The following is a 122,857-nucleotide window of genomic DNA, read 5'->3' as shown; positions in this document are numbered from 1 at the left end:
CATGGGGTGGCTGCAATGGGGGCATAGCCTCTGGCAGAGAGGCTTCCTGTTCTTGGGACCTTATGCCCAGTGTCCCCTTAGGCTGCAAGTAGGGGGCAGAGAGGGGCACTGAGGCTCAAACCTATCAGCCGCCCCTACACCAGGGAGTGAGCATCAAAGCAGATCCTTTGGCTGTGCAGTGGGCTGCAATTCATCTCCCCCAGGACAAGGAGACCTCGTCTACACAAGGACTCGTGTGGCCTGGACCGCTCTCCAGCAGCACCCACATCCGGCTCTACCTCCACAAGGTGCATGCAAAGGCCCAGGAAACAGACCTGCTGCCTCTGCCTGGTCCTTGGTGTCGCCACTTTGAGAGGTGGGGGCTGGGTGAGACGGCTGTGTAGCTCCAAGGGGCGCGCCTTGGCCTGGAACCTGCCTCCCATGGCTCTGGGCCACCAGGGTGGGTGGTAACCATGACCTCCACCCCTCGCCCTTGCAATCACCTCGTGTCTTGGACAGAAGCACAACAGGAAGTTGCCGAGGCATGGCACTCCACCTCAGGCTGTCCTCTGGCCCCTTGCCAGCCACAGGCTACTCGAGGGCCTCCACCTGACCACACCCCTCGGACAGCTGTTGTTGGGCCCTTCCTTCCTGGCTGGCTGGTCACCTGTGGCAGCATGGAGCAGTGAGGCTGACCTGAGCTCCAGGCTTGGGGGATGCCCCAGGGCAATGGGAGTACCCTGGTGCTCATGGGCTACTGCGTGTATCTCCAAGTTTAGAATCATTTCGCACACAACTGTCACTGCTGGGAAGAGCTAAATGGGTTCCACGCAGCCCCCTCTTAAGTTCACTTTCGTCTCGTCACCCTGTAAGAGATTGACATTTAATTTTTTCTTCAACGTCCTGTTGGTGCCTAATCACTTAAGTTATTAATTTATTCTGTTTCCTCTATAACATGTATTTATCTTGTGTGTAGACTGGGGGCCAGGGCGGGTGTGTGTGTGTGTTCCTGTGGGGTTGTGGTTTGCTGTGGTGACACAAGGTACAAGCCTGGAGCTTTCAGGTCCCTTTTCACTGTGCTGTCAGAGCAGGATGACAATAAAGTCCATTAGAGGCGCTGCCTAGTCCATGTTGTCTGACGGGCTGGGGCCTACAACCATACTCACCCCAATCCTGTGCAGAGCAAGCCCACAGCATCCCAGCCAGCCCATTCCTTCTGAAGCATTTCCCAGCTAGAGCAAGGATGGCTGAGGGGGCACCTGCTCCCTCTTCCCATGAAATGGCTGGGAGCAGAGTGATTCTCTTGACTTGATCTGCAACATGGGAATTACCCTGGCAGGTGCACACAGAGGCTGGTGTCACTCAGTCCCATGCTAGCCACCCAACCCTACTTCCTGAGGTCCTCAACCTGTGACCTCACCACTTACTACTGCCCAAGGCCACGGCCAGTTCAGGAGATGCCAAAACTGGCCCTTCGGGGCAGGAAGGAATAGAAGGGTTTCCATGGGGCCTGCAAAACGTGGGCCAGTGGATCCTACATGGGCCCTCCCCTCCACTGGCACTGGCCTCCCACCCAGTCCCTCCAGGCCCAGCACCAGTGCAGAAGCATGTTGCCAGTGCGTGGAAAGCAGTGGGTCCTCTCCTTACCCTTGAAGCGCCACCAGATTTCCCAGCCAGGGGAGCACACCTAGGGCAGGGCCCAGCGCAGCCACTGAGGCAGGAAGAACAACATATTTACCAGGTGTCAGAGAATCTAGTTTTATTCCTGTTTGAGAACAAGGGTGTCTCCTCTCTATTTTGAAGGGACTACAGCAGTGTCAGGGCACATGGAGGTGGCCCCACCTGGCCAGCAAGCACAGGGCAGCCAAGCCAGCCAGCTGCCTCCGCACAGACCATGGCTTTGTGAGAAACGCAAACATCTTTGCAGGAAAATAAGGACCCTCCACTGTGGTCAGAGGGGGGGATGCTAATGGCGGCATCTCAGGCACTGAGGCAGGCAGGGGCAGGGGTCAGGGTGGGGGACGAAGGCCTTCTCTGGGGCTCAACACCTGGTGTGGGCAGGTAAGGACACGGACCGGGCAGGAGCCCTGCGTCTGGCCCTGGGCCAGGCTGCTTATCACCTAGCACGGCTCTCCAGAGGGCAATGACAGAGGCACACACCTGCCTCAGTCCCAAAGCTCTCGGGAGAGCTGGAGGCCAGCCAGAGGGGACCCTGGGCCTCAGGCATGCATCCCAGTGAGCTTCCATGCTACAGCCAGAGCTGACCAGGAGGCACCCAAGGCAAGGCGACCAGCGCCAGTCAGCGGAGGCTAGGCCCAGCCTTGCCTCCCAAGCAGAGTCCTCTAGCCCAGGGTTGGTTACTTCTGGGGACAGAGGTGGGCTGGAGGCCAGAGCCCACTGCAAATCCAGTGAGGTTTCTGCCTGTCAGCCAAGACACTTGGGAGTGCCATCTTAATGCAGCTGTCCCAGTGTCAGAACCCAAGGCTCGGCTCTCCACCTGTACGGCTCTGCTACTGGAATAAGGGCCAGGGTTCCACTGCCCTTGGAAGGGCCTGCATCAGGCCTCAACTTGCTCCTCTGCCTGAGACCTCAGAATTCCAGCTGGCTACCCAGAAGAGGGGGTCCAGGGCTCCCTTGATTGCCCATGATATGCCGCTCTCCAGAGGAAACAGCCTGGGAGAGGGTTCTCATTAGAAAACCAGTCTGTGGAAGTCCCCGCCATTGCCACCTGCAGGGTTGCAGCCTCCTGCGGAGCCTTCGTCCTCATCCTTGTCTTCGTCAAAGCCCCGGCCCCAGTGGGGAGACGCTGGGAGGGCTGAGATGTAGGCTGCTCGGCTCCGAGCCTCTTTCTCTTGCTCCTGGGAACACCAATGTGGGTGGGAAAAGCAACTTCAAATTCAGACCCTGAAACCCAGGCTGCCCCTCTCTCCTGCCCCCAAAACACCAAGCACCACCTTCCTGATTATTTCCTGGGGGCCAGGCCACAGGCAGGCCAGTCCCTGCATCCTACTGACAAGCACTTCAAATCTCAAACACCTCCCAGCAAGAACTCCAGCCCCTGGGAGGAAAGGACTTATTCTGCACTAGGCTGTAACTAGCTCACCAGGGCATGACCCAGCCCCAGGGAACAGGATGGTAGGGGCTGGGCAGACCACCTCACACACAGCACACGGGGCCTCTGCTGGTTCCTAACCCTGCCACCAGGGAGCAGACACAGTGCAGAGAAAGCGTGCCCTCCCATGGCAAAGCGGTCGCTTCCCCAATCCCTGCCTCCAGCCCAGGAGCCACCTTCTACATGGCACCTGTTGGACTGCCCTTGCAGGAATGACTATAAAGCAAGCAGGGAGAGGCCCAGGTGTTAGGGGTGGGGGATAATCCCTGGGGAAGGACAGGGAACCTGAGGGGCGCTTCCCCACACCATTGCTTGGGCAGGGGTGGGAAGTCGCTACAGTCTCATAAAAGCAGCCAAGCAGGGCAGCCCCAACCCGGAGGGCTGGGTGTATATATGGGCCAAGACCAGGCCTGGAGGCAGCTGCTCACCTGCAGGTACAGCACGTTGTCTTTGGAAATGGCCTCCATCAAGTCCTTGTGCAGTGTGGGCTCTGCCCGCGCCCTGGGGGATCCGGGTTCGGCCACTGGCGCCTCCCCTGGCCGCTGCCGGTAAAACAGCACGTAGGCCGTGTCTTTGGGGAAGAAGGATGTGACGTTGCTGACAGACTCGAAGGAGGAGAAAGACACTCGGGTGTCATTGAACAGGTACCACTGGTTATCCGGCTCAGGCCTGTCGGAGGCCCCCAGGGCAGAGGCGGCAGGCCTTGCTGCACCCTCACGGGCATAGCAGTAGTAGTGGCCGCTCTCGGAGGACACACCCGAGTGCACCACGACACTGCACAGGTCGTAGGCCTGGCCATGGCCGCCGGCCAGCGGCAGGCGCAGCAGCAACGGGAGGGCGACATCATCGAGGATCTTGCGGCGCCGCATGGTGCGCAGGTCGAAGGAGAAGCGCAGCAGCGTGAGGATGAGGTAGCGCGGGCCCTGGCTCAGCTCCACCACCTTCTCGGCGTCCTGCAGGGAGGCGCAGGACTCGCAGTGGTAGCGGTTCTCCGCAGTCAGCCGCTCGGGAGAGAGGAAGTAGTTGACCAGGTCCAGCACGGAGCGGGAACCCTCGGACCCGCTGCTCGGCTCCCCGGTGGGGGTGGGGGTCGGGGTGGGGGTGGTGGCAGCAGTTCCAGGGCCCAAGTCCTCCTCCTCCTTCTCCTTCTCCGTCTCTGTCTCCTCCTTCTCCTTCTTCACCTTCTCTTCCTCCTCCTCCTCTTCTTCCCTTGCCAGGGGGCTTTCCTCTACTTCCTTCTCCTCCTTCTCCCCGTCTCCCTCATCTTTCTCCGCCCTCCCCTCCTTCGCCTCTTCCTCCCTGTCCACCTGCTGCTCGTCGGCTCCCAGGACATCCAGCAAGGGAGGGGCGGCGTCCCCAGCGATGCAGAGCTTGCGCTGCCTCCTGGCCCCCACCCTGCTGGCCCCCTGGGCGCTGACCTCCTCCGCAGGGCGCACCACCGAGCCCAGGCGGCGGCGGCGGCAGCAGCGCTCGGGTGGAGGAAAAGCCAGGGAGAGGTCCGTGAAGGCCTCCTCCCGCGAGGAGACGTTGAGGCAGCGCAGGCAGCGGATACGCGTCACAATCTTGCCCCCAAACATGGTCTCCACGGAGGTCAACCGCGGGCCCGGGGCCTCCTCGGGCGGGGAGGGCAGGCTGGACTGCTTGAGCTTCTGACAGATCCTCGCGCCTGTTCTCTCCTCTTCGTGCAGCCTGGAGTGGGCGACACAGGGTCTGCGTCCATACCAGCCATGGCCACACACCTGCTTCGTTCAGGCCTCTTCATGTGTTGCACGTGTTTCCAGACACATGCAGGGATCTGCACAGGGTGCATGCGCACACATACACTCAGGGGAGTTCGTGCACATCCACATGCAGGTGCATCTCATGCGACAGGGTGACCTGTATGCAGGCTCACGGAGATGCTGTGTCACCAGCAGCCTAGAACAGCCACAGGGATACACGCCCTGCCAGAGTTCACTGCAGCTGTGCAGGGCCAGGCAACCCCACCCCCTACCTCCCACTCCCCCAAGTGCAAGGCAGCACTCCCCTTTCTGGGAAGCAGCAATCCAGCAAATAGCCGCAAGGCTCCCCTGGCAGGAACGCTCTGCACCTGCTGGCCCCAGCCTCCCTTACCGATCCAGCAAGTACTTCAGGTACTCTGAGCAGTCCTGCTGGGTGCCCGGGCTGAACCAAGGTGTCCAGGATGCAGAGAGAAAGTTCTCAGGGGAAATGGCGGGCCGCTGGGATGAGAACCACGAAAGGTGCTGTGCCTGGAGTCCAACCTGAGACGAGCCCTCTCCAGTCCCAGCTGTCCCTGACGCACCCCCAGCACATCTCCCAAAGCAGAGCCCATGGTTTAGTGCTTAGGAGACTTCACACTTTGGGTCTTTGCCAGCTGCCCCGTCTCTGCCCGTCTGGATGAGTGCTGAGGGCAGCCTTCCCACGATCACTAACCTCTGCCTCCCCCGGTCACTGCCCTCAGCCAAGGTCACTCGGCTGCAGGCCTCAGGCCCGAGCTTGCTCACCTCTTGTGCCCCACCCTGGCCAAGGCCTGTTGGTTTCATCAAGGGCAGAGACAACATTTATTCGGTTCACCCACCCCCTCAACAGCCCGACAGTGGATGAACACAATGGGGCTCGAGCAGGCACAGTCTCCCCTGCCCACAAGACAGGCAGCACAGGCTTTTGCCAAGAACCTGTGCCAGCCTGGATAGGGCTCAGCCACTCAACTCCTCCCAGGCAGGGGGAGCCCAGGAACCAGCCCAGGGGAGCCCTCCCCATGGTGCCCTCCTCCCCACCCCGGGTCCCGTGAAAATACCTGGCTGTGCTCCAGGAAGGCGAAGAGCCACTGCAGCTTGGTCATCAGGGGCTGCGAGTTGTTCTCAGTCAGACGGAGCACGCAGTGTCTGAAGCTTCAGAACAAAGCAACAGCATGCGGAATAAGCCACAGCACCCATTTGCACTGCCAGCGCATCCCACACAGTGCCTCCCGACCAGAGGCATCGGGTACTTCCCTAGCTCAAGTTCAGACCAGAGGCCAAGAAGGAACAGGTGAACAACGAGGCCTGGAGGGGCCCAGGTCAGGGACACAGCAATGACCTTGGTTTCAATCATCAAGGGTACAGCAAAGTGTCCCCCTAGGGTCCTTTCTGGCTCTGATCACCGCCCTGTGGCCCCATAGACCTAAGAGTCCAACCTGGGACCCCATAGATTCGTGCATGCTTCGGAGTTCCCACCAACACCACCTCAGCCACCCTGGGTTCCTGTTTCCCAGGGAAATGGCAGCCACACCCAGCCAAGAACAGCAACCCCACCTTGGTGTGAGTTGCTTCATGCAGCAGGGGAACAGAAATCTCTCCTGCTTGGGAACAGGACGGGGCTGCAATCCAGACCTCATAACTGAAACCAGACCAGCTGTCATGAAACCTGAGCCAGACAGGGCTGCATCTCACTACCCAGGGCCCGTACCTGGGGACCAAGCTTCTGTACCCTGCTTAGTCAGGCAACCAAGGTGCCAGCCCCATCAACCCTCCGTAAACCTTGGCAGCCAGTGGAGCAAGACGCCCAGTGCTGGGGGGCTGACCTTGCACATGCGCCCAGGCCAGCACCTGATGAGGCCCAGAGGCCTCTATCACCAGGCCAGCACTCACAAAGGCAGCTTCTAAACCCGCCCAGCCCCCAACGGACAGACTCGTGTTTTGGCCTGCATCAGTCTCCCTGTCCCACCAATTTCAAGCAGGCGTGGCGAGCATCCACAAGACTGCACAGGGCCCCAGGGCTGCAAGACTCAAGTGCAACCCAGATTCATTTCACCTAGGGAGCAAAGGGACAGGCCCTGCTGCTCCCCAGACTCATACCTCAGGCAGACAGCAAGGAGCAAGACTCCAGCCACTAGGGAGAAGACCCTATGTGGACACAGCACTGCAGCTGGGAACCCCAGCCACACTGGTAAAATCCAACACCAGGCAGATCCCAGCAGCAGCTCCTAACCCCAGGTCAGAGCCTGCAGGTGGCACCTCTGGAATCGCTTGCCCATGCCACACAAGATCCATGTATTTGTCCATTGCTCTAATACCCTGGCCAGCATCCTTGCCTGCTGGTTGCAGACTTCAAGCACCAAGTGGACCTCAGCAGCAGGCAGACCGGAGCTACATGCAGTCTTAGGGGGCTGTGGGCACGGAGTGTGATCGGCAGAAGACCTACTGCATCCTTCTCCCAGTCCCAGGTGGTACAGCACAGTGACTGCCCCCCCACCCCTGCCAGGAGGAGGTCACTGCCAGGAACCCACAGGACATCGTGAAGGAACTGCACACCTCCTACATACTTCAGGTCACTGCTGTTGTGCTCCAGCCACTCGGCTACCACTACAGGAGCCTAACCAATCCCTGCAACCACAGCTCCCCTAGACCAAGGGCTAGCACCCCCTGTGACCCCACCCTACAAGCTCTACTGGGAGCCATTCCAGGACGTGGGTATGTCCCAAACCCCCTACATATATTGCCATCAATTACAGTGGAAGACACAGGGACCCTATACCCCAGCCTCCAACAAGAACTCATGCCAAGACAACACCTGTAGACTCAATTTCAGAGAAAAAGCCTCTTACTGCAAAAGCAACTTTCTAAAAAGTCATCTGCCACATAAATTTCTACCTAAGGACACAGGCAGCATCAGATGGCCAAGAAAACAAGGTTGCTGGCAAGGCATGGCCCTACACCTTAGTGACAGGATCCAGTCTAGCTGCACAGAGAAGATGTCAATGCTAAGACAACTTTGTATCAATATCCAATGAGCCCACATACACAAAGATAAGGAACAAAAGCCCCTTGAGACCTTGGAGATGCCATGACACCAAGATCGATTTGAATTGTGGAGATCCTTCAAGCAAAGGAAAGGAATAAAAGTGTGGAGACCACAGCTGAAGTGCCCCCATCTCAGTAAAGATCCTACCTTCCCATCTGGGAGGCCCATGGGAACCAGAATAGGAATGGCCAGCAAACACCTGCCAGCAACGCATTCTAAGCAATGCTGTGAACACCACCGCAAAAGCAGTTCTAACATCTGCAAGTGACAAAGTCACTTTCAGGACCTGCAGGACACTCGCATATTTCTCAGAAGAAATCTTATAGAACTACAGAGAATGGAATGATACATTCCAAGTTGCAAAGGAAAAATACTGCTCACCAAGAACACTACACCCGGAAAAGCTATCCTGCCTAACTCAAGAAACAGAGCACTCACCACCCCCAGACTGACCTCCCAGAAGACATGTCAAGGAACCCTATGACACAAGTAGAATAAAGTTAACTCCTGTTGCCAAAACACGTGAAAGTCTAAAAACTGACCAGGAGAGCAGACACAAAGAAAGCCAAGCTTTATCAAGATGGAGATGAAAACCAAAGAAGAAAAAGATATTCAAGATAAACAGGACTAACTCATATTTATCAGTAATAACCTTGCGTATGAAAGGATGAAAGTCGGGCCCAGCGGCGTGGCCTAGCGGCTAAAGTCCTTGCCTTGAAAGCCCCGGGATCCCATATGGGCGCCATTTCTAATCCCGGAAGCTCCACTTCCCATCCAGCTCCCTGCTTGTGGCCTGGGAAGGCAGTTGAAGACGGCCCAAAGCCTTGGGACCCTGCACCCCGCGGGGGAGACCCGGAAAGAAGTTCCCGGTTCCCGGCATCGGATCAGCACAGCACCGGCCCGTTGCGGCTCACTTGGGGAGTGAATCATCGGACGGAAGATCTTCTCTGTCTCTCCTCCTCTCTGTATATCTGACTTTGTAATAAAAATAAATAAATCTTTAAAAAAAAAAAAAAAAAGAGAAAGGATGAAAGTCCTCAATCAAAAGAGAGACCAGGGCTGGCACAGTGGTATCACAAGCTAATCCTCTGCCCACTAGCACTGGCATCCCATATGGGCACTGGCTTGTGTCCCAGCTGCTCCACTTCCTATCAAGCTCTCTGCCTGTATGCCTTGGAAAGCAGGGGAGGCACATAGGCACGTGGAAGATCCAGAATAAGTTTTGGGAACCCAGCTTTAGACCAATTCAGCTCTAGCCATTGTGGTCATTTGGGGAGTGAACCAGTAGATGGAAGATCTCTGTTTCTCCTTCTCTGTAAAATCTGTCTTTTAGGGGTCCAGCATAGTAGACTAGTGGCTAAAAGTCCTAGCCTTGCACATGCCAGGATCCCACATGGACACCAGTTTGTGTCCCGCTTGCTACAATTCCCTTCCAGCTCCCTGCTTGTGGCCTGGGAAAGCAGTTGAGGACAGCGAAAAGCCTTGGGACCCTGCACCTGCATGGGAGACCTGGAAGAAGCTCATGGTTCTTGGCTTTGGATTGGCTCAGCTCCAGCCACTGCGGCCACTTGGGGAGTGAACCAGTGTATGGAAGATCTTTTTCTCTATCTCCTCTTCTGTGAGTCTGACTTTCCAATTAAAAAATAAATAAATCTTTTCTTTAAAAAATCTGTCTTTCAGGCCCGGCGGCGTGGCCTAGTGGCTAAAGTTCTCACCTTGAAAGCCCCGGGATCCCATATGGGCGCCGGTTCTAATCCCGGCAGCTCCACTTACCATCCAGCTCCCTGCTTGTGGCCTGGGAAGGCAGTCGAGGACGGCCCAATGCATTGGGACCCTGCACCCGCGGGGAGACCAGGAAGAGGTTCCAGGTTCCCGGCATCGGATTGGCATAGCACCGGCCCGTTTGCGGCTCACTTGGGGAGTGAATGATCGGATGGAAGATCTTCCTCTCTGTCTCTTCTCCTCTCTGTATATCCGGCTTTCCAATAATAATAAAATCTTTTAAAAAAAATCTGTCTTTCAAATGAAAACAAACCTTTTTAAAAAATAGACCCAATGATGTGCTTCCTACACAAAATGGATCTCACCAGTGATGACATGTACAGATGAAAGTGAAAATGGAAACAGAGGGCCCGGCAGCGTGGCCTAGCAACCAAAGTCCTCCCATTGCACATGCCAGTATTCCATATGGCACCATTTCTAATCCGGTGGCCACATTCCCCATCCAGCTCCCTGCTTGTGGCCTGGGAAAGCAGTTGAGGATGGCCCAAAGTTTTGGAACCCTGCACCCACATGGGAGACCTGGAAGAGGTTCCTGGCCTCGGATCGGCGCAGTATCGGCCATTGTGGCTCACTTGGGGAGTGAATCATCGGACGGAAGATCTTCCTCTCTGTCTCTCCTCCTCTGTGTATACCTGACTTCGTAATAAAAATAAATAAATCTTAAAAAAAAAGAAGGAAAGAAAAATGGAAACAGAACATCCGTGCAAACAAACTCAAAGCAACCAGGAATATCTGGATCGGACAAAATAGACTGTGAGACAAAAACCTCCAGGAGACAGAGATCAGTGGATGATAACCACAGTGTCAATTCAACAAGGATATAGTGACTAGAGATGTCTCTGCACTGCATGCACAGCATGATCATATATGCAAAGACAGACAGGCTTTGACACAGTGACAGCGGAGGACCCTGACCCCACCATGATCCTCAGTGCAGAGACCACCCAAACCCCCAAATCAAACAACACTGTTGCTGTACTCAAATAGAACATAACGTAAATGACACCACAGCTCCTACAGACAACAGGCACCAACAGAGAAATTCATCCAATGGTTACACAATAGACATTCTCTCCAGGAATGGACCACACATTGGGTGCATCTCAACAGATTCGAAACTCAAAAGTCTTACCACGAATCTTGTTTGGCAATAATGGAATTAAAAATAGAAAGCCACAAAAACAACAGTGCTGGGAATTACACAAATACACTGAAGATTGACACATACTCCTGAGTAACAATGGTTCATTCAAGAAATCAAAAGAGAAATTTAAGAATTCTTGAGAAAATGAAAATGGAAGGGCATGGTAATAAAAGTTATGTTAAATGCAAAACCAGTACTAACAAGTTCAGTTGGGGGTAGGGGCAGGGAGTGTTCCACGACGGCTGAATAGAGTGAAGACTTGCTGATTTGGGCTGGGGAAGGAAACAAGGGAAAGGTAGATGAGGATTCAGTAGCGGAGATACTGCAGAAGATACAGTAGTCCCACATAGTGAGTCGGACAGCATGACTGCACGGCAGCAGACAGGTTTGCTACCAGCAACTGGAATATTCTAGAAGAAAGGTGGGACAGTCAGTGTAGCAGGCAGTAAGGCCTGATGTAGAAACCTGTGAGACCCACCCAGGTTTGAATCAAAGGCAAAACAGAGGAATAAGGTCCACACAGCAGGAGTGGGGGTAGAATACACGCCTTGCCACTTGGAGCACTTAGACTAATGGGCAGCAGGTGCAGCGTTGGGCAGAGCCCTGGAGCCATCAGCAAAGTCCTCCACACTGGGACTGCTGAACACACTGAAATGGCAGTGACCTCAGTATGGATGTGGCTTTCTGTGGGCATGAGCCTTGCTCACTGCAGCATCGATTTAACCCTATTTAGCGAATGCATCTCACTAGTGTTGTCAAGATAACAAGTCTGTGGGGCCTGGTGTGATAGTCTAACGGCTAAAGTCCTAACTTTGAGCATGCCATATGGGCACCAGTTCTAATCCAAGCAGCCCCACTTCCTATCCAGCTACCTGCTTGTGGCCTGGGAAAGCAGTCAAGGACGGCCCACAGCCTTGGGTCTCTGCACCCACATGGGAGACCCGGAAGAGGCTCCTAGCTTAAACTGGCTCAGCTCCAGCCGTTGCAGCCACTTGGGGAATGACCCATTGGAAGGAAGATCTTCCTCTCTGTCTCTCCTCTCTGTATATCTGCCTTTCCAATAAAAATAAATAAAACCTTAAAAAAAATAGGTCTGTATTCCCCACTGTCATAAGAGTTTACATTGGCAGTAGGGCAGAGACCATGTAAGCAAAAGCTTGTCTACCAACCCAAGGAGTAGAGCAGCCCAACCAGAGAACTCACAGGAAGGTGGTGTGGGGAACAGCCTGCTCCCCTTATCCAGAGCAAAGTCGTGGACCTGACTACAACCTCAGTACCCTGTGGCTATGGGAGTCAAGTGAACACATCTGTGGGAATTCTGTGTACAAAAGGGGGTTTGTGTACCTGGGTCTCGGGGAGCATAGAGTACTACACAGATCTCTTGCACAGTACTAGTGCTGGCATGAGTGGAAGTTCCAGCTATTGTGGCGTAACTTTGAGTGTCCAACACCTTTAAACAGTTGAGGGAAGGTTGTAGTCAACTTCCCTAATGTGGAGAAATAAGGGGGCATCCAAGTACAGGAAGCACATTGAACTACCAGCTATGACCGGGAAAGATCTACACCACCAACACTGCAGTCAAGCTTTCCACAGTAAAACACAAAGGCTCTAAAATGTGTATGGGAGAAAAGATGATTACCTCCAGAGGACCTCCAGTCAGACTTACAGCTGACTTCTCATCAGAAACTCTACAGGCTAGGAGAGAATGGATGGACACAGTCCAGGTCCTAAAAGATGGCAAAATAAAGATCTTCCAAAAAAAAAAAAATTGAAAGAATTCACTACCACCCATCCATCCTTACAAATGATTTGCAAGGATGTGTTATATATAGAACTAAAGAATTAGTATTATCACAATCAAACTAGGCAAAGGCAGAAAAATATTCTAGTAAAGTACAAATGAACTCCAAAACAATGAGAATATTTATGTTAATATGGTAGGACCAAGCCATTATCTTTCAATAATAATCCTGAATACAAATAGCCTAAACTCTCCAATCATAAAATAGACTGGATTAAAAACAAGACCTATTTGCCACCTACGGGAAACACACCTCATTAATGAAGATACACACAGACTTAAAGGATGGAAAAAATATTCCACATCAACAAAATGGAAAAACAAGAAAGTGTAATCAATTCTAATAGGACATAAAATAGACTAACAAAAACTGTTGGGCCCGGCGGCGTGGCCTAGCGGCTAAAGTCCTCGCCTTGAAAGCCCCAGGATCCCACATGGATGCTGGTTCTAATCCCAGCAGCCCTGCTTCCTATCCAGCTCCCTGCTTGTGGTCTGGGAAAGCAGTCAAGGACAGCCCAAGGCCTTAGGACCCTGCAACCCATATGGGAGACCCAGAAGAAGCCTCCTGGCTCCTGCTTCGGATTGGCGCAGCTGGGATTAGAACCGGTGCCCATATGGGATCCCTGGCACGTCCCCGGTGAGGACTTCAGCTGCTAAGCCCCATGCTGGGCCCTAAATCCTTCCCTTGTAAGCTCCAAGATCCCATAGGGGCACTGGTTTATGTCCTGCCTGCTCCACTTCCCATCCAGTTCCCTGCTTACAGCCTTGGAAAGCAGTAGAGGATAGCCCAAAACCTTGGGACCCTGCACTCAATGTGGGAGACCTAGAAGAAGCTCCTGGCTCCGGATCAGCTTAGCTACAGCCACTGTGGCCATTTGGAGAGTGAACCACGTCGTAGACCTTTCTCTGTCTCTCCTTTCTGCAAATCTAATCTGCTTTTCCAATAAAAATATATCTTTTAAAAAAACTATAAACCAATATCCCTGATGAATATAGATACAAAATTCCTCAACAAAACACCAGCTAATCAAATTTAACAACACATCAGAATGATGTGAATCAAGTCAATCATCTCTGAATCAAGTGAATCATCTCTGGCAGGCAGGGTTGGTTCAACATGTGCCACTTTAACTGTCAGTCTATCTCAACAGATATAGAAAACATTTGATAAAATATAACATCTCCCAGGCCTAGCATGGCAGCTCAATTGGCTAATCCTCCACCTCCACAGGTCAGGATCCCATATGGGTGCCGTTTCATGTCCCAGTTGCTCCATTTGCCATCCAGCTTCCTGCTTGTGGCCTGGGAAGGCAGAGGAGGACGGTCCAAAGCCTTGGGACCTTGTACCACACAGGGTTAAAAAAAGAAAACACCTTAAGCAAATTGGGTATAGGAGAAAGATTCCTCAACACAATCAAGAAAAATATATTAAAAAAAAAACAAACATTGCCAGCATCATGTTGAATGGGAAAAAGTTGGAGGCATTTCCCCTAGGATATAATATCATTCTCACCTCCGCTATTCAATACAGTTATGGAAGTATCAGGGAAAGAAAAAGAAATCAAGGAGATGAAAACAGGAAAGGAGGAAGTCAAGCTATCCCTGTTTGCACATGACATGATGATCTATATAGGGGATCCAAAAGACTCTGAGACTATTGAAACTCATAAGAAAGTACAGCAAGTTTGCAGGATATACAATTAATGCACAAAAGTCAATGGCCTTTGTATACACAAACAATTCCATGACTGAGAAAGAACAGTTCAGCCCCATTCATGGTAGTGACAAAAAAAAAAAAAAAACAACAACTTTTAGATACTTTGGAATAAATTTAACCAGGGATATGAGGGATCTATACTATAAAAATTACAAAAAATTTAAAGAAAGAAATAAAAGACAACACCAAAACATGGATAAATCTGCCATGTTCATGAATTGGTAGAAATTAATATCAAAATATCCATATTACTGAAAATGATTTAGAGGTTCAATGTGATCCAAATCAATATGACATTCTTCTCATATCCAGAATAAAATGATGCCAAAATTCATATGGGAACACAACACACCCCAAATAGCGAAAGTAATTCTAAACAGCAAAAACAAAGTTAAAGGCATCATAAGACCAGACTTCAACACATACTACACGGCAGTGGCAATGAGAATGTACCAGCAGAAAAACAGACATGCAGAACAATGCCACGGATAAAAATCTGAGAAATGAATCCACACATCGATAGTCAACTAATTTTTGACAAACAAATTAAAATCAATCTAAGGAGAAGGTCAGTCTTTTCAACAAATGGCACTGGGAAAATTGGAACTACATGACAGAAGAAAGAAGAACCTTATACCTTATCCAAAAATCAACTCTAAATGCATCAAGGACCTAACTCTTTGACCTGACACTATCAAATTACTAGAGGAAAATATCAAGCCCACTCTGCAAGACACAGGCAAAGACTTCTTGGAAAAGACCCCAGCAGCACAGGCAATTAAGGCAAAAACAAACAAAAGGGATTACATCAAGCTAAAAAGCTTCTGCACTGCAATGGAAATTGTCAATGAAGTGGACAGCCAGCCAACAAAATGAGAGGAAACATTTGCAAACTCACAACTGCTAAAGGGTTAATATCCAGAATTTATAAAGAACTCCAAAAATTCAACAGTAAAACAATCTAATGAAGAAATGGACAAAGGACATGACCAGGCATTTCTCAAAGAACGAAATTCACATGGTTAATAGATATGAAAAAATACTCAGATTCACTAACCAAGAGGGAAACGCAAATGAGAACCACAATGAGTCTCAGTGAGAACAGTTATCATACAGAAATCAGAAAACAATACACGTGCAGATGCAGTGGGGCGGCCGGGGCGGGGGGGCTGCTAAAGGTACTCTGTTCATTGTTGGTGGGAACGCAAATTAAACAACCATTATGGAAGGCAGCAGGGAGATTCTTCAGATATCTAAAACCAGATCTTCCATTTCACCCAGCCATCCCATTCCTGGGAATATATTTAAAGAAAATAAAATCCACATATGAGAGCGTTATCTGTACTCCCATATTTGTATAATAGTGCAATTCACAACACTTAAGATATGGAACCAACCCAAAAAACAGCCAGGTTCAGCAAAATCATGCTTCAACGCTATAAACTGCTAAATACTAAAATTAAAACAGACATGAGACAGCTGAATGGTAATCTATAGCCATTTTAAGGTGTATAGAACCCGGTTGTATATAAATTAATAATTGAAATGTCAATGTAGAATTCACAGGATGTGGTTCAGAGCTTGCATTTTTTTTCTCTTGTAACATACTGGTTACTCAATACCATGTCAACTAATTCCATTACGTTATAAATTGTTACTGATGTAATGTCAAGGCTTTTAATTGATCGGGATGATACTCTGCCATTCAGACCAGAGATGGTCTCCCCAAGAAGCCATTGAACTTATCTGGACAATAAGATGCTGGACTTTATGCTTGGTAGATGCTTGCAATGAAAGAATCTCAACTGAATATGAACTGTGGTAATGCAACAAGGTGGAGGAATCCACCATGGCGGGGAGAGTTGGGGGGGAAATCCCAGTGCCTATAAAGCTGTGTCACATAATGCAATGCAATCAATCAAAAAAATATATATATATACTAAAAAATATGGAACCAACCCAGATGTCCATCAATAGATTACTATATAAACAAAGAAAATGTGGAGCCCAGAGTGGTAGCCTAGCGGCTAAAGTCCTCACCTTACATGTGCCAGGATCCCGTATAGGTGCAAGTTCATGTACCGCTTGCCTTCCAGCTCCCTGCTTGTGGCCTGGGATAGTAGTAGAGGATAGCCCAAAGCCTTGGTACCCTGCACCCATGTGGGAGGACCCAGAAGATCCTGGTTCTTGGCTTCAGATCACCTCAGCATTGGCTGATATGGCCACTTGAGGAGTGAACTAGCAGACGGAAGATCTTTCTCTCTGTAAATCTGACTTTCCAATAAAAATAAATAAATCTTAAAAAAGAAAGAAAGAAAATGTGCTACAAAGATACTATGAAGTACTACTCGGTCATTAAAAAGAATGAAATCTTGTCTTTTGCAACTGAATGTACCCAGCTGGAAACCATTATGCTTAGTGAAATAAGCCAGTCCCCAAAAGACAAATAGCATATGTTCTTTCAGATCTGTGACAATATACAGCACACACACATACACACACAAACATAATCTTTGTAAAGGTTTAACATCTTGAGATTTAACTGTGGTTTACAGCATATGTCTATATTTCTAAGTAACAGAGTTTCCCTTTTTTCTCTTCTTTTCCCTCCAGATGCTATGTCATAATATTTTTTTAAAAATTCAGTTTAACAACATATAAGCAAAATAAATTAAAAAAAAACAACATATAAGCAAACAGAAAGCTATCAAATAATGCAAAAATACATTCAAAGGACCTTTAAAAAAGAAAAAAAAAAGGTAGAAACCAAAGCTCAGAGCATCAATAAATGAACTGGAAACTAACAAAAAACATAAATGTGTTAGCTTTTTGTAAAGATAAAAATCAATGAGCCTTTAGACAACAACAAAGTCTCAAAATCAGATGAAAACAGATATTACAACTGATACCACATAAAGTTATAAACTATCATCAACAAGTATGGGAAGATGGGAAAAACTTAAGAAATACAGAAAACCCAAACAGGCTACTGAGAAATGAGACTGCATCAGTACTAAAACGTGTCAAAGCAAAGCTTCACTACTGAATTCCACAAAACTTTAAGGATACAAATGTTTTTAAGAATTTATTTTTTTGAAAGGCAGAGTTACAGAGAAAGGGAGATCTTCCACCTGCTGACTCACTCCTTAAATGGCCTCCAAGACTGGGGCTGAGCCAGGCCGGAGCCAAGACCGTGGGATTCCACATGGGTGGAAGGGCTCAAAAACTGGGGCCATCTTCTGCCACTTTCTCAGAAGCATTAACAGAGCTGAATCAGAAATGGAGGAAAAACTACCACTAATTCTCAAATTATTCCAAAATATTCAAAGATAGGGAATCACTTCAAATGCACTTTAATTTTTTTGAATTTTTGAATATTGTACAATTTCATATAGACTGAGATTCCCTCCCAAACTCCCACCCCCCAACAGATTTTCCCCATGTTGCTACAATAGCATAGTCCTTCATAAGGAGTCATAGTTCCATTAGTCTTATTTAAGTGTGCCCTGACATTGCTAGTACAATGTCAGAGTCCAGCATCCCATTGTCTACACATGTCCAGCAGTTTCATTGGGAGTCCACCTTTTGTTTGGATGCAGGAATGCATGCTGCATTGTACCCCCACATCTAGATATGGCAGACCCCAGTACTCCATTACTATATATTTCCATAAATGAGAAGTCATGAAACAAGGTATGAATTAGAACAATAGCCACAACAAAAACAAATTACAGCACAGTGAAAAAATGCACCACTGAGTAACCAACACATGGGTGACAAAAAGGAAACACAAAAGTCTCTTGGGAAAAATGATGCCACCAAGTAATCCATGAGCCAGTGATGACTTCGACAACAAATGCGTTTTATAAAGAGAACATGACTTAGATTTCCAAACCAGTCAAGGACACACAAAAATAAAACAGACTCATATACCCAATGAACACAGATACAAAAATTCTCAATAAAGAACTAGCAAATCAGTGTAACAGCACACCAAAAACATCATTTACATGATCAACTGGGACTTATTCCAAGATGCAGAGGTCGCTCAACATATGCAAGTCAATAAATACATCAACAAAATGAATGATTAAAAATCCTATGATTGGGCCCGGCAGCCGTGGCCCAGCGGCTAAAGTCCTCGCCTTGAAAACCCCAGGATCCCATATGGGCGCTGGTTCTAATCCTGGCAGCTCCACTTCCCATCCAGCTCCCTGCTTGTGGCCTGGGAAAGCACTTGAGGACGGCCCAATGCATTGGGACCCTGCACCCATGTGGGAGACCTGGAAGAGGTTCCAGGTTCCCGGCTTCAGATCGGCGCGCATTGGCCCGTTGCGGCTCACTTGGGAATTGAAACATCGGATGGAAGATCTTCCTCTCTGTCTCTCCTCCTCTGTGTATATCTGGCTGTAATAAAATGAATAAATCTTTAAAAAAAATCCTATGATCAAGAGAGAATTAAGATGATGGAATGGGATAAGGACATGTTTAGACAGACAGAGAAATATTAGCCATATGTAGAGCAGAGAGGGCACATTCCAGGAAATAGGAGAGGACAGAACTATAGCAGAGGGGTACCTGGAGACTCAGAGACACAGGAAAGCAGTGGACACAATGGTGTGGTGTTGCAGTGACTGATACCCCAGCAGCATTCAGTGAACAGTAATCTGAACTCCACCAGCAGCCAGAACTCCAGCAGCAACTAGGTGGGAAGAGACGTTTACCGGGAGCTCCAGAGGTGAACCCAAAGAACTGCTTGTCATGCTGGTCTGTTTGATTTGACCAGGAGCAGAAACAGAGCAGCATGTCCCAAACGGTGGCACAGGAACAGGGTGGCTTTCAACAACCAGGTTAGTCTCCTAGAGCTGAATTAAGCATCATTTTGATTAAGGAGGCATGGGCTAGGAGGCAGGACTGCACATACACTGAGCTGGGAGTGAACCCATTTCTGGCCCAGTGAACTGCAACAACGTGCCTTCCTACAGTTTCCACCCAAGACAGGTCTGGGTAGCCCACAGACCTGACTGCCAGCAAATCAAGAACTTTCATAGTGGCACATCAGGCACCAGTTCTTACAGTGTGGCAAAGAATTTAAGACTGCAGGGGACAACAATGAGCAGTGCATGTGCTGAGCTCAAAGAACTCACTGAGCTCAGTAGATTGCACTGGTCCCAGAGGAAAATAATACCGCCTATGACATCGTACGGGTCACAACAGGTCTGTGTGGCCCTCAGACCTAACAGCCAACAGTTTCTGCAAGATCAGCACTACCAACAACCTAGCTATGTAGGACACCTGGTGTCTCCCTAATCCTTGGACCTGCACCAACCGAAAGTGGGAGAAAGGTTGTACAGACAATGGTGCAGCCACAGCACGGTATCACAAGAGGTGGAGAGTGGTGAGCCAGGAGCTGGGGCTATGGAGTTCTTGGTGGAAATCTAAAATAAGAACCCAGACCTGGAATTTGCTAGAGAGAATGGCACAAGTGACTGTGAGCAAAGAGCCGTTTACCAACTGCTATGAGTAAAATCAAACTGTAGACCTGTGGGTGACACAGCTTAGAAATTTGCTCCAAGAAGAATTTGATAATCATAAGCACACTGATCAAGAGCAAAAGAAGAGACAAAGGCACAATGAATATTACTGAAGACTCCTGCAAAGGAGCAAAACCCTTTGCCAACCTCAGAGTTCACTGAGGAAGACACTGAGAAAATGGGGGATACAGAATTCAAAACACTTGTTATAAAACTTCTTTTTTTTTTAAAGATTTATTCATTTTATTACAGCCAGATATACACAGAGGAGGAGAGACAGAGAGGAAGATCTTCCGTCCAATGATTCACTCCCCAAGTGAGCCGCAACGGGCCAATGCGCGCCGATCTGAAGCCGGGAACCTGGAACCTCTTCCAGGTCTCCCACATGGGTGCAGGGTCCCAATGCATTGGGCCGTCCTCAACTGCTTTCCCAGGCCACAAGCAGGGAGCTGGATGGGAAGTGGAGCTGCCAGGATTAGAACCAGCGCCCATATGGGATCCTGGGGCTTTCAAGGCAAGGACTTTAGCCGCTAGGCCACGGCTGCCGGGCCCATAAAACTTCTTAACAACAAGAAGCATGTAAAGCAGGCATTCAAGGAATATGTCACATTGGAAATGAATCAAATGAAAGCTGATATATCAAAATGAAGAATACAGTGGAGCAAATTAAAAGTACAGTGGGAGTCTCCAAAACAGATATTTCCTGTCACCAGGGGGAAACAAACAAAAATCTAGAAGCAGAGCTGGATCAGGCTAAAAAAAAGCATTCAAGAATTGAATGGAAAGACACTATTAAAAGGTCAAATATGAGAATTATGGGAGTCCCAGAAGGTGCAGAAAGAGAAGCTGGAATGAAATGTGTACTCAATGAAACAATAAGGGAAAAATGTCCTAATCTATGGAAAGAATTGGGAAACAACCTCCAGAAGGGGCACAGAACTCCCAACAGAATTGACCAAAAGTGATTTTCATAACACATGATAATCAAGCTCTCTTCAATTGAACATCAAGAAAAGATCCTTAAATGTGCACGTGAAAAAAAAATCAACTGACATATAAAGCAATGCCAATTAAACTCACAGGAGACCTCTCACAGGAAACTCTACAGGCCAGAAGAGAATGGAGCAACATATCCCAGATTCTAAAAGCAAAAAATTGTTGGCCCAGGATAATGTATCCAGCAAAGCTTTCCTTTCTTTTTGAAAATGAAATAAAATTCGGGCCCGGCGGCATGGCCTAGCGGCTAGAGTCCTCGCCTTGAAAGCCCCGGGATCCCATATGGGCGCTGGTTCTAATCCCGGCAGCTCCACTTCCCATCCAGCTCCCTGCTTGTGGCCTGGGAAAGCAGTCGAGGACGGCCCAAAGCTTTGGGACCCTGCAGCCCGCGTGGGAGACCTGGAAGAGGTTCCTGGTCCCGGCATCGGATTGGCGTGTAGCAGCCCGTTGCGGCTCACTTGGGGAGTGAATCATCGGATGGAAGATTTTCCTCTCTGTCTCTCCTCCTCTCTGTATATCCGGCTTTCCAATAACAATAAAATCTTTAAAAAAAAAAAAAAAGAAATGAAATGAAATTCTTCCACAGTCAAAAGTTGAAACAATATGCCTCTTCCAAACCTGTCCTACAAATGATACTCAAAGATTTTCTCTTGACAGAGAAAAGGAATAGCGCCCACCAAAACCAAAGGCAAATGCGAAGAACATCCCAGTAAAATAACAACAGAAGACTAAATCAATGAACAACCCATTGCTAAAATAGCAGAACCAAATTACCACCTATTTGTATTAACCCTGAATGTTAATGGCATAAACTCATCAATCAAATTTCATAGATTAGTAGACTGGATTAAAAAACAAAACCCATCTATTTGTTGTCTACAAGAGACATATCTCACCAACAAATACCAGCGCAAACTCTATCTCATGGATTTTGATGGTTTTTTTTGGTTAGTTTCATCTCTTCAAAACACTTTCTTCTGATTAAATTCTTCAATGACTCATAGATCACACAGTAGCATCATTTTCTTCAAGAAGGTTCTTGATTTTCATTTCCTCAGCCACACATTAGTCAATCAATAGCATGTTATTTAACTTCATGTTGTTGTTAATTTCTTTTTTTTCTTCCTGTTGTTGATTTTGTTTTGTGGCTTTTAAGGAGATGTATAGCAACTGTGTAATGGAGACCATCATATCTAGCAGCATGTTATTTAACTTCCTGGCATTATAAATTTCTATTTTTCTTCCTGTCGGTGATTTTGTATTGTATTTTGTTTATGGGGGATGAACAGTAACTGTGTAATGGAGACTATCATATCCAGATGTGAGGATGCAATGCAGTATGCATCCCTACTTCCAGACAAAGATGGATTCTCAATGAAACTGTTTACTATATCTTGACAATAGGATGCTGGACTCTCTGCCTTTGTCCATGCCTGCAATGATGGACATATGACTGTGTATGGTTAACTATGCCATAGTAATGATATAGGGGAACTCGGTGAGGGGAGGCGTAATTGGTGAGGGGATAAGGAAAATTCCAGGTCTACGGAACTATATCATAAAATGAAAATACTAAAAAGTAAAAAAAAAATCCTATGATCAATAAAAGCTTTTGGTAAGATACAATCTCTAGGACTGGAACTGTGGCACAGTAAATTAAGCTAAATTAAGTACATTTAAGTAAATTAAGTATATCTAGTACTCAAGTTCCAGCTATTCTGCATCTGATCCAGTCTCCTGCATCCTGGGAGGCAGCAGACAATGGCTCAAGTACTTGGGCCCCTGACACTCATGTGTGAGATCCAGACAGAGTTCTGGACTCCTGACTCACACCTGGCTCAGCCCTGGCTATTGTAGGCATGTGGGAAGATGAACCAGCAGATGGAAACTATCTCTCTCCCAGATAACAGAATCAATCTTGAGCAAAATACACAAAACAGGAGACGTCAGAAAATCCAATTTCAAGATACTTCACAAAGCCATAACAACCATGGCTGCAAGGTGCTTGCAGAGGAGCAGCCACGGGCCATGGAAGAGAGCAGAGGCCCCACAGTGTGCACATTCTCAGCAGAATCACGAAAAGTGCAATTGGAGACCAAACGGTCTCTTCAGTCAGTAGTGCTGGGAACATTGGATATCCATGTGCAGGAGCCTGAAACCGAAGCCCTTCACCATCACTCAACCCAGACAAACATGGTCTTAGAACAGACAAGACCTAAACACAGCTTCAGGCATTTGGCCTAGTGATAAACATGCCCCCATCTCCCCTCCTCAGCAAGTCTGGCTTTCACTCCCACCTCCTGGCTAACACAAAGTGAGAGGCAGTCATAATGCTTCAAGGAGCTGGGGTCCTGTCATTCATTAGGGGCACCTGGACTGCACACCCAGCTCCCAGCTTTAGTCCTAGTCCAGTCCCAGTATTACAAGCACCTGGAGAGTAAACCATTAAAAGGAAGCTTGCTCTCAGTCCTCAATTTTTTTTTAAAGGACCTGAATCTGGGACTGGCATGATGGTGTAGTCAGCTATTCCTCAACCTGCAGTATCAGCATCCCAAATGGGTGCCAACTCACGTCCCAACTCCTCCACTTCTAATTCAGCCCCTTGCTTATGACCTGGGAAAGCAGTGGAGGAGAATGGCTCAAGTCCTTGGGACCCTGCACTCACAAGAAAGACCCAGAAGCCACCCGTGGCTCCTGGCTTTGAAATGGCTCAGTTCTGGTCATTGCAGCCATTTGGAGAGAGTGAACCAGCAGATGGAAGCTAACTCTCTATCCCTCTCTCTGTAAATCTGCCTTTCAAATAAAAATAAATAAGTCTTAAACACACAAACACACACCCTGGGGCATAATGGCTTAGCAAGTTAATCTTCAGCCTGCTGGGGGGCAGTCTGAAACCCCCTACAGTGTGGTGGCTGAGGGAGGTGCCGCTGCCAGGCGGAATCCAAGACTGGGGACTCATGCCAAAGCCACCACAGCAAGGCGGTGGCTGAGTCCTTAGCTTTGGGCGGCCACTGCACCAAATGGTGCCAGGCTCTGCCTGCTGGCCGCCCAGCAGCGAGCTCTGGGGTTTTTATGATATGAAACAGCTACTTAGGGACACCCACGAATAAGACCAGCTTTAGTGTAGGTGAGACATGAGTTCCTGGTGATAATCAGTAACAGGGACATGAAACTTTAGGGCAAGAGTGGGACTGAGACCTAAAGGTTTGGATGGGAGGGCCCATAAGATCTGTTTGAGCCAGACTGAAACACCAGCCAAATTAGGAATCCTGAGAATGGCTATTAGCATAGAGTTCACTGACTGCCACACACTGGTCCACACCAAAGCTATGCATGGGGGCCTGTCTAGCTGGGCACCATCACTTGACTGGGTGGTGGAACAGTGGACTGGTCATATTTGGCAGGGTCAAGACACCAGCACGCGAGAGAATTTGGTCCGGGGGTAAGCTCTATGGGGGAAGTGTGGGCCTAATCCTGTGGAAATACAAGTCCCGCAGGTTAGTTCGCAGGCTGGGGTTGCGAGGGACTAAGCTAGGAGTGACCATGGCACCTGTCATCACTTAGGGGTAAAGGAACCAATGGCATTCTGGGCAGGTCAAGGCAGTATCACCTGAAGGAGCATCCTAAAACAGGATGTGGAGTGAGCCGAGCTGCAACTGGAAGCGGACAGTCTGGGCAGAGCCAAACAAATTTCAACTCAAAATAAAAAGATTAGAAATCAGGATGGAGCACATATCATTCCAACCCAGGCTCTTACAACAACTGGTCTACAGGAGGCAGTGATACTATGCCACAGCATTGAAGGCAAAGGCTGAGACAGGTGAGGGGAACAACTGTGGGCCTCATGTGAACTAGATTGGGGAAGGGCCAGATTGGGCTGACTGTTCCGAATGGTGCAAGCAAAATCAGAGTGGGCGAGTGTTGGTTGGGCTTTGCCACATCATCAGATGGCAGAGACTGGCACCAGGGACTAATTCTGTTAAGTTAAATGCCAGAACCACCTGGAGAGTGCGCAGTCCAGAAGTTGAAGTGGCCTAGTAGGGAGATAGCGGGCACCTCCCTCGTGGGTAACTACTCCCACTGGAGAGCACGAAAACCAGGACAGGGGCAGGGTTGCTAAACAGAAGGGCACCTGCCAGTATGTGTGTGGGCTGGATAGTGGGCTGGTTGGGTCGAACTAGGCTTCAATGCCCACTGATAAGTAGCAGAGCTTAATGGGAGGAGGGACAGACTGAACAAGCGTGCGGTACATACTCACATGCATGGGAACCAAAGAAGGGAGCAGGCCTGGTGGGGGTTATGGGGAGTCGCCCCAACTAGACTGCAGCTCCCACTGGTTTGCGTAAGGACCGAGTATGAAGTGGGTAGGCTCGAGCTGGACCACAATACCCATTGGTCCAGTGGATGATAAGGCTGGAAACAGAACTGACCCAGTGGAGACCAGTCACCTTAAGCAGGGCTATGACATTAACAAACACACTAGAGAACCATATCCGGGGGAAGATTCTGTGGGGGATGTGTTGGCCAAACCCTGTGGAAATTCTAGCCCCACAGGTTACTTCAAGAGATGGAGTCGTGGTGGACTAAGCTAGGTGTGACCGGGGAGCCTGCCATTGACCACAGATTGGAGAACCGACGGCAGTCTGGACTAGTTGGGGCAGCGGCACTCGAGTGTGCATCCTGAGGGGGTTGTGGGGTGGGCCGGACTGCAACATTCACCAGCTCATGCAAAGCCAAGGGGAGGGCCGACTGCACCGGGCACTGGCCTAAAGCCCAGTGGCATATATGAGAACTGGGTCTGCGGGGGATCAGGGGGAGAAACTTGGGAAGCTCCCCTGGCGAGTTATAGCTTCCACTGGTGAATAGGTGGTCTGGACCTGGGGGTTGGACAGGCAGAGCAAAGTAGCACCAACGGCTTGTCAATGTATGAAAAGGCAATGGAACGGGTGCACCGGGCAGTACTGAGCAAACCTTAGCCTACAAGAATGGAAACCAGGGTGGAACACAGGACATGCCCAGCTAGGTTTCTGCACCAACTGGTCTACATGAGCCACAAATGCTGAGCCACAGTGTCTACGGCAGGGGTCACAACAGGCGAGGGGCTGTGCCAAGCTGAGTCAGAGCAACCTCTGGCATGAGTGCAATCTATGGCTAGGAACGGGCCCAGTTGGGGGGCTAAACAGACACCCTAGCTGGGTGGAGCTTCCCACCAAGGGGCGCACAAGCTGGAATGGGGCTGCACTCTGGTCAGGATACAGTTGTGGCCTCCCTTGGCACAAGTGTGGACTGGGACAAGATGCACCAGGCCAGGCTAGACTGCTACGCCTTCTGGTGTTCTGGAGGACCAGGGTAGATGTGGGACGGACTAGGCTAGGTCTCAATCCCTCCTGAGCCATATATGAGCTACACGTGGGTATGTACAAGCCATGACTGGGCTGAAACATCCAACAGCAAGAAACAGAATGGGTTGAAGGCCAGTTAGGAAAAGCCACTGTTCCTGCTAGGACAGGAGGTGAACTGAGTAGGGCTGGCTCATGGACCCACTGGTATGCACGAAAGCTGGCACTTGGAGGGGTTCTGATGGAGGAGCCCGGGCAACTCCTCTGGCAGGACACAGACCCTGCAGGTAAGTGCAAGAAGCATGGAAGGAAACAGCCAGAGGCCATGGAAAGTGTCCCACTGGCATACATTTGGCATGGGTCCGGGGCAGACCAGGCTGAATCAGTTCATGTCATCCACTGGCAAATCCGAACGCCAGAACAGAGTGTGGGTCAAGCCAGGTTTGGTTGCGACAAAAGCAGTACACAACATGGAATGACAAGATGAGGCTGCCTGAGCCAGATGTGACTGCAGCACCCAACCAGCATACGTGAGAACCAGGAAAGGAGGGGGTAGAACCTGCAGGGGAATAAGGGGTGGTTCCCTTGCTGGACAGCTACTCCCACTGGAGAGCGTGAGCTGGGATGGGGGTAGACCAGACTAGGCAGGGCTACAGCACCTGTGCGCCTCATGTGGACCAGATCAGGGAAAAACCAGGCTGGGCGGATTATTCCTACTGGTGCAAACAAAATTAGAGTGGGTGAGGGTTGTTTGGGCTTAGCCACAGCAACAGCTGGCAGAAGCTGGCACTGGGGGCTAGTTCTGTCAAGTTAAACCACAAAGCTACCTGGAGAGTGCATAATCTGGGAGTGGGAGAGGCCTGGGAGGGAAACAGTGGGCTCCTCCCTCTTGGGTTACCACTTCCACGGGAGGGCACAAAAACTAGGACAGGGGCTGGGGTGGCTAGATAGAGACACCCAACAACATCCGTGAAGGCTGGATAGTTGAGCTGGTTAGATGGAACAAGGTTTTAATACCCATTGACATGTATGAGAGCCAAATGGGATGTAGGACAGACTGGACTAGTCTGCTACACATACTGGCAAACCAGGGTAGGGGACGGGCCTGGTTGGAGTTATTGTGGGTCGCTCCAACTAGGCTGCAGCTCCCACTGGTTTATGTGAGGGCCAAGTATGTGCTGGGCAGAACCAGGCTGGACTACAAACACCCATTGGTTCCAGTGGAAGACAGGGATGGAAAAAGAACCAACCCAGCAACTGCAACCACCAGCTGATCAGGGCGATGGACTGTACCGGGCCCTGTGCTTGCTAGTACATACAAGAATCTGGTCCGGGAACACCTCAGGCAAAGTTTCTTTGGGGATCTCCCCAGTCGAGCTTTCAGACTCAGAACGCTAACCATCAAATGACAGAGGACAGAACAAGTCAATCAACCACCTCAGCTATTTGTTGGCAATGAAAATACGGGGCAAACAGAGATGCTATAATGGACTATGTCAATCAGTGGAATCTCCAACAACTGCATCGTGCTTGGAGTGGTGAGAGTGGCAGCAATTCAGAACTGTTGAATTATCAGAACCACTTGAGCAAGACCCTCGGAGCATGCCCCACATCTGGGACCTGGGGTGGGTGGGAGACTGGGTGGGGCTTCTCCCTTAAAATCTCCTTTTACATCAGATATATTAAGGAAACAATATGAAACTAATTGTCTTACCCATCTTCCTGTATTGCTTGAATCTTTTTACCCTAATTATGTCAAGATTGTCAAAAATAATTTAAAAAATCATTAAAAAAAAAAAAAGAACAACAACAACAAAAAAAATCTTCAGCCTGCAGTGCTGGCATCCCATACGGGCACTGGTTCTAGTCCCGGCAGCTCCACTTCCCATCCAGCTCCCTGCTTGTGTCCTTGGAAAGCAGTAGAGGATGGCCCAGGGCCTTGGGATCCTGCACCCACATGGGAGACCCAGAAGAAACTCCTGGCTTCTGGCTTCAAATAAGTTTAGCTCTGGCCATTGCAACCCCTTGAGGGGAGAACCAGTGAACAAAAGAACTATTTCTCCTTCAAGTAATAAATAACTAATCTTTAAAAAAAAGAGAGAGAGAGAGAGATGAACTTATGACCTGAAACTACCAGAAGGAAACACATGAAAGTATCAGTGTAGGCAAGAACATTTTGGGTAAAATCCCACAAACTCTGGCAACAAAAATAGAATCAGACAAATTAGATTATATCAATCAAGAATCTTCTGCACAGCAAACAACCAGCAGAGTGTATTTACAAGTTGCTGTAAATAGCTGACAAAGATAGCCAGAATATATAACAAATACAACCACCACCCAAAAGATCAGCTTGGAAGTTTATCCAGTTAAACTGCTTCCTTGCATCCATATGGACGCCAGTTCGAGACCTGGCTACTCCACTTCCAATCCAGCTCCCTAACAGCCTGGGAAAGCAGTAGAGGATGACCTAATATCTTGGACCTCTGCACTCACATGGGAGACCTGGAAGAAGCTCTCAGCTTAGGCCTGGCCCATTTCCAGCTGTCACAGCCATATGGGGAGTGAACCAGTGCAATAAATAAATCTTTAAAAAAGAGTATATGAGTCAACATTTCTCAAAAAATACTCCTAGTCAACAAATATATTAAATTGTTTTCAATATCACTTAGCCATCAGGGAACTGCAAATCAAAACCACAGTGAGATATCACCTCTCACTCCAATCAGAGTGGCTATTTTCACAAAAGAAAACAAAAAACCAGCTGCCAATGTGGAGCAGGAGAAAGGGGAACCCTTAAACACTTGGGGGCAGTGCAGATAAGGATAGCCACCACTCCAGAAGAGTTCAGCTTCAGAACACCATAAACGAACAAACACATGCTAGAATATATCCAAAGGAAATGTAACCCACCTACACATACCCACACTCACAGCAGGCGCTATCTACTAGCACCCACAGTGGCTAAGCAGAAGCCAACATGGCACATACACACACTGCTGGTCAGCCGTATAAAGCATGGGATCCTGTCACGTGCAGCAAAACGGGTGAACTGGAAGTCACTGTGTTGACCCAAACACGATGCATGCGTAAGCTTACAAGACTGTCAACCAAACCCAGAGTAGCATTTACAGGAGGCTGGGAAGCGGGTAAGGGACAACTGGATGACAGTTACCCAAACATAGACAGAAGTGGTCAGTTCTAGCGTTCTACAGCCCTGTTTGGGATTCCAGGTCACAACACATTCCATGAGAAGCTGGTGGGCACCCACAAGCAAAAAGAAGTGGAAAGGCTCATCTCCTGACTTGGCCAGTTTAGGCTGCATAGATGAGCTGAAACATGGCACTCTACCCTAGAGAGATGCACAAGTAAGACAACCATTACTGTGACCACAAGCACTTGAGCATTCACTCAGTAAATCATTTTGTTGTGTTTACAAAGTAACAAGGCAACAGATCCAGAAGTTATTTAAAAAAAAAAAAAAAGCCTGTCACCAGGCATTGGAAATGAACAAGCAGCAATAGTATGGACAGCCTCTGCCATCAGCTCCAACCTCCTACGCAAACTGCGGCTCACAGAGAAGCAGCAAACATGAGGCCATGGGGTCAGCTGGAATCAGAGCCCACTCTCTGATAAGCCAGCCAGTGGAGACAACACAGACTGTACTGCCCCCTTTAAAAAGAGAAAAATCTACTAAGGTGAGTGCCAGTTTTACTCTGGAAGATGCAGTCCTCCTCCAAGAAATGCAGTCAGTCATGAACCAACCCAAGGCAGACCCATTGCCACTGCAGCCCAGACTGCAACACCCTAAGGCCTTGGTGATGGTCTCACACTGTCCGAGTCCTCCAACACCTGCCCTGGCATTCCCAGAGGCCTTATGCCAACCCACACCTCCTGGCAGTTTTCCAATGGAAAGGCCAACCAGGACTTCCCAAGGCAGCACTTACTCAGAAGCCATGAACAGGGCCTGAAGGATGCTGTTCACATAGCAGGTGTTGCCCAGGTTGATTAAACCAATCTTGCCCGTGTCAGACTTTGCCATGAGCCTGGGGTAGAAGCCAGCCAGCTCACTCTTCTGTGAGGTCCAGGCATCCTGTCCCAGCAGCTGCTTGATGCGGTCCTCGTTGGGAACCTGCAGGTCCTGAGGAGGGAACAAGTAGGCAGGACAGTTAGCACTGAGGTCGGCTCCAAAAATATCACCATGCCTAGGAAGCCTTCCTGAACTACAGCCTACCACACAGCCTCCCGATGCTCCAGAGATGTGCGTCAGCTAGTCCCTGCTTACAAACTCATTCTAGACTCTCCCCTTGGCAAGTGGGTCATCTATATGACCTTCACAGCCACTACTGCCTTAAGATGGCATGGTCCCATTTCACAGATGGAAAAAGCAAAGACTCATTCAGGGTCACACAGGCAATAGATGAAGAACCTAAAACTCTTTGAATAGTCCAGGTGTGATGGGCTCCAGCAGCCCAGGCTAATCAGAGCCCAGCTCAGCCCTGACTCTCCTTTGCTCCAGCCATCAGAAGTAGGCTCCCCAGGCCTCAGTTTCCTCACCTGTCAAGGGAGGACACTGCACCTGTTTTGATTTGGCCTTCTATAATCAAGGTGCTTGCACATGAGGATGTTCTGGTTGTTCTGACTGATGAGCATTAAGAGGCAGCTTCCAAGAGAGTCAGCACTCCCAGTCTTCAACAGCGGTCCTCTTGTCAGGACAGCGAGAGGATCCTGGAGGTCTGCAGGGTGGGTCCTGGGTCACAGCTAGAGTCAGCACTAACCCCTTCACTCACCAAGGTCATGTCACACAGCCATGACTCAGAATGGGCACTGTGGAACAGTGGTTCAGACGCCGCTCAGAACACTGTGTTCTGTAGCCCAGGGCTGGGTGCCAGACCCAGCTCATGCACCCGAGGCAGCAGGTTCAAGCACTTGAGTCCTCCTCACCCACCCAGGAGGCTCCAGCTGGAGCTCTGTGCTCCTGGTTTCGGCCTGATTAGTTCTGACTGCTGAGGGCATCTGGCGAGTGAATCAGCAGATGATTCTATGCGTGATTCTATTCTGTGTGCGTGGGCCTGTGTATCTCTTTCAAATACACAAACATAGGACAAAGACCAGCTGCACCTAAAGGAGGAAAGCCAGACACAGTTCTAACACAGAGGCACAACATGGTACCAGCAGACACAAGGGGCATTTGCAGGAATGCTCCAACTCCATTCTTACTCCCAGAACCTGAGAACAACCCCTAAATGGGTATGAGGTGCCCCAGAGTTATCAGCTAGCTTGGCACCCAGGGCCTCCTCTCCCCGGAGCATGGCCTGTGGCTGGAAGGGCTTGCTCAAGCAGCCATTTAACATCTCGCTGACTCATCTCCGGAACCATTTCTCAAATACTGCATCAGATGAGGCAGTCCCTGATCACATCAAGGGCAACTACCACCAGAGAATCTGGTGGGGAGTCAGGCAGGTACAGGCTCTATTATGTTCTGGCCAACCCTCCCCTACCCAGGGAACAAACACATCATGAATGAATAGTGACAAAGAGGCAACACACAAACACACACACAGACCATGAACAAATCATAACAGAGGCAGAAACAGACACACACACACACACAAACACATGGAGAAGATGGAGAAAACCCACACCAGAAAATTCACAAGAAGGCACCACAGTGTACCAGTCTCAGTATCTCCCTGCACCGTTGGCATCCCACATCGGTGCCAATTTCAGATCCAGCTGCTCCACTTTAACCCAAATCCCTAATGTGTCTAGGGAAGCAGTGGATGATGACACTTGGGTCCCTGCACTCATGTGCGAGAAGCTCCTGGCTCCTGGCTTTGCACTGGCCCTGCTTTGGCAGTTGTGACCATTTTCGGGAGTCAGAAAGCAGATGTAAGATCTATTTCTCTCTTTCCTTGTAAGTCTTTCAAATTAAAAAGAAATCTTAGAAAGAATGAGAGAGAGAGAGAGAGAGAGAGAAAGAGAGAGAGAGAGAGAGAGAAAGGAACGGAGGGAGGGAAGAAGGAAGGGAGGGAGGGAGGAAGGGAGAAAGGAAGAGAAAGAACTTTGGGGCAGACATCTAGCACATATCAGAGTTCCTAGGCTTGGTTCTTGGCTTGCTTTCCAACCCAGCTTCCTGGTAATGCAGACCCTGGGATGATGGGTCAAGTACTTGGATCCTGCCACCCATGTGGGCTCTGGGCTCCTGGCTTTAGCCTCACCAAGCCCTTGGCTGTCGGGTATTCTGGAAATGAACCAGAAGATGGATGATCTTTCTCTTTCAAATAAATGAAATATTGTTCCCTCCCCCCCCGCAAAAAAAAGCTAACTTTGTACTCCTAGGAAGACCAAATCAAAAACTTGCTGACAGTGCTCAAGCTCCTGTCTTCAAAATTTACATTCAGAGCCCGGCAGCCGTGGCCTAGCGGCTAAAGTCCTCACCGTGAACGTGCCAGGATCCTATATCGTCGCCGGTTCTACTCCTGGCAGCTCCACTTCCCATCCAGCTCCCTGCTTGTGGCCTGGGAAAGCAGTTGAGGACGGCCCAATGCCTTGGGATCCTGCACCCACATGGGAGACCAGGAAGAGGTTACTGGTTCCTGGCTTCGGATCGGCGCAGCACCAGCCGTTGCGTTCACTTGGGGAGTGAATCATCGGACGGAAGATCTTCCTCTCTGTCTCTCCTCCTCTCTGTATATCTGACTTTGTAATAAAAATAAAATAAATCTTAAAAAAAAGAAATTTACATTCAGTGTTTCCTTCCCTTAGCAAGGGCTACAGCTTGCAAACAGCCACAACTTGACACTCATCCGCCTTCATGAGAATCTTCCAGAACTTACTTACAAAGGCTCATGTATACAGAGTGCACTCATGGGACACACATGAGAAACCTTACAAACCATACCATGATTAGCTGTCTTGCCTCTCAAACTGACTCACTGCAAAAGATCTGCAAATACCACGACAAATGGTGCCTATCTTCCCGGGAATACATGCTCTAACACCCAGGGAAGGAAATGCTGCTCATGTATAAATCATGAAGCAGACACTTGTATCTTTGGCATCACATGAAAGAGAAACTGAGCCAGTGTGAAACTGCTCTTGGGAGTCTTACGTCTGACGTCAAGGATCTCATGAAGTGCAGGTCTGGTGGGTGAAGCACAGTGACTCAGCCCAGCTTTCAAGACCCTGAACTCTGCCGACGGCTCTGCTGCAGCCCCCTGCCATGCTGACATACTGTGCCCTGGAGGACAGACACCTCCCACCGCCCCTCTGACTCATCCAGGGTAGTTTCCTCTTACTGGTTCCCAGGTCCATTTTCCCTCCTCTATCTTGCAGTCTCTTTCCTCTTAGAAAGTTGCCATCTGTAGCACTAGCATGCCACACAGGTACCAGTTTGAGCCCCAGATGCTCCACTTCTGATCCAGCTCCCCGATAAAGTGCCTGGTAAGGCACTGGAGGATGGCCCACGTCCTTGGACTCTTGTACCCACATGGGAGACTCAGAAGAAGCCCCGACTCCTGGCTTTGGACCATCCAGCTCTGGCCATTGCAGCCATTTGGGGAGTGAACCAGAAGATAGAAAATCTATTCCTCCCACCCTTCCCCTCACTTCTCTCTGTAACTCTGCCATTTAAAAAAAAAAAAGTTCCATGTTGTCTAGTGGGGGGTCTCTATGCCACTCATCCTTGTCACATGGGCTCCAAGGCTTCACACCTCCCGGTACAGGAGTCTACACACACCTGGTCCCCCTGGATGGAGCCATCAGCTCCTAGCCTACCAAGCCTGGCCTCACTCCTCTTCAGTTTCCCAGGATTGCAGCATGGGACCCTGCTCCCAACTTGTGTTTGCCCACACCTCTCTCCCACTACACGAAGCCCATTGGGCCACCCTCAGCCACAGAAAACCTAGGCACCAAAACCACCCGTCTCTGCCTCACAGAAGCTCACAAGCCAGCAGGAAAGACGAGCAGTCCAAGCAGCCCAGATCTCAGAGCTCTTGCACTATCCTCTCTTATGAGACTGGAAACCTGGAGCAACATCCCCCTAACCAGGCACAAGGCCTGCCTGCCCCTGTCCCAACACCTATTCACTCACTTCTGGGGACAGAGAGCCTCTCCCACTGTAAGTCAGCTCTCTTACAGCATTCTTCCCCAAGATTTGAAAGCCCAAAGAGAGCCAAGTAAGTCACATATTCCGCTTGTTAGGTTTATTTTTGCTCATGCAAAAGGGGCAGCCCCTCTGTGTGTTTTGTACTTTTTGGACTACAAGCTTGCCTTCAGTAGAACTGTATCTTTATGGCTTGTTTTACCAGGCAACCTTCCTGCAAGCTCATGAGTACATTTCATGTCGGTGTCTGACTTTGGGGACTCCAACCCTGCAAGAAGACCTGCATTCAAACCCCTAAGCCCACATGGGAACAGGCCACTGCTTACAAATTCCTTTTGCTCCCAGTCCAGAGCCCTACTCTCATTGCCCATTTGAGGGTGCATGCAGTTTTTTCAAACTACTGTTTGCTGGCTAACAGCAAAGCATTCTTGGGCTCAGCAATACCCACTCCCAATCAGGGACAGGCCTAGCACACCCTCTCTGGTCTTGCTTTGCTCATTGAGGTGCACCGTCCTGCCCCCTCCCTGCTCACTTCAGGCAAACAGGACACCATTTCTCACCACTGGAATTCCACTTTCTCTTCCTTCCTGGTCCTAGGGATTCCTCCACTACTTCCCAGGCAAGCTCAGTGAAGTACCCAACAATAGGTTTGTTCTAACAAGCACCTTCTAGATGTCACATGACACAACAGCAGCCAGTTCTGCCAGCCAGCCAGCCTGCCCATCAAAGCAGAAGTCAGAGCTGAGCTTCTGAAAGGGCACCTCCCTTGACACCTGCCCCATGCTCAGCCCTGTCCTCTGCCTCAGGCAATGGGCAGATGCTTGGCAGCCCAGGGCCTCGGTTCTGTCTCCCGCCACCTCTGTGATTCAACGCAAGTGGCAAAACCACTCCAAGGCCTGTTTTTCTCATCTCTGCGGCCCAAATAACAGCGGTTGCTTCACAAATCCCTTAAGAGTATCACAGGACAAAAGCCACGGCAGAGTGGGGCAGCTCCACACAAATGGCCATCACCATCAGATCCTGGCAACTCATCAAGCCTGTCCCAGAGCCTTTCTCCTCCTCTTCACCTCTGCCACTCCCCCTTGTCCTTAACCTAGCTGACGCTGTCACAGCTGTCCAGGTTTCTATACATGGGTCTGCCACACCACAGGCCACCAACTCCTTAATGAAGCAGATTCGGTTTGCTTCATGCCCACCATTTTAGCCTGAACTTGGCAAAGAGTAAAACATCAGTGAAGTCTTCAGGGTATTATGAATAGCCTCACTCTGAGCACTTGCAGTCAAATGTGATGACATGTGACAGCCTAGTGGTGGTGGTGGCACATAGGTGAGCAGTTTCCTGGGGGTGGAAACCTTGACAGTCCTACAGGAGTGACCCAGGCATATCATATACCAAGGCTAAAAGTAGTCATGACAGAGGGTGACACTCCTGGGGACGGGCAGGTAGGCTGGTGTGCCTGAAGTATGGGATGGCCTGGGGGAGGCAAGGGTCAACACTAACGAACAGACCAAGTGATGGGGAGCTACTGCCAAGCCTAGAGGAAGACCCTAACAGACACCTTTGTCAGAACAGGACAAGAGACAAAGCAGGGACTTGAACTCACCTTAATGGCCTCCATGACAGGCTCATACAGATCCGGGAAGCCCGGGAACCGGAACACCATGCAGTGGACCAGCTCTGCCAGCTGCTCCAGACAGCTGGTGCCTGAGTTCGAGTCCTCTTTGATCAGGGAGGTGACCATGGGTGGGATGTGAGGCAGGAGCTGCAGCGAGAGAGCAGGGCAAGACTCAGCAACAGGTCACAGCTCCATACCCCAAGATGCAGTGTCTCAGGCCCTGTCATAGACCTCAGGACTCTGGGAGGCAGGGAGGTCTGTTCACACACCACCAGATAAGTGCGATTCCCCTCACCAGTGCCTTGAACCCTGCAGGTACATGACTTCTTTACCAAGAAGTATGACTCTAGGCCCCCTGTCCAGTGTCTGCTCACAGAGCAAGGTAAATGTCCTCCCCACAGTGGTGAGGTAGCAAGAGCTCAAATCCAAGTGTCTAGCCTTTGCCAGCTTCCCTTCCCAGGTGCCTGAAGGCCCAAGTGACCAAGGCTACTCTGTCTAGCAAGAATGTTGTTGGAGGGCCCGGCAGCATGGCCTAGTGGCTAAAGTCCTTGCCTTGAAAGCCCCGGGATCCCATATGGGCGCCGGTTCTAATCCCGGAAGCTCCAATTCCCATCCAGCTCCCTGCTTGTGGCCTGGGAAAGCAGTCGAGGACGGCCCAAGGATTTGGGACCCTGCACCCACGTGGGAGACCTGGAAGAGGTTCCTGGTTCCCGGCATCGGATTGGCACAGCACCGGCCCATTGCGGCTCACTTGGGGAGTGAATCATTGGACGGAAGATCTTCCTCTCTGTCTCTCCTCCTCTCTGTATATCTGACTTTGTAATAAAAATAAATCTTAAAAAAAAAAAAAAAAGAATGTTGTTGGAGCCACACACAGTCGGCTGGGTAGGGCCTGATAACCTGAATGGTGGCCTCTAGAGACAACCACCATCACCCATCCCATAATTGCTGCCTGTTGCACACATCATCTGCTCTGTGACTACACAGAAGCAAGGATCAGAGAATAAAATGGGCTGATGCAATGGCTCAACTGGCTAATCCTCTGCCTACAAGCACTGAATCCCATAAGGGCACTGATTTGTGTCCAAGCTGCTCCACTTTCCATCCAGCTCCCTGCTTGTGGCCTGGGAAAGCAGTCGAGGATGGCCCAAAGCCTTGGGACCCTGCACCCATGTAGGAGACCCAGAAGAAGCTCCTGGCTCCTGGCTTCAGATCAGTTCAGCTCAACTCCAGCTGTTGTGGCCATTTGGGGAGTGAACTAGCAGATAGAAGCTCTCCTTTTGTCTCTCCTTCTTTCTATAAATCTGTCTTTCCAATTTAAAAAAAAATGCCTTTTTTTAAAGAAAGAAAATGAAATGAGGGAGGGGGTGTCATTTGCCACAGTGGGTTATGAGATAAGCTGAGGTCTGGGCCATATCTGAATCCATAGCCCATGCCTTTTGCTCACATAGTAGTTTCAACTTGCAAACTCATCAGGGTGTTGGGCCACAAGGTCACAACACATAGACATGGGAAGGGAACAAGCAGGCAGCAGACATGTGTCACCTCCTCTAACCCTTCCCCCATCATTCTGACTGCCCAGTACCCAGCTCTGAAAGGCCAAGTGCCTGGCCTGAAGGTATCACCTCTGACAAGGGCCAAGTCCAAATTCAACCCCAAGAACCTCAGCCCTTGGTTCTGTGCTTCTGTCTCTTCAATGAATGGGCACGTGTGACATTTCGCAGCCCTGAGCAGCAACCATGAGAACTGGGAGTCCACCTGCAGGTCCCCAGTGAAGACAGGCACGCAGGTGCAGCAGGAAGCAGCCCATGGCCTTAGGCTTCCTTCCCCAAAAAGGACACCTCTGCTGGGTGTCAGAAGCACATGGGGTTAGGAGTCACAGCATCCCTGAGTCCCTGCAAGCTGAGCCTGCAACAGTGACCTCCCCCACTGCCATCTCTTCCTCTGAAGCATGGAGGCCATGACCAAACTTCCCTCAGTGGTGTGGATATACTCTGCAAATTACATGAATGAATGCGAGTGCTGTCCTTAGCATGGAGGCTGGCACACAGCCCCAGGGGCTGTCAGGCTGTCATCAGTCAATTCTGTCATTCAAACACATGCCTGGGCAAAGGCCACACAAATCCTCTAATTGCCAAGTGGGGTCTGCAGCCTCCTCCAGCTCCAACAGCCTGACCTTGGAGGTCCTGCACACATGTGCCCAGCCCAAATCTCCAACAAAGTCAGCACATCAGGCCTCCCAGCCCAGAGCAGGTGCAGAGCTGTCTGTCCTCAGGGGTCCTTACCAGGTGGAAAGCCTCGTGGGAGTGCTGGAAAGTCAGGAGGATGTACTTGAGGACACACAAGGCAGCTCCCCGCACGATGGGGTACAGCAGCTTTGAGAAAACCTGGAAGACAGTCTGCGGTCAGGAGCCCCTCTCCCCCAGGTCACATAAGGCCAAGCCCAACCACAGGCCTAAGAGGCAGAGAAAAAACAGCAGCCCCATGCTGAGAGCAGGAACACAGAGGTGCTCACAGACCTGTATGAATGGACAGGTGGTAAAATGGATGGGTGAGGGGCACACTAGAAGTGACACATGCACATATTTGAATGATCAAAGGAATAAATTGGGGGGAGGGTAACCTGAGGCCCAAAGAGTGGCAATAATTTGCCCAAAGTCACACAGCAAACTTGGATGGGAGCTCTGCCTCCCCCATCTGCACTGTCTCTGGCAAGAGACCAGCGGCAAAGGCCATAAGTGCCAACAAGGCCAGGGCCACCAACCTTCTCAATTTTGTTGAGCGAAACCTCGATCAAGATGCTGAACTTCTTAACGGCAGCCAGGCCTTTCAGCAGGGCAATGATCCACTTGTCAATGTTCTTCCCCAGGGGCCAAGAAACCCAGTCGATCATCCTGGTGAGGAGAGCGACAGTGACACAGGGACCAAAGAGCCCCAATGCTGGTGAGGGCAGCCCAGGGGCCAGCTGTCACCTCCCAAGTTCTCACCTGCCCAGGGAAGCCCTGTCATCTGTGGAAGTGAACATGACACCACTGGGAAACACACCCAATCCCAGCAATCACAGGGGACAGAGTCCAAGGCTGCCAGTCCCCCAGGACCAACTTCCCCCAATACACACACACACACCGGCTACACTGGCAGAATGGGCAGCCTGGAAGAGCACAGACTCTGAGCTAGCAGCTCTGGTTCCAGCAAGCTCTTGCTGTGTGACCTAGAACAAGTCATCTTCCCTCTCTATGTCTCAGTTTCCTCCTCTGTAAAATGGGTGATACAACCTCCCCCCTGAGGTTGTCATGTGGATCAGCAGAGTCAATAGCCTGCACGGGCACGGCACTCTCTGCTTTGTGTGAATTAACACACTTGAACTTCACAGCACAATGCCTGTGTAGACCAAGTGTGAAGCCACCACATAACAGGTGCACAAGAAAGCCTTCCTGTCCTAACTGTGCTACTAGGGCTGTGCTGGGAGACGGAAGACCGTAGCAGCAGAATAGGAGCAGCTGCACTCACACATGGGTCCTCCACACTTTTCTAGGCCCTATCCCATCTAATGTAACCCTCATAACAACCCTCCACAGGAAGCTTAACTTTGTTTCAATTTCTAGCAGAGGAAACTGAAGCACAGAGAGGTTGATCAACTTGTCCAAAGCCACAGACCAGAACAGAAGGGGCAGGATCTGACCTCCTGAACCCCACCTCTAGAGCCCATACTCTTACCCACTCAAGACCAGGCATCATGGGGGAAGGGTCTCAAAGACACGGTGCAGGAGCATGCACACAGGCAGCAAAGAATGGCAAAATGGCCAAGGGAGGCACGCTGGGTGGATGGGGTCTACAAAGGCTGAGGCCCATAGGGAGGAGGACAGGAGGCACATTCTGGGGTCCCCCACACAGGCAGGTGCAGCCTGGTCACAAGGATGACAGCATTCAAGTGGGGTGGGACCACACGAGGGCTCTGGGAGCTGCAAAGCACCCAAACCGTTCACCAGACTCAGAGCACACCAGAGGGCTTTGGCCTTCTGGTGTAATCCCTTAAAGCCCGACTTCTTACACCACCACCCGCCTTTACTTTACAGAGGGGGTAAACGGAAGCTGAGCATTCCCCTGCAAATCCAGGGTCACACAGCTGGTCCACCAACCCAGCAGCACTTCTGGAGCAGGGCTGAGTGCACCCCCCCATCACCACCACCCCAGCACAGGGCTCCACAAAAGACAACCGAGCCATGAGGAGGGCCTGGTCCAATACCCCCACCCGCCCCAGGGAGCCCCTGGGAGGAGGAAGGCAGGGCCCTCAGCACCCCACCTGCTAATGGCCATCAGCATCTGCGCATCTGTCACGCTGTCGTCATTGCTGAGGTTCCGGACGACACCATCCATGAGCTCCAAGGGCAGGTGCTGGACCACACTGGCCAGGGCACTGGATGGGGGCTCCTCATCTGGGTCAGCAGGCAAGGCTGAGCTTAGCAGCAGGGAAGGCCTGCCCCTCCCCTCCACCAATCTTTCCAAATCACCAAGGAAAAGGCCTGGCCCTCCATAAAGAGTGCCTGGGGGCCAGCATCACAGTCCCCGACTCTCCATTCGCTCACGCACTCAACACACCTTCACCGCCTGCCACTGCTTTGGGCCCAGTTCTGTGCTGGACCCAGGGAGGAAGCATCAACCTTGCAAGTGCAGGCTAGTGGGGGGCATGACCCTAGAAAGGCTGACACTGGAGCTAAGGCCAGCAAAGACAGGAGGGCTGTGTGACTTGGAAGGGGTTGGGGGAGGGTCACTCCAGTTGCCACCACTACAGGGCCTGCAGACCAGAAAGCCCATTTAGTGATCGGCGTGTCAATGCTGGGCTGTGTAAGGACTCGGATCTTGTACACCACCTGACATGGTGGTTCTCACCAGGTATGCTCCCTTCCTGTGTCCTGGGCAGCACTGTCATGCCAGGAGGCTTGGGTTTCCCTTCAAGCTTTAACACTGTGGCCTATGTTCCACAGCTTCCAACACAAGGTCTCCATGCCACACCTCAAGGTTAAACCTGCAAGCCCGGGGTCCACCTGTGCCTGCCCAAAGACTATCACTCTTGGGCTCACCTCCAACCACCATCAAAGCCACCTGACCCAAAGGCTGTGTGCAGCTGGCATGCTCAAGCCCCAGCTCCTTCCCATCTTCTCCCTCCTCCCCCAAACACACCAGGATCCACAGTGGGCACCTAGGCTAGGTTTGGCGACTGAGTAACTCAGCGGTCCAGTGCCTGCTCTTTCACTGGCTCACTTGTTTTCTTTCTCTCCCTCTCCCTCAGCACACCATGGCGGCAATATACCAACCCACAAGCACACGCCTCAGCCCCAGCTCCGAGGACACACGCACCTGTACAAGAGATGACAGCGAACAGCTCCTTGAGGCAGGGCAGGATGGCGGCGGGCTGCGTACGCCACAACTGAGCCAGGAGCCCGCTCACCTGCTGGGCCTGCTCCAGGAACTCCACGGCGCCCTCCTCGCCCTCGGCGGGGCAGCGGAAGCGACCGAGGCAGCGTACCAGCTGCTGGCAGAAGAGCAGGCGGTGCGGACCGTCGGGCACGCAGCGTGGGTGCCGCGCCAGCAGCCGGGCCACCTGCGCGCAGACGGCGGGCCCCGGGCGCTCACACACGGCGCGCAGCACCTCGCGCCGCAGCAGCGCGAACACCTCGTCGGCCGCGGGCCCGTCAGGCAGCAGCTGCAGACCCAGCTGCACGCAGGCGAGCGCGCGGGCGCCTGGTGGGCCGGCGCTGCCCTGCAACAGGCGTAGCACGCGGCGCGCGCTGAAGAACTCGGCGAAGACGTCGGGGTGGTGGCGGCCGGCCACGTGCAGCAACTGGCAGCCCACGCGGCGCGGCAGCTCCTCCGTGCCGCCCACGTAGAGGCGCGCGCCCAGCGCCAGCAGTGCCAGACACTGCTCCCGCTCCAGCGGCTGCCGCGCCGCCTCCAGCACACGCCGCACCAGCCCCTGCTTCACGCTGGCCGGGTATGACGAGGTCACCACCGCCTCCAGGATCTTGTCCATGGTGGCTGCGAGGCGCGGCGGGGATGCAGGGAGCTGGTCTGCTTCTGCCCAACGGCTAGTGGAGCTTGAACGCCACGGTCAGTTCCCCGTGGAGCGGCACTATGGGCGTGGAAGCCGTGGGCGAGCAATTAAGCCTCTCTGGGCTTTAGTCCTTTCATCTGTGAAACGGGGCAAAGATAACCTGCGTCACCGGGAAGTACATACCATGCTCCTCGCTTAGCATGCCCTGGGAGCTCCTGCAGCTTGAAGTGCCTGCCAACAGGACCCTGGGCCCCCTGGTTGACTTCATCAGCCTTGAGAACAGAGGGACTTGGGTCTAGAAGTGCTGCCCAGAGCCTGGATCTAGTTACACTCTGGGCTTGGAATGGGGGCATAGGAAGAGTTAGCGTCCAGTCCTCGTGCTTTGCATTCCACTCCTAGGCAACACCTTACCCAAGTTACCTTCACCTGGGCAAGATTCCCACTTTGCACCAGGGTGTTTGCCCAGCACTCTCCCTCAGCGGAGGGCCCCCTCCCCTGTCCCATGCCCTGAGCTGTACACCCCACGCAAAACTCTTGTTTTCCTTAAAGCTGATGTAAAACACCTGCCCTCAACAGTAACTTCTCTTGCCTCCTTCTACAGCCACCTGGGATCACTCAATATAAGGAGCGGGTGAGGCGAGAACAGGTGAATCCCCAGCCCTCCCTCCTTCCTGTCTGTTCCATTGTTGTCACCCCGCCTGGCTCCTCAGCCGGGCATGACGAGAGCCCTGTCTGTGTCTCCTTGCGCCCACAACCACTCCTAGTTCCCTCGGGCCTCTCTGAACCCCAGCAGCTCTGAGGGCTCTTCCTACTTCCTCCTGGCTTGGTTGACATTGCAGATTGCAGCTGAAATTCACCTCTTTAAGGCAGCCTGGCCTGACCTCCCTGTTGCAGTCAAAAGCCTTGATTAACAAATTGGGACATCCTATCCTTTTCCTTGATGGCACCTAGCATGTCATGAATAGAGCCAGCCTCTCCCACCACAAGTCTCCAAGGGTAGGAACTGTGCCAGGATCCCCTGTGCCCAGCTTGGTGCTTAGCACGCCAGCACCCAGAGTACAGCGTGTGGCTACCTGGGCTGTTTCCTGACTGCCTGTGATCCACACTGACCTCTGACTGCTGATCTTGTGCTGTTCAAGTGGGCACAGCCCCGCTCTCAGAACACCCAACTCTCAGCTCCTCCTCCAGAGCCTCTTGGTAAGATCCAAGAGAAGGTTCAGCGTGTGATCAGTGTTTAAGCCGATTGGCTCAGTTACAACCTGCTCTATCCTTCACACCTGGATCTGGTGTAAAGCTAGGCCAGCCACATCCTGAATCCTGGGCCAGCAAATGTGAAATGTGACTCTGCTAATTGAGCCAGGCCCCTTGAAGGTCTCAGCGATGACCCAGCAGGCCTCACCCTCACTGCATGTGGTAAGGCACAGTTGGCCCATTTATGTCGGTCTATCTTACTGGGCTATAGTGCCCTGGAACAGGCACCAAGGCTCATTTCTCTTGTTGCAGGTGTGTCAGCTCCTAGGTCAGCAGTTCCCAGGGCTTGGCCTCAGTGAGGTGGGGAAAGGTGAGTGACAGCGCCCTCTGCAGGCTTTCTGAACTCTGACGAAGGGAGAAGAGTGCCCTTTAAGTCTGGTTTCTTTTTCTTTTTCTCTCTGTCGTTTTTACTTGAAGGACAGAATGACAGAAGATGTATCTTCCATCTGCTGGTTCACTCCCCTAGTGCTCAGCGCAGCAGGGCTGGGTCAGTTTGGAGCAGGAGCCTGGAACCTAGTCTGGGTCTCCCACGAGGAGACCCTGGTCATCATGGGGTTCCTCCCAGGGTGCACAGTAGCAGAAAACTGGGTTGGAAGCAGGGTGGGAAGTGCAACCGTAGCCCCCCAGCACAGGATGCAAGCATCCATGCCTGCCCCTACATTGCATGTGTTCCTGTCTTCAGGAGGCTCTCAGCTGAGCTCTGGTTACCATGAAGGGGGCCTGTGCTCCGACCCCTGCTTCTGCCTTTCCCGGCTATGAGGACAAAAGTTCCTGGCTAGGGACTGAGCACATGGGAGTCCTCAGTAGGTGTCTGTGCCTTCAGCTTGCAGAGCTGGGGAGTCTTTTTCTTGCCAAGGGCCATTTGGATAGCATCACCCACAGACCTTCAAAATGATCAACTTAAAAATTAGCCTGCTAGGAATCTATTGAATTCCAAATCCTGCCTGTGGTTACCTTGACAGGGTCTGACCAGCTGATTTGCAGAGCTTGTATAGCCTGCAGACTGGATGCCCCCACCCCTGCTTTAGAAGCAAAGAGTCTGCCATTAAGGAGTTTCCAGGCAGCTGGCAGAGGCAGGCATATTTGTGGAGCATCAGCTCAGGAGAACTGTCTTTGAAAATGGTTCCCCAACGGCCAGCGTCATAGCATACCAGGTTAAGCCTCCCTCTGTAACACCATATCCCATATGGACACCTGTTGGAGATCTGGCTACTCTACTTCCAGTCCAGCTCTCTGTGTAAGTGCCTAGGAAAGCAACATGGATGGCCTTAGTGTCTGGGTCCCTGTACCATGTGGGAAACCTGCAAGAAGCTCTTGGCATTGATTTGGTCCAACCCTGGCCATTGTGGTCATCTCTCTCTTTCTCTCCCCGGCCTTGCAACTCTTTTATATAAATAAATCAATCCTTGGGCCCGGCTCCGTGGCCTAGCGGCTAAAGTCCTCACCGTGAACGTGCCAGGATCCTATATCGTCGCCGGTTCTACTCCTGGCAGCTCCACTTCCCATCCAGCTCCCTGCTTGTGGCCTGGGAAAGCAGTTGAGGACGGCCCAATGCCTTGGGACCCTGCACCCGCTTCGGAGACCCGGAAGAGGTTTCTGGTTCCTGGCTTCGGATCGGCTCAGCTTTGGCCGTTGCAGTCACTTGGGGAGTGAATCAGTGGACATAAGATCTTCCTCTCTGTCTCTCCTCCTCTCTGTATATCTGACTTTGCAATAAAAATAAATAAATCTTAAAAAAATAAATAAATCCTTTAAAAGAGAGAGAGGGGGAGAGAGAGAAAGAGCGTGCTTAAGCCTGGTGCAGTAGCCTAGCGGCTAAAATCCTCACCTTGCACACGCAGGGATCCCATATGGGCGCCAGTTCTGATCCCAGCGGCACCGCTTCCTATCCAGCTCTCTGTGTGTGGCCTGGGAAAGCAGCCAAAGACAACCCAAAGCCTTGGGGCCCTGCACCCACGTAGGAGACCTGGAAAAAGCTCTTGGCACCTGGCTTTGGATCGGCTCAGCTCCAGCTGTGGTGGCTGCTTGGGGAATGAATCATCGGACCGGAGAAACCTCTGTCTCTCCTCTTCTCTCTCTATCTGACTTTCCAGTTTAAAAAATAAATCCAGTCACCCTTCAGCCCTGGTCCCTCTCTTCCTACGCAGCACCTGTGGCTAACCTCCCACACCCCTGTCTGGTCTGCCCCAGCCTACAGGGAAAGAATACGCTTTCAACTTCTGGCCAAAAGAGAATCTCAAGACATCGAGGTACCAGCATCAGGTGTGGAGGAAAAGTGAGGAAGGCTTGGGGTCAGGAAAGGCTCTGGGAGAGGAAAGACAATCAAGGTCCGGATGAGGACTCTTGCATCCCAGGCCCAACTCACTGCGTGACCTTGAGCTTCTCGGCTCTCTTGTCATCAGTATTAGATTGAATCATGTGAATGACCACATCAGTCATCCCTGCCTGACGCCCAGCTCAGGAGGCGGGCCGAGCCTAACGGCTGGCACCTCAGGCAGGGGAGCCTTCTGAGAGCCCTGCCACTCCCCAGGCCAGCTGTGCTGTCCTGCTCAGCCTGGACTCTGGCCACAGCAGGCAGGCCCTGCCTACCTGCCTCTCCTCCTACGCAGGCAGTCTGAGGTCAGCTGTCACCATGGACACCAGAAAGCCCTCTCCATCATAGCTCAGATGCGCACACACTGAAGGGTTTCAGAGGCCTGGAGCTCACCTGACCCATCACAGACCAGGGAGCGGAGGCAGGCCGTAGTCACTCTCCCTACAGGGATAACAGGAGGAGAGAGAGAGGGTCCTGCACTCCCACCCCTGGGAAGAAAGACACAAGCTACACACACACACACACACACACACACACACACACACACACACACCCCACCCCCCCCCCCCCCAGCTCCAGGCCCTTGGAAAAGGAGATGATGGCTAGCCTTGACCCAAGAGCCAGCTGCCCCTGGCCCAACAGCTGCACACAGCAGCTGTGTCCTCCCTTGAAAATCCCCAGGCTTGGACTCTCAGCTGTAGAATCATGCCACAGGATGCTGGGCAAGTCCTTGGTGGCTTCTTGGCCTTCTCAGCTGGAAAATGGAAACTGTTCTAGGCCTGCCACTCAGGGCTGGGACAAGATGCAAAAGAGGAGGGCGGGGCGGTCATGAGTCTACCTACTGTGGGCCATTTGGTGTGGAGGGAGGAGGCAGGCTCTGCTGGGGAGGGAGCGCAGTCGCACACTGCTGATTGGGCTGACGTTCCACGGCATCACCACCCCACCCCTCTTAGCCCTCAGTGCTGATCTGTGGCTGATCTCTGTTTGCCCAGCTCTTCCTCCTCATGTCCGCTCAGCTCTGTCTACCAGAGGTGTATGTCCAGCAGGAGCGGAGTCCAGCCACTGCCCCCCGCCACAGTGGCCATAATCACAGTGATGGGCACTCCACAAGCTCTTCCAGCCTCTGAACTCCAGAATGGACGGTGATGGCCTGGCCAGCCCTTAGCCTCTGAAGGCCAGCATCACTGCTGCTCCCCTATGCCTTGCCCCAACCCTTCTCACCCCAGAAGTCCCAGCAATACCCAACATCCCTCCACAGTCTCCCCAAGCCCTGCATGGTGAGTACCATCAGCTGTATCTCCTACTCAAAACCAGCAGGTGAAGGCCAGACTCCCCTGGTAAGTGAAGCTCCTTTCTCTCTCTCAGTCTCACCTCTCTCAGCAGGTTCTGTCTGACTGCTGCACCCAGCTCACATGGCCCCCATCTGGGGAGCCTTTTCCTGGACCCTCAACAATTCGCATCCCCAAGGTCCAGGTACCTCATCACTCTGTAGCATGTGTCCCCCCACCCCCACTGGCAGGAAATAGATCCAGGCCCCCAGTCTTGTACCTAGTGCCTGGTATGGGATCGAGCATATTGGAGTCCAGGAAGGTGTGTCAAGAGACTAAGGAAAGACATGTGACAGCAAGATGAGCCAAAATCAAGGAAGTGGCCAGAGACAGGCCTCCCGCCTAGTACAGGAGCTGCCCACTCACCCAGGCATACTTCTGTGTATCATAACCCGCAAAATGTTAAACCTCAGCCAAGGCATCCCCTATAGAGGTCACTGCACTGCACTGAGCGAGGCCTCAGCTGTTCTAGAATTGATTCAAGCAACAAAGCAGAAGAAAAAGCAAAAGCAGAAAAAACCAAAAACACTGCTCCCCTTTAGCACTCAGGTCAGAAGCTCATGGGGCCCTGTACCACAGAGGGAATTTCACTCCATCTCTCCCTGAGCCAGGTGGGGGTGCCCTCCAAGCCTCACCACAGAGAACCCTCTTGGACCCTCATACCCTGGATCCCTCCCTTGATGACCCTGGAGGAGGGGGCTCCATCCCCTCCGGTTTCCTGGCAGCAGCCTGCCTCTCTCTCTCTCTCTCTTTCTCTCTTTCCTCTAAACAGCGCTGTGCAGGAGGAGCCCTTCTCCTTGCACTGAGAAGCCCCTGTCTGGGCCACCAAAGTGTCTCTGGAAACAAACAGAAAAGAGGTTGTACTGGCCAAGCAACTGCTCTTTGAATGGGAGATGATGAGACGGAGGGGAGAAGGGCTGGGGGCAGGAGCGGCTGCTCCCTCCTCAGGAACACACTACATCCACTCCTGGCTGCCTGACCGTGCCCCTGCCCGGGCTTCCAGCCCTGGCTGACACCGCTCACCCTGGGGACTCCAGTTTGCAAGGGCCTTTATAGGTGAGGGACTCCATTATCCCAGATGCTAGGAACCCCAAAAGCCTTTTCCGAGTAGAGGGGGCCTCTGGGTCATTCAGTGTGTGCCCCCAGCTTGACCCTACCTTCCAATGACACCCCAGGCACTGGTGCCCCTCCTCTCTGTAAGGCTGACCAGATCCATGGTACTGGGTACCAGTGCCCTCAAACCTAAAGGGGAAGGGACAGGTAGGCAGCCAGTTCACCTTAATTCACAACTGATGAAGGAAACAGTTGAGGCCCAGAGAGGGGTAGCTACTTGTCCAAGGTCACACAGGAAGACCTATGATGTTCTTAGCCCTCCTGTCTAAAAGGCCTGGTTTGTTAGAGACCTACAGACAAGTCTGGGGTTCCTGAAACGCCAGGGCACAAAACCACCGATCCCACCCCGACCCTCACAACGCCCCCAGCCCCCTTACCTCCCCGGTTTTAGCAGGCTCTGCTAACAGAGCCCGCTCCTGGGCGGGGCGCTCAGGCCGGGCAGGACTAGCCTGGGCCGCGCTAGGTCAGGGCGGGTCCACTGCTCCCCCTTGGGTGGGGTCGCCCTCCGCCAGGTCCCAGACCACAGGGCTGCTGCTCCCACTGCAAAGTCCAATCTCCCCGGCTCCGCTCTGCACAAGCCTGTCTGTGCCTGAGGAGCCCGATGCTGCGGCGCGGCCGCGGGGCTGCAGGTCGGAGCGGGGGGGGGGGGGGGGGAGGGGCGAGGTGCGGGAAACGGGGCGGAGCCGGAGCGGGGCTACCGCGCGAGCTGCCACTCTGTCGCGTCCCCTTTAAGGCCAGCTGGCCTGAGCGCCGGCGTGGGCGGGGCGGAGAGTGGGGGCGGGGATTTTCCGCAGTGCTTCCTGGGAGAGGCAGTTCGAATTTGGCAGGCCGAGGCATCAAAGAGCGCAGGGAGAACCACCAGTCCCGGAATGCAGCGCGTGTCCAGGGCCGCCACGCCCCTGGGCTGGGCTCGGGGGCCCCCCGCCCCCCTCGCCAAGCTGCGCCCGCCGCCTGCGGAGGGGAGGCTGCCGAGCGAGGGCAGGAGGTGGGTGCGGTGCTGCCAGGGTGGTCGCGGGGCTCCGGGAGCACCGCTGTGGGGCCGGGGTCTGCCTTGACGCCTGCCCTACCATGAGAGGTCATCTACCCCCAGCCTCTCCGCCCTCATCTGTGAAATGGGACCGGCTACCTAGGTGGCCGCGGGGAAGAGGGTAGCCAGCGGAGACAGACCTAGGAAAGGGGCGAGGCGGAGCTGGTGGGAGGGGCCGAGGTGATGGTGATGGTCCGAAAAGCCCGGATTACGGGGGTCGCGGACTGTGGGAGGAGCCTTGAGTGGGACCCGGAGTGGGATGGGGGTCCCAGAGGGGCGGAGTCTGTGACTGAGAAGGTGGTTCCGAGAGGGGTGCAGGGGGCTGAGCAGCAGCCCTGGGTGGGGTTGCAGTGGGTGGCGGGGCGCCTCCCAGCGCTTGGCAAGGACCTGTGGGTGCTGGCATCGCCTTCCTTGTGACTGGATGTAAAGGGTCCCTTCCTTGAGCGGAATGCGTCACCAGCATGACCTCACTGGGCTCTTGTCCCCTGTGGTTGTGTCACCGTAGCTGTTCACAGGTGAGGGGCGTGAGACCTGAAGAGCTGCCCCCACACCACGCTGGACCTCGCACTCCAAAGACCCTGATTTTAGCCCTGAGTTCCAGGGAGGCCAAGGGTGGCAGGTTGCAGAGAAGAAACTAAAGTTTTGAAGCCCTGCCCCTCACAGTTTCCTCAAGCCGGCCTGTGAGGATGGAGGGAGGAGATGGAGTCGAAGGCCCTTTGTTTCTGAATGGTAACTGTCTGCCGGAAAGCTGTAGGAAGAAAGTGGTTGAAATGGGCTATGTGTACCTGAAGAGAACCACAAGATGAGTCATCAGGGAGGTTAGGAAGTAAAAGAAGATTCTAGAAGAGGATGAGGGATGGAGGTTGATGGGGGTCTGCACCAGGTCAGGTTGGCATACTTCCTCCAGCCTGTCTTCCCACAGCTGGCTGTATGGTTCACACATATAGAAGGCACTTTTCTCTCCTGCCCTGTGGTTTGTGGGGATAGTGGTGTACCCCTAGGCTTCTTAAACATAGGACCTGGGCCAGATGGGGCTGGAGATAGAGCTGTGGGGTGTGGAGAGGCCTGAAAAGGGAGGTGTCCCCACAGGGACCCCCAGGGTTGTGAGCCAAAGAGACTTCACCCTGGTGGGCTGGCACGGTGAGGTAGGGAAGTCTGCAGTGTGCTAGGAAGCCCTGTTAGGTGCTGGGAGCTGTGCTATCTTAAGGTGCACCCCACCAGGCTATGTCCTTTCCCCCACACAGGTGCTTAGTTCTCCTTGCAGTAGTATGTGATCGCCTGGCTATGCCCCATGCCTTCGATTCCAGATGGAAAACTCAAAGAGTATTTTCTTTTAAAGATTTATTTATTTTCCTTGTAAAGCAGATCTACAGAGAGAAGGAAAGACAGAGAGAAAGATCCTCCATCCTGTGGCCCACTCCCCAAGTGGCCGCAATGGCTGGAGTCAAGCCACTCTGAAGCCAGGAGCCAGGAGCTTCTTTCAGGTCTCCCATATGGGTGCAGGGTTCCAAGGCTCTGGGCTGTTGAGGGGGCTGGATGGGAAACGGAGCAGCCGGGACACTAACAAGCTCCCACATGGGATCCTAGCACATGCCAGGCAAGGATTTAGTCACTAGGCCATTGCACCGGGCCCAAGAAAGTATTTGAAATAGATGGTCTTTTCAATCTAGAAGGCAATACTCTTCCTCTCGGCAGGTGACCATCCATCTGGGTGGGATGGGAGGAAATTTTGATCTTACTGAACAGGAAGAAATTTCTTCTGCCATTCTACCTACTTGTGGGGATAGAGTCTTTTCCAGCCCAACAGGAAGGCCAGGCAGGCATCATGCTTAGGTTGCCCAAGACCAGCTAGCAAGTAGCAGATCCTGACCCGGCTGCAGATGCCCTGCCCTGTATCCCACACAGCCCCCTAGTTCAGTCGGCAGGAGGCCCAGAAGTGGTTCCCCATGTGAACATTCTCACTGATCAGGGCAGGAGGTTCTTTTTGCTGTAGTAGCAGACACTCTGGGCTCAAGAAGAGACAGAGAACTGCACAGCTGTCGTCCTAGGAGAGAAACGTTCTTTTCTTCCCCCTTCTTTCCAAATAAAGTATTTTTAAAATTCCCAAGGCTACACAAAAGTTGTATGAAATACACCCTTTCTCCTAGATGCACCAGTTCACACTTGGCTGGTTTTTGTTTATACCAGATATAAACACTTGCTGTTTCCCCCCTGAACAACTTAAATGTTACAGACATCTTGACCCTGAACCTGTAAATTCTTCAACATGCATCTGTCTCCTAACAATGACATTCTGCTTGCCTCTGATGCAGTGATAATACGTAAGGAAGTTAGAAAGACATGGATATTATCTAATAAACACTCAATACCCACATTTTTTCTAATTACCCAATAATATCTAATATAGATTTGTTTTTTAGAATTAAATCCATGGGGTCAGTGTTTGGTGGATTAAGCTGCCATTTTAATACTGACATCCCATATGGGTGCTGATTCAATCCCAGCTGCTACATTTCCAATCCAATTCCCTGCTAATTTGCCTGGAAAAGCAGCAGGAAATGGCCCAAGGGCTTCAGACTCTGTGCCCACATGAGAGACACAGATAGAATTCCAGGCACCTGGCTGTGATCTGGCCCTGGCCCAGCTCCAGCTGTCGTGAGTGAATTATTTGGTGAGTGAGCCAATGGATGAAAAATTTCTCTTCCTGTCTCTGACTTTCAAATAAATAATTAAATATCTATACATATTTTAAATAAATGGAGAGTAAGGGGCCAGCATATCAAGCTAATCCTCCACGTGCAGTGCCAGCATACATATAGGCACTGGGTCATATACCGGCTGCTCCACTTCCCATCTAGGTTCCTGCTTATGACCTGGGAAAGTAGTAGAGGGTGGCCCAAAGCCTTGAGACCCTGCATCCAGTAGGAGACCCAGAAAGAAGCTCTTGGCTCTGGCTTTGGATCACTTCAGCTCCAGCTGTTGCGACCATCTGAGAAATGAGCCAGCAGATATAGGACCTTTCTCTTTGTCTTCTTCTCTCTCTGTAATATCTGCCTTTCGAATAAAAAAATAAATATTCTTAACAGTAAAATTAGATCCAGTCAAGATTCACAAAGCTTTTGATGATTATGTCTCTTCAGACTACCAATTTAACCTGAATAGAACACTTCCACCTGTTACATATGTCTGACTAACCATCAGTGATGAATCCCTGGTTATGTTTGCCTTCTCGGTCCTGTGTGCTCCTTCTTGCATCACAGCAGGAGCATGTGACATCAGCATGCTACTGTCCATGAATAGCACATCTGATTATTGGTTAAGGTCCTGGCCAGCTGTCTCCATGGTAAGGGTAAAATTTTCCCTAATCTGCGGCATGATTTGTCAAGGCTGTTGTACATTCCTAAGAACTTTCACATCACATCCTTTCACGACCTTTGCCTGAATTGCGACAGAGTTGCACAGTGATAATTTCCTAATTTTGCCATTATGTCTGTATTTATTAGCTGGGATCTTGTTTACAAAATAGCATTTTCCCTGTCTTTGTTTCTTATTCCTTCTCTCCTCTGCCACTTTTCTTTTCGGTTAAACATTTTCTTTTAAGTTTGCTGTAATTCATCATCACCATTGTTGTTTTGGATGCTCAGATTATCCCACATACAACTAGCAGGAATCTTGTTGGCTCCTGTGTACTTTTGATATAGACTTATTAGTCTTTGATTACTTTATTGCTCTCTGGCAGGAGAAATTCTCAGGCTCACCTTAAACTTTTCTTGACAAAGTTCTGGAATCCTCAGTTTTCCCAGTAAGCCCTGGTTTCTTTAAGAGATACATTGAGGGCCCAGTGCAAAGGCTCAATGGCTAACTTTTCACCTTGCAAGTGCCAAAATCCCATATGGGCTCCAGTTCATGTCCTGGCTGCTCCATTTCTCACCCAGCTCCCTGCCTGTGGACTGGGAAAGCAGTAGATGATGACCCAAGGTCTTGGGACCCTGATCCGTGTGGGAGATCTGAAGAGACTCTGGGCTCCTGACTTCAGATCAGTTCAGCTCCAGCTGTGGTGAGCATTTGGGGAGTGAACCAGCAGATGGAGAATCTATCTCTCCTTCTCTCTGCAAATCTGATATGCCTTTCCAATAAAAACTAAATAAATCTTTAAACAAAAATAGCCTTGAGGAAGCAAGATCCAGGGCCTAATGTGTTCAATGCTGCTGGGTGTCATTGCTGGGCTCCTGAAATGAGCAGACACAGGAGGTGGTGGGGGTGGGGTTGTATAGATACACAAGTAGGTAGGTACGTAGATAATGATTACTACTGAGATTTCTATAACTAAACCTCACTGATGGCACGGCAGGTCGCTCATGGTGTGATGAGGTCATTTATTTTGGAAGTGGGTTGTACTGTAACACAGGAAGTAATTTCCCAGAAAGAGCACATGCCTACTGTGGGCCTCTGCAAGTGCACGGCTCGTGGCTGGGACCTCTGCCCGGGCTTAGCCTGCTGCTGAAAGAAGCTCAGGCTGGAAAAGATGCCAGGTTGCCTCCAGAGGATTAGTCCTCCCTGGGCCCTAACTCTGTGGTCACACATGCACATGAAGCCCTGGACAAGGAATGCTTCTCTGAGTCTGCTTTAGTTTTTCTGTGAAATAAAGATAATAGGATGTGTCCAGCCTGAGTCCCAGGGTCATCGTAAGTTACATACGTAGTACATATATATTATTAAGTGCTAATAGCATTAGCACTTAATATACATTATACTAAGATGTCTGCTTTTTTTCAAATATTATTTCAGGTTATCACTTAATCTTCCACATTAAAACCTAAATTGTTTTAACCTTTTGAGGAAAATACTATTGGGATAAGTATATGACAGCATAACAACTATAATTTTATTTTTAAAGTTCTTTTTTATTTGAAAAGTGGAACAACAGAGAGAAGAGAGAGATCTTTTATCCACCAATTCACCCCCAAACTGGCCACAACAGCCAGTGCTGAGGCAGGCCATCGCCAGGAACCAGGAACTCCATGAGTCTCCCATATGCATGGCAGTGGCACTTGGCCCATCTTCCAATGTCTTCGCAGGCACATAAGTAGGAAGCTAGAATGGAAGCACAGCTGCTAAGACTGAAACCAGCACTCCAAAATGAGATGCCAGTGTCATAAGCAGTGGTTTAACCTGCTGTACCACAATGCCAACTCCAACTATGTTAAAAGGACAATTTTGAGATATTACCTATTCTTCTATGAAGCAAGAGGGATCTGTATTCAAATTCTGCTTACTTTTCTTAAAATATTTATATGCATTTTATTTGAAAAAAAGAACTTGACCTTCCATCTGCTGGTTTACTCTCCTAAATGCCTGCAATAGCCAGAACCCAAGAAGGAGCCTGGGGCTCAAGCCAAGTCTCCCCCACGAGTGGCAGGGGCTCAGCTGGGTGAGCCATCACCTGCGGCCTCCCAAAGTGTGCATGGGTACGAAGCTGGATGGGGAGCCAAGCAGCTGGGACTTGAGCCCGGCATTCAGAATGTGATGTTTAACCACTGCACCAAATGCCCACCACGATTTGTGTTTCTTAATAAAATGTCATAGCTGTGTTACTGGATGAGACCTGGGTTTGGGAGAGAACTCTGATTTGGAATTCAAGTTCTACCTCCTTGGATGTGTGATCTTAAGCCACTGTCTTCACTACTCTGAGCATCAATATTATAATCCTAAAAACTGGGATGATAATCCTACCAGCTTCACAGCACAACTGTGGTCTTTCAATGAAATAACCTCCAGGAACATGCCTCACCCCTGGGCTCATGAGCTTGTCCTTCGGAGCTCAGAAAATGTTGATTCTCTATCTCCTGCTTTACCCAGGTCAAAATCTAATTAGCATGGCAGGTGTGACAGTACCTGGTAAGAAGGAGGAGGGAGGCAAGTGACAGACCTTTCCTAAGGGCCTTGGCTGCTGAATGTCCCCAAGAGGGGCTCTCTATTCAGCGCACAGGCTGCAGTCAGACAGACCTCTCCAAGCCAAAGTTCTTGCTTTGGAGATTGGAGGTTGCAAGCTAAGCTAAAGCACTGCTAAGCTGAGTTGATGCATACATATGTCACACCTAGTCCCAGTCTGAAACACTGAGTACTCAGGCATAACCATTTCCCTCCTGTGCACTGCAGCAGCTATGGGTACCAGGGCAGGACCTTCAAGGAGGAGACTCCTCTCAATGATTTCTGTTTTCTGCGTCACAATTACAGGTTGCAACTGGGTGATTTGCAAGCCCCAGGCTAAAACTGCACCTTCCCACAGTGCCAGGCTGGCCACCCTCTCCCTTTCCACCAGGTCCAGATATCCAGGCTCCCTGGCTTCCCCTGCCCCATCAGCTGGCCTGAAGAGTGCCACAGGAGCCCCGCAGTACAAAGTGTTGCCTTGACATCAGTGGTTTTCTCAAGGAAGTTGATGGGGCCAGTCTGCTTCCTGTTTCTCTTCCAAGCAAACTGACATTTCAGATTTACCTCTTGGAAAGTGTCCTGTGAAAAAACTCCATTCAGGCACACAGTGGTGGGCCTTCCTTTGTCTGCTGTTTCCAGACTGTTTGCATTCTCATTTGGCTTTTCTAATCTGACTTTTCTATGCTTTGCTGCTTTATCCTTAGCCTGAATTGCTATACAAGTAGGAAGTTCTAAACTGCTCTATGGGCTTGCCCTGAGTCAGCTGTGGAGTAACTTGGGGACGTTTTGGGGTCCTGGCCCCTATTCTCAGATGCAATTGGACGTAGCCCCAGGCCAACAGTGGTGGCTTATCCCAGTCTGTAAGAAAAATGGGGTGCATTCCTCTCTTGTTCTCATTGGGGCTGTAGCAGGAAGGAGACAGAGCAGGGGCATTGGACTTGGATTTGGATCCAGTTCTTCCACTGACTAGCTGTGTTATCTTGAGCAGTCTCTTACCCATTCTGAGCCTTAGCCTCCTCAGCTTTAAAATGGAGATGCTAACAGGATTGCAGGGAAGGGGGAAATGGCTTGCCTATGCCTATTTTGGTACTTTAGCTGACTAGGCATTAAATCGCATAAGACAGATTAACAGGAAGAAATTTGATTATATACTTAAGCGAGCATGAAAATCCCAGATATGAGACTCAAAGGCAGATTAAGTTTATATAGCACTTAAATTTTTTTTTCATTTTTTTCTTTGAAAGAGAAACAGAGATCTTTCACCACTTGTTCACTCCACAGTGGCTGCAAGAGCCAGAGCTGGATGGAGCAGGCTAGGCCAATGCCAGGAACCCAGAACTCTCTGGGTCTCTCATGTTAGTAGCAGTGACCCAAGCACTGAGTCACCACCTGCTGTCTCCCAGCTTGCACATTAGTAGGAAGCTGGATCAGAAGTGGAGCCAGAACCTGACCCCAGGGACTCCCACATGGTATGTGAGCTTCCCAAGTAGTATTTTAACACCAAACACCTGCTCTTCTTAAGCTACAGAAAAATGGGCTTGGGGCTTCTAGAGACGAATTAGAAACAGTGAAGAGGGGGAAATGTATGGGGAATAAAGCTTACGTTGCAATATAAAGAAAAGTCAAAGAGTTCTCTTTCTGATACAAATACTTTGACTAATGAAAATTTCTTTATGATATCGTCATAAGAATTTTTCAGTTGTGTCTGCAGTTTCTTCAAATAACCAAAATAATATGTCAAAGAGGAATGTCTGAGGTGACACAGTCTGATCTGCAGTTATATCTTTTAAAAAATATATTTTTTATTGGAAAGGCAGATTTACAGAGAGGAAATACAAAAAGAAAGATCTTCCATCTGCTGGTTCACTCCCCAAGTGACCACATGGTGGAGCTGAGCTGATTCAAAGCCAGAAGCTTCTTCCTGATCTCCCACATGGATACAGGGTCCCAAGGCTTTGGGCCATCCTCTACTGGTTTCCCAGGCCATAAGTGGATAGCTGGATGGGAAGTGGAGCAGCCAAAATGCAAACTGGCGTCCATATGAGATCCCGTACATGTAAGACAAGAAGTTAGCCATGGAGCCATCGCTCTGGGCTCTCCAGTTATAACTAGAGATGGTGTGTCCTGAGTCCCAGCAGTACGAATGAATGCAATAACACTGAAGTAATACATGCAACACTTTTATATATGTTAGGGTTTTTTCATAAAGCCTATCTTTTGTTTATGTATTTATTTGAAAGGCAGAGTCAGAGATCTTCCATCTGCTGGTTCACTCCCCAAATTGCCTCAACCACTGGGGCTGGACCAGGCAAAGGCATTACTCAGGAGCTTCATTTGTGTCTCCCATATGCTTGTAGGGTCCCAAGGATTTGGGCTATCCTCTGCTGATTGCTTGGGTGCACTGATGGAAAGTTGAATGAAAGTAGAGCAGCCAAAACTCAAACCAGCATATATAGGGATTACTGGCATTACAAGTGATGGCTTAACATGTTACACTACCACCACACACCAGTCCCATTTTTTTTAAAGATTTATTTTATTTGAAAGGCAGTTAGAAAAATTTTCCACCCACTGATTCATTCCCTAATGGCTATAAATTGGAGGTTGCTATGATCTGCTCCTCACATTTGATGATTTGCAAGAACAGCTCATAGTATTCAGGGAAGCAGTGTCTTACTAGATTACCTGTTTATTGTGAAAAGACCTGCCTCAGGAGTATCAGCTGGGATCAGGCCAGGCCTGGCAGAAGGGGCTTGGAGCCTTCCGTGCATTCCCACTCTCCAGCCTCACCTGCACATGCTCACCATCCAGGAACCACTCAGGACCACCACTGTGGGTTTCTGTGGAGGCCTCGTTAACGTGATGGATTAAATTACTGGTCTTGGTGATTCTGTCCCCAGTCCCTCCTTCTCCCTGGAAGTGAGGGGGTAAGTAATCAAAGTTCCAATTCTCTACTCACATGATTAGTCCCTCTGGCAATCAGCCACCATCTCTAGTGGCTTTCTAAAAGTTGCCTGATTAACATAAACTCAGGTGTGGTTGAAAGTCTTATTTTATGAATTTCTGTGCATCTAATTAAAATTTGGTTTTTCTCTTGTAAATCTGTCTGTTGTTAATTTCTTTCCTAGACACAGTTTTGGAACTTTTGGAGGGTAGTTTTTTCTCTCCTTTATGGTCACAGCCCATAATACGATGATATACATTAGATTGTGCTCGAATAGCTTCACAGCTAAAAGTTTCCAACAGTACACATGATTGGTCACAACTCATACACTGTATGAGCTGATTTCATGAGATTTACTATTAGGCCGTAATCTTCATTTTTTTTTCCATTTTGTGAAAGAATAACTTACATATAATGAAATTCACCTTTCATAGGTGTATAATAATTACATGAACTTTTAACAATCTTTGGAAGCCAGCATCATTGGACAATGAATTAATTTGCCACCTGTGCCATCAGCATTCCATATGAACACCATTTTGTGTCCAGGCTACTCTTCTTCTGGCTCCCTGCAAATGCACCTGGGAAAGCAGCAGAAAATGGCCCAAGTTTTTAGGTCTTTGTCATTCACATGGGAGATTCAGATAGAGTTCCAGGCTCTTGGCCCAGCCCGGCCCAGCCCTAGCTGTTGGGGCCATTTGGGGAGTGAACTGGCAGATGGAGGAACTCTCTTTGTAAACTGTCATTCAAACAAATAAAATAAAACTTTAAAAATAATAAACTTCATATACTTATTTGACCACATCAACTTATAAAATATTAAACTCCAACATATTCTCCCATGCCTCTTATGGTCAGTATCTGCTTCCCAACCCAACCTCTGGCAATCACTGATTTGATTTCTATCTATGGTTTTTACCTTTCCAGAATGTTGCACAAATACAGGTAGAATCATGCACCATGTAAATTTCTGCACTTGGTCTTGGCGAAAAGGCCAAGAAGTGATACGCCATGTAAATTCCTGAGGCTGGCCTCTTTCACTTAACAGTACTTTTGAAATGTCTTTTCAGTGGTATCAGTAGTTAGGTTTCTTTGTATTGCTGAGTCATATCCAGTGTAGGAATATACCACAGGTTATTTATATTTTAGTTCCCAGGTTTATCCAGTTATGAGTAAAGCAGATACAAACATGGACCACATATTTTTTGCATGGATGCGCATCTTCATTTCCCTGGGATAAGTATCTACTTGGAGCCTCATAGGGCCATGTGGTAACTGACTGCCAAACTGTTTGCCACAATGATTATTTCGTTTTGCATTCTCATGAAAAAAGTACAAGTTTCCACTGTTTTGTGGACTCATTTGCATTGATATTGTCAGATTTTTTTTATATGGGCTATTGTCATCTATATATCTTTGATGAACTATTTGTTCAGTTCTTCACACATCCCCCTTTTAAAAAAGATCTATTTATTTTTATCAGAAAGTCAGATTTACAGAGAAGGATCTTCCATCTGCTGGTCCACTCACCAAGTGGCTGCAATGGCCAGAGCTGAGCTGACTGAAGCAAGAAACCAGGAACCAGGAGCTTCTTCAGGATCTCCCACACAGGTACAGGGTCCCAAGGCTTTGGGCCATCCTCAACTGCTTTCCCAGGCCATAGGCAGGGAGCTGGAAGAGAAGTGGAATAGCCAGGACACGAACCAGGGCCTGTATGGGATCCCGGAGCATGCAAGGCAAGGACCTTAGCCACTAGGTCACCATGCCAGCTCCCCTCCCCCTTTTTAAAGGTTTATTTTATTTCTTTTAAAGGCAGAGTTACAGAGAGAGAGAGATATCTTTATCTCCCCAAATGACCACCATGGCTCCGAGCCAGACCCAGGAGCCAGGAGCTTCTTTCTGGTCTCCCACATGGGTACAGACACTCGAGCACTTAGACTGTCTTCCCCTACTTTCCCCCAGGCCACTAACAGGGATCTGGGTCAAAAGTGGAGCAGCCTGTGTGGAATATTGGCTTCCCAGACTTAACCACTGTGCCACAACAGCAGTCCCAAGTGCTCACTACTTTGGCCAGCAGAAAAATAGTTTAGGCGCCCATCCAAGGGTTTCTAGAAATGCCCCATGGCCGCCGACCACTTCCTCCATCCACAGTGCTCTGATCACTTGAGCACCAAAGCAACAAGGAAACATGGAGTCTGCTGCCCCGAAACTGTCAGGTAAGGCCTGCAGCTTCTCCAGTATCTGAGCCAGCTCATTGCTGAGCCTCCTTCCAGAACCAAGGGCTGAAATCCAATGTTACTGATAGGGAGGGCAGATTGTTCACTAAGCAGACATAATGACGTAATTATCTAGAAAGAAGACTGGTTGCATGAGACCAGAGTCCTGAGAAGAAGGAACCGGAAGGAAAAAGAAGATTCTGGAATAAGTAAGGAAGTAGCCATTCCTGAGTCTGCTTCCTATCTCTCCAGCTGCCTCCAAAAGGCAGCCCCCACCCCAGGGTCATCCCTTCCATGGCAGCTTTTTCTACGTTTACATTCTGATTAATATGAAGATAACAGATTCCACATATTTCATAGGCTCAGTTCCAAGAAGAAAACCATACTTCCTCCCTCTCCTTGTCCTTCCCCAAAACCTCCTCCTTCCTTCCTTTTCTTTGATTTTTGCAAAGACATAATTTCAATCCACTCTACAATTACAGGGGTAATGCACCAACCACCATAATATTCAACAAGAAAAAGTAAGAGACCTTCCCCATGGTCTTGTGGCTCTCTGCTACCGTAAATTGTGGAACTTCATCATGGGCTTGCTTCTCCTGAGACACTGCAGATGCCTAAGGCTGTTCTGCAACATCAATGTGCTCTCCTAAGGGCAGGCATTTGGTGCAGCAGTTATGATGTTGCTTGGGAGACTGGTGTTGTGACACAGGGGGTTAAACTGCCACCTGCAAGCCAGCATCCCATATAGTCTTCCATTCATGCCTCAGCTACTCCACTTCCAATTCAACTCCTTGCTAATGGCCTGGGGAAATCAGCAGAAGATGGCCTGAGTGTTTGGACCCCTGCCATCCATGTGGGAGTCTTAGATGTAGCTCCTGGCACCTGGCTTTGGCCTGGCCCATTCCTTGCCATTGTAGCCATTTGGGAAGTGAAATGCTCCATGGGAGATCTCTCTTCCTGTCTCTCCCTCTATTTATAACTCTTTGAAAAAAAAAATATATATATATATATATTTAAGATTTATTTTTTCTTGGAAAGGCAAATACACAGAGAGAAGGAGATACAGAGAGAAAGATCTTCCATCTGCTGGTCCACTCCCCAAGTAGTCACAATGGCTAGAGCTGAGCTGATCAGAAGCCAGGAGCTTCTTCAGGATCTCCCACACAGGTACAGGGTCCCAAGGCTTTGGGCCATCCTCAACTGCTTTCCCAGGCCACAAGCAGGGAGCTAGAAGGGAAGTGGAATAGCCAGGACACGAACCAGGGCCTGTATGGGATCCTGGAACATGCAAGGCGAGGACTTTAGCCACTAGGCTCCCACACCAGACCCGTAAATAACTATAAGATGTTGCTTGGGGTACCCACATCCCATATCAACCCAGAATTTGAGTCTGAATCTTGGCACTGCCTTCAATTCCATCTTCCTGCTAATACACACACAACTGCTAAGATGTTGGCTGAAATATGTGGGTCCCTGCCATCCATATGGGAGACCCAGATGGAGTTCCAGATTCCTGGCTTCAGCTCAGCCCATCTTCAGGACTTAGTCTCTTATTCTCTCTCTCTCTCTTTTACTTTCAAATTAAGGGGGTGAGGAAGTGTCCCCTAAGTCTAGGAAAGAATTGCATGGGAACCCATAGAATTAACCAGGCAGTTGAGCATCCATCTCTCATACTGGCATGCCACCATGCTCTGCAAAGAATATCTCGAGATATCTCAACATAAACAACCTCTTGAGTACACTGACATAAAAGTATTTGCCACTCCAGTGGGGTGGCTCTGGGGAAGTCCTCCTTTTTGGACCTGTTCCCACACTGGATGATGGGCAGGTGTTTAGTAAGCTGCTTGATGATGTACCAGACTCCATTCTTCACCTACTTCCACAGCTCTTGGTTCATATGTCTTGTTGAGTGTGTGTATTCATCAGCTTTCATTATGCCAATGAAATACCTGAGGCCATACAACTTCGTATAGCAGATGGATTTATTTTGGCCCAGATTGTAAAGTTCATAGTCCAAGATCAAGCAGAACCCATGGGTTAAGCTCCCTAATAAATCTAATGTGCTTTCCATTCTGTGGCAACTCTCCCTCCTATCCATCAGATATTAGTTCTAGGATTGAAGGATTGTTCTATAACAAGAACCAAGAGCTGTGACTCCCCAGATGTGGCCCAGTATTAGTCATTTTTCACTTTTCATCCTCTGTAGGAATACTTCCCAGCACCTCAACCTCCTGCCATGTCCGACCCCATCACATTGAATGTTGGGGGGAAGCTCTACACGACCTCCCTGGCTACACTGACCAGCTTCCCAGACTCCATGCTAGGTGCCATGTTCAGTGGGAAGATGCCCACCAAGAGGGACAGCCAGGGCAACTGCTTCATTGACCGTGATGGCAAAGTGTTCCGTTACATCCTCAACTTCCTGCGGACCTCACACCTGGACCTACCTGAAGACTTCCAGGAGATGGGCCTGCTCCGCCGGGAAGCTGACTTCTACCAGGTGCAACCCCTGATCGAGGCCCTGCAGGAGAAGGAGATAGAGCTCTCCAAGGCAGAGAAGAACGCCATGCTCAACATCACACTGAAGAAGCGTGTCCAGACGGTCCACTTCACTGTACGTGAGGCACCCCAGATCTACAGCCTGTCATCCTCCAGCATGGAGGTCTTCAATGCCAACATCTTCAGTACCTCTTGCCTCTTCCTTAAGCTCCTGGGCTCCAAGCTCTTCTACTGCTCCAATGGCAATCTCTCCTCCATCACCAGCCATTTGCAGGACCCCAACCATCTGACCCTGGACTGGGTGGCCACGGTGGAGGGCCTGCCAGAGGAAGAGTACACCAAGCAGAATCTCAAGAGGCTGTGGGTGGTGCCTGCCAACAAGCAGATCAATAGCTTCCAGGTGTTTGTTGAGGAAGTGCTGAAAATCGCCCTGAGTGATGGCTTCTGCATCGATTCTTCTCACCCCCATGCTCTGGATTTCATGAATAATAAGATTATCCGATTGATACGGTACAGGTAAAAGAACCTCAGCAACACCAGAGTTGGGAGGTCCCAGGAAACTGCAAGCCAGCCAAAGGCTTGCAGTGTCTCACCAATGATGTGAGACAGGGGACTCTACTAATCTTCATTCATTACATAGCAAGACTTGATTATCCCCAGGATGAAATCCACCTTTTGGAATTCACATGTCCTCTAACCAGAGCCACCTTCTTTCTTGCCATTTTGAGCCAGAGATTGACAGTTCATAACAACAAGGGAAGAGTCCACTAAGGTCCACTGGAGGAGGCCACCAGAGGACTTTCTGGCCAGCATGAAGGAGCAGCAGTTTCCTCATGGGCTCTAGCTCTCTCTCCCACCAGCCATGCCCCCATTTACCCATCTGCAAACAGGGCCTCTCCTGCAGAGGGAATGGAGTAAGAACAAGAGGCTCCCTTCTGTTTTCCAGGACTGAAAGTACTTGGTGTCTCCTGTTGCACCTGTTCCTCCCTCCCTAGGGATGCATCCAGTATCTGGAACTTGTTTACCCTGGACAGTCACATGTGGCCATCTTGGAATGCAGCGTGCTCTCGGAGCTCTACCCCTGGTCCTGCAGGAAGACGGCTGCACCATGGTCTGGCCTGGAGGAATTAGCAGGCTTCCAGAAGGTGGGACCGTCCCTCTGGATAGACCGAACTGAGAGACTTCTGGTTGTAGAAAGGGCTTGCTGTCTCTATGAAAATGTGCAAGTGTCTGGAGACAAGATAAGGAAAGGCACTTCGTCAGCCAGACAAATGCCCAACTTTTGTAACCCTTTCCCCATGATTTGAGTTATCCGTGAAACAGGTCAGTTTAGCCAAAATTCTTAGGAACTCTCAGGGTTGGAAGATAACTCAGTGGTTGCGTGGTGGTCCCGCGGCCCTGGCATACCCAGCACTTTCATGCATGCCTCTGCCTGAGCATTTCTGAGTGATGGCCCAGGCTTGCCTGTACACCTCTAGAGATTGCAGTATCTCCCCCAAGGATGCAAGGTGCAGCTGTTGGGAGGTTCTTCCTTAGGTTAAGCCAGAATCTGTTCTGCACTTCCCCATGCTGGATCTTGGCCATGGCCCTGCCTTTGTATCCACATGTGTTTCTTTGCCTTGAAAACAGTCACTGTGAAAAGCCAGACACTTCCTCTGAAAAATTATTCAGAAAGCCAATTCCCCTTTGGGAGCTGCTCTAGCAGCTCAGTTTGCTCTCTTGCACTCCTGTCCATCAGTCCTCTGTGCTATGCCTTCCTCATGTGTGTGACCCTCACTGCAACCACCTTTCCCACCAACCATGGCTCCACCTGCCTTTTGACCATTTTCTGCCACCCCGAGGAGCTCCTGTGCAAGCAGGCAGAGTCTTGGAGGGCAGCGTGCAGTGGGGAGCACAACTGTGGTCTACACCATAGCCCTGCTTTTGGAGGGTATCCAAGCCCCTCCATCCCTGTGCCCTCCCCTGATGCAGTCAGAAGTAGGACAGAAGTTAGGTTATCATCTGGGCAGAGATACCCAAGCCAACACCCAGTGCAGGATGAGGAGTGCAGATCTCAAACCTGCACATAATCATGACTGACCCCTGGTATGGGCATGACCGGGAGTTCCGTAGTCTTCCCTGCTGGGCAGGGGTTCTCAGAGAAAGCCGAGGTAGCCAGGCGTACCAAGGAAGGCGCTGTCTGTCATCATGCCCTGAGGCAGGAGCTTGTACCCTGGGCTGTGGGCAAGACCAGGTCCCCTAGAGACTTAGTAAGGGCCTCTTCTTCCCTGCTGTGAACCCTGTAATCTCTGATAGCCGTCGCAGGCCCCCATTTTTGATGGCATTCTAGAAAGACCTTCAAAGAGAACCCACTTTAGATCAGACAGCAGAAGTTACAATCTCAACAAAACAATTTGAGAGAAAAAAATATAAATCACCACTGCCCCCTTTTTTTCTCTCTCTAAAACGTCTCCTTTCCCATCTCTTTGGTGCTTCCTAATTCAAGCAGCTTGACTTTAAGAGAAAATATGGAACCTGCGAAGCCACTAACCTGCTATGTGACTTGGTGCAAGTCACTCAGCTCACTGAGCCACCCCCGTTTCTTCATCTGTGACATGGGCATAGCAGTCATACTTAACCCTACCTACCTCACAGGGCTGTTGTGAGGAGCAAATGAAATCATGTATGTGACAATACATGAAAAGTGGGTACTGTGATTTTGTATCTTCTTAAAGGGGAAAAAAACAAAGCCCCAGCCTAGAATGACAGTTGGCTCAGGTCTGAATCCTGGGCCCATTGCGTAACTCACCAAGCCTGTCCAGTTTGTGTCCACTTTGGATCATCCCGCCATCTTCCAGAGTTCATCAACCTCCATGAGTTGGTGGAGGTGGAAATCCCTCAGCAGGCCAGGCGTGTGTGTGTGTGCGCGCGCATGCGTGTGCTCTCTTGTTCTCTTACAAAAATGAACATAATAAAGAAACATTCAACAAATGATCTTGCAGGAGGTGTTCAGGTGGCCTCCATGTGGAAGATCCCAGCAGGGTATGGGTTAGCCAGCTCTTACAGAGCATTTGTGAGCAGCCACAGACCATCCAAGTTCAGCCCGGAAAACACTTGGGGAAAGACGCCCTCCTCAGATCGGGCTTTGTGGTGGTCAAGTTGGATCTTTTGGGGCAAACTGGATTTTGACAGAATAAGCAAGGAGGGCATCGTGGGCATGGAGCAGAGACCCAGCCTGCAGGCAGGCAGGCAGGCAAGGTAGCAGTGGCAGAGGAAAAGTGGACACACATGCAAAGCCACAGGATGGAAGCCACAGTGGGGACAAAGGCCTCTCAAGCCCATGTCCACAGCCTTCCACTGTGTGACCCCACAGCACCAGCCCAGCACCCGTGGGGATCAGGTGAGTGTTCGCTGGGAGATAGAGACAGGTGTTATATGAGTGGGCCTCCACAGGGATCTCCCAGGACTCAACTGGGCTTATTTCAGTACCAAGCTTGTCTCCCAGCTGAAGCAAGGCACACATCAGCTTGTCGGCTCTATTCCTGCCCATAGGTGGGGGCCTACAGGTGCAGCGAAGTGCAAGGCATGGTGTCTCCACATGCTTGCTGGCCAGCAGCAGCTGCCTCCTTGAGCACCTCAGGACCACTGACAGTCCCTGGCCCTTCCGTGAGCACCCAGACCCCTTGCCCTTGTCCCACCCATGCAGGGAAGACTGAGGTCTTCCCTTGCCTGTGCTCCATGTTGAATCCCAGGATACCACCACTGTTAGGTCAGCTGCACAGCCTAAATCACAGTTTGTGTAACTGCGCTTTTATTCACTCATCACTTCCAGATTTCTTTAATAAACTGCTCCTCAAACAGCCTGTCCTGAATCAGAACTCAGCCAGAGTCAGTATCAGGCCAGCTGCTTGGTTCATGTAGCCAGCAGAGTCCCAGCCCATCCCTTTCCTGAATCATATCTTTTCTTTTTTATTATTATTATTATTATTGGAAAGCCGGATATACAGAGAGGAGGAGAGACAGAGAGGAAGATCTTCCATCCGATGTTTCACTCCCCAAGTGAGCCGCAACGGCCGGTGCGCCCCGATCCAAAGCCGGGAACCTGGAACCTCTTCCGGGTCTCCCACGCGGGTGCAGGGTCCCAATGCATTGGGCCGTCCTCGACTGCTTTCCCAGGCCACAAGCAGGGAGCTGGATGGGAAGTGGAGCAGCCGGGACTAGAAGCGGCGCCCAAATGGGATCCCGGGGTGTTCAAGGTTAGGACTTTAGCCGCTAGGCCACGCCGCCGGGCCCGAATCATATCTTTTCACATGGACTGCACATATGCCTGCCTGGGGTTCAGCGTACCCAGCAGGCTCAGGGATGCTGGGAGTGGCTAACGCAGGCTCCTCTCAGCACAACAACTACATAACAGGCCCATCCAAGAGAGGGCACACGCAGACAGCCTACTGACATCAGTCTCCTTCAGAACTTCATGACACACGGCGGGGATGAGTAGAGCCAACAAGACAGTCTGGTGACATGCTCACCCCAGTCTGAACCAAGAGGACCCCCAGAAAGAAGCCAGCCAGAGTAGAAGCCAGAGGGTCACTGAATATCATTGGAACCCAGGATCCCACCTGACACAAAGGGTGACAACAGCCTGGCTCTGATTCTCAGGGACATGGCTCTAGTGTACCCAATCTTGAGTACCCCTTCCCTGGTCTCACTTCCCACCAGCTTCCCTGCCCTCCCCATCCAATGCTCAGGGTATCTCAAAGTCCTTCTCAACATTTCCCACTTTGCTGGCAGCCCTACAGTGTTCTAGCTCATTCTCTTCCTCATGCCAGATTCCTCTCTCAAAGTCTGGGTTCCCTTTGAGAAGCTGGGTAAAGGCCCAACTGAGCCATATTTGAAATCCTTCAGGGAAGGGGCCAGCTAAAGAACAAAGGTTAATGTGCTGTGATTTGGTCACTCTCTGTGTCCTGAACCCCAATTGGGTTGCTTTATAAAGTGTGTATTGATTTGCTTAATAAATGCCCTTCCAGAGTGCCAAACTCCTTCCTATCACACTTTTCTTTACTGAGATTGGAGGTCATGTGGCACTGTTTGGCACTTCTGTCTGGCTGCTTTTACCACTCTGTCAAAGTAAGCAGGTGCTCACCCTTCAGCGTGGTGCAGGAGACTTGGTACACCAAGTAGAATCAGCCCCCGCCCTCTCTGTGCCACCCTACACCCTGGGTAGACTTTTATCATCATATTGCAGTTGTCCACAGGCAGGGCAGTACTAGTATATTTTTAGCATCATGTCTCCAGAGAAAAGCCCTGATCTGTAGTACCAGCCAACTTTCATAGCATACATATTCTTACTGCGGTTGACAATTAAGTCACCAATGCAGTGTCACCCCTGGCAGGCTGGGAAGTGAAGCATACAGTAAGCTGTGGAAAGCCAGCATCAGTCACCATTGCTGTCACTGTGCTGTGTGCTAGTGACAACACACTGCTACCTTGCTCTTTGGATCACCAAGTGCCCAGCACACAGAAGTGCTCAGGACACATGTGAGGGACCTCTGAAGCCTCACAGATGCAATATTTTCCATTCTAGGATGTCCTTTCTTTCTCAAAAATCTTTTCTTTAATATATATATATAATATTATAATTATATATATATATATATATAAAATTTGAAGAGTAGAGTTACAGAAAGAAAGAGGGAGAGACAGAACCAGAGAGAGAGAGAGAGAGAGAGAGAGAGAGAGAGAAATCTTTCACTCATAAGCTTGCTTCCCAAATAGCCACAATGGCTAGAGCTGGGCCAGTCCAAAGCCAGGAGCCAGGAGCTTCTTCCAGGTCTCCCACATGGGTGTAGGAGCCCACGGACATGGGCCATCTTCTGCTGCTTTCTCACATTAGCAGGGAGCTGGATCTGAAGTGGAGCAGCCAGTACTTCAACCAATGTCCATCGGGGATATCAGCACTGAAGGTGGTGGTTTTACCCACTATGCCACAGTGCCAGTCTGCTCAGAAGTCTTACTCAAACTTTGCTGTACAGCACAAGAAAAGTACCTAGAGCTTCTAGTGCTTTACAGACAAGTTTCAATCTTAAAGAGAGGCACAGGTTCTGGGGTCACACTACATGAGGTCAAATTCAGCTTTGCCACTTAATGGCAGTGTGACCTGAGACAGGTTATTCCTCATCTACATAGTGTAGATAATAGTACATGCCTGTTGTAATGTGTGCTTTGCTTATGTTACAGTTCTTGTGAACATAAGTAAACTGCTATTCTAATCATGATTAATGAGACTATGCTTTGAAATCAACTCTACATAAGCTTTTTTTTTTCTTTCTAAGATGTATTTATTTATAGAGAGGGAGAGGCAGAGACAGAAAGAGACAGGGAAGTCTTTCACTCCTCAAATGGCCACTATGACCAGGGCTAGATCTGGCCAAAGAAGTTTTTTCCAGATCCCCCATGTAGGCCCAGGGACCCAAGCACTTGGGCCATCCTTCACTGCTTTCCCAGGCCAAGCAGGGAGCTGGATTGGAAGTGGAACAGCCAGAACTCCAACAACTACCCACAGGGAATGCAAGAACTGCAGGGGGTGGATTAACCTGCTGTGCCACAGCTCTGGCCACCACGAGCTTTTTCTTACAAGTCAGCTATAACTGGCCAAGTGGCTGGCTGACTAAAAAAATCACATAGAGCAAGCACTATGTGCTGATGTCCAAAGGACGAGACTTCATTTCAAGACTAGCATCTGAAAACTAAGATAATACACACTGTAGGGCAACAAAAAATCGGTATCTTCAGACTGCCATATGTTGCTGTGACTCCACACCCTATGCAAATTCACTCAGAGCAGACACTGGCTCCCAGGGGTTCTGCTGCAGCCAAAAACCCTTCCCTAGCTGCCGAAGGCTTGCTGACCACCCAGACCTAAAAAGAAAATGTTTTCCAGGCCATCTGGGAAATTCCCTCTGTGGACACACAATGTTTAGTTCATTGTTAACACATTATGCTCAAGTAATTTTCTCTTACTTTCTTCTGCCAATCTTTTCCTATTTTCTTTTTGCTTGCTTTGTTTATTCTGTTCGTGTATGCACTATAATAAGCCTGTTAATGTAGAAGCTAATTTTATATCATTTGGCTTGTCAACTGAGTAAAAAAAAAAAAAAAAAAAAAAAAAAGAACCCGCCCCTCTTAGAAGAGCCACAGTCCTTGAGGTTAAAACTGTCACCAGGTACTGGGGACTCAGACTATCCAGTGTGCCACTATCTCCTAGGGTTCCTGGAAGAATTGAGAAGATAGTAACATTTATAGTGTCTGGAGTTTGTAAGTACTGAGTGTCAAAAACGATTCCTTTTACAATGATGATGTCCTTATCTTCCATTGGCAGCCTCGTTGCCTACTCCCTCAGTGTCTCCTGCACAGTCCACGTGGATTTCCATCTCCTGACCTTTGCCCAGGCCACTCGTACCACTTAGAGCGATCCACCCTCTGCTCCCCACTGACTCGCATCCCATCCATACTCAGTGGACAATCTCCTCACTCTCCACCCGCATTGTTGCTGTGCCCTACCTGCCCTACTCTTCCAGTGTCCTGATTGGCATCTCCTTTGGATATGATAGCTCCTATCCCATTTGTGGCCTGGGTTCTTCTTGACACCAGTTCACTCTCGGGGTGATGGTCCCTGGAGCTGTGGCCTTTGGCAGGTGATTAGGTCATGAGGTGGCATCCTTAGAAATGAGTACCCTTATTAAAGGATCCCCGGGGGCTCCTCAGCCTTTTCTGTCACATGAAAACACAGCAACAAGATGATCATAAGGAAGCAGAAAACAGGCCCTCAGCAGACACTGAATCTGCCTGTGCTTTGATCTTGAACTTGCCTGTTGTGAGAAACACATCTGTATTGTTTAAAAAATACCATTTTTACTTTTATTGCAGTAGCCTGCATAAACTAAGACATTCACAGTCTCTGTTAAACACACCAAACCCAGGCCAGGCTCTGGGAAGTTAGAGCTGAACCATAAACATTCCTCTCTTGGGGAGACTGCTGGGGCTCGGACATACACAGATCTCAACAAGATGAACAGTGCTCCAAGTACAGTGGACCACAAGGTGAGACGGGTCAGCTTCAGCAGCAGCACCTCCATGTCCATACCACTTGGCAGATCACAGCGTGTTCTTCCTTCCTTTTCCTCACTGAATCCCCACAACAGAGCCCTGACAGAAGCCTCACAGGAGTTACTTTTTTTCCCCTCTATAGACAAGGAAACAAGATTCAGGACATGAAAAGACTTGCCTGTAGTCACACTATGTGTAAGTACAGTGCCTGGCACATAGTAGGTCGTTGGCTAATGTCAAACCCAATAAAATATCATTTAATTTACACCAAGAGGCCAAGTTGAAGCAAGAACCCAGTCTGAGTCTTGCCTGGGGACTATTTATACTTGACTGTGAGGCCAAAAACAGAGCCAGGCTTCCCAGGGCCAGGACTCCACTCCAGGCTTTTCCACTAATATTCCGGGCAGATCCATTCTCTGGCCTGGGTCTGAAAGCTTCTTCAGCAAAAAACTGCAGCATGGTGGAGTCCAACTCAGCCAGGTGGAAGAGGGCTCTTCTAGCCAGAACGACACAATAACATAGTTACCCATGGAGGCTCACTTTTTCTGAGCTCACAGGCCCTTATTTCACTGATTGAGAAAATCTGCCACCCATGAGTAAGGAGAAAGGCCTTCAGAAGAAACCTTGATCAGAGACTCCCAGCCTTTCAAACCACGAGACCACATACTCTTGTTGTCTAAGCCGCCATGTCTGTAGGCTTCAATACTGCAACCCTTGCAACCCAATGCAGCAAAGAAGCTGAGACCCAAAGATGTCAATCAAGCAGGCCAAGGCAAAGGCAGACAGACGGTGTCATACCCAGGCCACAGGCTCCAGCATCCCTGCTTAGGTCCCCTGGGACCTGGTGGGTTCTTTGGCAATGAGCTGAAGAAGCAGAAAGTGCACCTGGTGCTTGGTTAGATATTTAGTCCTCCCAGGCCTTATGAGGTTGTATTGTGCTTTGCTCTAAAGAAAATACAGATAAACCAGAACTCATTCCCTCTACAAAGTCTCCACCATTTTAAGAAAGAGGAGGGAGGAGGCTCCCTTGAGTGAATTCCATCCATGCTGACTCGGTGCCTGCTGGCAGAATCCCCAGCTTGGGTCGCGTTGTTTTGTTCGGCTGTTTTTAAGGACTGGGTCAGCAAAACACATCTCAAGACTGTTTGTCCCTGTTGCCTCATGACATTCAGGCAAGATGTGCCAAAACTCACTCTCCTACCAGCACTCTCAAAGGACTCCTCTTTGGGATAAAATGTAAGACAAAATGAAGAAAGGCTCAAAGAGCACAAACGGTTTTCATGGGGTGCTGGAAGTCTCGTGATCTGGCCTCAGCTCGCTCACTTGCTCTCTCTTGCTCTCACTTTGTGTCTCTGCATTTCTGACCTTGTTTCCTTCCGTAGAGAGTAGGGTCAGCTGGGGCCAGTATTGTGGTGCAAAAGCTTAAGCCACCACCTGAGATGCCAGAATCCCATCTGAAAGTCAACTGGAGTCCTAAAGTCCCAACTGTTCCTCATCTGATCCAGCTCCCTGCTAAGGCATCTAAAAAACGGTACAAGACAAATAGAAGAAAAGTGTTTGGGCCCCTGCCAACAGCATGGGAGAGTCAGATGGAGTTTCAGGCTCCTGGTTTTCCCGGCGCCAGTCCAACACCAGCTGTTGCGGCCATCTGGGGGGTGAACCAGCAGATGGACAATCTCTCCCTGTCACGCCTTCTCTCCCTACAACTTTGCCTATCAAAGACACACATAAGTAAGCAAGTTTTGTTTAAGATTTATTTATTTGTATTAGAAAGGCAGATTTACAGAGAGGAGAGACAGATCTTTCATCTGCTGGTTCACTCCCTAAGTGACCACAATGGCCGGAGCTGAGCCAATCCGAAGCCAAAAGCCAGAAGCTTCCTCTGGGTCTCCCACACAGGCACAGGGTCCCTAGGCTTTGATCTGTCCTTGACTGTTTTCCCAGGCCACAGGCAGAGAATTAGATGGGAAATGGAGTAGCCGGAAAACAAACCAGTGCCCATTCAGGCTCCCAGCACATTCAAGTCAAGGATTTAGCCACGAGGCTACTGCACCGGGCCCAATCAGCAAATCTTTAAAAAATGAACTGGGAGTGGGCCCGGCGGCGTGGCCTAGCGGCTAAAGTCCTCACCTTGAACGCCCCGGGATCCCATGTGGGTGCCGGTTCTAATCCCAGCAGCTCCACTTCCCATCCAGCTCGCTGCTTGTGGCCTGGGAAAGCAGTTGAGGACGGCCCAAAGCTTTGGGACCCTGTACCCGTGTGGGAGACCCGGAAGAGGTTCCTGGTTCCCAGCTTCGGATAGGTGCTCAGCGGCCGTTGTGGCTCACTTGGGGAGTGAAACATCGGATGGAGGATCTTCCTCTCTGTCTCTCCTCCTCTCTGTATATCCGGCTTTCCAATAATAATAAAATCTTTAAAAAAAAAAAAATGAACTGGGAGTAATGAGTGAGGGGAAGTAAAGAGAGGAACAACCTTTGTTCCCTGCAGGGAGAGGCAGGGAGGGCCTAGGAGGCAACACCTGGGCTGAACTTTAACAGGCAGGTGATTCATGCAGCCAGAAATCAGGAAGGAAATTCCAGCAGAGCAAGGTCAACTCTGCAACAGAGATGCTGGAGAGGAGAGCTGGGAATGGGCGAGGGTCCTGGCACAGTGCCTGGCTCCAAGTCCTTGCGGGCTGTGTGACCTTCAGCAAGGGTTTTCACCTCTCTGAGCCTAATGTCCTCATCAGACAGATGCAGAGAATAACTACACTTACCTGACAAGGTTCTGAAAGAATTCTGTGATTTAATGCAAATAAAATGCTCAAAACAATGGCTCATATCTGTTATATACTCAACAATGATAATGATCAATATTACTATTATCCTAAGCAGACAGTCTAGGTTATAGACCAGCTTAAACCTAGGCTGAGAGGATATGCTACAAAAGTATACTGGAAGAAAACTGAAGGATTTTATAAGTTGATTGATCATCTAATCACTGTTTAGCCAACACTGGGGATACTATGCTAACCAGAGCCATGCCTTGCCTCTGAGTCGCTGCCTCTGAGGAGGGGTACAGGCATTGCTGCAGAAAGGAAGCATGTAGCGGAATGTGGTGGAACCAACCCACCAGCTGTGTGCCCTCCAGCATCCTGCAGCAAGTACCTAAAACAGAAGGGGCCTGGCCTGGTAGAGCTTGCTTTGAGTGTGCACACGCAGCACCTCTGCTCCTAAGCCCACACTTCAGACAGTTATCAAGACTTCCTAAGGGCCAGTACTGTGGCTCAGTGAGTAAAGCCACCACCAGCCACACCAGCATCCCACAAGGGCACTGGTTTGAGTCCTGGTTGCTCCACTTCCCATCTAGCTCCCTGATGATGCACCTGGGAAAGCAGCAAGGATGATCCTTGTGCTTGAGTCCCTGCACCCACATGGGAGCCCTGAAAGAAGCTCCTGGGTCTTGGCTTTGGATCACCCAGCTCTGGCCACTGCAGCCATTTGGGTAGTGAATCAGCGGATACAAAATTTCTCCCTCTTTCTGCAACTCTGCCCTTCAAATAAATTAATTAATTTTCTTTTTTTAAAGAAGGACTTTCTCTAGGAATAAGAGATGGAAAATGAAAGAAAATATGAGGAACTACATGAATTAAAATGTTCTCTTCAGCCTGCAGCACTGTATGGGAGGATGCACTTCCTTACACATGCTGTGCATGCATCAAATCCCGTTCTCCACCCCCCACCCAGGAGTCCTGCTCAGCTTGGGAAGACTGCTGGAGCCCAACTTCAGAAGGAGGCCCAGAGAAACTGCTGGTCTTTCACCCACCTGTCTCAGGCATATATTTCATACTGAATTTGTTTTAAAAATTTTTTTTAGATTATTTTTATTTGAAAGGCAAAGTTACAGAGAAAAAGAGGAGAGGAAGAAATCTTCCATCTATTGGTTGATTCTCCAAATGAGCACCACAACTGAAGCTGGACCCATGTGAAGCCAGAAGCCAAGAGCTTCATCTGGCTCTCCCATGTGGTACCAGGGCCCAAAGACTTGGGGCATCTTCCTCTGCTTTCCCAGGCCATCTGAACAGGACACAAGATCAGAAATGAAGCAGCCAGGACTCAAACTGGACCCCACATGGTGCTGGTGCCGCAGGCATAGATTTAACCTGCTTCAGCACAGCAACAGCCCCACTGATTTATTTCTTCAAAAGGCAAAATTACAGAGAAAGGGAGGGAGGGAGAGAGAGAGAGGGAGAGAGGGAGAGAGGGAGAGAGGGAGAGAGAGGGAGAGAGAGAGAGAGAGAGAGAGAGAGAGAGAGAGAGAGAGAGAGAGAGAGAGAGAGAAATCTTCCATGCATTGGGTCACTGTCCAAATGGCTGCAATGGCCAGGGCTGGACAGGACAAAGCCTAGAAATGCATATCCAGGTCTCCCATGTGGATGGCAGACATCCAAGTACTTAGACCATCTTCCCCTGCCTTCCAGGCACATTAGCAGGGACCTGGATGAGAAGTACTGCAGCCAGTACTTGAATCAACATTCATATGGGATGCTAGCATCACAGACAGTGGCTTAATCTGATCCGCCACAATGCTGGCCTCATTTTACATAGATTTTTATCTCTGTAGTTAATTCCTTTTTCACAATTGTCACAAAGATTCATTCCCTCCTAAAGGACAGATCTAGTCTACAAGGACATGACTTAGTCAGCTGGCCACAGCCTATCCAGCACTTTAGGAAAATAGATGATAAACTGGCTACATCAGAGGCTACCACTGTCCCACAGTATCCATTCTCCCGACTTCATTCAGTAATAGAAACTGAAAGATTTTTAACTAGGCACTTGGGAGCCCACAGAACCACACTGCTAGCCTTCCTTGCCCATATGACTGAAATCTGGGCAAGTGATGAACAACTTCTGAGACACAGCCCTAAGGGCAAGGAGCATTCCCTTCTCATCTCTTCTTTCTGATGGCTACAATGGCACACATGTGTCAGGAGTAGCCATCACTGACCATGACGTGATGGGCATGTGCAAAAGATGGTGGAACCACAATGAAGAAGGAAGCTGGGTCACTGAGTTCATGTAGCGTATGCCAGCCCACAGCTGACTGCCTCCATACTTCATGAGAAAGAATAAATACTGTCATCCTGCAATAGGAGATTGAGAGACGGGATATTTGAGACAGTTTTATACACACACACACACACACCCTCAACAGATGTTCAGGGTTTACTCCTGTGATGTCATTAAGTATCAAGAGTCCAATATGATATATGCTGCTACTTCAGATTATTCTGAAAACCCAAAGGATCCAGTCTTCTTAGTGAAGGAACTCCTGTTCCTGTGCCCAGGGAATGTACTCTAATTTGGATTCCTGATGCTAAGGTCATTGTACAAATCACTCAAGCTGGCACTACTGGACAGGTTCCACACCACGATCATCCCATCTGTACATTGCCCCTGGTCTACTGCTGGCACTGCGTATCTACTGATCAGGCCCAGGAAGGTACCAGTGGACCTTTGTGTGTGAACTTCATTTACTCCCAATATTCATTCCAGTGTGTTGGATCTTCTAATTCTTCAAGAGCTAGTTCAAACAGTCCATGCTCCAAATACCACAGCCCTTACTTAGTTCTATCAACTCCCAGAGCACTCACTGCTATTAATAAAAATATGAATAATAATTAATTAGGCCTTTACAAAAAGCCAGGCATCATGCTAGGTAATGTACAATGCAAGTATTCCACTGAATTCCCCCTTCTGAGATAGTTTTCTACAGGTGAGGAAATTGAGGCTAACATGGGCTGAGCAACAACACAGGGCCAGAGAGCTGGAAAGGGACTGAGCCTGGATGTGAGCCCAATTTAGCTGTTAACCACTCCAGTTTCAGCAGCCTAGGGCTCTGGGGTCACCGGTGGGAGTGGCGAAGGGGCCATGAGGCCTCCTGGGTAGCTCTCTAGGAAGTACTGCCAGGCCCCGTGGTGCTTTGGTGTTTTTCTGAAAGCATCTGCTCCCCAACCCCCAGTCCTTTCTGCCGGGTGCATCTTTAGAATTCCTGATCTCGGCTTCTGAATATCGATTGTTTGCAGCAGCAAGTCAGCAATTTGTGGTTTCCCGACAATGGCTCTGTGTTCCATTCTAGAACTTGGCTGGTCTGCATTTCCACCATCAGACACAAGCCTACCTCGTTTCCATGGTGGCCTGGAGCTTTACTAGTTGAGCGTTGTGCTCAGGTCTCCTGCCACAGCCCCTCAAAATGGAGACCACAGGACAAGGCAGAAGGAAGAGCTTTGCTCTCAGAAAGGGAAAAATCAAGCAAAGCTTCAGCTCCTGCATGGAGCAAGCATTGCCTATGACACCTGTTTTATTTTCTTTTTTAATGTGCATTTCGGCACGTGCAAGGAAAACAACAGGTTTATATTAGAATAGTAGTGTTAGAAAAGTGGTCGAGAAACAGGCACCCTCATAAACTACTGGTGAGGTGAAAGTCAATGCAATTGAAGGACACATTGAAGGACACATTGGAACTATTTATTCAGGCTTCCAATGTACAGACCTAAGAGTAAGATGTGCAGAGATGATGAGCTCCTGCTCTGTCCTATACAGTCCACATCACCCCTATCTGCAGCGGGCTCCCTTCCTCCCCCACATCCACAGGACTCACAGTGGCCATTTCACAGCTGCATGTTGTGGACCTGCCCCTCCCTGACATCTCCACTCTTTAAAAACAGCAAAGCAGCCATCTGTGCAAAGGGTCCCCTCCATTCTGCTAGTCTCATATCCTACCCCAAATGGCAGAGGACAGCTTCCAGCTGGGAGCAGTTTAGCAGAGGGGTGGGGGTGATCAGCGCTGGAATAACCTTCTGCATGGCCATGGAAGAAAAGACAGAAGGAACAGTTGAGGACAGCACGAAGCAGGCAGTCGCAAATTGGGAGTCTACAGGAGACGTTGAGGCGAGAATTCTCTTCACCAGATTTAGATAGGGCAACGTGGCAAAGTTTAAAAACAAACAAACAAGGCCAGTGTTGTGGTACAGTAGGTAAAGCTACCACCTGTGGCAGTTGGAGTCCCATCTGCTCCACTTCCAATTCAGCTCCATGCTAATGACAACAGAAGATGTCCCAAGTGCATGGGACCTGGGAGATGGGATGGAGTTCCTAGCTCCCTGCTCCTATCATTGCAGCCCCTCGGGGAATGAGCCAGTGGATGAAGATCTCTCTGTGTGTATTTCTCCATCTCTTTCTGTGTAACTCAGCCTTTCAAATAAATAAACCTTAAAACATATCCCAAAAAAATGCCTGGGTCTGGCACGGTAGCCTAGCAGTTAAGGTCCTCACCTTGAATGCATCGGGATCCCATATGGGCACCAGTTCTAATCCAGGCAGCCCTGCTTCCCATCCAGCTCCCTGATTGTGGCCTAGGAAAGCAGTCGAGGACGGCCCAAAGCCTTGGGATCCTGCACCCACGTGGGAGACCTGGAGGAAGCTCCTGGCTCCTGGTTTCAGATCGGCGCAGCACCAGCCATTGCAGTCACTTAGGGAGTGAATCATCAGGCAAAAGATCTTCCTCGGGGTCTGGCGCCGTGGCTTAGTGGCTAAAGTCCTCGCCTTGAACACCCCTGGGATCCCATACGGGCGCCAGTTCTAATCCCAGCAGCTCCACTTCCCATCCAGCTCCCTGCCTGTGGCCTGGGAAAGCAGTTGAGGACGGCCCAAAGCCTTGGGACCCTGCACCCGTGTGGGAGACCTGGAAGAGCTCCAGGATCCTGGCTTCAGATCGGCACAGCACCAGCCGTTGAGCTAGCTCACTTGGGTAGTGAATCATCAGATGGAAGATCTTCCTCTCTGTCTCTCCTCCTCTGTATATCTGACTTTGTAACAAAAATTAATAAATCTTAAAAAAAAAGATCTTCCTCTCTCTCCTCTTCTCTTTATATCTTAAAAAAAAATCTTAAAAAAAAATCTTAAAAAATCTTAAAAAAAAAAAAAAAGAATGCCTGGCCTTGATTCCCAGCTATAGTCCCTGAATCTAGTTTCCTGCTAACACAGATCCTGGGAGATAGTGGTGATGTAATTGAGTTGCTGCCACCTACATGGTAGATGGCTCCTGGATTTGGTCTTGTCCAACTATGGCTGTTGCTGGCACGGACAAGGAGGGGAGGAGGCAGGGGGAAGGAAAGGGGGTGGAAGACGGTATGAAGTAAACCATGAATGGGAACCATTTCTTTCTGTCTCAATCTCTTACAAAAATAAATAATTTTGTTGATAATAAGTTACATAATGCTTACTATAAGTCAGACAATTTTAGGTATTTTCCATATAATAACTCAATCCTCAGAACAAAGCTATGAGATATGAACCATGATTTTCCTCATTTCATAAACAAAGAAATTAAATAACATTTCCCCAACATCCAACAACTACTAATGGAGCTGAGTTTCAAAACTTCAGTGTCAGAGTCCCAAGTTTTCATTCTAAATCACTATGCTACACCATGAAGGACAATTTAGAGTAATAATATAATAATAATAAAACCCTCAGAATTCAAGGAAACCAAAACAGGGATCTGTAAGCATGTCTCATTAGAGCATAAGTTTTTTGTTTTTAAAATTTTATTTGAAAGAAAGAGAGAGAGAGATTTCCAATATGCTAGTTGACTGCCCAAATATCTGTAACTGCTAGGGCCAGGCTGGGCTAAAGCCAGGCTCCAAGCAGTCCATCTCCGTGTGGGCGGCAGGGACTCAGCTGCCTACCTGAGCCACCAACTGCTGCTTCCCAGAACACACATTAGCAGGAAGCTGGGTTGGAGGCAGAAAAGCCACAACTTGAACCACGCACTCCAACATGGGTTGTGATCATTCTGAGTAGCAACTTGGAAGCTGTGCTTAAATGTAATGTAGCTGTTAAATGTGTTAAATGTAATGTAATGTGGCTTGCAGTCCAGCGTCTTCCTAATGCACACCCTGGGAGGCAGTAGGTGATGGCTGCAGAGACAGGACCCTCCCGAACGGGCTCTGCCTGTTTCTCTCTCTCTCTCTCTCTCTCTCTCTCTCTCTCTTTTTCTGCTCTTCAAATGAACAAAATTCAAGTGAGACCAAAACACTAACAACAACTCCTTGGAAGACTTGCAGGGGATTTTTGAGGCATATTACAGACACACAGACATAAATCCTCAGACTATCAAAAGATGATGAGCAAGACTTTCAGAGAGCAAACAGCCCTCAATATAGAGAGAAATCTAGAGAACGTAGAATGGGCTCCAGGGATGTTTACTTGGTGGGGATTGCTTGCAAAGTATCTAACAACACAGACAAAATCTGGGAGTGGGGTAAAAATGAAAGCAGAAGATGAAAACAGCAGGCCATCCCGCCGGCAGTCTTCTAAGGGCTGAACCACATCAAGGACTGCCACAAGGGGGAGCCCAATCCAAGTAAACGTCCCAGGGGTCCAAGACCGCCTCAATGCACCTAATAAAGGCAGGAAAAACAGAGGAAGAAGGTATGCCAATCCTAGCGGGAAAGCTAGAGAAAGAAGTTCATGAGCTTTCCAACTGCTGCAGCTAAGTGAAAGTGACTAGGCTTGAGAGGAACAAGGGCTCCCCAAATTTTCCATCTCCACTAAGATTTCCCACACAGAGCCCCAAGGAACCATGCAATGGGAAACAGACTCACAGTGTTTTTATAGCAGGTATAAACCTGCTCAGCCCTAAACACCAGAATGATTAAATGTGCATCAGAAAATACAGTTTTTACCAAGATTTTCCTTCAAGAAGCATTCCTCCACCCACTGCAATGCCAACTATAAAACACAGGTCCTCCCCACCCCACCCCACCGCCAAATAAATAAATTTTAAGTACCAGACGATTTTGAAGTCATACCACTGAGGGAAACAGGTGAAAAGAGGTACCTAGATGCTAATATTGATCATCCCCAAATACCAACTCACAAGCCCCTGCCAATAACCACGGAATATCCTAATCCCCATCAGCACAGAAGCCAAGCATAACGGTATGTGCACTTGTGCAGGGTTTCAGAGCTAGCCAACAGACCTTGGAGGACATTCAACCAGCAGGACCAAATCCACATGCCCTGCTCACCACTTAACAGGGAATTATTTGTTCAGTCTTATTAGATTTGAAGAATTTTTAATAGCACATTTTTGAGCTCAGAATCCCAGGAACAGATCCATTTTGAATGAGATAGAAAGTAAAATAACAATATTTTCAATGATCAGTGAAGTTGAATTCCTCTGAGATTCTGTTCAGAGCACCACAGAACACCAAGAATTGCTCAGACAAGGTCAGATTAAACCATACATTAAACACTTCTTATAGCTAAAATAAGTTTTTTTTTCCTTTGTAAATCTTTCTTCAAAATATGATTTGGAGTTTGAAGAAAGAAGTAGTGCAGTGGTTATACAGATGTTGGCAGGACTAATGTTTGTGTAGTTGAGGGTTAAGCCACAGCCAGCAATGCAGGTGTTATATATGGATACTGTCTCAAGTCCTGGCTGCTCCACTTTCCATCCAGCTAATGTTCTGAGGAAACCAGCAGAAGATGGTCCAAGTGCTTCAGCCCCTGTTCCCACGTGGGAGACCCAGAGAAAGCTCCTGGCTCCTGACTTCAGCCCAGCCCAGCCCAGGCTAATATCGTTGCCATTTTGGGAGTAACCGAGCAAATGGAAGATGTCTCTGCCCAAAGGCAAAGAGATGTAAAGAGGCAGATGACATACTGGTCTACTCCCCACAGTCCCATAATGGCGGGGCCTGGGCTGGAGACAAAGATGGGAGCCAAGAACACAATCTAGGTCCCTTGTGTGAGTGGCAGGAGCCAACTGAGCCATCACGACTGCTTCCTGTAATCTGCACTAACAGGAAGCTGGAGTCAAAATTTGGAGCCAAGAATTAAACCCAGGCATTCAATAAGGAAGAGGGCTATTTACTATTAGACTAAAGGCCCACTCACAAATTATTTTTTCATTATGTTTTTTCTGCAACTTTCACTCCTACAATCATTCACCAGCTATGGATTCCCATGCATGTTCCCTAACCTCTCCAGTTCAGTCTCTTCATGAGGTATACAAAATGAGAGGACCTCCATATTTCACTCCTAGCTCAATGTTTGTACACAATAAATGTATGCAAACTGAAATTATTTGCATCTAGTTCCCATGAAACTGGGCATCAATCAAATACTCTCAGATTCTATGCAGTTATACCTCTTTTCACCTTCTTCATTCCTAAAGTAAAGATTATCAAAATGGAGAGTCTGACACAAATAACAAAATATAGGAAATGAGTATCGGGACACCATTTGCCATTCAAATTAAAATCTTAGTTGACCCAGGGACTGGTGCCATGAGGTAATAGGTTAAGCCTCCATCTGTGATGCCAGCATCCCATATGGACATCATTTCAGGACCTGGTTGTTCCACTTCTAATCCAGCTCCCTGATAATGCACCTGAGAAAGCAGCAGAATATGGCCCCAGTGTTTGGGCCCCTGTACTCATGGGAAAGACTTGGAAAGCAGCTCCTGGCTTCTGGTTTCAGCCAGCCCAACTGTCACAGCCATCTGGGAAGTGAAACAACAGATGGAAGATCTCTCTCTCTCGCTCCCCCCTTTCTCCCTCCCACCTACCCTTCCTCCCCGCTTCTCTACCTCCCTTTCTCTGTAGTTCAGACTTTCAAGTAAATGAGAAAAAAATTAATATTTGCTTATCTTTACTGGAAAATTAAATTTTTACTGAGATAAGGAAAGACAGAAAAATCTTCTATCCTCTGGTTCACTCCTAAAGTGGCCTCAACAGCTGGAGCTGAGCTGATCCAAAGCCAGGAGCCAAGAGCTTCTTCCATGTCTCCCACGTGGATGTAGGGTCCTAAGGCTTTGAGCTGTCCTCAACTACTTTCCCAGGCCACCAGTTCTATATGGGATCCTGGCACATGCAAGCCAATGATCTAGCCACTGAGCCATCACACCAGACCCAAGCGGAAAAAGTTAGTATTAAAAAAGTAAGAACAAGAAGAGGTTTGGCTTCAAGTAGGAGCTCATTTCTGTATTTGGAGACAGCCAGGTCAAGTGCTTTATCATGGAGGTTGAGGAATATGGACATAATTTCAAGGTGCTGGTTTAAACAAAAAGGTGGCAAAAGTGCTCACTGCTCTTTCTATGCTGAAAAAGTGTTTTCCTGACTTCCCTCTCATCGTGGAAGCCAACAAAAAGAAGCAAGCCCCAGTCCCTGTCCCAGAACCCCAGCTTCAGCAGGCACAAGCAGGTGCCCCCACCTCTCAAGCTACAGGGAGTAGGCAGAGGAGGGAACACCTGCAGACAAAGACGAGGCAGGGGACTTGGTGGCCCCAACCTCAAAGGGACATGAAGCTCCGGGTAGAGAGACAATTCAGCAACAGCAGGCCTCAGTGACTGCTTCACAGCTTGCTATGACTTTCATGATTTGGGTCTTTCCAGAGTATCTAGAAGCATCACACACAAAATCAACCTTTTCCTTCAATTTCTTCCAACTCCAGAACCCAGTATGTGCCTTGTTGGGTTTCCCAACTGTGGCTTTTCACTGCAGTTTCTCTGAAACACTTAAGCTGCACTATAAGACGATAAAAATTTTTATTGTGATTTGCCTTTGAACTTGGTCATACTGAAATTCACAATAAGTGGGAAACGATTTTCTCAGAGATTGTATTTTGGTGTAGAATCACACAAATTCTAGAGCCAGCATCCAGCACTGTGTTATAGCAAGTCAAGTCACCACCTGTGATGCAACCAACTGATACGGTGCCAGTTCCATTTCTGATCCAGCTCCCTGCTAATGTGTCTGAGAAAGCAGCAGAGAACAGCCCAAATGCTTGGGCCCCTGCAGCCACGTGGGAGATCTGGATGAAATTCTCAACTCCTGGCTTCTACCTGGCATAGCCCCAGTCCTAGGAGTGAACCACTGAATGGAAGAGTTCTCCCCCCCCCCTCTCTCCCCCTCTCTGTAACTAGGCATTTCAAATGAATAAAAATATCTTCTTTAAAAATATTTTATTTATTTTTATTGGAAAGGGAGATTTACAGGGGAGAAATAGAAAGAAAGATCTCCTATCTGTTGGTTCACTCCCCAAACAGACACAATGGACAGAGCTGATCCAAAGCCAGGAGACAGGATCCTCTTCCAGGTCTGCCACCAGGGTACAGGGACCTGAGGCTTTTGACCATCCTCCACTGTTTTCTCAGTCCATAAGCAAGGAGTTGGATTGGAAGTAGAGCAGGCAGGACACAAACTGGCATTCATATGGGATGTTGGCACTGGCAGATGGAGGATTAACCAACTGAGCCATCATGCCAGATCCATGAATAGATCTAAAAAAAAAAAAAAGGAGGAAAAGGAGAATTCTACAGCCAGTGTTGCTTGGCTACAAGGCAAAAGCCCCTTAACTTCTTTTTTAAACTTATTTCACTTTTATTGGAAAGGCAGATATACAGAGTAGAGGAGAGACTGAGAGGAAGATCTTGCGTCCGATGATCCACTCCCTAAGTGAGCTCAATGGCTGGTGCTGCGCCAATCCGAAGCATCAGGAGCCAGGAGCCAGGAGCTTCCTCCAGATCTCCCACACGGGTGCAGGGTCCCAAGGCTTTGGGCCATCCTTGATTACTTTCCCAGGCCACAGGCAGGAAGCTAGATGGCAAATGGAGCTGCTGGGATTGGAACCGGCGCCCGTATGGGATCCTGGGGCGTTCAAGGCGAGGACTTTAGCCGCTAGGCCACTGCGCCAGGGCCCCAACCCCTTCACTTTTTATGAAAAGCATTATTTTACTTAAAGAGACAATGATACATTTTAATCTACTCTTGTATTTTTTTTCTTAAAGATTTACTTACTTATTTGAAAAGGTTACAGAGAAAGAAATAATCTTCCATCCAGTGGTTCACTTCCCAAATGGCTTACAACACCTGGGGTTGGGTCAGGTAGAAGTCAGGAACCAGGAATTTCATCCAGGTCTCCCATGTGGCTGCAGGGGCCCAAATACTTGGGCCATCTTCTGATGCTTTCCCAGGCACATTAGCAAGGAGCTTGACTGAAAGTGGAGCAGCCGGGGGGGCACAAAGCAGTGCCCATATGAGGTGCTAATACCACAGGTGGAGGCTTAACTCAATACACCTCAGGGCCAGCCCCTACCTTTGTCTTAATTTACAGCAGGCTTTTATGAGTTTTTAAGTTTTTAACAAATCTTTGCTGGTGATGCAAATTTTATCAGGTATGAATCCACAGAAACCCGACTTTCTTTGTTTTATTTTGATGAGCGTATAAAATGCTGGGAGCACAGTGCATTGTGCTGACTTCTCCCATTTTTGGTAAATGCTCTAGTTGTTTCCTATTCAGGGATACAACATTCACAGCTGGTCTGCTTAAGAGTGAACTTACAAGGCATTACATCTCTGTTTCATTATGAGTACAAGAAACAGGACCCAAAGGGTAGACAACGTCATACTTTTACTAGTCCTAATTATAGCTATAAAGATATAGAATTCTGGACCGATCTCTCTTTTTCTCTCTCCCTCCGGATATAAAAATCCTCAAGCAGAGCAGGCTTGCTAAGTTCCTTGCGTGTCCCCTCATCCCCTCCGTTGGAGTACCAGCTTCAGCAGGGCCTGTGCTGCTGGGTGTTTAGTTGCCGCTGACGTCACAGGCCCAGGAGCTTCTCCTGTGTGCAGAGGGATGAGGAGCTGCTCTTTGCTGTCTATGAAACCCCTTGTTTTCTGGTCGGAAGCCTCCCTGTAAGACTAAGGTCAGAAGATCCTTGGGCAACAAATCCTGCCTCTCTGTTGGATCTGTAAGACTTCATAATTATTCAGGGAAAATCTGTCAAAACAGTTACTATCTGATCTGTTTCCAGGGACTGAAACATTCAGTGAAACTTTATAAAATGTTGAAACTATACTGTAGGGTTTTTTTTTTTTTTTTTAACAAAGTTATTATTTGAGAATGAAGTCTTTTTATACCAGGAAATAATTATCCTGAATGATCTTGGAAACTCGCTCCCTTCATTTTATTTAATCAATATATGTTAAAATTACCAAAGGAGGGCAAGGGGAAGTGCAGATTAATACATTAAAGCAGGAGTGACATACGTACTTTCAGATATCAACTCATAAGCGCCATTGCCGCTGGCTCCTTGCTCACTCTGTGACTGCTTGATCTGGCCATGGCCAGTTGCCATATCCCATGGACATTCAGGTAGCCTGAGAAAAAGCCCTTGGAATAAAGAACTGAGGCCTTGTGCTAGCCTGGCAAGTGCACACTCCAGCTCAGTCAAGCCTTCAGTACAGCCCTTGAGGTCATTCAAGCTACATCTCCATGACAGGCCCTCAGCCAGACCACTAGCTAATCCACTTAAATTCCTGACCACAGAAACTACAACATAAACAAATGGTCTGTGTTTTAGGTTTCTAGGTTTGGGATTGAATGACTATACAACAGTAGATAACTAATATAATATTTAAATGTATTAGACATTTTAAACTCAGAAATTCACACTTTGTTTTTGCAAAACAAAAAATCAAAAGATATATTAGAACAGTATGACAATATGTGCCTAAGACATGACATATGTGAAAATGATCAGTTTTCACAAACTATTTTAGACTTCCTGAACCAGGCCGAACAGACAATTCAAGCAGGAAAACAAAGCAAGGCAAAACAAAATAAAAACAAAACCTGATGTTACCTAATACTGTTTTTCTTACATTAACCTCCAAGTGATGATTTTAAAATTATCCATTGTCCTGAGGTGCAAACATGTATAACTTCTTGAATTAATCAAAATACTTGGTCCAGGTTTCCCCCAAGTAGAACTGGAAATGAAAACATGACAGGCATCGTGCTGCAGGTTAAGCTGTTACTTTTACCACCACACCTCATATTGGTATGTCAGTTTGAGTCTCAGCAATTCTGCTTGTGACTCGACTTCCTGTTACTGCACAGCGAGGCAACAGATGACCCAAACATTTGTGCTGCTGCCACACATGTGAGAGTGCCAGATGGAGTTCCTGGCTCCTGGCCTTGGCCTGGCCCAGATCTAGCTGTTTCAGCCACTGTGGCAGTGAAGCAGTGAATGAAACATCAATTTCCCCTCTTATCACTTCGCCTTTCAAATAATTTTTTTAAGTGAAAAAGTTTCTAGGTACTCAGAGCCAACAGTCAGTGCATTCTGTGAAACCACCAAAATGCAAGCACTCTCCCTTATTATAATGGTCAGGAGAGCTTCCAGGCACCAGCGATGCCCAGGAACTTGGGCAATCTTGGAAAACAAAGAGGCCGGGACTCAAGGTTTACAAAAAATTTCAAATTGTATATTGTTCCATCCACTCAGATTGTTCAATTTGGAAACCCTATAAAACTGCCCACTGGCTGCTTTCTGCAGTTTCTCCCCATGTTCTAATGTACTCATTCTGAGTAGCTGGACCAGAAAAAGGAGACCTAGACTTGGACTGGGATCCTGTTCCAGACAGTCACCCCACTGAGCAGATACTGAGTCTATGTATCGTGTCAGCTGCTGTGCTGGCAGCTGCTGCTATAATAGTGAATCAAAACAGGCGAGGTTTCTATCCTCATTGAGTGACTAACTCATGAGGGAATAAGATAATCACAGAAATCAATGTGAAATTGCACTCAGCTGACAGGTGCACAGGAAGGGTGGCAGGGGTGGGAGGGCTGGGAGTGTTATCCTGCAGCAGGAGAGCTCAACGCAAGAGCTAAAGGATGAAGAGCTACTAGACTAAGAGGAGAAAGCACACTTCAGGCCAGGGGATGCAGCATCATGCGCCAGAGGCTGAAGGCAGGTCAGCGTGGCTAGGTGATGAAGGTGGGAGAAGAGAGCTGAATGAATGTGAGACACAGGGAGGGGTCAAAAGGAAAGGACTCAGTAGCAGTTGTGAGAAAGGCTTTCGGCTGGAAGAACAGAAAACCCAAACAGTGGCTTCACCTCATAGGGTGGTCTGTTTCCTCTTAGACTAGACCGGAGGTAGGAGGGATGTATGTAGCAACTCAGTGATAGAAGCAGCATGAAGCATTTCTTTCTCACAGCTGGGTGTAACTCCATGCCTCATGCTCAGGTCTATCGCAGTAAAATGAGAATCAAAATCTGTGATTGTCTTCCCTCTCTCCTCTCCCTTCCTCTTGCTTTCTCTCTCACGCTGATTGTTAAAACATCTCAGCAAAAATAAAATTTGACTTATTATTACACCACATTTTTTATTTAAGTGCTCATCATCTGCTGCCCCCCCCCCCAGTTGCAGAGCAGGAAGCTGGATGGGGGTAGAGGTAAGACTTAGTCCCTGCCTCCAGACATACATGTCCTGAATCCCTGGAATGCATGACGTCACTATGGCAAAGGGGATTTGTGCAAATGTGGTTAAAGGAAGAATCTTGAGGCAGAGGATGATCCTGTATTATCTAAACAGGCCCTAATTATACTCAAATGTGATCCTGCAGCAGTGGGGAACACCTGAGCTCCTAGGCCTGGGAAATCACTTGATCTTCCCTCGCCAAGGCAACACAGGCAGGACTTGAAATTCAATAGGACTGCAGCAGACTAATTTTTTAGTAGATTCTTGTCTATGACCTGTGAATAATGTTTTAAATATCCAAACGGAATTTTATGTCCATAAAGGGAAATTTGGCTACAGAAAAAGATTGTGATGACAGAAACAAAAGTTTAGAATGATACAAGAAAAATGGCAAGGGATACAGGCAACTTCTAAAAGTTTAAAAAAGAAATTGGACATCATAGTCCAACAGTGAAGTCATTGCACCACATATCTGACAGTCTTGTTAAGTCCCACCTACTCAGCTCCCTGCCTGTGGCCTAGGAAAGCAGTGGAGGACGGCCCAAAGCCTCAGGACTCTGCACCCGCGTGGGAGACCTAGAGGAAGCTCCTGGCTTCGGATTGGCACAGCACGGGCCTTTGAGCTCACGTGGGGAGTGAACCTTTGCACAGAAGATCTTCCTCTCTGTCCCTCCTCCTCTGTACATCTGACTTTGTAATAAAAAAGAAATTGATCTTAAAAAAAAAAAAGAAAGAAAGAAATGGGCTCCTGTCACCCATGTGGGAAATCCATATGGAATTCCTGACTCCTGGTTTCAGTCTGGCTCAGCCCTGGTTATTGGGGACACTTGGGGGGTGTGAACCATGGAACTCTTTTCTCTGTCACTCAGTCTTTCAAACAAATAACTCTTTTTTTGTAATTATTTTATTTTGATAATCTTTACATAGTTGATTAGAGCACAAAGGGTCAAGGGCTACAGGAAAGTGAGTAAGGCTATTGTTTTCACATTATTATTTTTTTTTTTTAAGTGAGAAAATGAAATCCCCCTCAGAAGGAACCAACTGTTACAACATACTGGCTCTGAAGAGAACAAATGTGTGCTGTTCCCTGTGACTAACTTTGCTATAATTTTTTTTAAGATTTATTTATTTATTTTATTACAAAGTCAGATGTACAGAGAGGATGAGAGAGAGAAATATCTTCTGTCCAATGATTCACTTCCCAAGTGACCACAATGGCCGGTGCTATGCTGATCCGAGGCCAGGAGCCAGGAGCTCTTCTGGGTCTCCCATACAGGTGCAGGGTCCCAAGGCTTTGGGCCATCCTTGACTGCTTTCCCAGGCCACAGGCAGGGAACCGGGATATGAACCGGCGCCCATATGGGATCACCGGCGCATTCAAGGCCATGACTTTAGCCACTAGGCCACGCTGCCAGACTCAAATTTGCGATAATTTAACACAAGAGTAGGAGGGCACCTAAAATATCCTAGACACACACTTACCTGGCAGTGTAGATACCATGATCACGCAGGTGGTTTTCCCAGGGCGAGGCTCATCCATTGCACTTGGGATGTGCTAACCCCTGTGATTTCCCCAAATGTGGGAAACTCGGCTGCATAATTTGTGGTAGTGGGGGCCTGCGTTTGCACTCTCCCCTGAAAAAAAAAATAAAAAAATAATTTAAAAAGTAAAAACATCCTAGACATGAGAGATACAACTGCACATCGGGTCTCGGGGGGGGCGGTGAGAGAGCAGGAATGAACACGTGAAATTTTGCAGCTACTCCTGCGGTGGCCCTGGGACTGTGGAAGACGCAGACTCCTATTAGAAGTGACACTGCCACTGCCTTGCTGAGCCTCTTTCAGCAAGGCGTTTAACTTTTCCGAAACGCGACTGGGCACTGGCATCCTTGCAAGTAATGCACACGTATCTTCATTTGGTGATCAACCTTTGTAATCAACTGTTTACAACACACACGGAAACCAAGGTTTAGAGATTTTAAATGAAGTGTCGGGGATCGCACGACGCAAGGCATAGAGGCAGTATTAACTAACTCCACCGTGGTGCTCAAGCACCAAAGGTGCTGACGCCGGCAGGAGTTCCTCGGTTCCCGTCCCGGGATTCGGAAAGCTGGACTCCCAGGACACCGTGTGTGGGGAGTGCTGTCTTCGAACCTGTCTCCAGAACGCCAGGAGCCTGGTTCGGAATTCTGGAAACACCGAAAGTTTCCTGCTCCCGTGTCGCTGGGATCCCCGGAGCAACACTCAGGATGACGGCTCGGGATTACCCTCAGGTAATCTAACTACTGTCATTCAAGTGCTAACTCTGTCTCCTCCGCTAGGTCAGTGTTTCCTCATCTACGACCCCTCAGCCGCAGACAAAACCAACCAACAGCGACTGGATGAACGAGCGAATAAAAGTCGACTCCGGCGCCGTCGTGCCGCGCAGGCGCAGTGCCTCCCCGACACCCGGCGGAAGTTCAAACGCCGGCGGCTCCGGGTTCAGGCAGATAGCGCGCCTCGGCGCGTGCGCACAGCTCCCGAGCACAGCCTCAAAGGCCCTTCCCCGCATGCGCGGGAGCCCGGCTGTGAATCCCTGCGTTTCAAATCGCGCGATGCTACGGCAATGGCGGCGCTGGGGATTGCAGCTGGTGGTGCTCATTGGTTTACGGCTTTGGCGCTCGGGGTGACTCTTCTCAAATGCCTTCTCATCCCTACCTAGTAAGGGACCCGCATGGCCAGTGGCTGGGCTTGGGGGACAGGGTTCCTAGGAAAGGGTAAGAGGAGACCCGGGGGCTTAGGTGGCCGCTCCCCAGCCTTTGCTGGGCTTCCCGTTGCGTCCAGTTGCACTTCAGCTGGCAGGCACAGCCTGGCTGCTGTCAGGCCTTAGGCCGGCCGTGCTGAGCCTCAGGGTCTTCACCCTTGGCGTGCAGACTAAGCACACCCATCTCCGAAATCCTAGAGAATGCAGCAGAGAGCCAGGTGGCTTCAGGTCCTCCCCCTGAATGGAGTTGGTAGGGTAGACAGACTAGGAGAATGCTACTCGTCGTCGGTGCAATGAAGGGAATAGTGTAATGCCTAGTAGGGTGTTACACCCGTTTTTGGAGGTGACGTTTGAATTAAAGTTCGACGATGGCCTGTGGTTAGAAAGAACTTTAGAGTATTCTAGAAAGAGAAACTGGCTGTTTTGGCTAAAGATTGGTGAAGGAGAGATGTAGAGCTTGATTAGGCAGTTGCCAGATCACACGGGGGTTATAGAGGGCTCTAAACAGGCGTGTGAGAAATGAGTGCCATGCCAGGACTGAAAACATAGAGGCCAGGAAGCAGTCACCAGGCCGTGGCATTTAAGCAGTGGTTGCTCAATGTTTAATATCCGTTTCCATATTTTCTTCCTCATTTCCCTTTTTTTTCTCTGTTTTCTTCCCTTTCCTCTGGGTCTGGCACCCCTGCCCTCCCTACTTCATACCTCAAGGTTTAGTTTATCTTTCTGCTTTCATTCAGGCCCTTGATGACCCCCTGTTGGGTACAGGGGATATGTGTGTAATTGCAGAAGCAGCAAAATGTATGTGTAGTTTCAGCAAAGTGACTTAGATGAACTTGGGGAAAGAGGATTTGATTAGATTTCTGTGTGGCTGAAAGATTTTACAAGCAAATAGGAAAAGCAAACCATTCTACAATGTAGGAAATTATTTTCACATCAGAATGAAGCTGAGGTTTTTTTCCTGAGGTTTGTGCGTGCAGAATGATGCTTCCTTATATCACTCTATATAAAACCTCAAAGTTTTGTTACTTTGAATGCTGCTCTGTCCAGGGTGAAGAACGTAGTCTTAGTTAATGCTTTCCTTCTCAAACTGGAAACCCTGGGTTAAAATCCAGACTCTGCAGAGTAGAGGAGAAGGGATCCAAGAGCACCTAGAAGAGCATCAGCTTTTACCTGCTGAATAAAGAGGGGGAAGCTGTGATTGAGACTGAGAAGCAGATGACAGAGAGACTTAGGAGAAAGTTGTCACGGTGAAAAAAAATTGTACAAAACATATTGGGAGAATGTAAATTGGGCTTTGAAAAGTGTAACTCCTTTGATTAGTGGTGGAGCCCATGTAGAATAGTAGGTATCATTCTACATATGGAAGGAAGGTGAAGTGAAACAAACAGTAATGAATGTAGGCGATCCAAGGGTGTGTTTATATACATGAGTAGCCAGGGAGCTGTAGGTGAAGAGAATTTGGGGATCCGGGAAAGATGAGGCAATTTTTCCCCCATTTTCTCTGGGGAGCTAATTGTTTTAAAGAATTCAGCTTTACCAGATGAAGAATTTTGTTAGAAATGTTTGTAAGCCACACCCTGAAGGCTTTAGGTAACTCTTTAGATGTTTCTTGCTGACTTGCAAGCCCCCAGCAGCTTGGTAGAAGCGAGATATTTCGGGTTTACTTTTAAGTGTCTGCATCTATGGGATAATATGTTATGACTGTGACTGAGGGATGTTGGGTCTATCCAGAAGCATAAGATTTAGACATTGGCAAATATGAAGTCTCATTTTATTCATCTGATTGTTTTGAACAGCCATTCCACAGACTTTGAAGTGCACCGAAACTGGCTTGCCATTACTCACAATTTGCCAGTATCACAGTGGTACTATGAGGTAAGTTTTAACTATCACTTTTGGATCTAGATGTTTAAAGATGTATAAACACAAATAAATTTTATTGTTATTAAAACAGTTTTACGTGCAACCATAGGCCTGCTTAATCTTTATAAAAATTACATTTTTTCCCAGTACTCTGAACTAATGAAGTCTCATTACTTCAAAATAAGCATCTCAGTCTAGTGATTGGGAATTATAATCTGTGCCACACTATTTTTGGAGGAACATTGGATAGAGAAAAAGGAAAAATTAAAGTCTAAGCCTAGCTGTGCCAATAACTAGTTATATGTGGGTTTGCCAAAAAATTCATGGGAAATGTGTATTGTGAAACAACTATGCATGGATTTCGAAGTTTTTGTGTAAACATAAACATACCATTTACATTTTTCACTGACTTTCTGACGCACTCTTTTATAGTCAGAAAAAGGAGATATCTACCTGAGCTTTAGCCTCTCACATGGCTCATGAGGATTTAGAATGAATCATTTCCTGTTATTTTTTTTAAATTTTAACTTATTTTATTTTTGAAGATTTATTTATTAATTTGGAAAGGCAGAGTTACAGAGAGAAGGGGAAATAGCAGGATCCTCCACCTGCTTGTCACTCTCCAGATGACAACAGCTGGAGCTGAACCAGGCTGAAGCCAGGCGCTGTGAGCTTCTTCCAGGTCTCCCACAGGAGAAGGGACCCAATCACTTGGGCCATCCTTTGCTACTCTCCCAGGCACATCGGCAGGGAGCTGGGACTTGAATTAGTGGCCAGATGAGATGATGGCACCTCAAGTAGCACCTTTATCCACTATACCAGCTCCTCTGTTTTTTATTAAGATTTATTTTATTTATTTGAAGGCAGAGAGAGAGAGGGAGAGATAGATGTCTTCCATCAGCTTGTTTACTCTCCAAATGGCTGTGACACTTGGGCACAACCCCGGCTGGAGCCAGAAACTAAAAATTCCATTTGGATCTCTGACATGAATAACTGTTGCCTTCCCAGGTGGAATAGCAGGAATCTGGATCAGGACCTAAACCAGCACTCCAATATGGGATGCTGGCATTGCAGGCAGCAGCTAAACACACTGTATCACAACACCAGTCTGTAAAATGAATCTCTCCTAATATCCCCTTTGAGCTTGCTGCGTTTGTACTGAAAAAACACACACTATGGTGTAGCAACTAAAGCTGTCACTTACAACACCAGCATCCAGTATATGTGTCAGTTTGAATCTGGCTGCTTCACTTCAGATCCAGCTCCCTGCTAAAGTGCCTGAGAAAGCAGAAGATGACCCATGTGGGAGATCTGGAAGAAGCTCCAGGTACCTGGCTTTGGACTAGCCCCGCTGTGGCCTTTGTGACTGAAGAGTTAGAAGGACCAAATCAAATGATTTCCTGTTCCTTACGTGGCCATATGTGTTACAGCCCAGAAGCCTGGGCCAGAACCTCTCAGAACCTCTCAGAGCTTTTGCATCTTGTAAGTATCTACTGCTTCCCAGGACCTAGCATTCTTTGTCATTCGTCCTATGGTAAAGATCTGACAATTCCTTTTTCTGGTCTCTCTCAAAGAGATTCCAATTAGTAGTTCCTACTGACACCCAGTTAGTTCCCATGAACCCCAGATGCTCTTCCCCAGAGAGGAGTTTTCCATTGCGAAAAGCAACAGGTGCAGAAAAGGGAGATGATAATCATTGTGCAAGGCTTAGATTAGTTTTAGAAATTTCCTGGGTGATAGCCTAGTGCTAAATCCTCACCTTGCATCTGCAAGGATCCCGTACAGGCGACAGTTCGTTTCCTGTCTGCTCTACTTCCCATCTCGCTCCCTGCATGTTGCTGAGAAAGCAGTAGAGGATGGACTAAGTACTTGGGACCCTGCACCTATGTAAGAGACCTGGAAGAAGCTTCTGGCTCCTGGCTTTGGATCAGCTCAGCTCTGGCAGTTTTGGCCATTTGGGGAGTGAACCAGCAGATAGAAGATCTTTGTATCTCCTTCTCTCTGTAAATCTGCCTTTCTAATAAAAAAAAAAAAAATCTTAAATTTTTTCCTGCAATAATAGCAATGTGGGGTTTTTTTTGTTTTTGTTTGTTTCTTTGTTTCTTTTTTGAGATTTATTTTGAGAAAGAGATCTTTCATCTGCTGTTTCACTCACTGGGAGCCAGGAACTTCTTCAGGTCTCCCTCTTGGATGCAGGGTCCCAGGGACCTGGGCCATCTTTGGTGGCTTTCTCAGGCCCATTAGTAAGGAGCTGGATTATAAATAGATTAGCTGGGACTCAAACTGTTGCCCATATGGAGTGCCAGCGTCACATGCTGCAGCGTTACCTGTTATACCATAACTCTAGCCTTGATAGTAATACTTTTTTTTTTTTTAATAAATCAGTACTGATGCCTTAACAGCTCTTTCATCAGGTTCTTCTTCTTCTTTTTTAAAGTAATTTATTTTTTTCGGGCCCGGCGGCATGGCCTAGCGGCTAAAGTCCTCTCCTTGAACGCCCCGGGATCCCATACGGGCGCCGGTTCTAATCCCGGCTGCTCCATTTCCCATCCAGCTCCCTGCTTGTGGCCTGGGAAAGCAGTTGAGGATGGCCCAATGCTTTGGGACACTGCACCCGCGTGGGAGACCAGGAAGAGGTTACTGGTTCCTGGCTTCAGATCGGTGCAGCACTGGCCCGTTGCAGCTCACTTGGGGAGTGAAACATCGGATGGAAGATCTTCCTCTCTGTCTCTCTTCCTCTCTGTATATCCGGCTTTCCAATAATAATAAAATCTTTAGAAAAAAAAAAGTAATTTATTTTTTTAAATGATCTTACTAAGTTGATTAGGGTACAAAGGGTCAAGGGCTACAGGAAAGTGGGTAATACCATTGTTTCCACACTAATATCATTTTTTCCCCCTGTATCTGGGGTCAGGGGAGAAACAAAGGGAAAAGCCTCACCCAGCCTCCCACCCATCCCAGGTCCCCGATGTGAGGCACACTCCGAGGGTCCTGCTCAAGCAGTTTTGATAGTTCAACAGGTCTGAATTGGTGCCAATCTCGCCATTCCAATCACAATGAAACCTATTCAGAATCCACTGGCTGACATAGTCTCTTCATGGTTGGGGTTCTGAGATCAGCAGTTCAGTTGGAGGGATCGCCAAAGAAACTTCATCTGAGATGATCCCAAACCTGATTCTTGTGTAAATTTTCCAGTACAGGGTCTGGCACAGTCTGTCACCCCAATCAGCTTATGCACATGCTAGTCATTGCAATTGCTGGGTCAGTTCTGTTTCCAGCCCTGTCTTCCACTTAAATTAACAGGTGTTGTAGTCCAACTCGATCCTACCCACTTCATACTTGGTCCACACGCAGACCAGTGGGAGCTGCAGCCTAACTGAGGCAACTCCCCATAACCCCCGCATGGCCTGCCCCCTACCCTGGTTCCCATGCATGCCAATATGTACCGCAGACTTGTTCAGTCTGTCCCACATCCCATTTAGCTCTGGTACTTGTCAATGGGCATTGAAGCCTAGTTCAACTCAACCAACCTACTATCCAGCCCACACACATACTGGTAGGTGCCTTTCTGTCTAGCCACCCCTGCCCCTGTCCTGGTTTTTGTGCTCTCCAGTGGGAGTGGTTACCCACGAGGGAGGTTCCCACTGCCTCCCTACTAGGCCACTCCAACTTCTGTATTGTGTACTCTCCAGGTGGTTCTGGGATTTAACTTAACAGAATTGGCCCCCAGTGCCAGCCTCTGCCATCTGATGATGTGACAAAGCCCAATCAACCCTCACCCACTCTAATTTTTGTTTGCATCAATCGGAACAGTCAGCCCAATCTGGCCCTTCCCCAGTCTAGCTCACATGAGGCCCACAGGTGTTGTAACCCTGCCTGGTCTGGTCTGCCCCCATCCCAACTCATGCTCTCCGGTGGGAGTGGTTGTCCAGCAGGGGAGCCCACATTCCCCTTCTGGCTTTGCCTGCTCCCCCCCAGTTCTCACGTGTGCTGTTTGGGCACTGCAACCACATCTGGTATGGCTCACTTGGTGTTCCTTAATGTGTACTGGTATGTGTTGCGACCGAAACTAGCCTGACCCACACTCTATGCTGGTGCTCAGATTTGCCAGCAGTTGATGTGAACGGGTTCAGCCTGGTCTGCCCCCCACCTATGCAATATGTATGAAGATGGGTATCTTCTTCTGGCCTGGTCTGGGTTGCTCCATATCGTGGTTCTTGTGCTTACCTGTAGGGGCTGTGTTCTCACAAAGGAGTTTCCCAAGCTCCTCCTTCAGAACCTCTCCCTATGCTGGACCTATGCCCTCCTTGCTGGCCTTCAATCCATTCCAGTTCTTGGTGTTGGCTGTTTCACCCCAGCCAAGGCTTGTCCATATCTAGACACTGCTCACACATGGCTCAGTAGGGGCAGAGACCCAGCCTAGTCCATCCTACATCTACCCAGGTTCTCCAGAGCGCCAAATGGTGAATACGTCTGGCCCAGCTTGGTGTACTCAGCCCCAGTCCACAATTGTGCCTAGGGAGATTGCAGCCATATCCAGACCAGAATGCAGCCCCCACTCCAGCCCCCACACCTTCCCATGGGAATCCCAATCCAGCAAGGGTATACTATCACAGCTCCCCAACCGAATCTATTCCCAGCCCTAGATTGCGTGCATGCCAATGGGTGCTCTGACCCAGTTGGCTTAGCCCTTCACCTGTCTCAGCCTTTGCCTTCGATGCTGTGGCATAGTATCCCTGCTTCATGTAGACCAGTTGGTGTAAGAGCCTAGGTCAAAATGACATGTGCTCCGTCCTGATTTCTATTCTTTTTTGTGAGTTAAAGTTTGCTTAGCCCTGCCCAGTCCACCCCCTTCCAGTTGCAGCTTGGCCCACCCCACATCCTATTGTAGGATGCACCTTCGGGTGGTGCTGCCTTGACCTGCCCAGATTGCCATTGGTTCCTTTACCCATAAGTGATGGCAGGTGCCATCGTCACTCCTAGCTTAGTCCCTCGCCACCCCAGCTCGCAAGCTAGCCTGCGGGACTTGTATTTCCACAGGGTTGGGCCCACACTTCCCCCGCAGAGTTTACCCCCAGACCAAGTTCTCTCGCATGTTGGTTAGTGTCTTGATCCTGCCAAATGTGACCAGTCCACTATTCCACCACCCAGTCAAGTGATGGTACCTAGCCCTGCCAGACAAGCCCCCATGCATAGCTTTGGTGTGGACTGGTGTGTAACAGTCAGTGATGCTCTATGCTAACAGCCCATCTCAGGATTCCTAATTTGGCTGGTGTTTCAGTCTGGCCCAAATAGATCTTATGGACACTCCCCTCCAAACCTTCAGGTCTCAGTCCCCAAGCTTGCCTGAAAGTTTCATGGCCCTGTTACTGGGAATCGCCCAGAATTCATATCTCACCTACACTAAAGCTGGCCATATTCACGGGTGTACATAAGCAGCAATTTCATATCCTAAAAACCCCAGAGCTCGCCGCTGGCTGGCCAGGAGCCAGAGCCTGGCACCACTTGTTGCACAGGGTTCCCAAAGCCAAGGACTCAGTCACTGCCTTGCTGAGGTGGCTTTGGCATGAGTCCCCAGTCTTGGATTCCGCCCAGCAGGGTCACCCCCCACAGCCACCACACTGTAGGGATTTGCAAGCCGCCCCCAACCCCAAGGCCTGTGCCTGATAGTAATACTTTTTTTTTTTAAAGATTTATTTTATTACAAAGTCAGATATACAGAGAGGAAGATCTTCCGTCCAATGATTCACTCCCCAGGTGGCCGCAATGGCCGGTGCTGCACTGATCCAAAGCCGGGAACCAGGAACCTCTTCCGGGTCTCCCACGCGGGTGCAGGGTCCCAAGGCATTGGGCCGTCCTCGACTGCTTTCCCAGGCCACAAGCAGGGAGCTGGATGGGAAATGGAGCAGCCGGGATTAGAACCGGCGCCCATATGGGATCCCGGGGCGTTCAAGGTGAGGACTTTAGCCGCTAGGCCACGCCGCCGGGCCCGATAGTAATACTTTTTGAAATAACAGTATTTATTGTTGCTTTGTTTTTATCAAGTTCCTTCTCTTTTTTTGTCTAATTTTACACTTACATATAAAATGTAATGCAGTAACCCATGAGGTAATTACTACCATCCATGTTGTGTAGATAAGGAAAAGGAGACTGCAATATCTAACAAAACAGAGTATTTTCTAAGTTTATATATTTTCTGTGACTGTTGTCAGGTTCTTAGCAAATGCTCAGGATACAAAGATAGCAAAGGTTGGTTTGTGCTGTCCTGGATCTCCAAGCCCAGTGAACAGAAAAGAAGTAACATTTGTGTAGCATTGTGTTGTTTACAAATGTATTTCATATCCTTTATTCCTTTTACCCTTTACAGTTACTGATTTTTTTAAATTACATTGCATTATGTGACATAGTTTTATAGGCACTGGGATTCCCCCCACCTACAGTACCTAATTTTAAGAATAGGAAAATTGAATCTCTGAGACAGAACTTGAACTAAACTAGTGAATCAATGTGTTACACCAGTACTTAGATTGATAAAACCAAGTCACAACCAAATATATTATTTTAGGGCCTCAGATTGATTTCCATTGAAATATAGTAGGCTACGTAAGGATGCTGAAGACCATATTAACTATCTTAGAAGACAAGTTTTAGTGTTCTGTTCATTCTTAAATAGATATTGCTCTGTTACTATGGAACACATTTTATGTTTTTATGGATGCTGCACCATTTTTTTTTTTCCTATTTCCACTTATTTTAAAGAGAGACAGAAAGGTATCTTCCATCTGTGGGTTCACTTCAAATGCCTGCAGTGGGCAGGATTGGGCCCAGTAGAAGCTAGGAACTCACTAGGTGGCAAAGACCCAAGTATCTGAGCCTTTTTCATTGTCTCCCAGGGTGTGTGTTTACAGAAGCTTTGTGGATAGTAGAGCAGCCACAACTCAAACGCACGTATTCCTCTCTGGGTTGTGGATGTTCTCGGCAGTCTCTTAAGCTCTTTACCAGATGCCCACCCTAGGGCAGATTTGACATGCATCATTGTGCTTATTTCTAAAGACCAGAGAAGGAGAATTTTGCATTTTCACATCTTTGTATATTCAGTTTCTTAGGATGTGTTTCACCTTTGATTTCTATTGCAGGCAACCTCAGAGTGGACCTTGGATTATCCGCCTTTTTTTGCCTGGTTTGAGTATGCCTTGTCACATGTGGCCAAATATTTTGATCCAGAGATGTTGAATGTCCACAATTTGAATTACTCCAGCTCGAGGACTTTACTTTTCCAGAGATTTTCTGTCATCTTTACAGATGTGCTGTTTGTGTATGCTGTCCATGAGTAAGTCTGTGCAATGGCACTTGTGCCTTGAAGGTATCAACAACTTCTTGACTTGGGGGAAACAGCATTCATGTAACAACAAAGGACAAAACAGTAAAGCCTGTGTTGTTCTTCCTACTGCTGCTAATGAGTAATTAGTAAGCCGTCTAGCTGAATCTTATGAAGGCAACTGGGGTAAGATAGAGTTGTGAGGCAGAACTAGAAGCTTGTCAGTGTGGTGTAAAGGTAGTCCTCAAATGGAGTTTCAGGTCTCCTACACCTTACAGCTTCATGTGCTTTTTTTTCTTTTCTGTTTTTAAAAGATTTATTTATTTGAAAGGCAGAATGAAAGAGACTTCCATCTCCAAATTCATTCCCAAAATGCCAGCAATAGCCAAGTTTTGGTCACGCCAAACCCAGGGGCTGAGACCTCTACTGGGATCTCTCGTGTGGATGGCAGTGAACCAAATTATTTGGGCCCTCATTTGCTGCCTTCCCAGGCACTATTAGCAGGGAGTTGTATTGGAAGCAGAGGAACCTGGACTCAAACTTGTGTTATGTTACAGGATGTAGTCATGCCAAGTTACTTAAGCCAACTGTGTCATGGCACCAGAATACCCCCTCCTCCTTATCATTCCTTGCTTGGAAGAGGCTCCCACAGGCTCCACACAGGCTTATCCTGTGTGGTACATACGTAGCACTAAGTAGCAAGCCTGCCCTTGTGGGACTTGCATTCTGCAAACTCAAGAAATCTTACCGAGTGATTCACATGGTTGGATACACATACAGACTGTCGAAGAAGCAGAATTTCAGTTAGTGTTCATTCCCACTCTATGTAATAGTTAGGCCTGCTGATATGAATGTCCATTCAGTGACCCTTCTCATAAATGGACATCTGGCTGTTTGTGATCCCATTTGGTCTGAGCTCTAGCCCCCATTAGGGAAGAATTTCTTAGAAATGTCTTAATCCCTGCTTAGTCTCTTTGAGTAACTTCTGTTTGATACTGTAACTTTCAGTTTGTTTATGACCTGCAGGAGTAGGAAGAGAAGATAATTTGTAGAACACTGCTTTTAACCAAGAATGTTTGGATTCAAGTTCCCATAGCAAATGTGTACAAGTAGGAAGGGAGAGGGAGCAGAGTTTGTGTGTGTCAAGGTTACTTAAAAGATGAGGAAATCATAGAAATAGGTGCAAGATTAGAACAGGCAGAGGGGGGAAAGGTGGGAGAGAGATGTTTCTACATGCATCTTGTGTCTGCAGGGAGAGAGAGGGCACCCCTCCTTGTTGCCTGGCTTCTCACTGGCCTGGGAAGGGGAGTATTTACATGATACCACTGTCCTGTCCTAAGAAAGGGAGGAGTGCACACTGGGGAAGGGGTAATTTCATGCATAAGTAGGCAGACTGAATTACATAGGACAGGGACAAGGGAGGTATGGCTTCCAGTTCATGACTTTAAGCCTGCTACCTGTCTATCCCATCTCATTTCCATCCTGACAATTGCCACCCCTATTCTTAAGGTTATTGAAGGACTTTTTATCTCATCTTCTGCATCTATTTCCTACTGATTAAGGGTATAGGTCTTACATGTCCTGAGTTTGGGAATCTCTCACAAGCTTTAGAAGGTGTAGCTGAGGGACTGGCATGATGATTTAGTGGCTAAATCTTCACCTTACTCATGCCAAGATTCTCTATAGGTCCTGGTTCGTGTCCTGGCTGCTCCACTTCCCTTTCAGCTCCCTGCTACTGGTCTGGAAAAGCAGTAGAGGACGGTCCAAAGCCTTGAGACCCTGCACCTGTGTGGGAGACCCGGAAGCTCCTGGCTCTTGGTTTCAGATTGGCCATTGCAGCTACTTGGAGAGTGAACCAGCAGATGGATCTTTCTCTCTGTAGCCTATTTCTCTGTAAATCTGACTTTCCAATAAAAATTAATAAATCTTTAAAGTGAACAAAAGAAAGTGTAGCTGTTACCAATGGCTGTGGAAGGACTAGCATTAATTTTCATCTGCAAAGTAGAGGGAACAATTAAAGAAGATCGTTTAAAATGGTGTGCCAGTTCCCAGAACCAGGGAGTATGTTCAGACTGTTAACTTACAGAATTTTCTCAATCGCCCTTATAAGGTGACTTTCTACTTGTGAGGAAACTGAGGCTCCCGGGGAGAAAGAGGACAGCTTTGCTTTAATTGCCTCTATTAATTGTTTCAGATTTTTGTTTTCAGACTTTGCTAATATTCAAATATTGTATCGAGTGAAAACTTTGTTTCTGACTGACATAGCTGGGAAAGTATCATGGAACTGGCTGTAAGATGTTCATTTCTACTGTCACCTTACTAAGCACAGAAAATAGCATGGGCAGTTAGTCACAAAATGTGCCTTGGGGTACTCTATAGGAATACAGTGAAGCTGTGATACAAACCAAATTTGTTTCTGTTTGTCTCCTAATGTTTTGCTGCAGATGCTGTAAATGCATTGAAGGGAAAAAAGCAGGTAAAGAACTCATAGAGAAGCCGAAGTTCATTCTATCCGTGCTGCTACTGTGGAACTTTGGGTTGCTAATTGTGGACCGTATCCTTGAATCTGTGTACTCTTCCCTTCTTATTCTGACAAAAACTAATGTAAGATTGATTCTTTCTATATTGATGATTGTGATATGTGAGCTGTGGTTTTTTGTTTTTGTTTTTTTTTAAGATTTATTCATTTTATTACAGTCAGATATACAGAGAGGAGAGACAGAGAGGAAGATCTTCCATCCGATGATTCACTCCCCAAGTGAACGCAACGGCTGGTGCTGCGCCGATCTGAAGCCAAGAACCAGTAACCTCTTCCTGGTCTCCCACGTGGGTGCAGGATCCCAAGGCCTTGGGCCGTCCTCGACTGCTTTCCCAGGCCACAAGCAGGGAGCTGGATGGGAAGTGGAGCTGCCGGGACTAGAACCGGCGACGATATAGGATCCCAGGGCGTTCAAGTCTAGGACTTTAGCCGCTAGGCCACGCCGCCGGGCCCGTGAGCTGTGTTTTAAAAATTTTGTTTGAAAGGCAGAGACAAAGGGCAGGGCAGGGAGACAAACGGAAGTTTCATCCACTGTTTGGCTCCTAAATGCCTACAACAGCCAAGGCTATGCCAAGGTGAAAGCAAGAAGCGCAGAACTCAATGCAGGTCTCCCAAGTGGGTGGCTAAAACCCAAGTTCTTGAGCAACCAGCTGCACAGCACACATTAGCAGGAAACAGAATTGAGAATAGAGCTGGGACTCCAACCCGAGTACGCCAGTATAGGATGTGTGTGTCCCAAGTAGCATCTTTTTGTTTTTTGTGTTTTGATGTTTTTTGGTTTTTGTTTTTTTTTTAAGATTGATTCATTAATTTGAAAGGCAGAATTATGGGGTCTGGTGCAATGGCTCAATGGCTAAATCCTCACCTTGCAAGCACCAGGATCCCATATGGGTACAGGTTCATTTCCCAGCTGCTCCACTTCCCATCCAGCTCCCTACTTATGGCCTGGGAAAACAGTGGAGGACAGCCCAAAACTTTGGAACCTTGCAACCTTGTGGGAGAGCCAGAAGAAGCTCTGGCTTCAGATCTGCTCACCTCTGGCCATTGCAGCCATTTGGTGAGCGAACCAGCAGATGGAGAATCTTTCTCTCTGTCTTTCCTTCTCTCCATAAATCTCATCTGCCTTTCCAATAAAAGTAAATGAATCTTTTTAAAAAGAAAGAAGAAGGAAAGAAAGATGAAAGGCAGAATTACAGAGAGAACTAGAGATAGATCTTCCATCCATTGGTTCCATCCTCAAGTGACTGCATGGCACAGGCAGGCCATGATCTGCTGCTTTCCCAGACACATTAACAGGGAGCTGAGTCAGCAGAAAAGCAGCTGGGATGCCAGCCTCACAAACAGCAGCACCACAACACTGGTCCCATAAGTACCATCTTAACTTCTGTGACAAACACCTGCCCTATAAGCTGCTTTGGAAAATAGATGTGGGTTAGTGGGTTTTCAAAGCTAATATCTGCCCAGGTTTACTGAAGTCTGATTGTCAGAGCACTTTGTTCCTGAGCAGTTAACGATAAGTAAAGCAACACCCTGTCTTCAGATTAATCTAATTCATACATCTGAAATAGTTTGATGGTGCATGATTCTGGATACTTTAATAGGATGGAGCCCATCAGTGTTGCATATGGAACAGCTGGGTCTTCATGCGTTCCTTTATCTTGGCTTACCACATAGTAATAGCCAAAGTTCTTAAATTCAAAGGGTCTTAATGTCATTAGAGTCCTAATGACAGGAGCCCAGTACTGGGTTTCCAGTTTTCATAGAAAACCTGGAGTGGAGAGAAATACCAGACTGGTTTCCTTCTGGCCTGGACTCAAATCTTAGTTGTTCTATAGCTTTAGAACCATGAGCAGATTAGTTTCTCTGAGCCTTCGCTTTCCCTTATGCAAGATATCTCTAAAGATGAAATTCTAACTCCCTTATAGGTTCATTGCAAGGCTTAATAAGGTGTGGGTGCTGTGTGCTAGTGGCCTTTGTTAGCTGTCAAAATCCAAAACCTTCCTTTTCCCTACTGTAAAAAACGAAGACTTCTTGCATTAGCTGCTAGGCCTATAAGGTAGAAAAGAACATGGAGAAGTTATGTTTTTCTCTTTAAACATACATTTTACTTAAAAAGTTTGGCCAGGATTTGACTGTTTCTAGAAAACACATTGATAAGAAGTATAGACCAGTAGTAATATTTTTATCTAAGTTGCCTGTGAAGAACACATTTTGTAATCATTATAAATTTGGTATCCTCTGTTTTCTTTCCTTGACATAATTCCAGATATTCATTTTCAGTACAATGGTTTTTTATTTGGATTGATGCTACTCTCCATTGCACGGTTATTTCAGGTAAATATAAAATTGACTGGGTTTGTTCCTCTTTGGTTAAGTTTTTAGCTGGTTGAGACCACAGTATAAATATGGGTGGTGGTTGGATTTGCTCAGTCAACAGTTTTGAGTTGCCAAGTGCTATGGATATTTGGGAGAGGGGATATTTTTCACAAATCTGATCTTTTTTGACAATAATTTTCTTCATTTACAGATGAGCAAATAAAACTAAAAATTCAGTAGAATGTGGCAGGACTGAATTAAACCTGAATTTCTGTGTTTGGTTGGGATCATCAAGATGAAATCTCTAGCAGTTTTTTGTTTGTTTTTTACTGTATAATAATAGCTATGATGGTGGCACTTTACTCCCACAGGCTTGTAGGATAATGTAATGGGAAATGGGCGGTTTGGGACCAGAAAAGCTAGCCTGAAGTCTTGACTAATGCTGATGAGCTGCGTGGCTCAGACAAATGCATCCGTTGCTGCAGGTTGGATCCATATCACATAATGCATTACTGAGGAAACCTCACAGCCATTATGTGACATCATTGTACTTGTTATCCTTCATATTTCTGAACCACCGCTCTGTACACTGAAACACAATCTCTGAGATAGGGGCCTAGAGCTCGCCAGAAATTTTTATGATGTCATCAGTTTAAGAACCATTCACCTAAAATGAGTCTTTTTAAAGCCTTCCAGCCTCATCAATAAAAATTTACCCCTACATTAGCATCACATTTTAATCTGAGAGAAATAAATTGAGAGAGACACCTTTCATCTACTGATTCACCCCCCAGCTGCCTGCAACAGCCAGGGGCAAAGCCAGGAGCCAAGAACTCTGTTCAGGTCTTCCACCTGGGTAGCAGGTACCCTATTGCTTGAGCCATCACCACTGCCTCACAAGGTCTGCTTCAACAGGAAGGTAAAATCAAGAGCTAGAGTCACATAGCAAACCTGTGTGGGATATGGACATTCCAGTGTGGGAAATGAGCATCCTAACCAGCAGTTAAATCACTGGGCCAAAGCCCACATCTGCCCCTACATTCTTAGCTGTAAAATGGGATTACTACCAGACTTTGAAAAGATCACATTAGGTAATCCAAACTCCAGTGTCAGCCATGAGTGTCTGAATGAACTTTTCTCTTTGACCATAAAAATATACATTGTGCTCAGGACATACTCCCTGTTCAATGAATGATTATTGAGCAAATGAGCTGAATTTGACAATAGCTAGACCTTATCGAGGTTGAAACAAGTTAGAACGATAAGTTTTCTTCTCTTGGAGCCCCCCTCCTGATGCTATGCAAGAAGTTTCTTTCCTTAATCTCTTTAATAAATCTTGTTTTGCACACTAAAAAAAAGGTTATAAATTTGGTGACAACAGATCTGAAAGCAAGCATCCTTTTCTTTTTCTATGTGATTCCTAAGCCTACCTGTTCTAGACGACACCTGTAAGCCAGTGAGGGAAAGAATTTGACTTTTCATGGTCTGGCGTTATCTCATCCAATCCTCTCAAAAAGTCCTGTGCACTAAGTAGAATTCTCCTTCTTTAGTCATAGTCAGCTCATGTTTGTTGTATTTGTTTTTAGAAATCAGAATGCTTTTAGCTGTCACAGGTAATTTGTTAGGACCAAGTGCTCTCCCAGCACCTTCAGCCGACAGTGCTATGTAAGTTACCCATTCTGTAATGTAAAGTGGGTGTTTAGTTTTGGTTCTATAGTACAACATTGTATCTTTTCATACTTATCTCTAGCTCCTCTTTAGAAATCAATAAACAGCTATTGTAAAACTGTAAGGGGTGTGGGAAATTACATTTTCTGGGCTTTAACTCTTGAGAAAGTTTGTGGTTTGTTGATACTGTACCTGTAGTATGTTGTTACTGTATGTCATGTCCTGTATCTCACAATCAGACTTAGCACTTACCAAACATTTGTTGAAATAATGCATTTATGAATACACTAGACTCAGTATCCATGCTGGTTGGAATCACCTGTATTCTTGTACTGCCTGCAGGACAGTTACCTTTCAGACTTTTTTTATGATAGAAAATTTACATAAGTAAATAGAACAGTGATCTACCATAAAGAAAAACATACACATTTTTAAGCATATTCTAGATATATTTTGTTTCTATTTCAGAATATGTATCTTTAAAAATGGGATTTTTTAAAGACTAATTTAAGTTTCACAGAAAAGTTGGGAAACAGTTCAGAGAGTTCCTGTATACCCTTCACCCATTTTCCACTAATGTTACCACCTTGCATAAGCATGGTACTTTCATGAAGAAACTAATGTTGGTATAGTTGCATTTCACCAGTTTTTCCACTAATATCCCTTTTCTCTTTCAGAGTCCAATCCAGGATACTACATTTTTGCATTTCATCTGCTCTAAAATTTTTAAATATCTTTTCCCTTTTAAATCTAGAAAAGGCACATGGAAGGAGCATTTCTCTTTGCTGTTCTCCTACATTTCAAGCATATCTACCTCTATGTAGCTCCAGCTTATGGGGTCTATCTGCTGCGATCCTACTGTTTCACTGGAGCGAAACCAGGCAAGTTTTAGTACTAATAGCAACATCATCTTTGTTTTCTTCCTTCCTATATTGACTCTGTGACTTCCTGGATAATAAGGTTTACGAAATTGTTAATCCTATCAGTCCTGTACCCATTTCCGGCTTTGCTCTGCTCTTGTCACATTGTAAAGGTTGGTGTTCTATCAAGGAATTCTAGTTTGAATTGAGGCTTAGCTTCTGGCTTTCCATGCTTCTGATTACTGACTATGTTCCTTTTCTGTAGATGGCTCTGTCCGATGGAGCAGTTTCAGCTTTGTCCGTTTTGTGTCCCTGGGACTGATTGTTTTCCTGGTGTCTGCTCTTTCACTGGGTCCTTTCCTAGCCTTGGTAAGTATTTTCTTTCTTTCTTTTTTTTTTTTTCTTTAAAGTAATGCAAGCTTTTTTGTATTGTTTAGAAAATATAAAACCAGAAATGTATAAGTAAAAGTTCATTCTTTATTATTCTTCCTACTCACTGTGACTCCTCAAAGGGTGAGTCATATTCTCTGACATTTTCTGCATATTCAAATATGTATATATGTATTTTTATATGTTAAACTAGATATTGATCCTCATTATTTAGCTCCTCATTTGCAAACTCAAGTACTAAAATTTATCTGTGAGCACCAAAGTCAGCATGTTTGCAGTTTTTCAGCAACAGCACACATTCAGAAGTGCCTAGGATGTAACAAATGTTCAAGTATTCTTGTTTGCCATCATGGAATCAGTGGAGTAACTTTAATTCCTCCCAAAGGGAAAAGCTCTGCTTTCCCTGTGTCCCTCCTTGCTCTAGTAGATGGACTTCAGTAACTGTAGCCCTGGGCTCTCTTTTGCAGCTTGCAAATTATTACACTATTGTTACAGAAGTCATAAAAGTGACCATTGGTATTCAGAATGTTTTTATGTATCGTGTCACCCACTGGCACTTGGAAAGCTTAGTCATAAAGTAGTTCTGTGAACCACTGACGACATGCAACCAGTTTCTTAAAGGAACACTGACAAGAAAACCAGACCTCACAATGTTCTACATGTCATGTATGCCACAGACGGCTCCCTAATTCTCCTTTTTGCATCTAGAAAATATTAATGACTATTTAATCAGCTTCATTTCTCTTTTCAACAGAATCAGCTGCCTCAAGTCTTTTCCCGGCTCTTTCCTTTCAAAAGGGGCCTCTGCCATGCGTACTGGGCTCCAAACTTCTGGGCTTTGTACAACGCTGTGGACAAAGTGCTATCTATCATCGGTATGGCAGCAGCCCTTTCACTCAGACTAGAAAGAGTGAAACACTAGTCACATCAAGGACGGGGAAACCTCCTTTCTGTTTTGAATGTGGCCAGACTGTCTGTTCTCCTGTCCTACATTTCAGCTTTCAGGATGAACAGGGAGATAGCTCTTATGCCATTCCTGATAAAAGCTGGTTGTGCCCATGTGGTTGTGGTTCTTTTCCTTGAGAAAAAAATACAGATATATATTTATTCATTTTTCCAAAGGTAATCTTGGCCTTAAAAAATGCATTATTTAGCAGAATGAACCTTCCTTTCTATTATTAAAGGAGCAAAAATAATGTGTAAGTCATGAACCTGTGTATTAAACCAGTAAGGAAAATGTTAACAAATGTTTTAGCATGAGATGGGAAGAAATGAAAAATGCAGACTGCTTTTTTAAAGTTTGGGTTGAAGTGTAGAATAATTTATACCTCAAGCTGTTTCCACCATAAATAACTCACTTGGTAATCAGTCATTCTGTTGTTTTTGAGACAGCCTAGCTTAGTGGGTAAATGGAATAATCCAGAGCAGATGTCGGCAAGCTTTGTCTAACAGGCTTGAGGGCAAATATTTTAGGCTGTGCTGGCCACTTGCTCGCTCTTTGTGTGTTTACAGCCTTTCAAAAACTGTGGAAAGTATTCATAGCTTCAGTGCTGTGCTGGAGCAGGTCCTGGGCTGGATTTAGTATCTAGACTGTAAATTGTGCCTCCTAATCTGGGGTCTGATGATTTGGTCTAGAGCTCCACCTTATAAATTGCTGGCCATGTAACACTGGCAAGTTATTGGAGTCCTGTAGTCTAACTTTGCTTGTTAGACTAAGAGAAAACTAGTACTATAACTACTCCTGTGCAGCATGTGCTGAAGAAGAAAAGCAAAAATAAATGCTAGGGTATCAGCAGGAACCTTGGAATCAGACCAACTCAAGTTCATTTCTACCACATGCGGGACTTTGGGCCACTTACCACGTTGCTCCATGCCTGAAGAGGCTGAAGTTGCACAGCCCTTGGCACATGGTAGATAGTTAATACATGCTATCCTTCACTCACTGTGAATCCAAGCTTGATGAATTTGGCAAAATAGTTTCTAACATTTGTGTTTCCAAAAAGCTTTGACCAGCCAGCATGAGGGACAAGGGCTAGTTACCCTGTCTATGTCCCAGAGCAGGTGTACCTTGCCTAGTGCATCTGTCTGCTGCCTCAGAGATGTCTTGTCTCGTAGGCCAGCAGCAACATAATTACTAGTTCTAAGAGAGAGAATCACTAGACTAGTGCAGAATGGAGAGGAGTGAGTACATAGAAAGCACTGCAGTCGTCTTCACCCTCCCCACAGTGTACTGTTTTTCACCAGCATTAGATGAGGCCATACGGGTGCTAAACTTTCCCGTTACTCCAGCTTGTTTGGGATAGGGCTTGCATCATCCTCAGCTTGGTTCATTTAAAATGTATTCATTGAACTCAAGTGTGGTGAGGATAAAAATGAACACATCACTCCCGCCTTTAAGGAACACAGTGTGGTAGAGGGAATGAGGGACTCAGTACCAGCAAGAGACGTGGTCAGATGGCCTTGTAGAAGCTGGCTTTCTTTAAGCAGTGACAGCAGATGCTATTTATGCTGTCTGCCTGCAAGGTCCCTACAAGCTGCACAGATCCCCTAGTTTGTACTAAATAGCTACTTGACATATTATAGTCTTAAGACCGGAGATATTTTAGGTAGAACAGTAGAGAATTAAATTGATACAATCCTGACCTTTATGCAACCATAAGATTTATTCTTTTCCTCAAGAAATTGATTGGTGAAATATAAAGTTTCATTGATAAAAATTAAAAATCTGTTTGATTGTGTAGGTTTACAGTTGAAACTTCTTGATCCCAGGAAGATCCCCAAGGCCTCAATGACAAGTGGTTTGGTTCAAGAGTTCCAACATACAGTCCTGCCCTCGGTGACTCCCTTGGCAACCCTCATCTGCACTCTGATGGCTGTATTGGTAAGAACTCGACAGATGTGCCGGAGTCCAGCTCCAGCCGAGAGTTCGGAGCTCGGGAAGGGTGCGTGGCGTCGGCGCTAACAAAAGACACAGACACTGACACTTGGTGTGTTCTTGCTATATGCCTTTTTTCTCCAAAAGAAGCTGTCCTTTTTATTTACTTAGACACATCACTAGCCTCTGCACAAACGTTTGATTTTTTATCTTTTACTTTAGAACTAAGACAGCATACACAGATGTTCAATTAATTTTTACTTCATGGTCAACCAGGTGCTCTTAAAGATAATTCTGTAAGTTACTATAATCAGTTTCTTTAAAGCAAACCATTATTCATTCTTCAGAAGTAGCCATTAGGTGACAGCCAGAAGTCCAAGGCCGAGGCACAGATGGTTACCTACTAATCAGTAAAACATTCCTACCCACTACATTTTATTTTCACAACTTATCTATCACATAATGGGAAAAATACATCAAAAGAAAAAGAACATAAGGATCTAAGGCAAAAAGTTTCAAACATTAAATCCCCCTACAACTGCAAACCTTACAACCCCATAAACAATTAAACAATAATCAAAAGTATATCTCTGTGATGTTAGTAGAATTGCCCTATATTTCCTCTAGTTAAAAAATTATAAAAACGGCTAAAACAGCTGCATTTTCTATGCTCTAAAAGTTGCAAGGACAGGCTAACCTTTAAGGTCACAGTAACTATATTTTTTTTGCCATAGCAGTTTCCACTCATACTCCCATCAATTCTGTTAGTTTGTAAAATTCTTATTAAGACATTTCCCAGAAGGCATGCTATATGTCTGGGCCAGATTTCAGGACAATGGGTAGGTACACAACAAGGTGTCCAGAAATGGCATGGGTTTAATTGTACTCCTGTGCGCAGTTAAAGGCCCACTCACCAAGACATTATCAGTAACATTAACTCTCAAACTCATATTACTTGCCAAAGCCATCTCACAGGGGCAAACAATGCCTCAATAGATTACAGGATTCTTAGCAGGGTGCTTGAGCGTCCATGCAAAAGAGTGGTGAGACTGCATCAAGGTGGTCAGAGAGAAATCCGCTGGGCCCTGCCAAACAGCTGGAAGCTCCCCCGGGCCCTGCCAAGCAGGGGAGCTGTTCTCTTCACACCTTCGTGCCATCTACACCTACTGCACGGTTCCCTGCACAGATGGTACTCATTTCTTGAGTTTTCTCTACTCTTCTTATGTGCAGCTAACGAAACTTCAGCTCTCAGACTTGTCAGGCTGTAGGATAATCTCCATGGTTATAATCCTGCTGACTGAAGCCTTCGATCACCATTTCTAGAGTAACTTTAAACACCATCAGGCAGGGTTACCAGTAAAACCTTTTGGGGATGTTGTTATGGGTGACTGCTAGACCATCTGTTCACCTTGGGGGCAGGAAAGCAAAAGCCCAAGCAGCAGGAGGCATGGACCCTGCTGTGCTGAAAGAAGAATGTGTGTGTGGCACAGACACCCAGATTTGTTTTTTTTCGTCCTTGCCTAAATGGCCAAAATTGCAAATGTTCTGGATGGTGTAAATGTTTTGTCTGGATGACAGTAATGAGTTGAAAGCATCAACAGTTGTTCTTTGAACATCAGAAGCTAATATGAGTGCAATGCTGTTAGAGGACTTGTTCCTAATTGTTAGTAATTATGATGACTTCAGTGTTGTGATATAATTTTAGTAGAAGTCAGTATAAGGGACTCATTTTGATAATTACACACATCTGTAATTTTGTTTTCTAAATGACCCAAATCTGACAGAACACTTTATTACACGGCAGTATTGGTACATAGGTAATTAATCTCTGCTGCCCTACTTGTTCATTTGTTTTAAAAACTGAAGTAACTTAGCAGTTAAGGTGCCTACATCCTGCATCACAGTGCCTGCGTTCAGTGGCCAGAACTGACTCTGCTAATGCACTGGTGAGAGCGCATATGAGTAGGTCTCTACCATCCGCTTGGGACACTCAGCCCTGGCCCTGGCCCAACTGTGTTTCACTTAGTGAGACATTTCTCTCTTCTAAAATCTGAATGTTGTAAGTTGCACAGGGAGGCAATGGTTTTATTGTAGATTACACTCCATTTTACAAAGCTAAATGCTACATTTATTAATATAGCAGCATGTAGCTTATTAGCCCAAAAGTATATGAACTTTTGTAATGTCGCTGTTAATGAATTATGGAAAATTAGTAAGTTGCTGTCCTACATATCCCAAAACTTATCACTTAGTAGTAATTTTGATAAATGGATTAATTTTAGTGAGTTAAATCTATACCTTCAAGTGCCTTTTTCTTCTAAGTAGTTATTTTTATGTTAGCTTTCAGTGGAAAGTACACAGTGATGAAATATCCAATTTAGTGGAAAACCGTCTGGAATCTCCCTTTCAGAAATGACACAAATTGTAATCACAGTATTTGTATAAAGCCAATTTGAAACAATACTGAAGTTTATCTTTACCTATTGTTTCTAGCCCTCTGTTTTCTGTCTTTGGTTTAAACCCCAAGGGCCCAGAGGTTTTCTCCGATGTCTCATTCTCTGTGCCTTGAGCTCCTTCCTGTTTGGGTGGCATGTCCATGAAAAAGCAATACTCCTCGCCATTCTCCCAATGAGGTAAGCAGACAACTTGGTTTGTTGACATTTTGTTGTTATTGTTGTTAAGATTTACTTGAAAAGCAGATTTACAAAGAGAAGAAGAGATAGAAAAGATCTTCCATCCACTGGTTTACTTCCCAGTTGGCCTCAACGGCTGCAGCTCAGCCAATCCAAAGCCAGGAGCCAGCAGTCTTCTCTAAGTCTCCCATGTGGACAGTGTCCCAAGGCTTCAGGCCATCCTTCACTGCCTTCCCAAGCCATAAGCAGGGAGCTGGATGGGAAGCAGAGCAGCCAGGACATGAACCAGCACCCATATGGAATTCTGACAGCACAAGATTGAGGATGAGCCTGTTGAGCTATGGCACCAGTCCCAACATGTTTGTTTGTTTAATATGATCCAATGGTGGCACATAGGTGCATAGTACTTTTTTAAAAAAAAGATTTAATTTTTGAAGTATTTTTACAGAGAGAAGAGACAGATAGAAGGTCTTCCATCCGCTTGTTCATTCCCCAGATGGTCACTATGGCCAAAGCTGAGCTGATCTGAAGCCAGGAGCTTCTTTCAGTTTCCCACACGGGTAGAGGAGCCCAATGACTTGGGCCATCCTCCACTGCTTTCCTAGACCATAAGCAAGGAGCTGGATCGAAAGTGGAGCAGCTAGGACATAACTGGCTCCCATATGAGATGCTGAGAATTAATTTGCTGTGCCACCAGGCTAGCCTGTTTTGTTGACATTTCTGGCAAATTTTACCAACATCTTACTGTATTCTATTTGCTTGTCCTTTCTTATCATGCTCAGTTGGATAAGCAAAAATGTTTGGCAGCAAATTTCTACTAGGACTAGGCGGGGTTGCTTCAACGGGGCTCCTTGGGCCCAAGAAGGTCCTGAGTTGTGTGTGTAGTGTTTTTGTGTGTTGATAAGGGTCTGCACTGAGTGAGTACCGTGTCACCTGCTGTTACATGGCATGGGAAAAGCTTGGGCTTTAAAGTCATCTCATCTTTGAAAAAAAAGTCCTGTGGCTCCTTGTTAAGTGTTAGCCTAAGTGTTGAATCTGACCAGGAATAATACTGAATGTTTGCACTAAACCACAGATTCTTTTTCCAGAAACACTGTGAGTTATTAATCTTTTCATTCTTTGTTTTGAGCCTCTCAGCTTTTAAGATATGAGAACTGTGTGTCATCTCATCTTAACATCTGTAGAAGCTGGGGCTCGGAGAGTTTGGGACTTAGGAAAGTCACCCAGCGAGCAAGCAGCAGTTAGGATTTGGATGTGGTCTTTTGTTGCTGACTCATGTGGTTTTCACTGTGCTGTACCTTTTTTATAAGCGTTTTAAATGTTGCAGTGTCCATTTTATGCATAATTGAAACCCAGTAGATGGATAAATGATACTAGACACCTTTTTTTGTTCCTCAAGATTTTTCTTAAATCTTGTGAAAAGCTCTGAAGGCATTTTAAATAGATTTGTCCAGTCAGATAAAGCTTGTCTGGGTTAATTTTCAAAGCAGAATTGCCAACATAAAAAGTAGAGCCCAGCGTTTACTGTCATACTGTCATCCATCTGAATTTGCACTGAACCATAAGAGGTACATGGCATTGTCGGAGAGGAGTAGTGGGTTGGCATTGAAATTCGAAGTCCCTGACTGCCACCTCCAGGCAGCTGCAAGATCTACAGAATTCTCTTCTTTTTTTTTTTTTTAAAGATTTATTTTTATTGGGAAGGCAGATATACAGAGAGGAGGAGAGACAGAGAGGAAGATCTGCTGTCCAACGGTTCACTCCCCAAGTGGCTGCAATGGCTGGAGCTGAGCCGATCTGAAGCCAGGAGCTAGGAGCTTCTTCCAGGTCTCCCACACGGGTGCAGGGTCCCAAGGCTTTGGGCTGTCCTCGACTGCTTTCCCAGGCCACAAGCAGAGAGGTAGATAGGAAGCAGGGCTGCCGGGATTAGAACCGGTGCCCATATGGGATGCCAGCGCATTCAAGATGAAGACTTTAACCACTACGCTCTTGCGCCAAGCCCTGAAGTTTCTTAGTTAAATTAAAATTAATGTTATTAATATGCATTTTGCAAGCTATTTGCAAGTATAATTTCAAGTTTTGTTTTAAGGGATTATTTTAAAATTTTGTCTTTTCAGCCTTTTGTCTGTAGAGAAAGCAGATGATGCTTCAATTTTTCTGGTTCTGACCACAACGGGACATTATTCCCTGTTCCCTCTGCTTTTCACAGCACCAGGTAAACAGCTGGGTTTGTTTGTTTTGTTTTAAGGTTTATTTATTTACTTGAAAGGCAAAGTGAAAGAGTGAGATCTTACATCCAACTGTTTACTCCCCAGAGATCTGCAGTGGACAGAGCTGAGCTGATCAAGAGCCATCTGGGTCTCCCCTGTGGGTGCAGGGCCCAAGTGCCTGGAGCAGCCTTCTGCTGCCCTTCTAAGCCGGTAGCAGGAGGCTAGTTCAGAAGTGCAGCAGCTGACATCTACGCAGACTCCCAACTGAGATGCCAGGGCCACAGGCAGCAGCTTTACCTCTGCACTTCTTTGTCAAGAGAGAAATTTAATTACTCTGCCCCTTTTACCAAGGCCTTGAGATCAATGTTTGATATTAACAACCTTAAAATCTCTTGGAAAGTGAAATCCATTCTGTTCAATAAAACCTCCAATTTGCCCCTACTCCTGAATATCTTTATATGTCACAGAAAGTGCTAGTTAAGACTGGAAAACATCACGCATATTAAATAGCTGCGTCTATAAACTTGCAGCAGCTCAGTCACGCATCACAAACCTTTTTCTCACCAGCTAAATTATCTCTTGTACCTTTTTTTGTTCTTTCAACAGAACTTCCCATTAAAATCTTACTCATGTTACTGTTCACCATCTACAGTATTTCCTCACTGAAGACTCTATTCAGGTAACTCAAGACAATATATTTTAGCATTGTGTTTACTTTTGTGGAATGTTTACTACTAAGTAATTAGGTATGCTTTAAATTTTTTTAAGTTACCAAAGAGTTGATAAATACAGAAATTATCAATCATTCTGTCAGGACATAAAAGCATAGATTGTGTCTTTAGTTTGTGTGATTTTCAAGGATTACTTAGGTTATATGCAAATAACTAAACAGTAGAAATATTAAATAAGAGTACTGATGCCTTTTTTTTTTCTTTTTTAGAATTATGGTGGATTTTTCTCTTCTAAATTTTTTGTGGTATAATTTTAATAACTTAAAAGCTTGCTCATGGCTTACATATGATTTATCTGTAAAAACCCATATAATTAATTATATTTAAACTCAAATTATAACCACATGAATCAGCAGTTCTACTCCTGGGTATATGCACAAAAGAATTGAACATAGGGACTTGAATATTCATTATAACATTCTCAGAGCCAAAAGATGAAAACCACCTAAATGTCCATCACAAATGCATGATTAAGTAAACAGAATTTGCGCATACAGTGGAATGGTAGGTAGAGAAAGGAGTAAACTTCTGACACATGTTGTAACATGCATTAACTTTGAATACATGTTAGGAGGAAGCTAACACAAAAGGAAGACTACCGTATGATCCCTGATACAAAATTGTAGAGGGGACAGATTTATAGAAACGGACTAGATTAGAGGTAGATTGGAGGAAAGATAGAGAAATTATTAATAACATTTCTATAATTTCTGGGATGATGAAAATGAAAATGGATAATGATAATGGGTCACCATTACATACTAAAGGGTGTATGTGTGTATTAGGTAGAAGACTTTTAAAAAATATTTTATTTTAGGGTCCAGAGCGATAGCCTAGTGGTCAGATCCTCACCTTACATCCACTGGGCTCCCATATGGGTGCTGGTTCTAATCCCAGCTGCTCCACTTCCCATTCAGCTCCCTGCTTGTGGCTTGGGAAAGCAGTCGAGTATGGCCCAAAGCCTTGGGACCCTGCACCTGCATGGGAGACTGGAGGAAGCTCCTGGCTCCTGGCTTCAGATTGGCTCATCTCCAGCCATTGCAGCTACTTGAGGAGTAAAGCAGAGATGGACAATCTCCCCCTGTGTCTCTCCTTCTCTCTGTATATCTGCTTTTCCAATAAAAAAACAAATCTTTAAAAAAAAAAAAGTATCTCAATTGAAAGGCAGAATTACAGGGAAGGGAAGAGGAGAGAGATGTTCTATCTGCTGGTTCACTCCCCAAATGGCCACAACAGCCAGAGTTGGGCTGCTCCAAAGACAAGAGTCAGGAGCTTCCTCTGGGTCACCCATATGGGTGCAGAGGTCCAAGTATTTGAGCTATCCCAGACACATGAACAGGAAGCTGGATGGGAAATAGAGCAGCCAGAACACAAACCAGCACCTGTATGGGATGCTGGCATCGCAGGCCCTGGCTTTTACTGCTGTGCAAGCATGCCAGCTCCGTGTGTCGTGTTCCTGCTCCAGAATCACAGCAGCTGGCACTTTGCTCTTCCAAATGCAGAGTTCACTCTCTAAGCCACAGCGTAGGTAGATGAAAAGGTACATTTAAATTTTGGGGATAAACATTTTCTAAATGTGAAAGTTAATGTTCTCTTTAAATACCTCTGCTATAACTGAAGACAGTGCAGGTGGGTAAGTTTTAGGTGGGAAAATGTTTGCTAAACTAAGATAACTCATCTAAAATCAGACTTTTCTTCTTCTTCAGAAAAGAAAAACCTCTTTTTAGTTGGATGGAAACTGCCTACCTGCTTGGCCTAGGGCCTCTGGAAGTGTGCTGTGAATTTGTATTCCCTTTTACGTCCTGGAAGCTGAACTACCCGTTCATCCCCTTGCTACTGACTTCTGTGTATTGTGCTGTGGGCATCACATATTCTTGGTTTAAACTGTATGTTTCAGTATTGACCAGCACTCCTGTTGGCAAGACAAAGAAAAAATGAAGAAGGGACCTGCTTGGACATATGCCAAGCAATTATTTCAAGGGAACTTAATCAGGACTTGAGGAAAGGTGCCAATGGCGTGAATTATTTATTTCAGCAGATTTGTTTGACGGACCATTCTTCCCAACTTGGACTTGCCCAGCGTAGCAACTCAATTGTCACCATGGTGAGAAGCCACTTACCCTCCATCAGCAATGAATCACATCTGAGAAAAATCTTGCCTTCCCCTGTTACAGTGATGATTCAGATTGCTGTGCTTGCTCATGGCAAACAGGGAGGAAGAGCAATAGCATAACTATTTTTAGGCTATACTGATCATTGTCAGGATTTAAAAATCATTGAACTGCTATGCTGGGAGGAATATAAATAAAATGTCCTTTTGTATTTCTGTACGAAGTATCCTTGGGTCATTACCAGGTACATTTTCCTGTTGGCACACACCAGCAGTGCCCTGTCCCCATTGGGAACACCTTGTTCCAGGAGGCTTTTTCTCATTGACATGATACAATGATGTACTCACAAAGCCAGTAGGAGTTTGTAATAGGCAGCTCTGGCCAGGCAGACTGCAGACCACAGTGACTCCTACCTCGGAAGTGAATCTCATTTATGTCAACCACAAGCACTGCCATTTTGATAAAGAAACCACTCATCTTGTCCTCTCTCCTTGAGAGTGCTTTGTACATACTGTATCCAAGACTTCAATCCACCTAGTATCTGATGCACATTCCAAGTCCAGCAGCATTAGATTGGAGAAAATAGTCAACAGCGTCCTTGTGTGTTAATCCAGCTGTCCTATCTTATTTCTGCTCTGTTTCTCCACACTTCTTTTGTGCCTGTTATTACAAAGATAAAGGTGAGGGTTTCTCAAAAGTGTGACCTCTTTAATCTGCCCTTTACCTTTTTTTTTTTCCAAAGACTTATTTTTTTTTTTTAATACAAAGTCAGATATACAGAGAGGAAGAGAGACAGACAGGAAGATCTTCCATCTGATGATTCACTCCTCAAGTGACCACAACGGCCAGTGCTGCGCTGATCCGAAGCCAGGAACCAGGAACCTCTTCCAGGTCTCCCATGCGGGTACAGGGTCCCAAGGCTTTGGGCTGTCCTCGACTGCTTTCCCAGGCCACAGGCAGGGAGCTGAATGGGAAGTGGAGCTGCTGGGATCAGAACCAGTGCCCATATGGGATCCCAGTGCATTCAAGGTGAGCACTCTAGCCACTAGGCCATGGCGCCGGGCCCGCCCTGTACCTTTTGTCCCGCTGTCCTAATAACATCAGGTTCCTCCTGTGCTATATTCTGTACCTCTTCATGCTTGGCTGATTCCCCTCCTTCTTGCTAACTTTTCTACTCTGTCTTCTGATTAGGTGTACTTCCCACTGCTATGTGGGAATACATACAAATGTGTAGCTGTGCATACAAAGGCAGCGCTGCATAGTAGGAGTCTTGGGTCAATATTGTGGTACAATCAGCTAAGCCACGGCCTGTGATGTCAACACCCTGTATCTAGGCACTGGTTTGAACCCCAGCTGCTCCACTTCCAATGTAGTTCCTTGCCAATACAACAAGTGCCTGAGCTACTGCCACCCACATGGGAGACCTAAGTGGCACTCTGGGCTTCAAGCACCCACTTGACCCACCCCTGGCTACTACAGGGAGAGTAAACCAGTAAGTGGAAAATATGTTTCAAGTAAAAATAAATTATCTTTAAAAATTAATAAAATAAAGGAGGGGTCCTGAGTCACACACAACCTGGTTATAAATCCTATCTGTCCTGGGTTTTCTTTGGTTTGCTTTGTTTTTGTTTGTTTGTTTCCATGCCAGACATGTATAAGGTTTATTAAGGAGTCTTTATTAACCAAGCTTGGTGATAATAGAGCACACTAGAAATAGCAAATCACAAGTCCAAATGGCAATCCAAGCAATCGTAATCCAACCAAACATAACCCCAAGGGGAATAAATGATCATTATCCTTAAGTCCATCTGTTAAGCTGAAAACCTATCTCCCAGCTTCCCCAGTAATGAATAACCTGGACACCCTTCCAAAGCTGCAGACATTCACCTTTCCCTGGCTTCTCTGCCTGCATTCCACTACTGCTAGGCCTCACCTCTCCTGGAACACCTGACAGCACACAAACCAGAAACACTATATCCATTGTCCCATCTAAGCAGTATACAGGGACCATGCTCGGGATTACCTGTCCTGGTCAGCCAAGAGTCGAGGTGCCAGAGCAATGGAAGCGCTTGACCAGAAAGAGAGCGAGTCCCTGCTTCATGAGTCTGTTAAAGGGGCTTGTGAGGGCTGTGGTTACACAACAATGCAATACCATCCCCTCTCAGTTGATTGGTGAGTCACAGGTAGGCAGAAGCGAATACCTGGGTGGTGGGGGGGAGTGGAAGATGATGGAATTAACATTCCATTGCTGTTAGGACCCAGCTTGAGGACAGAGGGTAGGGGACACAGCCTCATTCCATTTGCCCACTGTCAGTGGGTGCTGGCTATCACTGCATGCACCCCATAACATTCCCCACTTCTAACACCTGAGTCAAATCATCAGCTCAGTCATATAGTCCAAAACACTGGCAAGGTCTTCATGGTTAAGTTCTGAATACCTGTATTCCGGAGTTCCCATTTATACAAAATAAAAGCATCATGACCGAAGGACAGAGTCTTATCTTTAAGGGTACTCCAGTGTATTGAACAATCCATTTTTCTTCAGGGTCAGATGTGGCCTTCTTTAGCTGGGAATGATGAATTTAGGGGTTGATTTCAGCCACCTTCACAGCCATGGGGGTGCTCAGTTATCACCAGGTAAGGTCCTTTCCAGCAAGGTTCCAGGGTTTGTGGGTGATGTCTCTTAACCCACACAATGTCTCCAGGATGGTACACAAGGGGTGGGGATCTCATCAGCATCCACTACAGACTGGAGGAGTGACTTCCAAGCTCATGACCCTGAACTAGCTGCCTACCTCACCACATTCCCTCTTAGAGACTTCCCAACCCTTAATTCCAGGGGTTACTGAGGGACGCAAAATCATATCTTCTGTAGATGCTTCCTGCTGACTGGGGCATAGGCCCTGCCTCTCTGGGGTTTGAAAGTCTCTTCCTATCTTATCTAGTTCGTGGATCCATCTCATGAGCAGTCATTGCCAATGGCTATGCCCCCACATGGTTTGCATTCTCATAAGTAGTTGCTGGATTCATCTGGCTCATGGGGATATGGGGTCCCAAGGCCAGTTTTGAAATTGTACTCTGAGCAGTAAGTCCATTTGAATACATGAGAACTATACAGCTGAACAGACTCTGAAGGACCTTTCCTGGGTCAGCCAAGAGTCAAAGTGCTAGAGCAATGGAAGCACCTGACCAGAAAGAGTTTTGGTTTTTTTGTTTTTGTTTTATCGTTATACAATTTGTTTAACCATTCTTTGCCTCAATACCCTCATCTCTGAAATGATCACATAAAATATTTAGAACCCAGTGACATTTTAAAGATTTATTCATTCATTTCCAGGGTCAAGTGAGATCTTCTATCCACTGGTTCTCTTCCCAAATGACCATAACAGCCAGGTTTGAGTCAAGCAAAACCAAAAGCCAGAAACCACATCTGGGTCTTTGATATGATAGCAGCAACGTGAGCACATTGGATCACCATCATCTGCTGTAACCCAGAACGTGCTTAGCAGGGAGCTGGACCAGATGCAAAGTAGCTGGAATTTACAGGCTGGCATTCTAGTGCAACAAGTTAAGCTGTCACCACATCCCCTTATAAGCACCAATTCAAGTCCCCGCTGCTCCACTTCACGTCCAGCTTCCTGCTAATGTACCTGGGAAGATAAGAGAAGTCCCTGCCATTCACATAGAAGACCTGGCTAGGGGGCGGGGCCAGCAGGGAGAATGTGGGAGGCTCCCCTGCTGGACAGCTACTCTCACTGGAAAGCATGAGTTGGGATGGGGACAGACCAGACTAGGCAGGGCTACAACACCTGTGCACCTCATATGGACTAGATCAGGGAAAAGCCAGGCTGGGCTGATTGTTCCTACTGGTGCAAGCATAAATTAGAGTGGGTGAGGGTTGGTTGGGCTTTGCTGCAGCATCAGCTGGCAGAAGCTGGCACTGGGGGTTAAATCTGTCAAGTTAAACTGCAGAACCACCTGGAGAGTGCAAAATCCGGGAGTGGGAGTGGCCTAGAAGGGAAATAGTGGGCTCCTCCCTCTTGGGTCACCACTCCCACTGGAGGGAATGAAAGCCAGGACAGGAGCTGGAGTGGCTAGACAGAAAGGCACCCAATAGCATGTGTGTGGGCTGGATAGTGGAACTGGCAATGGTATTCACACACAAGGACTACCAGAGACAGTCTAATCAATCATGCCTGTTTATTGTAGTGCAAGCACAAACTTACAGGGCAGACAGAAAGGCATCTCTTAACAGTCCTCCCACCCAACAACAACAGCACTGTAATTGGATAGAAGTCATGTCTCTCTAGACCTTCCAATCATATAGGTCACTCATTGTGTACCAATAACCTCCGACATAGGCCAAACAGGCAGAGATCCAGGGATGATCTCCCACACCTCATTAGAGAATGGAAAGCAAATAGATTGGGCAACTCTCCTGCCCAAGCTTTGCAACATGTTCCTGGGGCTGGGGATGCCCTAAGATGGATCTGATCAGTCAATAGACCTTGCAAAGATTTTCTCAAACTTGGTGCAGTGAAGATGACAGTGTCTCAAAACTGTCAAGTAACACCCTCAGAACATTCTTCTCCATATTGGAATTTCTAAAGTATCATC

General features: G+C 47.7%; 3 protein-coding genes and 1 non-coding gene across 8 annotated transcripts; 3 read left to right on the top strand and 1 right to left on the bottom strand.

Moving 5' to 3' along the window:
- Positions 1-1,721: 1,721 nt before the first annotated feature.
- On the bottom strand, positions 1,722-89,615 carry USP35 (ubiquitin specific peptidase 35). 2 transcript variants are annotated; one of them, XM_058663653.1, is made up of 11 exons: positions 89,466-89,615; positions 41,268-42,098; positions 40,213-40,345; positions 38,674-38,803; positions 38,195-38,296; positions 35,898-36,056; positions 30,134-30,327; positions 5,889-5,982; positions 5,204-5,310; positions 3,520-4,780; positions 1,722-2,837 (listed from the first exon to the last, which is right to left on the bottom strand). In XM_058663653.1, exons 2-11 carry the CDS (start codon positions 41,938-41,940, stop codon positions 2,670-2,672), a joined length of 3,021 nt encoding a protein of 1,006 aa, XP_058519636.1. In that variant the 5' UTR covers positions 41,941-42,098; positions 89,466-89,615; the 3' UTR covers positions 1,722-2,669. The 2 variants fall into 2 exon arrangements, with proteins under 2 accessions (XP_058519636.1, XP_058519634.1); XM_058663651.1 differs by lacking the exon at positions 89,466-89,615 and adding an exon at positions 48,345-48,655.
- On the top strand, positions 48,892-65,438 carry KCTD21 (potassium channel tetramerization domain containing 21). Of its 4 annotated transcripts, XM_058663654.1 has the most exons (3): positions 48,894-48,952; positions 59,353-59,480; positions 62,292-65,438. In XM_058663654.1, exons 2-3 carry the CDS (start codon positions 59,412-59,414, stop codon positions 63,102-63,104), a joined length of 882 nt encoding a protein of 293 aa, XP_058519637.1. In that variant the 5' UTR covers positions 48,894-48,952; positions 59,353-59,411; the 3' UTR covers positions 63,105-65,438. The 4 variants fall into 4 exon arrangements, with proteins under 4 accessions (XP_004589906.1, XP_058519637.1, XP_058519638.1 ...); XM_004589849.2 differs by lacking the exon at positions 59,353-59,480 and having other exon boundaries at positions 48,892-48,952; XM_058663655.1 differs by lacking the exons at positions 48,894-48,952; positions 59,353-59,480 and adding an exon at positions 59,872-60,085.
- Positions 89,458-89,621, top strand: LOC118759641 (U1 spliceosomal RNA). Its single transcript, XR_004996326.2, has one exon. It is a non-coding gene; the product is annotated as a U1 spliceosomal RNA (small nuclear RNA).
- A 930-nt stretch (positions 89,622-90,551) lies between these two features.
- Positions 90,552-118,299, top strand: ALG8 (ALG8 alpha-1,3-glucosyltransferase). The gene is made up of 13 exons (XM_004589850.3): positions 90,552-90,683; positions 92,523-92,601; positions 99,726-99,919; positions 102,352-102,461; positions 104,713-104,780; positions 107,185-107,311; positions 107,556-107,659; positions 108,435-108,555; positions 110,422-110,561; positions 113,049-113,188; positions 115,306-115,403; positions 116,005-116,077; positions 117,836-118,299. Exons 1-13 carry the CDS (start codon positions 90,589-90,591, stop codon positions 118,065-118,067), a joined length of 1,581 nt encoding a protein of 526 aa, XP_004589907.2. The 5' UTR covers positions 90,552-90,588; the 3' UTR covers positions 118,068-118,299.
- The last annotated feature ends 4,558 nt before the right edge of the window (positions 118,300-122,857 follow it).

The sequence above is a fragment of the Ochotona princeps genome, chromosome 4, assembly GCF_030435755.1.
Source record: "Ochotona princeps isolate mOchPri1 chromosome 4, mOchPri1.hap1, whole genome shotgun sequence".
NCBI classification, from domain to species: Eukaryota; Metazoa; Chordata; class Mammalia; order Lagomorpha; family Ochotonidae; genus Ochotona; species Ochotona princeps.
Note: the sequence above shows the minus strand (reverse complement) of the source record. Positions and strands in the feature narration are given on the sequence as shown.

Excerpts from the sequence above, each read along its gene's own strand:
- USP35 (XM_058663653.1), bottom strand. The coding sequence starts at position 41,940 with ATGGACAAGATCCTGGAGGCGGTGGTGACCTCGTCATACCCGGCCAGC. Across the intron at positions 40,346-41,267 it reads CGCTGTCATCTCTTGTACAG|ATGAGGAGCCCCCATCCAGT; the intron begins GTGCGTGTGTCC and ends CTGCTGACCCAG. Across the intron at positions 38,804-40,212 it reads ATGCTGATGGCCATTAGCAG|GATGATCGACTGGGTTTCTT; the intron begins GTGGGGTGCTGA and ends TCTCCTCACCAG.
- KCTD21 (XM_058663654.1), top strand. The coding sequence starts at position 59,412 with ATGGCCAGAGCTGAGCTGACTGAAGCAAGAAACCAGGAACCAGGAGCT. Across the intron at positions 59,481-62,291 it reads CTTCAGGATCTCCCACACAG|GAATACTTCCCAGCACCTCA; the intron begins GTACAGGGTCCC and ends CATCCTCTGTAG.
- ALG8 (XM_004589850.3), top strand. The coding sequence starts at position 90,589 with ATGGCGGCGCTGGGGATTGCAGCTGGTGGTGCTCATTGGTTTACGGCT. Across the intron at positions 107,312-107,555 it reads TTTCACTGGAGCGAAACCAG|ATGGCTCTGTCCGATGGAGC; the intron begins GCAAGTTTTAGT and ends CCTTTTCTGTAG. Across the intron at positions 116,078-117,835 it reads TCACTGAAGACTCTATTCAG|AAAAGAAAAACCTCTTTTTA; the intron begins GTAACTCAAGAC and ends CTTCTTCTTCAG.